Here is a 142019-nt window from a genome sequence, read left to right as displayed (position 1 = left end):
ACTCTTAAGGTTCACTACATGCGATTTTAAGGGTCAAAGTCTAAAGGTCCTCAAATTGTTCCTTACATCCTTGTCCATCACAGACTAGTAAGGCACCCTAATCCTCACCCATTACAGGCTACAAGCGAAAAAGGTTCAATTTGAGTGGGAGTATTTCGCTAGCCACTGCGGAGGCATTAGACCTCACGAAAGTAATAGGTACTTTACTCCCTCCTGAAGGGACGGAGCTCGGGTGTAGAGCTCATGTTATGCACATGCATATGAATGACATAATTAACAAAGTAAATAAACATGAATGAATAATAATACATATATATATATATATATATAAAGGTTCAATTTTATTAGGCTTTTGGATAATACAAATTATTTGCTGGCCTGACTCTCAAGGTCCCCAGCGGAGTCGCCAAGCTGTCATAACGTCTAGATCCGGGGATCTATCGCTAGACATTAACTTTTAGGGAGTCGCCACCAATCTTTTTTATCTAGGTGCGATTGGCCACCTAAAGAATCCGTCCTTTCAGGGAACACCTATGCTTAAGGGTCCCTAAAAGAATAGGTTCAGGTCTGCTAACCAGAACAAGGTTCGAGAGTTCGGTTACGTGTGAGGAAGGTTATAGCACCCTCACAACGCCCATCAAAAGATGGTACCAGCTGAAATTTGTGTTATCCAAAAGCCTTAAAATTTTACCAAGTAATTAATTATTGGAAATTTTTCTCAATTGACTCTAATACTTTTAGCAGAAAATTGAGAAAATTCCCTCACCTCAAGAGTATGCAAGAAAAACTACTATTTCACTTACAGAGGCTCCGTCGTCGGATTGGTTAAAGAAAAATCAAAATCAAAATCAAAATAGAAAGGAAGAAAAGAATGATTGTTCTTGTGTAGGAAAAATTGATACTTTCAACTTTTTCTCAAAAATATTTTTTGGAAATTTATTTTTAAGAAAAATTGATACTTTCAACTTTTCCTCAAAAATATTTTTTTTGAAAATTTGATTTTCAAGGAAAATTGATACTTTCAACTTTTCCTTAAAAATCCCTTTTTAAAAATTTATTTCTAAGGAAAATTGATACTTTCAACTTTTCCCCAAAAATATTTTTTTGAAAATTTATTTTTTTAAGAAAAATTGATACTTTCAACTCTTCCCTAAAAATATTTTTTAGAAATTTTGATTTTTAAATAAAATTGATACTTTCAACTTTTTCCAAAAAATATTTTTTTTGAAATTTTTGATTTTTATTTAAAGAAAATAGAATAATAAAAAAAATAAAAAAAAATAAAAAAATAAAGAAAAGTAAAAAAAAAATAAAAATAAAAATAAAATAAAGATAAAAAATATTAAATAAATCTAATCTAATAAAAAAAATAAAAAAATAAAAAAAAATAAACAAAGAAATGAAAAAAAAAAAAAACTTGGAGCGGCTCGGATCGCGGCTCGGCTCGGCTCGACTCAAGGAAGAAAAAAATGGCTCGGAGAAGCGACTTGGGAGCTCGGCTCGGCTTGGCTCGGAGGGGGCGAACACGCGCGGGTCAGATAGCGGGTCGACGCTCGGATCGGGTAGGGTCTCGGCAAAACGCGCGGATCCTCTGGGTCACTTAAGGCCAAAACGACGTCGTTTTGAGAGGGTATAAAAGGCACTTCCCTCTGTTTTTCGGCAGAACGCTCCTCCCCTCTCGCTCTCTTCTTTCTTTTTTTCTCTCCCTTCTCTCTAAGGGCTGAAGAACTCCGGTGGGATTTTCGTCGGATTCTGAAAAATATTGCCAAAATCTAGAAAATATCACCGGAAGTTCGAAGGAAGATCACCGGTTTCTGGGATGCTTCATCGGAAACTGGGCAGGTCGCCGGAAACTTCAAATCTGGCCGAAATTTTCGTCAAAAAATTCAACTCTTGTCGAAAAATTCATCCGAATCTGGAAATTTCCCAGAAATTTCCAGAAAAATCTTCGCCAAAAATTTTTAAAAAATTATTTTCGATCCCTACGACTATCCTAACACTTCTCAACCTTCTTTAGCCTTCGAAAGCTCTTCTATACACCTCTTTTCTCTCAAAATCAGTAGATTTGCTCACTGTTTTTCTCTGTGTTCTTCATCTGTTCCAAAGGGTCCCTTTTATAGGGATTGATCAGGAGTTCCTGATCAATCCCAATTCCTTATTGGACGAAAATTCAATCTTTGAATTCAACTGAACTCTTCTGATTGAATTCCCATTCCCAGTGGGATTCTTCAACTTCAATCTAAGCCCTCAAAAAATCAAAATAATAAAAAAAAATACTAGATAATTAGAAAAGATAAATTAAAAAAATATATTATAGGATAAATAAAAATAAATAATACTAATATCAGATATATAATTAGATAAATAAAAATACAAAAATAAAAAAATAAAAATAAAAATATTAGTAATAATAAATAAATAATAAATATATATGATATACATAAAATATAAAATAAAATAAAAAAATAACCAAGATATAATTAGATTTATCCATTTAAACCAAGTCTAATTGATCCGAATCTTGATCAAATTAGATGTCTACACTATTAAAAAACTTGACCCGCCATGCAGTTCTTTAACATTTCAGGATGATCGATATGGTATCATTGTTGAGCTAATTTGTCTGCATGAAAAAAGTAATAAATTTTACGTGGAAAATACGAACCAGATCTATTACTTGATTTGTGAATGCGAGGCTATGTCAAGTTTCCCTTAAACCTTACCTTTTCAGCGTCTTCTTCACATCCATTGGGTGAAAGGTTAGAAATTCAAAAGTTAAAAGCACTACCATGCAAAATACTGCTAAAGCTAAATAATGATTTCTTTTTTTTTGTAAAATATATTAATTAGTACATCTTTTTCTTTTAATTTTATAAAATACCATTTATAAAAAAAATACAGCTTGAAAACAAAAAAAATTAAGAAATTATAAATATTAAATTTGAATTATAAACTTAATGAATGTCAAATTTTAAAATAATTATAAAAATTAATTGAACTAAACTTCAATTTATTCATTCATCTATATTTTAATTATAAAATATAAATAAAAAAAAATTAGCGAGCGCATATAAATTAATTATGTAATATCTATTAACTTACTACTACTGTTTGGTTTTTTTTTTTTTTTGGTCAACTTACTACTACTGTTTAACTAATTATATTTCCTTGAAACATCGGGAGTAATTATGTTTTATTAAATATGATTCAATATTATATTAGAAAACTTACAAAATCGGGAGAAAGTAGGAGTCTGATTTTGAATTCAAAGGGAATATAGGAAAATCCTTTTTCACGATTCCAACCAATGCATTGAAGTTTACTTAACAACGAGAAATCAAAGTTTCTAGACTTTGTCAAATGTTTTCTCAGGTTTCAATTTGTATCTAACCACGCGGTTTAATATATTTTTTTAAATTACACTCATAATCAAGTATTACATCATATAATTAATTAAATAATTAACTATTATATCATCATTAAATTTCAATCATTGTATAATAAGCTAACAAATTATAACATAATTGAACAATCAAAACTCATATACAGTGACAGTAAAACTTAAACCTAGGAACCTCAAAGTTCCAAGGCTTCTTTGTCGCTAAGCCCAAGCCTCATTTGCTTTTTATTCTCCAAAATCCAATCAGCAAATTGTCTCTTTCTCTAATCTTCCGATCACAATAAACTACACTGAAAGGCATAGTAAATTGTTTACAAGCACTAGCCTTTTGTTTTCTAATTTATATACGCTTCAAAAACAAAGCAATGGGAAAAAAAATACTACCATATATGTGACAATTAAATTTGTTTGAATTCAATTTCGAATTATTAATGACCGTTTTTCTCAAAAATAAAATTAGGTTGGTTTTGACTAATGTATTTTTATTCGGCAGTCTCCTTAGATTAGGTAGGGGAGTGACTGGTTTCAAATTTTTTAAAAGACTGATAACTGTGGAAACACATGGAAAAGAATATGTTCATTTCCTAGAGGAAATAACAGCAACCTAACTCTTCGTCCCTACTTGCTAAATTGGGGCTGACAGATTTGTTGTTTAATAGAATTGAGGTAAGGCTTCTAACCTAACTCCTATTCCCTAACACTTTGGCTTATTTCAATTGAAAAACCTGAAGAAAAAAGATGTACCGGTCATTAACAAGATGCTTTGAAGTTATTTCCTACATGGAATGGGATAGGAATATGTACCTGAGTGCCTGAGTGCGCACACCATTCTGCAAATGCTGACATGTAATTTTAAACGGCACAGATATTGTGACACATAGCACTTCACCAATACTGAAACCAAGTTTACATGTCATCAAACACAACTAAAAATGGTTCATAACATCAGAGCATTATAACTTTAAACAGCCTAAATATTTGCATACCTTCACACTTTTTTTTTTCTCTTCCTCAACAAGGAAAACTCAGCAAGTGCAGTGATATCCAATAAAAAGCCTCTTACACATGCTGTCGCTTGTTTTTAAGGTTCTCGAAAATCTGGTTGACACCAGCTGCTGTGATTGCCTTTGAAGGATCAACTGACCCCTGAAGATAAAAATATTTATAGATATCTTAGGGGCAGCAAATTCGCTTTTGAAAGATACATAAATGAAGAATCTGACTTATGCATGTACATGAAAAAAATATGTATGGTTATCCCTATAACCTACCTCGCAATATAAATAAGTTAGCGATTGAAAAGATACACAATTATTATAAAAAAATACTAAACGAAAGACACATAATCATGACATACCACTATACCAGGAAGGAACGGAACTCATGCATGCCAATTGATGATTGTTTGTCCACAGTATGGCCAGCACAGCGTGGAAAGAGGGGACCAACCATTTGACAGTCAATGCTAAATTCCAAATTTCCAATTTGACTGAACAGAAGTTTCATTGTCCCAATTTCGTGCACTTGACGCCCGGACCCATCTCTCTTAGCCAAATTTACTATTTGAGTTTCAAACTTTGCCCAAATACACTCCCTCCTCACTCACCAATCACGTGTCCTTCCTAGGCCTCCCCTGCTTCTATATAAACTCACTCTACCTGGCTTTAATTGCACTTTATCAGTACAAGAAATGTGAAAAAAAATAAAACCCATCTTTTTCCCACACAAAAATGCTCACCTTTTTTGCTTTTGATTTCCACAGGGTTTTGTATGGTGAAACTATTGAACTTGTGGAATCCAAGAGTGGCTCAAAGTTCACATAATGAGATGGGCTGAATAAGAAGCAATCACCAATCAAGCAAAAGAATTACATGTTAGGATTTGTCTTGAATCTCATGATTTTATATTGAAAATTATAAAAGTTTTGGTTTGTCTTGTATCTCATATCGAGAGTTTAGTAAAGGTATAAGAGATTTTAGTCTTATAAATAAGATGTTTAGGTTTTGGTTTGTATAACCTCAGAGAGTTAGACACCAAAAGAATAGTTAGGTGAATAGGCTATTAAAATAGTGTAATTAGATTTTAGGTTAAGTTTTTTAGTAAGGAGTTTTTAGAGACTATTCTTATTTTACAAATCTCACAGTTGTAAAGATTTATTTGTTAGTGAATTGAGTTTGGAGTAAGTCATTTTGAGTTGGGCCAAAACAAGTATACTTGTATTTTTATTCTTGATTTGAGCTTGTTATTTTGTGCGTAGATACTGTGTATGTGTTGATTTCTTAACAAGTGGTATTAGAGCTATGTTGATTTCTCAACAAGTGGTATAAGAGCGAGGTTCGAGATTTAAGATTCGTGGGCCCAAAAGATCGTGAAGTAGTATTTTAAGATGTCTGAAGAAGATATGTCTAGTATAGCTATGCCTAAGTTTAAGATTCCATTATTTAATGGAAAGAGTAATTTTATGTTATGACAAAGTACGATTCAAGATCTATTAGTAAAATAAGAGTTGGATCAGGCATTAGAGAATAGTAAGCCTGAGAGAATGTCTAACGATAATTGGAATAGAATTCAAAAGAAAGTTGTTAGTACTATTAGATTGACGTTATACCAAAGGTAAAGTATAATGTGTTGACTAAGAGTATTTCGAAGAGTTTGTGAGATAAGCTTGAGGGTATTTATACTTCGAACTCGTTGACTAACAAATTATGTTTAAAGATGAATCTGTATTCTCTGAAGATGAAAGAAGGTATGAGTCTTCATAATCACCTGAATGAGTTTAATTTCAATTGCTGTCAATTTTTATTGATAAGGCTCTAATTTTACTGTCATCTTTGTTCAAGTCTTATAGGCCTTTAGTTTAGACTGTATTGGTGGGTAGGTCTACTTTAAAATTGGATGATGTGACTGCCTTGTTGAATGAGAACGAAAGGTTTATGTGAGTTCAGAACTCATCACTAGGGGGAGTACATTAGCTGTAGAAGATTTTGATCAAGGAATGACTCAAAAGAAGATTGATAGATCAAGAAGGAGATCCAAGTCAAGAAACAAAAATTATAATGACATAGAATGTTATTATTGTGATGAAAAAAATATATCCAAGTGCGTTGTAAGAAACTGAGAAGAGATATGGTTGCTTTCAAAAAGACGAATAATGAAAAAAAATTAGATAAAGAAAAGAATGATATTGCTACCGTCGTGTTTGATGATGGTGATATTATTTTGACGACTTATGTAGATGAGACTCAGACTTTGAAAAATGATAAAGGTTGGGTTTTAGATTCTGTTGCTACAGTTCATGTTTACAATGATATGAGTTATTTTATGGAGTTGGATGAGAATGAGAAGTATGAAAAATTATGGTTGCCAACAACGAAAATGTGCAGATTCAAGGCATTTGGAGTGTTTGCCTTAGATCTCACAATAGTGTTGTTAAGACGCTTCATCATATAAGGTATGTACCAAGTTGTAACTATAATTTGATTGCTTTAGTTGAGTTAGCTTATTGGGAGTATACACATTATAGTTGTAATAATTGGTTGAAAGTGTACAAGAATGATAGTGTGATTCTACAATGGAATATGGTCAAAAATCACTTATACATGCTTGATAGAGGCTCAGTTGCTAGGTAAGCATGTTAACTTTGCAAATATTGTTGAAGTATTTGCAGATTCAAATTAAGGGAAGATTTATTGGGATTTATCTTGAATCTCATGATCCTATATCGAAAGTTATAAAAAATTTGAGTTTGTCTTGTATCTAATATCGAGAGTTTAGTAAAGTTATAAGATGCATATAAATAAGATATTTTGATTTTGGTTTTGTAGTCCCAGAGAGTTAGATACTAAAAGAATAACTAGGTGAGTAGGCTGTTTAAAAGGAATAATTGAGTTTTAGGTTAAGTTTTTGAATAATGAGTTTTTGGAAATTTTTGTTATTCTAAAAGTCTCACAGTTATAAAGATTTATTTGTTAGTAATTTAGATTTTGAGTATGTCATTTTGAGTTAAGTCGAAATAAATATATTTTTATTTTTATTTTTGATTTGAACTCATTATTTTGTATGTAAGTACTGAGTGTGTGTTAATTTTTTAATAAGTGATATTAGAGCTTACAATGGTTATTCTTTTTCAAGTACAAAACCATTGCTAAAAGTTTAAAGATGAGAAGGATATCAAGAGAAGTAGTACCGGCTTTGATGGGAAAGCAAGTACAACTGTAAGAGTAAAAGTGAAGATGACAAAGCAAGAAGCTGCTCGATTGCTTTCAAAGTGCAAAGATGGAGGCATTCTTGAATTCAGAGATGTAGCTCGTGAGCTTGTGGACCTTCCAATGAATCGTGTTAGCATTGTGTCCCCTTGCCCTGGTAGCAATCCGGTTCTCGATAGTGTCCTTGAAGAGTATTAGATAGCATGGTAAACCATTCACTGTTAAGAGAATTTTGAGTTATCTGGGTTTTTTTCTTGTCAAAATTTTCGTAAGTGTCATGTAAAAATACAATACTTCATCCGAATGAATGGGTTCGGTTTGAGATTCAAATACTTAGTAGTGCTGTGATTCTAAATTGAACCTTTAAATGGGCCACAATATCAGTTCAGAAACTTGAAACATCAGACAATCTTGTTTTATTTTTAAATTCAAATAGTCAAAATTAAAATTTTAATCACTGAAATTAAAAATTTAACACTTTATGAACAGGCGGCAATCTTGTCTTTTGCTTGTTTTAAGGTAGTGACCTAAGTGCTTGCCCAAAGGCCTTTCTAAATCCAGGGTTCCCATTGAAACTAGAAAGCCAACTTTTGTTGCAGGAAGGAGGGGCGTCTGGTAACCATTGCTATCCCAAACCCGAATCTTATTCATACTAAAATTATGTTTGAAGACAATGAGTTTTGCCTATGCAATTTTAGGAAGAAATTGAATTCAACAATTGGATGGACAATTTAGAACAATTAGAAGGTTTTTTTTTTTTTTTTTTGTTTTTTCTTTTCCTACGGCAACCAGTAAAAGTTGTTTCTTTTTTTTTAGAATATTCAAATGTCCTCTTGATCTGTTGGAATCCTGATAATGTCAGTGAATAGAGTAGTCAAAATTCTTCCCTCAAAAGGAGATTAAAATGAAATAAGCTTTGGAGCAGACATTGGGAGTGCTCATGGTGTTTTTGGGTCAATCAAAGTAACAGAGATCCCCTTCAAATGTAGCCCACTGATGACTTTTGCCGCTGATTTTGTCCATTACTATATTAAGCAAGAAGTCGCGAGTTTACTTGCAAAAAGTCACAAGTTTAGGCTATTGGTCTATACTCACTTTCCTGGATGGAGAAAAAGGGGTCCCCATCGAGAGACAATGCCAGTTTTCTGTTGGACAAGGAAAAAGTGGGCCTCAAGTTGTTATATGGAACCTTCGATTACGTTTTCTGGGCTCTGATGTTTAAATCAAACCCATTGTCTAACTGCTACCATTTCACTCACTTCGTTGATGTTAGCCCAAATGACCAGTATTTGATATCTGTCGTTCCGAAATGGAGCTTCTTTTTTTTTTTTCTTGGTTCAAAAATTGTCTCAAAACTCTAATTTGCTACAGAATTTCAGGCAAGAAAAAACTAACATCTCTTTCAAAGAAAAAGGAAAAAAAATGTCTCCACATAACCCAATTCCAAAAAGAAATATTTTAGCAATGTATGTTTTAATAAGAAGCCGGAGCTACTTCACATAAGAAATCATAACTTTAAAAAAATTTTAAAATTTAAAATTATTAAATGTTACATTTTAAAATTTATTACATAAATAATTGAATTAAACTTTAAATTTTGAACTATTTATCCACATTCTACACTACAGTTTGCCTGATACAAGATAATTTAGGTTAAGGGGTTTTAATAATTTTTCTTGATTCTGAGAGCATCTGATTCAACTTGATCCAAGGAACACCAAACCTACTTGAAAGAATTCGAAAGTTGATTATACTCAAACAAAAAAAAAAAAAAAGGCCTTGATTTATATTAAATATTAAAGCCAAATGGACAATTTTGACTAAGTCCTTGATTAAGATATGCAATTTAGAAGCTGATGCATTTAATGCTAACGTTTCCACAATTCAACGCGCAAACTTTGAAGGTTTCCTTTTGAATTTTAAACACTACAGGACACCGTTAAACCCAGTTTAATGGAAGAAAATTTCATTTGTTGATTTGATTTTTGGAAAAACAGATGGAGTCAACTTCTCTCGAGAGAAAAAGGAAGTCATGCTCTCTTCTTACGAGCTTTGTATATTCAATTGATTTATGTAAATATTTTAAAATTTAAACTCTGATATTTATAATTTTTTTAATTTTAAGCTCTGATCGATTTATAAAAAAAGTTATAATTAAAGAAAATTAGTAAATATCACCGATAATATTTTTTATAATATTTAAATAAATAATTTAATTAATTTATATAATCATCTTCAACGTTTAATAAATTTAAAATTTAAATTCTGATATTTATAATATTTTTTATTTCTAAACTATACTCCCTTTGAAAAAAAAATCATAATCAAAGGAAATTACTAGATATCTAAGATGATCCGTTTCTTGATTGAGAAAAGCATGTTTAGAAGCGTAAGACACAGTCAAATGTTAGAAAAATGCAGACCCAAAGTCTAACCAACCAGAAGTTAATTCAACCCTGCAAATTAATTTTAGAACATGCACTTTATTAATGTCGGGACGCCGGGAACCACTTTGATTAAATAATCCCTCGCTTTTAATTTGCTTCATAAACACACAGGTTTCTTCAACTGTTTTGTTGGATCGGTTGGAAATTTCACGGGCTATATAGCTAAGCTTGTGAAACTCTCAGACCAGTTCAGCTTAACGCATAGAATTTAGGTCTACTTTAATATTGTTATTGTTACAAAAAAATTTGATTTAGAAAAAGTACGTTTAAAAAATTTGGCGCTGATTCTGGGCTCTATCATTAATGACTCTACCTCATTCCAGTTTACATAAATTCCCAAATGTCAAAAACAATTTAATTAGGCAATTCGCAGTTGAAACTCAAAGCATGTCTCATGCCCCGTCTCACTCTCACCATTTCTCATATTTGTCAAGGGGAGGAGGATGAGGAGAAAATAATTAGATTTGATGAACAAGATTTGGTGGGTAAAACTAAAATGACATCCATTAACTTCTCATTCCATGCACTCCCAATCAATTCCATAGACCACAGCTTACAAACAACATATTTAAAATGATACTACTCCATATAAACTGTCTAAATATGTCAGCCTTAAAATCCATCAGTCCTTTCAATCAGATATCCATATAGATCTATACTTTAACTGCAGAAAGCTTGAATAAAAGATCTAAGTTCGTAGTAAAGAGAGAGTTCTGTATATCCAAAAACCAAAGCTCCTAGCTAAGTAAAATGAGGTTGTGAAGAATATGAATCAAAAAGTATAAGAAGAAAAAGAAAGGGAAAAGAAAGAAAAGCAAAAGGGATTGAAGCTTCGAGAATCATGATCTGTCCATTTCAAGTCCTTCAGCGTCGGCGTCTTCCATGATACTCTCCAATGAAGGTCTCCAGGAATCAACTTTTCCTGATCTATCTTTCTCCATTTCCGCCAAAACATCCCCTAAGCTATTCCCTCCACTGTTATTCTTCAGCTTCATCAAAAACAACTCTAGCTCCTCTTTTGTAAGCACTATCTTCACCTTTATGCTGCCTTTCCCTACTTTATTTTCCTTCTCAAACTCGGTTGCAGCTTCACGATTACGAATCTCTTCTAGCTGCTCTTTTCTTTCCTCTTCTGCCAGCTGCCTTGATCTCATCATGCAATTCCCCATGATTTCTTCACTTCCAACAATTAAAAACCCACTTTTTCCCCTGCAAAAACCACTCCTCCTTGAGTGGATGAACAGTCCCAAAAACTTGCTTTGGGAAATCTCAGAAAGGGAAAAAGGTAGTTTCCTGATGACTCTGATGCATGTGAAATTGTGGAAGTGAGTTACTGAGTACTTATAGACAAAATTATACACCTACCGTCCTCTGTATTAATTAAATATATACGTTTTTGGACTTATTTTCTTCACGAGACTTGATTTTTCTACGTACTAAGTGACAAACTGAACTGTCCACAACATAAACTATTGCTATACATAAACCGTGTTAGAACTTCCGCAAAAGGACAATTAACTTTTAGCAAATCTACCATTCTACCTACGTTTTTGTTGTGATGTGAATATGCGTACCCTTAGCATTTCATATACTTTATCTTATTTTTAAGGTTTTATATTTAATAAATTGTTAATATATAAATGTTACATCATCAATGAACCGTATAATAAGATTTCAAAAAAATTAAGTTAAAGAATTTATATTAATGTTATAAAACGTCAATAAATTAAATAATATTATTTTATACAAAATTAATTTTATTTTTAAGAATTTAAAATTTTAGAATTAATTTTTTTTTATAAAATATTATTGTGTGATTCACTTTCCGTATATTTTTTAAATTATAATTTTTTATAAAAAAATAAAAAAAGGAGTCTGATAGTAATTTTTAACTATAATTGCAGAGAAAACCCACCTTTCTTTTTGTGGTTCAAAGGGAATATCACAAAATTTCCCTACCATTTTCTTTGCAATGGCAACTAGTAGGACTATTATTCATTATGAACTTTCGTGGAAATTTTTGAGGAGCCAAAATAATGGAAATTTGGCATATAACTGAGGCTCAACAAACTTATGTTTACGTCAATAATAATATTATAAGACTCGAGTCCCCGACAACGCCACGGGAAAAATTAACTTTCACCTAAAATTAATTAATAATAAGTGAAGTTTTTTAATTTGAATAAAAGATAATAAAAATCTAAAATTTAACAAAATGATACCATTTAGCAAATCCTCTCACGCGTAAAGTAAAAAAAAAAAAAATCTACAAAATAGCAAATTATAAAAGATATCATATTCAAAGATCATGTAAAACATAAACTCTAATATTATGTTAAGTATTTAATTTAAAAATCAAATGATAATAAATAAAAAGATCCAAATTCAATATAAAATCATAAAAAAAAAATTCAATGAAACAGATATAAGATGATATCACTTAACAAAAAAGATTTATGAAATTACCATTTTAATTTTCTAATTAACATAAAACAATAGCTATTACTTAGTCAAATTAGTATTTAATTTTTCTTTCCTTTAGTGGTTGGCTATTAAAAAATTTGACCCTTCATGATTTTCTAATTAACATAAAACAATAGCTATCACTTAGTCAGATTAGCATTTAATTTTTCTTTCCTTTAGTGGTTGGCTATTAAAAAACTTGACCCGCCATGCAGTTCTTTAACATTTCATGATGATCGATATGGTATCATTGTTGAGCTAATTTGTTTGCATGAAAAAAGTAGTAAATTTTACGTAGAAAATACTAACCAGATCTATTACTTGATTTGTGAACGCGAGGCTGTGTCAAGTTTCCCTTAAACCTGACCTTTTCAGCGTCTTCTTCACATCCATTGGGTGAAAGGTTAGAAATTCAAAAGTTAAAAGCACTACTATACAAAATATTGCTAAAGCTAAATAATGATTTCTTTTTTTTTTTTTTGTAAAATATATTAATTAGTGCATCTTTTTCTTTTAATTTTATAAAATACCATTTATAAAAAAAAAAAAAATACAGCTTGAAAACAAAAAAAATTAAGAAATTATAAATATTGAATTTGAATTATAAACTTAATGAATGTCAAATTTTAAAATAATTATAAAAATTAATTGAACTAAACTTCAATTTATTCATTCATCTATATTTTAATTATATAATATAAATAAAAATATTAGCGAGCGCATATAAATTAATTATGTAATACTGCTACTGTTTTGTTTTTTTTTTTTTTGGGTCAACTTACTACTACTGTTTAACTAATTATATTTCCTTGAAACATCGGGAGTAATTATGTTTTATTAAATATGATTCAATATTATATTAGAAAACTTACAAAATTGGGAGAAAATAGAAGTCTGATTTTGAATTCAAAGGGAATATAGGAAAATCCTTTTTCACGATTCCAACCAATGCATTGAAGTTTACTTAACAACGAGAAATCAAAGCTTCTAGACTTTGTCAAATGTTTTCTCAGGTTTCAATTTCTATCTAACCACGCGGTTTAATATATATTTTTAAATTACACTCATAATTAAGTATTACATCATATAATTAATTAAATAATTAACTATTATATCATCATTAAATTTCAATCATTGTATAATAAGCTAACAAATTATAACATAATTGAACAATCAAAACGCATATACAGTGACAGTAAAACTTAAACCTAAAAACCTCAAAGTTCCAAGGCTTCTTTGTCGCTAAGCCCAAGCCTCATTTGCTTTTTATTCTCCAAAATCCAATCAGCAAATTGTCTCTTTCTCTAATCTTCCGATCACAATAAACTACACTGAAAGGCATAGTAAATTGTTTACAAGCACTAGCCTTTTGTTTTCTAATTTATATACGCTTCAAAAACAAAGCAATGGGAAAAAAAATACTACCATATATGTGACAATTAAATTTGTTTGAATTCAATTTCGAATTATTAATGACCGTTTTTCTCAAAAATAAAATTAGGTTGGTTTTGACTAATGTATTTTTATTCGGCAGTCTCCTTAGATTAGGTAGGGGAGTGACTGGTTTCAAATTTTTTAAAGACTGATAACTGTGGAAACACATGGAAAAGAATATGTTCATTTCCTAGGGGAAATAACAGCAACCTAACTCTTCGTCCCTACTTGCTAAATTGGGGCTGACAGATTTGATGTTTAATAGAATTGAGGTAAGGCTTCTAACCTAACTCCTATTCCCTAACACTTTGGCTTATTTCAATTGAAAAACCTGAAGAAAAAAGATGTACCAGTCATTAACAAGATGCTTTGAAGTTATTTCCTACATGGAATGGGACAGGAATATGTACTGAGAGCCTGACTGCGCACACCATTCTGCAATTGCTGGCATGTAAATTTAAACGGCACAGATATTGTGAAACATAGCACTTACCAAATACTGAAACCCAGTTTACATGTCATCAAACACAACTAAAAATGGTTCATAACATTAGAGCATTATAACTTTAAACAACCTAAACATTTGCATACCTTCCCACTTTTTTTTCTCTTCCTCAACAAGGAAAACTCAGCAAGTGTAGTGATATCCAATAAAAAGCCTACTACACATGCCGTCGGTTGGTTTTAAGGTTCTCAAAAATCTGGTTGACACCAGCTGCTGTGATTGCCTTTGAAGGATCAACTGACCCCCAAAAGATAAAAATATTTATAGAAATCTTAGAGGTAGCAAATTCGCTTTTGAAAGATACATAAATGAAGAATCTGACTATGCATGAACATGAAAAAAAAATGTATGGATATCCCTAGAACCTACCTTGCAATATAATAAGTTAGCAATTGAAAAGATACACAATTATTATAAAAATATACTAAACAAAAGATACATAATCATGACATACCACTATATCAGGAAGGAACGGAACTCATCAGTGAAGTCTGCAATGCCATTCAGAATCTCCATATTTTCTATATGACCAAGATTGTTAAAGAAATTTAACTCAGCACCCTACCTTTGATGCAACTTTTCTTCTCTCTTCTGCTTTGAATTTTTTTCATACTCTGCTATAGAATCCTCCTTGTCAAGTAGATAACTGATATGCTTTCGCTTGTACATATGCAAGCACTTGTCACATCTGCAGAGGGCATCTCTTCAGTTTTTAGAAAGAAAAGAGTTTACTTTCTGAAACAGGTGATGCAGCCATCCAGTCTACTCCACGAATACAAGTAGCATGTGAACTGGCAATATTTCTAGACAGACTTGAGCTGTCATCATTCTGAGAGCTTTCTCAGATAACAAACTTCTTGTCATCAGATACAGATTCACAATTAGCATCAGCAACCAAATTAACTTTTTCGGAAGAATCAGAGCACCCATCATTTTCAAGTTTCCCAGCTACATTACCTTTAGGAGGGATGTCTTCCACGACACCTTTATCCTTGCTAGTAGTAACAGGATCAACGGGCTGTCCCCCTGCTGCCCATATTCTTTTAGGGTATAAAGTCAGAAAAGAATAAACTGCTAAGCATGCATTGCATGCAAAATCCTCATATAGAGGTTCCCCTTCCTCATTTCTAGGAATCTGTCATACAAGTATTTACAGATCATAATCTATTACCCAGTCTCAATAACCCATAAATAGTGCAAAAGCTGCTAAGTAACAATCTTTTTTCACTTCTTACTCTTTTCTTTTGCAATATCAAAGCTCAACTTAGCTATTTTACACTGCTCAACTTGAACTAAACTAACCATCTAAATGTGCCAATGGAAAGGTCCATCGAACTGATAAATTATGATCAGAAATCATATGTTCAGTGAATTTATCACTGCTTGTTTTCAAATATTAGAACCCATATTCATGTTTAAAGAGACAAGTTCAGGCCAGAACAATGCCAGTGGCATCATGCTGAATTCAAAACAGAAATCTAAAGGAGGTCAGGAGAGGAATATCCACCAAAAGTTTGACCAGCTAAGAGGCAGCCAGCCAGCACATTGCAAGTAATCATAATTAAATATAAATAAGTAAATAAATATAGATATATAGATAATAAAATATATGCATGTACAGAAATATTAATAAATAATTTAATCTGATAAGATCATTATTATACACCATTGTCTAAAATGTCTAAAATTCAATTACATGATATCAAATTGTACAAACAAGTATTGCAAACAATAATAATAATGAAATTTCCAACCCAAAATAATAAAAATAATGATGAAATTTTGAAAAATTGAATATAAAATTTAATTTAATTCATTCATATAATCATTTTTAAAATATAATATGTAACATATTTAAATTTTAAAATTTAATATATACAAACTTTTATTTATTTCAAAAATACTATTTATTTTGTACTAAACATTTTTTTGAATAATCTAAATCTTCAGCAATTATAAACTATTTTAAGTTCGAATTATAAAATGTGAAAAATATGCACTATTACAAACACAAACTCGTAAAAAGATATTCCTTTTGTCTTTTATTGATTGTCCATTAAAAATTTGTACAAATTTTAAGATGAAAATTTCAAGTTCATCTTTACCTTTTATATTTATTTTCAGCAAAAGTAAAATTTTGGCATTTGGCATCGAGATAAATTTTTTTTTTGCAAAACTTCGAATGCATTACTGTTGTAATGGTTTTGGGATCGTCAGACATAAAAAAATTTTAAAATCAAAATAAACAAAAAGAGAGTCACCACCAATCTTTGTTAGGGTATGATTCGTTATCACAAAATTTATCTTTTTAATAAAACTATAAAAACGAGTTTAAAGTTCATCAAAAAGACATATTTTAATTTACGAAAAATCAAGTTGGGTCCAAGATTCGGTTACGTGTGAGGAAGGATTAGCACTTTCATAACGCCCATAAATTGGTACCATTTAATTATGTGCTATTTTTGGTGTTGGATAAAAATGGTTTTGACTTGAAATTTAATAGTAATTCCCTTCGTTTAAAAAAATATTTTTGCTAAAGTTTTTATTTAGAAATATTGATAAAATCTTTAAGTTAAAGAATTATCTTAAAAATTTTCAACATCTAGGCAGAATTTAAAATAACTTTTTTCGCTTAAGATTTAACACAACAATCCTTAAAATGAAATAACAATATTTATAAAAGATAATTGTTAGTGACTCTTCAACATCTAGGCAGAATACTGAGAATTATTTCCTTCGGAACGTTATTTTTTATTTTATAATATCAAAATTTTAAAATATGTATTTTTTTGGATAAAAAAGTTTTATATGAGAAAATAAATAACGGTATTGTCAGGTAGCAAATAAATGTTAAGGACAGAGAGATACAACACGAATAACATGATGATGTATATATGTCAATGAATATTATGTAAGATGAAATACAATTTTAGAGTTGGGTTCTTAAGTATAATGAAATCACTCTGACTCTTCAATATATAGGCAGAGCTTAGGTGCGACTGTTTATATTTAAGATCTCAATTTACTATTATACTTTTTATTTATTAACCCTATTATTAAAACGAATTAAGGACTTGTTTGAAAAACTTAATGAAATAAAATTTCCTAAATATCCCATCATCTAAGCGGCATTCGAGAATAAATTACTCAACTTGAGATTTTCACACGCATCCTTAGAGTTTCAGAATGGCTTTGAGTAAGGGCTTGGGTGAAGGTTTTAAAGGTTAGGGTTTTAAGGTTTTAAAGATTCAAAAATGCATATCAAATTTGGGTCTTTACCTTTGGATTTTAGGGGTTTTTAGAAATTTAGATTTTTAGGCTTTGAATCTTAAGGTTTAGGATTTTTAATTTTAGGGTTTTGAGGGTTTAGGGTTTCAATTTCGGGGTTTAAAGGTTTTAGAATTTAGTTTTAGGATATGAAAGATTTAGGATTTTTGGATTTTAGGGGTTTGGATTTAAGGGTTTAGATTTTAGAGTTTTGGATTTTAGAGATTTTTTATTTTAAGGTTTGGTTATAATTTTAGGATTTTAAAACACGAATATCTCTAAAAATTTCTAACATCTAGGCGAACTTTCGGAGCAAATTCAATTTTTTATGATTTAAAAAAAATAATTTAAAAAAACATATATTTTCTTTTTATAAAAAAATTTTTTTTTATGAAAACTTATTATCAAAAATATTATTAACTTATTTAGTATTTTTTTATAATAATAATTCTCCAACATTTAGATAAATTTTTTTTTTTGAAACATGATTTAATTCCCTCCAATATTTAGGCAGGAAATATAGAAATATCATTCTATTATTATTTTAGCATTTTTAGTATTTTTTTTCTTTTAGTTATTATTATTATTAAAAATATTCAAATATTTATTTTAACAAATTTTAAAAAAATTATCATCCATGAATATATAAAAAAAAACCTAAAAAAAACCAAAATAATAATATATAAAAAATAAAAAATTCAAAAAAAAAAAACCTAAATCGGACCCGGTCAACGATCCGATGAACATCGATTCGGCTAGGTCGAAAATAGGGGTCACTCGGTAAGCGGTTCAATTTGGCGGCCTACAGTTTGGTCCGGCTTAAAATCAATTCAGTTGGATCGGTCAACAGTTGTGGAAAGATCGGGTCAACGGGCCGGGTGCACGGATCCTGGGTCAGATTCGGATCAACGCACGGATCCTCCTTGGCCTAAACGACGTCGTTTTAGGCGATAACTTCTATATAAAATCAAAATTTTTTTGTTCAGCTCATTTTTCTTCTGTTCCAAAAAAAAAAAAAAACCTTTCAGAGCTTCTAGGAGAGCTCTTAGGTTCCATCAGCGTCCGGTGTCGGACTGTCACTTCGATCGTCGTCTGGGTCACCGTCACGGTCGTCGTCGGTGGTTGAAAACATCAAAAAACTTTCAGAAGCTCCTTTTAACGAAATTTTTCCAGATCCAAAGTTTATTTTACCAGAAACAGCCTCAATCTATGTCGATCGAGGCTTGAAGCTTTCAGTTTCTTTTTTGTTTTTGAGAAACTGACTTTTATTTTTTGGTTTATTTTGTAGGGCTTGCTCGGAGTTGATAGTTTATTGCCGTAGGCGATGACTGTGTTGGTTTTTTTTCTCTTGTGTTTTGTTTTTATTTTTTTTTGTTATGGGTATGGATTTAGGGTTTCTGATAGACCTAGGGTTTCTGGGTGTATGGATTCTGGTAGTGGCCAAATGGGTGCTTGGTTCGAGAGCTTCTAGAGAGACTGAATGGAAGGAGATCTTGTGCTTTATAGGGCTGGGATGGTGGTAGCAGATTGAGTGTGCACCTGGCAAGGTAAGGGTGGTGGTCTTAGACAGTCAAAGTCGGTAAGGTGCAAGGTATGGTGAGGGGATAGGCTAGGGGTGGTTGGCCAGTAGTGCCATACAAGGCACCACTACCATCCCAATTTTTTTTTTTTTGGGTTTTGTTTCTATTTTTTTGTTGTTTTTTTAATTAATTATTATGTTTTATATTAGTATAAAAAATATTAGTAAACAAAAATTAATCTAGTAGACCCGGATAAAAGATAAAGACAATGATTTTATCCGAAAGTAAATCATAGATTTTTTAAAAGTTTTTATTCTTTTTTTTTTTTAACCACAAGTCAAGTGATAAAGAAAATGATCGGGATGACATCGCAAGTCGAGATGTAAATAAAAACGATCGGGATAATACTGTGAATTGAAATTATGCCTGGAGGTCTTAGAAATCATGCCCGGAGGTCTTAAAGAATCGATCAAAATAACTCCGTAAGTCAAAATTAAAGAATCGATTGGGATAAAATCGCGAATCGAAATTATGCTCGAAGGTCTTAGAAATCATGTCCGGGGTCTTACAGAATCGACTGAGACAACACCGTAAGTCAAAATTAAAGAATCGATCGGGATAACACCGCGAATTGAAATCATGCTCGGAGGTCTTATATAATTGACTGGGATAACACAACAAGTCAAAATTAAAGAATCGATTAGGATAACACCGCGAATCAAAATTATGCCTGGAAGTCACTACAAGTCGAAATTAAAAAATAGATCGGGATAACACCGCGAATCGAAATCATGCCCAGAGATCTAAGAAATCATGCCCGGAGGTCTTACAGAATCGACTGAGATAACATCGCAAGTGGAAATTAAAGAATCAATCGAGATAACACCGTAAATCAAAATTATACCCGAAGGTCTTACAGAATCGACTGAGGTAACATCGTAAGTCGAAATTAAAGAATCGATCGAGATAACACCTCGAATCGAAATTATGCCCGTAGGTCCTAGAAATCATGTCTGGAGGTCTTATAAAATTGACTGAGACAATACCGTAAGTCAAAATTAAATAATCGATTGGGATAATATTGGGAATTGAAATCATGCCCGAAGGTCTTACAGAATCGACTGAGACAATACCGTAAGTCAAAATTAAAGAATCGATCAGGATAACACAGCGAATCAAAATTATGCTTGGAGGTCTTAGAAATCATGTCCGGAGGTCTTACAAAATCGACTGAAACAACATCGCAAGTCGAAATTAAAGAATTGATCGAGATAACACCGTGAATCGAAATTATGCCCGAAGGTCTTAGAAATAATGTTCGGAGGTCTTACAGAATCGACTGGGATAACATCGTAAGTTGAAATTAAAGAATCGATCGGGATAACACCGCGAATCAAAATTATGTCTGAAAGTATTAAAAATCATACCCGGAGGTCTTACAGAATCGACTGAGACAACATCGCAAGTCGAAATTAAAAAATCGATCGGAATAACACCGCGAATCCAAATCATGGTCGGAGGTCTTAAAAATCATGTCCGAAGGTCTTACAGAATCGACTGGGATAACATCGCAAGTCAAAATTAAAAAATCGATCGAGATAACATGCCGAATCAAAATCATGCTCGAAAGTCTTAAAAATCATGCCCAAAGATCTTAAAAATCATGTCTGGAGGTCTTACAGAATCGACTGGGACAACACAAGTCAAAATTAAAGAATCGATTGGGATAACATCGTAAATCAAAATTATGCCCAGAGATTTTACAGAATCGACTGAGACAGCACCGTAAATCAAAATTAAAGAATTGATCGGATTAACACCGTGAATCAAAATCATACTCGAAAATCTTATAGAAATCATGTCTGAAGGTCTTACAGAATTGACTGGGACAACATCATAAGTCAAGAATAATGAATCGATCGGGATAATACCGCGAATCAAAATTATGTCCGGAGGTCTTAAAAATTATGTTTGGAGGTCTTACAAAATCGATTGGGATAACACCGTAAGTCGAAATTAAAGAATCAATCGGGATAACACCGCGAATTGAAATCATACCCAGAGGTCTTACAGAATCGATTGAGACAACACCGTAAGTTAAGAATAATGAATGATCGGGATAACATCGTGAATCAAAATTATGCTCGAATGTCTTATAGAATTAACTGCGACAACACTGCAAGTTAAAATTAAAAAATCAATCGGGATAATACAGCAAATTGAAATTATGCCTAGAGGTCTTAGAAATCATACCTGAAGGTCTTACAGAATCGACTAGGATAATACCGTAAATCGAGAATAATGAATCGATTGAGATAACACCGCGAATCGAAATTATGCCTGGAAGTCTTACAAAATTGACTGGGACAATAACGTAAGTCAATAATAATAAATTGATCGAGATAATATCGCGAATCAAAATTATGCCTAAAGCTCTTAGAAATCATACCCGAAAGTCTTACAGAATCGACTGAGACAACACTGCAAGTCGAGAATAATGAATCGATCACGATAACACTACGAATCGAAATTATGTCCAGAAGTCTTATAAATCTCAAAATCTTTGAATGCTCCTCTTAATTAAAGGTAATGAAACTTTGAAAACTTGAAAATATTTTTAAACATGACTTTCGCCTGAACAGAGATTTTGAAGACTCTAAAAGTCTTATCTAAAAAAGGTTTCTTCTAAGCAAAAGCTTTGAAATCTTCATTGAAATTGGTTCTCTTAAATAGAGGCTTTGAAATCTTGATTAAAAATGGTTCCTCTTATACAGAGACTTTAAACTTTAAAAATATGCCCTTTTTTTTTTTCTTTAATACTTACAAGGTTGATAAATACAAATGTCTATTCTCACCAAATGATGCTAATGAAAATGTTGATGCAAATGTAAATGCCAATGCAAGAATGCGAATGCTTGATGCAAATACATTTGACTTTTTCATAATGCAAATGACAATGTTCTTTTCATGTAGATGCCCCTACAAATACCTTTTCTTAGGATGTAGATGCCATAATGCCAATGCAAATTTTTTTTATGGTGTGAATGCACATGTCTTATACAAGTACAAATGTGAATGATGCAAATATGAATGTCTTTCTTGTGATGCAGATGCAAGTGATACAAATACAAATATCCCTTTCATGATGCACAAACAAGTGATGCAACTATGAATGTCTCTTTTTATTTTTTTTATTTGCAAGTTAAATGTCTTTCTTATGGTGCAAGCAAAGCAAATACAAAGACTATTTTCGCCTATTCTTTCTTAAAAAAATCTCTATTCAAATTTTTAATGTTTCATTTTCATGAAAAAAAATTATCTCTATATTATATACAAAATGCTCAAATAACCTCTAAAATTTTTAAAAATGATCAAAAAATTACGCCACATAAAGTATTTTTACAATCAAATGAAAATTTTAAGACTTCTGAATCTCTTGAAAATTGATGATTACTATTTGAAAGGCTTATGAGTGGGGTAATTGACAATTTAATTTTTTTTCACTGGTGGTATATCTCATAGAAAGCTCGATGAGGGTTGCAAGGATTTCTCTTAGGCTCACAAAAAAGATAAATTTTTAAAATACTTTTCTTGAAAGTGTGATATTTCAATGTGAGTCAAAACTAGCCATTACTTTTCAAACAAGATTTGCGAAGAGGATAAGGCTGATTTTTTTTTTAAACGAAGGTATTGGTATTTTAAAAGGCTTTGTATCGAGACCTTTTATTTTGGATAGAACCTTGAAACTCTAAAATTTATTTTTGGGGCCTCAAAAATGACTTTAGCTCTAAATTATCTTTTTGGAGTTTTCACCTTAGAGCTATATTTCTTACCAATAAAGAATTCAACAAGTGTATGCAAATTCTAGGATATTGCTCTTCAATCCAAGTGTCCATATTTGATCAAAATAGGCTTTTTAGGGTGTGTAATGTAGGCCGAGGTTAAAGGTTCTGAAAGAACAGATAAATAGGCTCAAAATATATTATTCAAGGTAATTAGGCCAAGGATCCTGAGAAGTATTCTTTGACTTTCTTTCTTTGCTTTTTTTTTTTAACATTTGGCTTTCATTTCAGCAACTTTATTTACCCTCATTTTTTGCCTTGAATTTTAATTTTCAAGGTACATATTTTTTGTTTTGTTTTTTTTTTTTTTTGAATTCTAATTGAAGCTTTAGATTCTTATCTCTATAGTTTCTTTGCTTTACCTTAGAAAGGCCTAACTTCATATTTTGCTGTTCACTTTCTTGAATCTTAAGATTTCAATTGAAGTTTTGTTCATTTTTTATCCCAGACTTTCACCTTCGAGGGGCAGGTTAGACGCTTTCAATATCAGATATTTTTCTTGAAGTTAATCTTGAATGTATCATAATTTTACCTCCTAATGTAGAAAATGATCATTGTCTAGGGTTTATTTTGAAATAAAAAATTTAATAGGCTTAAATGGGTAGCAAATGGATAATTTTTATGTACGAGAAGGATAGAGAATGATGGTCATTCTTCATTTCAAACATGATCACTTGACTAAAATAGCAAATCATTGAAGATGTCTCTTTTATTTATTTATTTTTCTTTTTTTTTACTCAACATTCTAATGACGATCGAGTCGTATATGATTGATCACATAGTTTAAAAGGCTATTTGGGCTCTAAAATTTTTTTGGCATTTTTTGGTGAAAGGAAGAGAAAAGGTATGAAGGTATAAATCGTCTTAGGCAGAAAGGGATTCTTTTTCTTTTTCTCAATGTACTTTAAGACATGGAACAAAGGTTATTTAAGAGGGAGAAAAAAATTTAAGTATTTTTATGTCTATGATCATGGCAAAATTTTGACATACATTAAATTACCAATTAAAAATTTGAAAGAGTATCTGATTTTTAAAATTCAAAACAAATTTTAAAAATTAATCTCTTTTATTTTTTGCCCAAGAAGAGATTATCGGTCCTTTAAGGTATGAACTCAAACTCACATTCTTTGAAAGGTTATGATCGATAAGTCAATCATTTGAGTGATTAAGAGGCATGAAAGTATTTAAAAAGGTGTGGAGGTATTTGATGAGCTTTTTTCTTAGAGTAATCACCATTTTCCTTAAGAATCATTTCATATTTATTGCAAAAGAAAACTTTTTTTTCTTTTTTTTTTTTTAAAAGTTACTTATGTGAGACTTTTATTCAAACAAATGCATAAAGAGAAAATTTCATGAAAAAGATCCAAAGTACTCAATTCTTCCAAAATAAGTTAGATAACTTCTAGAGACATAATTCACATGTCATACATATACAGTAAAAAAAATAAAAAAGAAATCATCTTATTCTAATTTTCAAAACTCGAAACCTCCCTCTTCATCTCAACTTCTCACATTTGACAATTGAATGGAGTCAACAACTTCCATTATTCTATTACCTTCGGAGTCAGAATGCCATTCTTGATAAAATCTTTAACCTTTTCTTTCAATTACCTGTATTTTTCAGTTGAGTGGCCAATTACCTTCATATGGTAATCACACTTGTCATTGAGATTGTAACTTATTGCTGATGGATTTGGTGTTGTTTTCAAAGGCACAGGAGTGAGATATCGACCTTCTATTAACAAAGGCAGAAGGTGAGAAATAGGGACGGGCAATTTCTCTTGATTCAACTCCAAAGCACTAATCCTTGCTTCTAGTTGATCTCTCATTTTTGTCACCTTGATTCCCACCAAGACAGATATTTTATTCTAGGACTTAGACAAAAAATTTTAGATTATTACCCTTATTGAATGGATGTCACAAAAACAATGACACACGAAATATGAATATATGAATACGATGGCTAAAGAATGTCATGAAATGCATAGATGCCTATGACAATGGATTTTTATATGTACAAATTACCCAAATGAAAATTTTTATCAACTATGAATGTGTATGTGAGGAATGTTATGTTGCAAGGATAATGAGATGTGAAATGCAACATTTGTTCCATACGACCCTACCATTCATGAATTTATATGCATGAAATTTAATGACATATTTACATGAATGATGAGATGTATTTCTATGACTAATATAGTATACTTGTATGGAATGCATGAACTTATCAAGTGCATGTTATATTTTTACATGGAATGCAATGCTTGTATTATGTCAATCTAGTGAAACTGACACTACCTTTTATGATGCATATGGGATGGGATATATGTATTTATTTTTATGATGTATGAAATGCAAAAGATGAAACAAAATATAAAAAAAAAAAATTTTAAGGGAAAAACAAAATAACTAGGACATGAAAATTGATTTTTTGATTGGGCCAATAAGCAAAGAATTTAAGAAAAATCTTTAATTTTTTCTGAAAACCTTTTTTTTTTGGCTTGTTGTATAATGCTTAAAAAAAATCACTTTATTCTAAAATATTTTATGAAATTGTAAAATTTGAACAATTACCAAATGAATGAACTACATGTAAAAAGAAAATTTATTTTTTTTCAAGAAAATGCTTTTCTTTTATCATCCATTTTTGGTTATTTCTATAAAAAGATCGGCAAGGCTCTACCCTAGGCTAGCTTCATATGGCTTATGATATGCTAGGTTAAGGTTTATGCATCTAATGGTTCTCAGACTATTCCTCACATCATCGTCAGTTATAAACTAATAAGGTTCCTCGATCCTTACCCATTATAGGCTACTAACGAAAATGGTTCAATCTGAGTGAAAGTGTTTCGCTAGCAAATGCGAAAGTTATTACCTCACGAGAGCGTAGCTATTTCACTTTCTCTTAAAAGGGAAAGAGCCCGGGTCTAAAGCTCATGCATGGGAGTAAATATGCAAAGTGTATGCAAAGTAATGTATTAATCAAAATAACATGAATAAATCATAAACACAAAATCAAAATAAAGTAATAACTAACAAGCAATTTATTTTATTTATTAACTTGTATGTATATATTTTGAAAAATTAAAATAAAAAAAATTAAATTAAATATCAAATAAAACCAATTAAATCCAATAGCCATTAATAGCGCATAACTAAAATTTGGCCTGACTCTCAAAAATTTCCAGTGGAGTTGTCAAGCTGTCGTAACGATTTTGGGACCTCTAGGCGTAAAGAAGTTTTAAAATCGAAGTAAATAAAAGGGGAGTCGTCACCAATTTTTGTTAGGGTGTGATTGACCACCCAAAAGTTTATCTTTTTAATAAAATTATAAAAGCGAGTTTAAAGTTTAGCAAAAAGACATATTTTGATCTACAAAAAATCAGGTTGGGTCCGGGAGTTGATTACGTATGGAAAAGAATTAGCACCCCCATAACATCTATAAATTGATACCATTTAGTTATGCGCTATTTTCGGTATTGGATAAAATTGGTTTTGACTTGAAATTTAATAGTAATTCCCTTTGTTTAAAAAAATAGTTTTGCTAAAGTTTTTATTTAGAAATATTGATAAAATCTTTAAGTTAAAGAATTATCTTAAAATTTTTCAACATCTAAACAGAATTTAAAATAACTATTTTCACTTAAGATTTAATATAACAATCCTTAAAATAAAATAACAATATTTATAGAAGATAATTGTTAGTAACTCTCTAATATCTAGGCAGAGTACTAAGAATTATTTCCTTCGGAACGTTATTTTTTATTTTATAATATCAAATTTTTAAAATATGTATTTTTTTGGTAAAAAAGTTCTATATGAGAAAATAAATAACGGTATTGTTAGGTAGCAAATAAATGTTAAGGATAGAGAGATACAACACGAATAACATGATGACGTATATATGTCTATGAATATTATGTAAGATGAAATGCAATTTTAGAGTTGGGTTCTCAAGTATAATGAGACTATCCCGACTCTTCAACATCTAGACAGAGCTTAGGTGCAACTATTTATATTTAAGATCTCAATTTACTATTATACTTTTTATTTATTAACCCTATTATTAAAGTGAATTAAGGACTTGTTTGAAAAACTCAATGAAATAAAATTTTCTAAATACCTCATCATCTAGGCGGCATTCATGAACAAATTACTTAACTTGAGATTTTCATACGTATCCTTAGAATTTCATAATGGGTTTGAGTAAGGGCTTGGGTGGAGGTTTTAAAGGTTAGGGTTTTAAGGTTTTAAAGATTCGAAAACCCGTATCAAATTTGGGTATTTACTTTTGGATTTTAGGGGTTTTTAGAAATTTGAATTTTTAGGCTTTGGATCTTAAGGTTTGGGATTTTTAATTTTAGGGTTTTGAGGGTTTGGGGTTTCAATTTCATGGTTTAAAGGTTTTAGAATTTAGTTTTATGATATGAAAGGTTTAGGATTTTTGAATTTTAGGGGTTTGGATTTAAAGGTTTAGATTTTAGAGTTTTAGATTTTAGAGATTTTTTATTTTAAGGTTTGGTTTTAATTTTAGGATTTTAAATCATGAATATCTCTAAAAATCTCCAACATCTAGGCAAACTTTCGGAGCAAATTCGATTTTTTATGATTGTTTAAAAAAATAATTTAAAATATATATATATTTTTTATAAAAAAATTATTTTAAAAAAAATTCTTTTTTATGAAAACTTATTATAAAAAATATTATTAAGTTATTTAGTATTTTTTTATAATAATAATTCTCCAACATCTAGGTGAAATTTTTTTTTTTTGAAACATGATTTAATTCCCTCCAACATCTAGGCAAAGAATATAGAAATATCATTCTATTATTATTTTAAGCATTTTTAGTTTTTTTTTCTTTTAGTTATTATTATTATTAAAACTATTCAAATATTTATTTTAACAAAATTAAAAAAAAATTATCATGCATGAATATATAAAAAAAATGGTCAAAATAACCAAAATAATAATATATAAAAAAATTAAAAATTAAAAAAAAACCTGAATTGGACCGGTCAATGCCGGTTCGGCTGGGTTGAAAATAGGGGTGGCTCGATAAGCAGTTCCGCTTGGCGGCCTACAGTTTGGTCCGACTCAAAATCGGTTCAATTGGACCGATCAACAGCTGTGGAAAGAACGGATCAACGGGTCGGATTGCACGGATCTCGAGTCGAATTCGGATCAACGAGCAAATCTTCCTTGGCTTAAATGACATCGTTTTAGGCGATAACTTTCTATATAAAACCAAAATTTTTTTGTTCAGCTCATTTTTCTTCTGTTCCAGAAAAAAATTTTTAGAGCTTTTGGGACAGCTCTTAGGTTCCACCGGCGTCCGACGTTGGACTGTTGCTCTGGCCGCCGTCTGGGTCACCGTCAGCAATCGTTGTCGGTGGTTGAAAATACCAAAAAACTTTCAGAAGCTCATTTCAATGAGATCTTTCTAGATCCGACGTTCGTTTTACCAAAAACAGTCCGATCGACGTAGATCAGGGCTTAAAGCTTTCTGTTTCCTTTTTTCTTTTTTTTGAGAAACTGACTTTTGATTTTTAGTTTATTTTGTAGGGCTTATTCGACGTTGATAGTTACTCACCGTAGGCGAGGACTATGTTGTTTTTTTTCTCTTGTGTTTTGTTTTTGTTTTTTGTTCTAGGTATGGATTTGGGGTTTTTGAGAGAGCTGGAGTTTCTAGTGTGTGGATTCTGATCGTGGTCAAATGGGTGCTCGGTCTGAGAGTTTCCAGAGAGATTGAAAGGAAGGAGATCTGGTGCTTTATAAGGCTGGGATGGTGGTAACAGGTTGAGCGTGCGCTTGGCAAGGTATGGGTGGTAGTTCTGGACAATCAGAGCCGGTGACATGTAGGGTATGGTGAGGGGACAGGCCAGGGGTGAGTGGCCAATGATGCCGTGCAAACAGAACCCAAAAAGAAAAATTGGGATGGTCCCAATTTTTCTTTTTGGGTTCTGTTTTTTTTTTTAATTAATTATTATGTTTTATAATAGTATCAAAAATATTAATAAATAAAAATTAATCTAATAAATTTAGATAAAATTAGATGTCGATAGTCACCAAACTAATAAAAATCATTATTTACAAAGTTTTGGACGCATCATCGTGGTAACCAATAACCTCCGTTTAGAACTAAAAAACAAAGTAATCTGTAATAGTAAAAAAAAAAACAAAAAACAAAAAGATTAATCGTTTTTCATCCTTTCTACAACATCGGTTAAATACAATGATTTTTGCGTCAAATCTCATGGTATTAGTCTTAAATCTATTGTCATCTGGGTCAAACTTTACTCAAGTTTTTCGAGAAATAAAGAAAAAAAACTTGAAAATAAAGTGAAATAAGAAAAAATCGATGGTGAAAAATATTTTATTTTATTGGATTTTGTGTAATAATATTAAAAAGTGAGAATAAATTTGAGAATTTAAATATATTTATTGTTTATTTTGAATAAGAGATAAATAAATTGAAATTTTTTAAGAAAAAAAAGATAAAACAAAGAAAATGAAACAAAGAGAATAGAATATAACGTGAAAAAGACAACTATGACACACATAAAAAGAGAGAATATAATGTAATAGGGCCTTCCCATAGACCCAATCAGCCACCCCTTTAAGTATGTCGTGTTGATAAAAAATTCGAATTTTAACCAAAAAGAGATAAAAATAAATTTTATATTGTGGGGATAAAATGTATATAATTTATATTTTTTCATTAAATACGGGGACAAAAAAATAATAATATGGTATTTACCTTGTACCAACATCTTATATATATATATAATAAATAGATTTTATTAAATAATAAAAATTTTCTTCAGCCCAATGGTTGGTCGCTACAAAGGTTTGACAATTTTTTGGGTTCAGAACTTCAATTTTGAAATTTCTCCGATCCTCTGCAGCCCACAGCCAGCAATAATAAGTATATGGTATTATAGAAAAAGTGCATCTAAAAAAAAAATCACACTCCAGTGATTTGTTTGAAGAGTATTAATATTTTTAATTTAAAATTTTCTAGATTTTTAATAACTGGATCCCTACTCCCTAAATTAAGACAGTTTCGAATAAAAAAAAAAAGCATAGATATTGATATCCAAGGCATTTGCTTAATATTTCACCTTTTAAAATATATGCAAAAAAAAAAAAATTAAGACTGGTCCGTACTTACTTTTTGCTTCGTATTTCGGTCACGCAGTAATTGGAATACGGATGCAACTAAGTCAACGGTCTTGTTGGTTTAGGAAAATCCACATCTAGATGCATTAAAATTAGTAATTAGAATTATTAATTTATTATTTTTTAATTATATATTTAGTTTCACAACCAAAATTTTCAATATTTTTTAATTATTAAAAAAAAAAAAAAAACAAGTAAACACCAAATACTATAAAGGACCCGTCGAAACCTTATGTTTTGGTCAGCTTCAAAATGATATATTAATACTAATAATATCAAGAATAAAAAATATAAAAAAAAAATTAAAAAGTCAAATCTAACACAGCAGAGTTAAACCGATAGCGACCGTATTTATTTTGTAAAAATAAGTAGCACAAATGATAATAATTCAATTATATTGAATTCGATTATTTGAACTGATACATAATATCTTAAAATTTTAAAACTAAAAAGAAAATTGCTAAAGAAAGGAAAAATCATGTTCATAGTTTGAAATTTGAATTAGTTTCTTTCAACCAAACACCATTACTTGGGAACAACGCAAGCTGACTAATAATAAGAGCAAAGAAAGTAAAAATTAGCACAAATGGTCTTGCTGACCTGCCATCAAACACTTTTATAGTCATGACATCTTAACCGTTCACCTGCTTAACAAACTCAATGCAAACCATTAGATTCAAATACTAGCGTGCTAGCGCCTTACCTTGGAATAAGAAAAATTCATCTTAATTAAAAAAATGTTGATAGTATAAGATATTTGATAGGGGCCCCTCTTTGTAATTTTATTTTGATAAATTTTGACCAATTAAAATTTAAATTAGATGTTCATATTTTTTACCCACTTTGTAGGCTGTTCACTAGTATTTGCTTTTGCAATTGGTGGAAAAGATTTTCCAATGGAGTGGAAGCCTGACTTTTAAAAGCCAATAATTATCTTATGCTGAAACTAATTAATAGAGAGGAACGTGAATCACGTCTTAAAAGTTAGATTTGATAACCTCAAACATGAATTAAAACTTATACGAAATAAAAAATATAAAAATAATATAATTTAAAATTTTAATAAAATTTATAAATAAATTTAATAAAATAAAAAATATATATTTCATATTTTTATATTTACATAAATTATAATATAATTTTTATGTAAAATATTAATAAATATATAATTATTAATATTTTATATAATACGAATATATGAATTAATAAATCTATTAAAAACTTTTAAATAATTTATCTAGCGCATACTATCATTTTTTTCCTGTTCATATTTATACGTATAAATAAGATATTCATTTTTATATATTTGTACAATATTTGAAAAGTTTTAGAGTAAAAAGTATACATCATTCCGTACCTTTGATTCCTATATTGTTTTGATTCTTAACTTTTAAAATGTAACTTGTTCGTCACATAAACGTGTAATGTTTTAGTCCTTACCACCTTAATTTCGACGCTAGGACGTAATGTTAGTTAGCATGTACGAATTAAATGGTGTGATATTTTTCAAATATAAAATTGTACTAATTAAATATATTAAATTTTGAAAAAAAAAATCCCAATCTTTTTTTTTATTTTTTAAAGGTTTTTATTCCTTTATTCCTTCTTCTTTTTTTGTTCCTCTCACATTCTGTCTTCCTCACAAAAAAAAAAAAACCCAAAAGTTTTAATCTGTCTCCATGGGAGCCACTATTATTGGAGCAACAAAAATTTCAATCCCTGCTCGATAGTGTGAAACAGAGCAACATATCAACCTGACTGTTAAAACTGCACACTTTCGAATCGCAGAGAAACCATCCAAATTTCCACGCAAAATCCTCTATTGAAAGCCTCTTAAATCCTGTGGTAATAAAAAAGGCTTGTCAGCTAATCAACGTTCTTCTTCAAGCCCGAAAATGGCTCTCCTAACATTTCTCTTTTTCCTCTGCGTTTCACTTTTTCTTCATAAACCAACAACTGCTGAAACTTGCTCAACTTCATGCCGTGGTGGCGGACCCGAAGTCAAGTTTCCTTTCGGGCTGAACGCCGATGGCAACCGAAATGATCATTGCAGCTACCCAGGTTTTGGTCTTTCCTGCAGCAACAGAACGGGAGAACTAGTCCTTAATCTCCCTGAATCCGGAGAATTCTTAGTCAGACACATCGATTACGAGACCCAACATATATGGATCAACTACCCTGATATCTGCCTCCCTAAACGATTCTTGCAGTCTTTCAATTTATCGGGGACTCCTTTTGACTCGAAATTCTCGTATATCGTCACGTTCTTCAATTGCTCTGCTAGCGAAGTAGCTAGGATTGGGTTAAGGCCAATTCCATGCCTTAGCAATCAGAATTATTCTGTCGTGGCTTCCCAGACAGACTTTTCTTTGGACTCTACTTCCAATAATTTACGGTCTAGATGTCATCCTATAAGGACCGTTACAATTCCATTTGTTTGGTATGACTGGTGGAGCGGGGTCCGGTTAGAATGGTACAATCCCGATTGTAGGTCATGTGTAGAACGTCGAGGGGATTGTCGATTCAAGAATAGTACTAGTCAGGCGATTGGGTGCTTCAATCTGCCAAGCCAAGGTATACTAATACTTGCTACGACATGCTTCGTGTTCTGTTCCGAACGATGGTCTTTAAAATTTAAATCACTTTATTTGCGTTTATATTAAGATTAACTTCATGAATTCGAGTAATGATATATAATTTGGATCCAAAGTCATGAAATCATGCAAATTTTACTTGGTTCTTTCTTGTATCTGAAGCTTTCGAGTAAATTTAAAATGGAAAAGATGAACACTGTATGATTGATCAAAGTCAAAACGTTGCTGTTGGTATTTTAAATTGCAGAAATGTCATCAATAATCACGTAATGAAAACTCCTTAGAAAAAACTGAAATGCTTCATTTAATCTGTTGTTAAAACGTCACAGTCCCTTGGTCAATAGTTTGAAACAGAGAGATTAACTAGAGATTGAATTTTCTTTTTCCCACTAAAATTAATGTCAATAGCAGGTCGTCTTCCTAAGAGTGCCAGATATGGAATTATCATAGGCATTGGAATTCCGGGAATCCTGTGCCTAATTGGGCTTGCTTTGTTCGTTGGTAGCCGAGTGAGAACTTATGGACGTCGGCGCAACCTCCCCAGCATTGAATTTTCCACATCAGTCTCCCTTTCACCGGCTGTTATCATAAGAGGACTTGATGGACCAACTATTGAATCCTACCCAAAGACTAAGCTTGGTGACAGCGGGCGTCTTCCCAAGGCTAACGACAACACTTGCCCCATATGCTTATCAGAGTATCAGCCTAGGGAGACATTAAGGACTATACCAAAGTGTAGCCATTACTTCCATGCCAATTGCATAGATGAGTGGCTAAAGGTGAATGCTTCGTGCCCTTTGTGTCGTAATTCACCTGGCGGATCTGCTGCAATTACTCCAACTATATCTTCCTCTTCATCATCATCATCATCTTCTCTCTTATCACCATAGATTTATGCCATTTATCAGCTCCTGTGTGTATATTGTATCCCTGAGGATGTGAGTTTCGAGAAGTTCTTGCTCTGTGACTAATGAATTTTCGTTATGAGTTGGAAAACAAACATGTTGCCCTTCCAATTTCTGTTTGTGAATTGTGATGGGTTATTTAATAGATAAGTAGAAATAATGCACCTAAGACCTCCTAATTTCTCATTTCAGAACATTAATTGGCATATTAACACCAAAGCTTAGAAAATAGCAGATTGCGGAAATCAGGATATTAGCTTCCCTTTCCAGCTGATAAATCAACCCTCCGAGTGCTGCTGTGCTTATCCGGGCACCTTCAATCTCATGCAATAACCAGAACCAAACAGTCATCACATTTCCATCTTCCGGTGATTTCAGCATTCAAATGCTGGACTATTATGGACAACATATCGGGTAGGCGATCCAGCTGGTTGCCTTGCAAAACGTCTCCTGGAGGAATTTGATCCCTCTGTTAGTCCTTTCGAGCAACGTTACCTTCAAAACTTCACTCTTCTCAATTGCAACTTTACCTTCAAAATAATTCTCTTCTGGCTATAACCGTGGATATATCGCCCTGATCTGTTCACGAATGTCTTATTGATCGTAAATGGTTAACATGGAAAGAACCAGATTGTAAAAGGTGTTTAAGAATGCCGGTAAAGAAAGATACAGGCTTGGTCGTTGGATGCTCTGTAGTTATGGACCAATCAGCAAAGCCTTACAAAACAAATATTTTAAATAAAAAAAGGGAAAAAGTGAAATGTGACTAGCATATTTCAGTAGAAAATTCCTTTTATTTTTTTTAAAATTTTTATCCTAGAGACTAAAGATGATTTTACAGATTATTCGAACATGACAAGGAAATAGAAGGGGATGATGAAATAGTACTAGAATGAACACTGAACAAAGCCAAATTATTACCAGGGTCTTTGTCTAACGAAGTTTCTTAACAATAGTTTCAGACCTTTTTTTTTTAATATTTATTTTGGTGGTCAAACTACTTTATGTTTTCAGATGTCTAATATTAATTGTAAGTTGTCCAAACATTTTTCAATTATAAGTAATTATAATTACTTAATTTGAACATCTTAATGCTTTCAATATTTGCTAGACAATTTTAATTCTTTGAAGCTTTTTTTTATTATTGTCATGAAGCTCATATTTATCTATATAGTACGTGTATATGTATCACTAATGTTTTACTTTATTTAATTTTTTTTAATTTTTAATCTATCAATTGAACTTTTTATCTTTATTTTATTTAATTGAAAAAAATATTACATACATAAATTATTTTGAACTCGCAATATCAAAACATTAATTTTAAATATCATATCAATTGATCCAAAAATCAAAATGCAATATTTTACTTTACTTATTTAAGCAATTTATTTCTAGTAGATATTGTGAAAAAAAATAAAATCTTATATATGTAACGCTGGCACTCCTTTTGTGCCACGAAACCCAGAAGGCTGCATTTTTTCCAACTGTCCCTCTAATGTATTAATAGACTATCCTGCAATGCGTTCATCTTGCCTTAGTGGCACAAACTTTTCGGTTTGGACTATACCCACAATTGTTTACAATCAGTCGAATCCAGATTTCGGTCCCCCTTGCGACTCAAAATTTGCCAGAGCACTATGTGGATAATATATATTCCGTTAACATGGGAAAACCCCGACAGCTTAATTTGAATTTTTTAGGTCTTTGAAGCGGCACCAAATATGCCTGAAATTTCATCCTGGAAACACACATCTTCTTATTTTGGTGTGTGTTTTTATCACAATGTCAGAGTCCATTATCATGATCAGTGCCACCAATCCAATGTCGAAATATTCACATTGGCTGCAGAGCTTCGATTAGCTGCTAGAGTAGTAAATGGTTTTGATGAACCAAGGATTGAAGCCTATCCAATTAGTTAGCTGCCAGCTTCCAAGGCCTAAGAATAATACTTATTCAATATGTCTATCAGAATATACCAAGCCGAAGAGACTAAAAGAACCATACCTGATTGTGATCACTACTTTCATGCTGATGCCTTAAATTAAAATGCTGCATGCCCTGTCTGTTGCAATACGCCAGATCAAGAATCTGCTTTGATCACTCATTCTACATTATCCTCTTCATAATCACCACCACTGTAAATGATTAATTGTAAAAATATTTGTATTTTTTTGGGTACATATGTTTGCATTATACGTAGTATATATCAATCTGCTAGTAAAAGATCGAGCCTTACTGCCACCATTTAATCATGATCGCTCATTAATAGAGAGTGCAAGTTTAGTATGCATACTTTTTAATGCTTTAAGCTCTACAAAAATTTTCAAAACAAATATGATCCATTACCTCCAATCATTTTAAATGGATACCAGGAAAGCTTCGAAGATATCATATATATATATATATATATATATATATATTTGCCTTCCAAGTATTCATAAAATGACATCTTTGAACTGTTCTTTACGTCTTAAATATGTCTCGTTTTCTTTGGATGATATAATAAACTATAAAATTCTTTAATTTTTCTTTTTGTATTTACTAGTCATGAAAGCTTTTAAAGCAAACAAATTTTAGCTTTAAAATAGCTCCAAATGGATCTCTTTGAAATCTTCTTCTTCATCGTCTTCTCCTTCCTTTTACTCTATCTTCCACCATCAACAAGCTCTGAAATTTGCCGTGTTTCATGTGGGGATCAATCGGTTCGCTTTCCTTTCCGTCTTAACAACCAACCTGATCGCTGTGGCTATCCCCACTTTAATCTCTCATGCAGAAATCAGACTCAAACAATCCTCACCCTTCCATTTTCCGGTGAATTCAGGGTCGAAGACGTAGACTATTCGCGTCAAACTATATGGATCGATGATCCTGATTATTGCACCCCAAGACGTCTCCTTAAGGGTCTTAATCTCTATGGTACTCCTTTTGAGCCTCTAAACCCTCAAAACTACATGTTTTTAAATTGCTCACTTGTTACATCAACAGGACTACCAGAAGTAACGTACATTTCTTGTCTTAGCGGCGAAACTTTCTCTGTAGTGACCAGTCGGCTGAGCGTCTTGATATGTATCCATCCTTATCATTGTCGTGTTTGAAGATAGCTATGGTTTCAGCTCCAACTTCGAACCTTAACTATGGTATGAGATTGACATGGAATGAACCCGATTGTATGTCCTCCGAAAGTAGAGCAGGGAGTTGCATGTTCAAGAGTGATACGGGTCTGCATATCGGATGCTACGATGGCTTCAGCACTGGTATGTTCTTTGTTTTTTTTTTTTCCCTAAGTAATTAGCAATGTAGATATTCTATAATACTCTAATAAATACGTAAAAATTCTTTTTTGATCCTTTCTGTTAATAATTTCTTCAAAGTCAGTTTTACAAGCTCCTAGTTATGTTTCATTATTGGTCTATATATATTATTTTTTATTTTTGAAAATCTCTTTAAGATTATGAACAAAATTTACATAAAATTTTTTAGGTGAAATTTGTAAAGTTTCATCTTAAAAATGATTTAATAAAAATTTTAATAAAAAACCTAAACCAATCGATTGATAAAATTTAATATGAAAATCAATAATATGTAAAAAAAATTATTAAAAAAATTATTTATAATTTAAATTTAATTGTTATTTATTTAACAACAAAAATTCTTTTATCATTTTTACAAAAAATATCTATCTAAAAATATATATCAAAATTTATTAAAATTTTTTAAATTTACATACTTAATCTATATAATAAAAATTTTCAAATTATAAATTTTAATTTTAAATTTTATTTAATTATTCTAATAAAAAATTTCATAAATTTTATTTTAAAAATTTCATCTAAGTCTTTTTTTTAAATTATACTGAGAGTCAAATGTTCAAATGAAAAATACCCTCTGCAATTATAGACTATTTTAAGTTCGAATTATAAAATATGAAAAATACGCGCTATAACAAACACACGTAAAAGGATTGAATATAATACGAAAAGACTAGTATTACACTCACATAAAAAGAGTATATAATGATAAGACCTTCCTCTAAACCCAATTAGCCATCCATTTAATGATGTCGTATTTCATAAAAAATTTGATTTTTACCCAAATAAAAATAAAAATATATATTATATTATGAGATAAAAATGTGTATGATTTAAATTTTTTTATTTAATATGAAGATTAAAATAAATAATATAATATCTATCATGTACTCATTATATATAATATATATTTTAAAAAAATTTTATTAAATAATATAAGTTTTCTTCAGCCTACTGGTTAGTCAGCTAAAAAGGTTTGACAATTTTTTGGGTTCAGAACTCAAATTTGAAATTTCTCCGATCCTTTTTAGCAAATAGCCAGCAATATGTATATGGTATTATAGAAAAAATGCTTCTAAAATATTTAATATTTTATTTCACTCATATTATTAATTTTTTGCCTAATTGTATTCTTAAGGAATTACTTTTTTAATATTTTAAATATTAAATAAAATTAAAATATGTATTAAAATAAATTTTTAATTTACTTTTAAATAATATCTCCAATGATATTTTTTATTTTCACTTCACTATTGCTATTATTTCTATATCCAATTATTTATTTTATCATTATACTAACTAATTTTATTATTATCATTATTTTTAATTTCATCAAAATTAATTTTATCATATACCAAAATAAACTTTAAACTGTTCTGCTGCATCTACTCTGACCTGAGGTCTGGTCAAAAACTGGTCTATACTTACTTTTTACATCGTATTTCGGTCACGCAATAATTGGAACGGTCTTGTTGGTTTAAAAAAAATCCAATGCTTTGAAATTAGTAATTATAATTATTAATTTATTATTTTTTAATTATAAATTTATTTCAGAGCCAAAATTTTCAACATTTTTTAAATATAAAAAAATAAACAAGTAAACAACAAATACTATAACGTACCCATCGAAACCTTATGTTTTGGTCAGCTTCAAAGTGTTATATTAATACTAGTAATATCAAGAATGAAAAATACAAAAAAAAAAAAAAACTTAAAAAGTCAAATCTAACACAGCAGAATTAAACCGATAGCGACCGTATTTATTTTGTGAAAATAAGTAGTACAAATGATAATAATTTAATTATATTGAATTCGATTATTTGAACTGATATATAATGTTTCAAATTTTTAAAATTATAAAAAAAAAATTGCTAAAGAAAGGAAGAAATTATGTTCATAGTTTGAAGTTTGAATTAGCCTCTTTCAACCAAACACCATTACTTTGGAACAACGCAAGCTGACTAATAATGAGAGCAAAGAAAGTAAAAATTAGCACAAATGGTCTTGTTGACCCGCCATCGAACACTTTTATAGTCATGACATCTTAACCGTTCACCTGCTTGACAAACTCAATGCAAACCATTAGATTCAAATACTGGTGTGTTAGCGTGTTATCTTGAAATAAGAAAAATTCATCTTAATTAAAAAAATGTCGACAGTATAAGATATTTGATAGGGGGCCTCTTTGTAATTTTATTTTGAAAATTTTTGACCAATTAAAATTTAAATTAGATGTTCATATTTTTTAACCACTTTGTAGGCTGTTCACTAGTATTTGCTCTGCAATTGGAGGAAAAGATTGTCCAAGGGTGTGGAAGTCTGATTTTTAAAAGCCAATAATTATCTTATGCTGATAATTTATTCAACTAATTAATAGAGAGGTACATGAATCACATCTTAAAAATTAAATTTGATAATTTCAAATATGATATAAAAATTATATGAATAAAAAATATAAAAATAATATGATTTAAAATTTTAATAAAATTTATAAATAAATTTAATAAAATTAAAAAAATATTTTTTATATTTTTATATTAATATAAATTATGATATAATTTTTATATAAAATATTATATGAATATATGATTATTAATATTTTATATTATATGAATATATAAATTAATAAATTTATCAAAAGCTTTTGAATAATTTATCAAGCACATATTATCATTTTTTTTTCTATTCATATTTATTCGTACAAATAAGATATTCATTTTTATATATTTGTACAATATTTGAAAATTTTTAAAGTAAAAAGTATCCATCATTCTGGGCCTTTGATTCCTATATTGTTTTGGTTCTTAACTTTTAAAATGTAACTTGTTAGTCTCGTAAACATGTAATGTTTTAGTCCTTCTACTACCTTAATTTCGACGCTAGGACATAACGTTAGTTAGCATGTACGAATTAAATGGTGTGATATTTTTTAAATTATAAAATTGTACTAATTAAATATATTAAATTTTCAAAAAAAATCCCAATCTTTTTTATTTTTTAAAGGTTTTTATTCCTTTTTTCGTCTCACATTCTGTCTTCCTCACTAAAAGAAAAAAAAAAAAACCCAAAAGTTTTAATCTGTCTCCATAGGAACCGCCATTATTGGAGCAACAAAAATTTCAATCCCTGCTCCGTAGTGTGAAAGAGAACAACATATCAACCTAACTGTAAAAACTGCACACTTTCTAATCGCAGAGAAACCATCCAAATTTCCACGCAAAATCCTCTATTGAAAGCCTCTTAAATCCTGTAGTAACAAAAAAAGGGTTTGTCCGCTAATCAACGTTCTTCTTCAAGCACGAAAATGGCTCGCCTAACATTTCTCTATTTCCTCTTCGTTTCACTCTTTCTTCATGAACCAACGACTGCTGAAACCTGTTCAACTTCATGCCGCGGTGGCGGACCCGAAGTCAAGTTTCCTTTCGGGCTGAACGCCGATGGCAACCGAAACGATCATTGCGGCTACCCAGGTTTTGGTCTTTCCTGCAGCAACAGAACGGGAGAACTAGTCCTTAATCTCGCTGAATCCGGAGAATTCTTAGTCAGATACATCGATTACGAGACCCAACATATATGGATCAACGACCCTCATATCTGCCTCCCTAAACGATTCTTGCAGTCTTTCAATTGATCGGGGACTCCTTTTGACTCGGAATTCTCGTATATCCTCACGTTCTTCAATTGCTCTGCTCGCGAAGTAGCTGGGATTGGGTTAAGGCCAATTCCATGCCTTAGCAATCAGAATTATTCTGTCGTGGCTTCCCAGACAGACTTTTCTTTGGACTCTACTTCCAATAATTTACGGTCTAGATGTCATCGTATAAGGACCGTTACAATTCCATTGGTTCGGTATGACTGGTGGAGCGGGGTCCGGTTAGAATGGTACAATCCCGATTGTAGGTCATGTGTTGAACGTCGAGAGGATTGTCGATTAAAGAATAGAACTAGTCAGGCAATTGGGTGCTTCAGTCTGCCAAGCCAAGGTATACTAATACTCACTACGACATTCTTAGTGTTCTGTTCTGAACGATGGTCTTTAAAATTTAAATCACTTTATTTGCGTTTAAATTAAGATTAACTTCATAAATTTGAGTAATGATTTATAATTTGCATCCAAAGTCATGAAATCATGCAAATTTTACTTGGTTCTTTCTTGTATCAGAAGCTTTCAAGTAAAACTTAAATGGAAAAGATGAACCCTGTATGATTTATCAAAGTCAAAAACGTTGCTGTTGGTATTTTAAAATGCAGAAATGTTATCAGTAATATGTTATGAAAACTCCTTAGAAAAAACTGAAATGCTTTATTTAATCTGTTGTTAAAACGTCATGGTCCCTTGGTCAATATTTTGAAGCAGAGAGATTAACTGGGGATTGAATTTTCTTTTTCCCACTGAAATTAACGTCAATTGTAGGTGGTCTTCCTAAGAGTACCAGATACGGAATTATCATAGGCTTTGGAATTCCGGGAATCCTGTGCCTAATTGGGCTCGTTTTGTTCGTTGGTAGCCGAGTCAGAACTTATGGACGTCGGCGCAACCTCCCGAGCATTGAATTTTCCACATCAATCTCCCCTCACCGGCTGTTATCATAAGAGGACTCAACGGACCAACTATTGAATCCTACCCAAAGACTAAGATTGGTGACAGCGGGCGTCTTCCCAAGGCTAACGATAACACTTGCCCCATATGCTTATCAGAGTATCAGCCTAGGGAGACATTAAGGACCATACCAAAGTGTAGCCATTACTTCCATGCCAATTGCATAGATGAGTGGCTAAAGGTGAATGCTTCGTGCCCTTTGTGTCGCAATTCATCTGGCGAATCTGCTACAATTACCCCAACTATATCTTCCTCTTCTTCATCATCATCTTCTCTCTTATCACCATAGATTTATGCCATTTATCAGCTCCTGTGTGTATATTGTATCCCTGGGGATGTGAGTTTCGAGAAGTTCTTGCTCTGTGACTGATGGATTTTTGTTATGAGTCGGAAAACAAACATGTTTCCCTTTCAATTTTTGTTTGTGAATTGTGATGGGTTATTTAATAGATAATTAGAAATAATGCACCTAAGACCTCCAAATTTCTCATTTCAGAACATTAATTGGCATATTAACACCAAAGCTTAGAAACTAGCAGATTGCGGAAATCAGGATATTATCTTCCCTTTCCAGCTGTCAAATCAACCCTCCAAGTACTGCTGTGCTTACCCGGGCTCCTTCAATCTCATGCAATAACCAGAACCAAACAATCATCACATTTCCATCTCCCGGTGATTTTTGCATTCAAATGCTGGACTATTATGGACAATGTATCGGGTAGGCGATCCAGCTGGTTGCCTTGCAAAACGTCTCAATTGCAACTTTACCTTCAAAATAATTCTCTTCTGGCTATAACTGTGGGTATATCGCCCTGATCTGTTCACGAATATCTTGGTGATCGTATATGGTTAAAATGGAAAGAACCAGATTGTAAAAGGTGTTTAAGAATGCCGGTACAAGAAAGATACAGGCTTGGTCGTTGGATGCTCTGTAGTTATGGACCAATCTGCAAAGCCTTACAAAACAAGCATATTTCAGTAGAAAATTCCTTTTATTTTTTTTTTAATTTTTATCCTATAGACTAAAGATGATTTTACAGATTTAATCGAACATGACAAGGAAATAATCCTTTTATTGCTCTGCTTTTTGTTTTTTGTTTCCTGGAGTCTTCTGAGTAATTGCTAGGTGTTCCGGATTTTCTTTTTGGCTAGGTGTTTGGTAGCTGTGTGACTCTTGCTGATAGAATTAGGATTGAATAGAATCAGACAAAAGAGGCTTTTCGGTATGTGGTGTTGTTTAGGGGTATCTCATAGGAGTTGTTGATGTAGTGGGATGTTTTCTGGCTGGCTGGCAATGGCAACATGGTTCGGTGAAGGTGGAGATGGCAATGTGGATGTGACAGTGTGTTAAGAATGGTGATGAAGCTTTGCTCGATTTTCCTTTGTGTTTCTTGTGGCTTTCTTTGTGTGGCTTTGGGGTTCGATTGTGGGTTGATGGTAGATTGGGGTTGGATAACTATGCAAAGAGTATTATGCTGGCAATAGGTTTCCTAGGACCTTACTGATGTTCCTAGGAATCACTCGATTTTCTTCTTTTTTGTTGTTGCCACCTATGCAGTGTAACGGTTGTTGCTTAAATAGGGACTCAGTCCCTATAAAATACAAGATCAAACTGTTATCCGATTGAATAAGATTTTTCTTTATCTGTTTTAATTTTAATTTTAAACTCAACCCATGTATCTTTTAATTTTGATTCAAATTCAAATATAATTATTTATCTCTTGAAATAAGGTAAACAATTATAAATATTTTGGGTTTAAAATTCAAAACGGATCTAAAATTTAAATTCAAAACTCAATTTAAATTAAATTAAAATTAAAAAATAATTCGAGATGAAATAAAATATCTACAAATTTCATCTAAGTTTTTCCTAAAAATTATACTATTATCGAGTCAAATGTTCAAATGAAAAATACTAAATTTTCAAAATCTATGATTCCTTTTTTTTTTTTTTTTTTTCATTTTTGCAGTGTCAAAAAGTGACAAAATAGGTATAATATTACGAGCGGGAATACCCTCTCGTGCAACTCGGGGCTTCTATTTCACCTTCGCAGGAAGGCTAACAATTTCAATCATCATCTACACCCCAACCCGGAAATCTCCATTCCAGCCGTCCCACGCCGACTAGCTGCTGATGCCAAATGTCTTGATGGACCAACTATCAAGGCCTATCCAATAACTTTGCTTGATGAAAGTCGGCAATTTCCCAGGCCTAATGATAACACTTGTCCAATATGTCTTTGTGAGTACCAAGCTAAAGAGGCATTAAGGACTATCCCAGATTTGCAAGCATTGTTTTCATGCCCCTTGTATTGATGAGTGGTTGAAATTGAATGCTTCATGCCCATTATCTATAACAATATATTAAAGTTATCCCCAAATGTGAGATTTCTCAAATCCAAAGACAGGTTAATTAAAGCATGAAATAAATTGATTGGGGATGATTTGGAAAAAAAATTTTGGTATTTTTTCTTTGTTTTGGACACATGATAATCAATTTTTTTTCTTTATTTTGTTTTTCTTTTAGTTTTATTTATTTGTTATTGATTGATTTACTTATTTATTTTTTATTTTTTTATTTACGTACACATTTAAAAATTTATATTAGGAATATGTTTCAATCACTTGACAAAAAATAAAATAAAATTGTGTTAAATTTTTTTTTGTAAAATCTATTTTATAATTGGTGATAACTTTAATATATTGTTATTGATTTTATTTATTTATTTATTTATTTGTATCATTAACTTTAAAAAAATTAAAATAAATGAAATGTTTTCCAATGATGAAATTAAAAGAAAATTAAAAGTGGTACTTTAAATTCCTAAGTGATGAATTATCTTAGAATCTTTCCAAAAGTGTTTGAAAGATTTTGGAAGTAGTTCAATACAAATATTTTTTAATAAAATATTTAGAAAAAATAAAGGTTGGTAAAATAAAATAAAAATAAACTTTTTTCTATAAAATTTTAAATTAATCCAAAGACAGCATCTTTACAAAAATAAATAAATTTTTTAAATATTTTTGAGGAAAGAGAATTTGTTCAAAATTTTGTTAAAATATTAGAGAAAATTTACAAACTTTCTAATATTTTAAATAATAAATTTTAATTAAGAATAAAAAATTATTTAAATAAAATATAATTAATTAGTACTATATTTGAATGAACGTTAAAATGATATTTATACCTTCTCCACTCATAATTTAATCAATAACATACAATGAAAAATACTCCCAAGTATGGATAAGATTAAATTAAAGAACAGCTCACAATTGAACTACCAAATTACTTTCTATTTATCAAATAGTAATTGATGGATAAAAAAGTTTAATAAATTATTGGGTTTGGCATGTCAAAATGTGTTAGATTTTAATTGGATTAGGACATGATGAATTGGACTTCAATTGAATTTGAAAAAATGAAGGTGATGTTTGTCTGATATTATATTGTAATCGGATATATTTTTTAACAAGTCTTGAGTTTTTAATTTGTACAATAAAATAAAAATAATAATATAATAATAATAATGATAAATATAAATAATAAATAATAAAACATAAATTTTAAGTCGTTTTAAATATTTTTATAAAAAAGTTTATAATCCACAAAAAAATTTAAAAATCATACACTTTGATAAAATAATTAATAAAAAATAACACTCATAATATAACATTAAAAATAACAAAAAAAAATCACAACATCCAAAATATTATATATTTTTTAATTTTAAAATTTTAATAATATTTTATTTACTTTTTTTATGGTTTTTATATTAAAATAATTAGTCTACCCTAACGTAATAGTGGGTAATAGTGGTTTTTTTTTTTTTTTTGCCAGGGTAATAGTGGATGACTAATTCTAGTTTTTCATTAAAAAAAAACCTTAATTTTAAAATTATTTATCATATTTGGATGCCCTTTAAAACCATTTATGAGAGTTCATTTGCCACCTCTAATTGTAAGTGTGCATCCTTGCGTATTATTACTATAATAATAGTGGCGCCAACAATCATATGCTCTAGTTGAGTGTTCATTTATCATAGTTCTACTTTAATCTCTATTAATCTCAAATATTAAAAATATACAGTAATAGCGGCAAATCTTTTTTCTTTCTAACCTTTGAAAATTTAATAATTGATCAATCCAATTGAATATCTGTACATTAGATTAAAGTAGTCCCTTACAAATTTTATTTGTAATTTTAAGTCAAACCAAATTTAGCTTTAATTTTGATTTTAGGGGTGATTTTGAAAGTTAATTTTATATTTAAGGTTAGTTTTGGTAGAAATATAAGGATGAAGGAGTTAAAAAGATTTTTTTTTTACATTTATTAAAGCTAAAGATTTTTTTAAAATATATAAATAAATATATATATATATATATATTAAACTATCTGAACAATCAGTTAAAGCTATTTGTAAAATTAACACATAATTAAAAAAATAAGTGTGTTATGGCATCTATATTTCATATGAAAAATAAGATATGAAAATGATATAAAAAAGTGATGAATTTGATACGGTTTAAAATTTTTATAAAAATTATATATGAGTTTAACAAAATAAAAAAAAATGTTTTATATTTGTTTGTTGATAATTTGTGTTGATACAGATTATGATATATAATTTTTGTATAAAATAATATACAAATAGATGAATTGTCAGTATTTTACGAGAAAATAATATATGAATTGCTAAATCTAAAGAGATGAGATAACATTTGGTGAATTAAATTGTTTAATTGAATGACACATGTCCTTAACTTTAAATTTTTGATTGGATTAAGTCGAAGGAGTTATAAAATATAGATTGTATGATTTGTAATTGATTAGTTCATTGATACTATTCACTCATGTTCTTTTTTTTATTATTTTAAATTATATGAATCTAATTTTTCATAAATTTAACTATTCATTAACTTAACCAACTTCATAGTATTAATGAATCTAATTAATTATGAATAAATATATTTCATATTTAATGTGATTTAAATTTAATATTTTGAGTCTAAATTCATATCTACCGTTACAAAAGCATATTATTTACAATAATTATATTAAAATTATCTAATTGGATTTTATAATTATCTAGGGTTTACCAAAATATTACGTGGAGTGCATATGGTAGGCTCTCACATAATTCTTGATTATAATTGGACAATTATAACATTGTAGTATAAAAAAAATTATAGTTGAAATGCATGTAGCTCTTCATAATTTATCAATTTATAAATGTATGATATCCATAAATCTAATTAATCGTGAGTAAATGTATTTAGTTATTTGTATTATTTAAATTTAGCATATATATTAAATAGTATAAATATTCATGAATTAAATTAAAATTGATAGATTTTTGTTTATTTTTTCATGTTTGAATATGTTGTGAAATAATAAAATTTTGTTTTTATCATTAAAATTAAGTCTTAATTTTTTTATTTATGCATCAATTGAGTTTTGATTGAATTAATTTATTGATTTATTTACATAAAATATTATTTTGTAAATATCTATTTCATATTGAATAAAATTATAATCCAACCGATAAATTCTTCTAAGTTCTAATCAAACCCAAGATCTTGAATTAAATGCAAATCAACAACACAAGACTTTTACACTATGTTTGGATAAATATTAATAAAGGAAATGAAAGGAAAGGAAAAGAAAATTTTTTAAAGGAAAAGAAATGATACATGTACCCCTTGTTTGGATAATTAAATTAATAAAAGAAAAGAAAAACAAGAAATTCTAACAACTATTGTTTGGATAAAAAGTGAAAAAGAAAGGAAATGATTCATTATAATAATTTCTTATAATTATAACTTTTCATTACTTGTGATTTTATAATGCATTTCTGGATCATAATATGTTTGTTATCTTATCTAGCCTTATAATTGTTATTATATTAGTGATTTTTAATCAAGTGAAACAAAAAGATGTTTTACAAACATGTATTGATAGATTTGTTGGCCATTATCAAAATTTTAACACATTATCACTTTGACATCTCATAAACTTAAAAAATATGTCTATTCATATTCAATTATTCATCAAGATCAAATCACTAAAAAATTATAAAAAATTTTTATATTAGAAGAGATATGTAAAACTTACTTGAAAAAAAAGATGATTTTAAAAAAATTATAGAAAGATTGTGATGTAGTTAAGTTTTTTTTACTAGGCTTTGGGTATTAATAAAAAGTTTGATATAATAGTCTTTTTACAAAAAAAAAAAATTTTTAACTTTTCTTTCCTCAACTTTTCCCCCGGGTATTAAAAAAGTGAAAACTATAAGGAAAATCAAAAGTTATTGAGTTTCAACTTCGTTCCTTTCCTTTAAATTAAAAGCTTATTTAAACAAATGAAAGATTTTTCTATTTCCATTACTTTCTTTTATTTTTCTTTCTTTCCCTTCCCCTCAATCCAAACATATTGTTAGAGAAAAATACGAATATTTAAGCATAAGTGTATATGGTAGTCATTATGATTACAATTGATGAATAATAAAACTAAAGAAGTCAACAATTTGCTTAATTTTTCTAAGTTCTCAATTTTTTAATTATCAACTAGTTCATATTATGAGTATAATCAATTAAATTTGAATCAATATCATATTAAGTTTAAGCTCGACTCAAAATTCAAAACTCAAAATTCGACTTGAATGTGATCGAATTTTATTTTTTTAGTTTAAATTTGACTCAAGATAAAAATCGAATTACTGGAGTTCGCTTGATTTAGCTTGATCAACATGAAAAAATAAGCTCGATTCTTATATTAAATAAAAACTCGATTATTTTTGTTTGAACTAAAATTTGAATTCAAAATATTTTATTAATTAAAATAATTAAAATAAATTAAAATATAAAAAATCGATTAAGCTCGTAAACTATTTAAGTCTAGTATAAAAATGCTTAAACTTAACTTGATTGATAAATCAAACTACTTGAGTTTGAGCTTAATCAATAATAACTGAACCAAATTCGAATTTTATTTAAATAGAACTCGAATAACTTACGAGTATTAATATATCATTAACACTTCTAATTCATACTTACATATAAAATTAACTTTCAAAATCACCCCTAAAATCAAAATTAAAGCTAAATTTGATTTGACTTAAAATTACAAACAAAATTTGTAAGGGACTACTTTAATCTAATGTATAGACTAGTCCACACTTAATTTTAAGTCTCCGTAGTGGTCGCATTGTAATTCTCCAAAATAATGTAAGATGTTAACCTCCTGTTTTGTCTCGTTCCCTTTGAACTATTATTAAACAGATAAAAGGAAAGCTGCTCCCATGAAAAACACCATTTACGTTTTTTGCCTTCTGAGTAAACAAAAAACGACATCTTTGAACTCGTATTTTTATCTCATTTTCTTTGGATCATTTGACTAACCAACTATTCTTCAACTTTTGTTTTTGTAACTTTGTAGTCAGGAAGAGATACTGGGTTACGATAAAAGAAAAGCAAAGGGGTTTTTTTTTTTTTTAGTTTTCAATTAGCAGGAAATGGCAGTGTTAGGAATTATCTTTGCCTCCTTCTTCCTATTCTCTCTTCAACCATCGACAAGCGTTGAAATTTGCCGTGTTTCATGTGGGATTCAATTGATTCGCTTCCCTTTCCGTCTCAACAACCAACCTGATCGCTGTGGCTATCCCAGGTTCAATCTCTCATGCAGAAACCAAGCCCAGCCTATCCTTTCGCTTCCATTTTCTGGTGACTTCAATGTCGTAAACATTGACTATATGTTCCAAAATATATGGATCAACGACCCAGATTATTGCGCCCCAAAACGTCTTCTTCAGGGACTTAATCTATCTGGTACTCCTTTTGATTTGCTATATCCTCGAAGCTACACGTTTTTCAATTGCTCCCCTGCATCAAAAGAATTACCTGAAGCAAGGTATATCTCTTGTCTTAGCGGCACAGATTTTTCTGTCGTCGCTATACCGGCTGACCTACTTGATTTGTCTACATCGTTATCGACGTCGTGTTTGGAGATAGCAACGGTTTTGGTTCCATTTTCCTGGGCAGGTTGGTCGGATCCTGGCAATGGTATCAGGTTGACATGGAGTGAACCTAATTGCCTGTGGTGCGAAAGCAGGGCAGGGACTTGCATGCTCAAGACTGATACAGGCCTGGTTGTTGGATGCTCCGGTGGTTTCAGCAATGGTAAGTTCTTTTGTGCAGTGAAGCATATTGGTTAATTTCATTAAAAAATGCTAAATTAGGTTTCATCTTTTGTCTAATTCTAACTCTGTTAATGTTGCATTATTGAAAATTATTGGCTCTAAAAGTTTATTTTTAGCTAATATAAAGATTTGGGAAAAGTCAGAATGTAAAATATCAGTCGGTTGCCACATTTTTCACACAGTGCTAGCTTTAATTCCTCACACGAGTCATGATTAGCATGCTTGTTTTTTGGTACAATGAATAGAAGGGGGATAGTAAACAGTTAGGTGAATAAAAGGCAAATTTCAAATTGCTATTGAGTTCTCCATCCGTTGGTAAGGCATCGCTTTCATGCACCCACACAGACGCAAGGCTGAGCTTGAATATCAGAGATTTATGGCGGTCAACGGTTCTCTAAAAGTGAACATGCGTGTTTCATTAGTATTTTGTTGTCCCACATTAGTAAAATTTTCATTAACTAGTATTTTTTTTTTTTTCATTTTAGGTCTTTCAAAAGGTGCAAAATACGGTATAATATTTGGCGTCGGAATACCCCTCTTGCTCATCCTCGCCCTGGTAATTTACCTCCACGGCAAGGCCAACGATTATAGTTATCAACATTCCAACCCGGAAGTATTGTCCAATTCAGTCGCTTCCAGATCAGAAACTGTTGCCAAAGGTCCGGATGGACAAACCATTGAGGCCTATCCAGTAACATTGCTTGGTGAAAGCCGGCGATTACTAAGGCCAAATGATAACACTTGCTCAATTTGTCTTTGTGAATACCAGGCTAGAGAAAATTTGAGGACTATTCCAGATTGCAAGCATTATTTTCATGCCATTTGTATCGATGAGTGGTTGAAATTGAATGCTGCATGTCCATTATGTCGAAATACCCTAGAGAAATCTGCTCCCACTGTTTCATCTTCTTCATCTTCATCACAGTAGTAGATGATTAATTAATTTATATATTTTCATTGTGCAGAAATAGTCTTGTTTTATATCTCCAGTATTCTAAATAGAGGGAATCAATTAAAAAAATATGCTCAAACTGAGATCATTCCCTTGCAGCTTTACCTGTTAATGCAAACGTTGTGCATTGCTGGGTTCATGCAATAGCAGTTTTTAACTAATCAGATGGGTTGATACTCTTAATTACTTGATCATTTATGAATTTCAACTTAGTTTGCATGCATATTTAGGGCTTCCAAAAAGTGCTTAATATGGCTCACTTTTTGGTGTGGGGATACGCCTCCTGTGCCTCATCGGGATTATAAGTTGCCACAGTATGAAGTCTAACGAGCAGCACAACCACCCGAACCCCGATCATCACCCCTAGCTCAATCAACTTCCACTTCAAATGGCCTCGATAGACGAACCATAGAAGCATACCCTGTAACTTTGTAGGTCAAAGCCGGTGACTACCGAATCCTAATGACAGCACCGAGCCAAAGAGATGTTAAAAACTATACCTAATTGCAACCATTATTTTCATGTCATTTGTATAAACGAATGGCTTAGCCTTAAATCCAATGCAACATGTCCCACGTGTCGCTATAAGTTCGAGGAGCCTGCTCGATCGAATCACTCCTACGTTATCCTCTTTATCATCATCATCGAGACCATAGATTATGCTTTAATTGTATGCTGGGGGGAAATGGGAAATTGTTGTTTTAGATCTCCAATTATCAATTATAAAATGGCCTTTTCAAAGTAAAGATAACACAATAAAAACTGTTTTTTCTGCAATAATTATTCCAAAGATTAATACGAGATGCTGAATGGCCGGCAGATGTCCATTAGCTATTGGCCTAAGCTCCTTGGTCAAAACAAACACAGTAGCCTTACATGAAAATTGAAAGCTAAAAAAGAGAAGATAGAAATGACAGTCAATGATTGGGCTAAGCTGGGCCCAAAATTGTCAATGGCAGCCCATTCCATCCACCTCGAAAGGACGGTATTAACCTCGAATTGGTACCATACCTTGGCAACTAAAGAACTGTACGAGGAAGGAAAAGCAGAGGAGTTAAACCCTGTTCTGTTCGAAGAGCGTCTGCGTCGTTTGAGCGCCTGCGTCGCTTGAGCACCTGGCAAAACCTTCTGTCTTTTGAACACAAGATATTGAAACGGTGAGTTTTTGCTTCATACTTCCAGTATTGTTGAAGTTGGTTACTCTGTTTGGAATTCCCAGATTTTGAATTCATAAATCTTATTGTATTGTCTCTTCTTAGTGATTTTGTGTGATTGGTAATAAATGAATCTCGAGATATGTTTTCCATTTTAATATTCTTCTGCTCTATTTATCTTGGGTTATGGTTTTAATTTGATTATTCTTCTTTTCCGTTTTCATTTGTTAGAGGAATTTCTATTCTTCCGTATCAATGGCGTTTAGGCGTAGCCTTTCTAATAGAGCAACCCTAATAGCTAGACGATATCAACCATCATTTGCCTACATTGTCCATGAGGATGACCGTAAAAATCAACCTTCAAACGAGTTCCTATCTCAGCAAAAACCCGGTAATTTTGTTCAACAGAGATCTTTTGGAACTGGGTTTAGTAATTCATCCTCAGGGTTTGGTTTGTTGTTCCAAGATAGAAGATGTTCCCAACTATCTTTTCTTCCTAGCTCTGGTGTATCTTTTTATCGGTATATGTCCACTGCGGTTAGCGGTGGGGCAGATAAGATTGAGCTCATGAGTGATGTTGCGGAAGTTCTTAAGGATAGTGCTGTTGAAGCAGTGACTTCACAGGCTCCTGCTGTGAATGAGGTTGCCATTGCTGCTGCTGATTGTTGGTTACCTGTTGCTACCTTGCAGTATATTATCGATGCAGTTCATTCTTTTACCGGCTTTAACTGGTAAGATGCTGCTTTTACTTATTTTATATATTTGCAATTATGCAGATGTTTCAAGAATGCACTGTGTGTTCAACGGTAATGATTTCAGAAAAAATATTGCATAGAAAGGCCTTCTTTTGGCCTTTCATAAGGCTTAGTTTGTTGTTATTATTGTTGTTGTATAAATTACTCAACCAATTGCCTTCAAAACTGATGCTTCAAACTATCTACTGGAGCAATATTTCAAATGATGAAAGGGAGACAGCATAAACTATCAGGGCTCTGAATATGGAATTGTATATCACTTCATTATATTTAATCTTTAAGTTTCTAGTCAAATCAATCGTTATTATCTCTTATATGTGGTTGAATTAAATTCACTACTTGCAACAGGATGACAGATAAATCCTGATGTGAATCTGCACAGTTTATCTTATGCAATATGTGTCTTGTGACTTGTCGGTTTATGCTAACCTCAAAGTTTTAATAACATACAATGTTGAAAATAGAACCTTTCTTTTAATCTTTTAACACTATTGGTTTATTATTTATTTCAGGTGGGCTTCCATAGTAGTGACAACGCTTTTGATTCGAGGAGCAACTCTGCCACTTTTGATAAATCAACTTAAAGCTACTACAAAAATGACTGTGTGTAATTTTACTTTTTTTTTCCTTTTTTTTTCATCCTCTTTTTTTTTTTTACTTGTAGTTTGCTTTGTATGCTTCACTTATTTTATTTTCCTAATTCTATATATAGGACGTTATATTTATGATTAGTATGCAATTTTTGATGAATTAAGTATATTTTTTGTTTTGATGCTTATATGAAGCCGCAACTTGATAATATGAAATACTGGAGAATGTGATAATGCTAATTATGTTCTAGTCTGGTAATACTACTACTGAAATTTGGATGGCATTGGATCTTGCCTTTAGACCTTGTTAATAGTGCAAAAGGAAAAGAAGGAACTGAGAGGCATCATCTTATTCTTCTAGTTCTGGGAAGTTTAATATGCCTTTGCTTGACTTGTAAATTTTTGTTCAAAAAAAAGGTTGAAGTTTGACTAGCATGAATGAACAGTTATCCATTGATTAGTTCCCAATTATGACATGTGCATGATAAAGAAAGGTAACTCATGGCTCTCTCTTTAAATATTCTTTTGCCTCGTAAGTGACTTCAGTTTTGCAACTTAGAGACTGCTTTTTTTTTTTTTTTTTTTTTTTTCATAGCTTGATTTACAAAAAAAAAAGGATCTTTCTATTTCATTAAGTTGTTCTCTGTCTTTTTTTAGCCAAATTGGTCTCTGTCTTTAGTAATTTGTTTTTATCCGCAGCTAATGAGGCCACGCTTGGAGGAAATCAAGGAGCGGATGGCAAGCAAGGTCTGGTGCCAGCTTCTACTGTGATTGTGTTATTATTTGGAACCATCTAAATTCTGTGGATTGCATGCTGTTATCTGCTTTTGTCCATAATCGTGGAGGATGCTCAGATTCCATGGAGGTTTTTGTTTCTTTTATGATAGTATGAATAAAGTTTAACAATTTTCTACCTATTTTTCTGCAGGGTAGTGATTCCCTGTCAACGGTGGAAGGTCAAAATGAAATGAAAAAGCTTTTCACCGAGTGAGCAACTTTCCTATTAGGACCAGCTCATATGCCTGCTGAGAGTACTTTTCATAATAGATTGCATACCCTTTGGTTCCATGATAAAATCACTAAAATCAGTTAATTGGCTTTTCATACTATAATCTCTTAACTTTCTGAAGGGCCCTGGTTCGTGATACCAATTTAGTATTTAGTTAAGGAAAAATGTTCTGGTAGCCTCACATTCATTTAAATTTGTTTTAGTTAATCTATTGTGCTAATCTTATCCCTCCAATAACAAACTAGTTTGGGTCTCCATCTTAATCTGAAGTCGTGTTAGGTTCTTATTGTTAGCTTATCTCTTAAAATTTGTCTTGGAGGATACTAAATGATTTTATTCTATACATATGAGGTTAGAAGCATATTTATATTAGACATGAGTTGTTTTAGATGATAGTTCAGTTGGTGGTATGTGTCTAGTTTCTGGCTCATCAGAATGTGCTTGATATAGTGGTTCACTTAAATGTCTATTTTACTGGTTTTACTCGACAATTTCATTTTTTTTATTTTAAATAATTGCAGATATGGTGTTACTCCATTTACTCCTCTGAAAGGGCTTTTTATTCAGGGGCCCATCTTTGTCAGCTTTTACATTGCTGTAAGATAAATGTTTTTTTTAGTAACATTCTGTAAAGGATTACTGTTTTGGTCTTAGAATTGAATATAATACATTTAGATTTATTCCTGGTGACTTGTCTTTTATCCCAGATTACGACCATGGCTGAGAAAATGCCATCATTTAAATGCGGTGGAGCATATTGGTTTCTGGATCTCACTACTCCCGATAGTTTATACATCTTTCCAGTGTTAACAGCACTGACTTTTTTGACAACAGTGGAGGTAAGCTTCCTTTTTTTTCTGGATGAAAGTAAAATATGGAGCAGTTTTACATTAAGCCTTTCTGTTGTTGAATCAGTTTTAATTACTATGTCCTCAGCTCAACATGCAAGAAGGTATGGAAGGGAATCCTGTTGCTGCAACTATGAAAAATATATCAAGGGTCCTTGCTGTTCTTACAGTTCCATTTACCATGGGTTTCCCAAAGGTATCGCCACGTCGTTTTTTGGTTTCTGGACATTCTTTTGTATTAAGATTTTTCCTACCCGAATAGGTCATCTGCTGCAACCATAAGAAATGGTTTCCCTTAACTAGCTCATATAATCCATTTGCATTGCCTGCTTTAACAAGCTGGTGCACCATTTTTGCTAGTATGTGCGAATAGTGCCATTGGTGAGCACTTATTATCTCAAGTAGAAGTCTTGAAATTTTTGAGCCCAATGCCAGATTTCAGATAAGTAGGATGACGTAAAACAGTTTTCTGTGGAAATTGAAGTCTTCCATTAAGAAATTAAGAAATAATTATCATAACTAGTAGAGCTTTATGTGCATATTGAAGTTTTTCCATTAAGAAATTAAGAATTGAAGCTTGTGGAGCTCTCTCTCTCTCTCTCTCTCTCTCTCTCTCTCTGTGGTATGCGTTTGTATACACCTTTTTTAAAGAATTGCTATTTAAAATTTTGGTGCTAGAATTGTTAATTCCTGTGAATATTTACATGTGATTATAATTTTCATCTCATTTATTCTACAGGCCATATTTTGTTATTGGATTACATCAAATTTTTTTTCCCTCGCTTATGGACTAGGTGAGTCCTTAAATTTCCTGTTTCCAATCAAACTTTTTCTTCTATTGTTATTTCACCTCCCCTCCTCCTCCCCCCCCCCCCCCCCCCAAACCCCAAAAAAAGGGAAATGCATTTGACTTTGAGTACAATGAGACATGACTTGCTTTTTCTTGAGATTTCCGAGTATATCTATACATCATTTCCCTTGAAAATTTTATCTTTTGCAGTGCTTAAGGCTCCCGGGGTGAAGAAGGCTTTAGGTGTTCCTGAAATACCTAAGCAGCCAGCAAATACTTCGCCACGGCCTTCTATTGATCTATATTCAGCTCTCAAACAAACTCTCAAACAAGCCAGAACAGCAGCAGAAGAGTCTGCCTCAGTCCCTGTTGCACCAACAAAAGTATCAAACCAAAGAATACCCTCTTCTTCGGCTATCAGTCAGAGGCTTAAAAATTTAGAGAAACAAGTTAAGGGAAGGAAGAAAAACAAGAAGAGGTGAGGAAACTTTCTTCCCAGAAGTTGAATTGCCATTAATTTCCTCAGATGAGGTTACTGGTGTCATAAATAATGACTAATATGTATTAAAAGTTTGCATCATATATTATTTTGTAGGGCCTATTGTTTGAGGCCATAGGAAAAAAGTGACGATGAAGAGTTATTTTATGCAATTCAGGGGTTAGAGAATTTTCTGTTCCCCATGATCTGGGGGTTTTGTACTAGTAACTGATGTATTCACCGCATATGTGCTTTGCGTGGTGAAGAAAAATACAAATAAATCACATGTTGGAAGGCTTTGGGCTAGCTGAGGTTGGTTCCCATGGGAGGTTTCTTTCTGTATTAACATTCATAATACTAATAATTATCGAATGTATATTAGTTTGATGGTGTAGTTTGATAATGTGGAGGATATTGTTTTTGTGTATCAGTGAGATTGAGATTGACAAATACATTGAGGGCCTTTGAATGCAGGTTAGAATGACAGAAAATTTTTATCTATGATTTTGAGCCAAGGAATGAAGGGCTGCAACCTGCAAGGTAATGGTTATTTACAACGGTCAACACTACTTGATTAGAGTTTTAAACTTGTAGTAAGCATCACTTGTGTAGGGTTTTCATTTATTCCGCTTTGACCAAAAAAAAAAAAAAATCCCTTCATTTGTATTTGTGTAAACTTTTTCCCATTTGTCATTGGCAACCAAAAAAGTCACTAAAAGTCAACTCCACTTAAAAGACTAAAACAAAAGTCAATCGCAAAAAATTTTAGATGGTTAAAAATATAAAAAAAAAAAAAAAAAAAAACTTTTGAATTATTTTATTTTTTATTGTATTTAAATAATTTTTATATTTTAATTTATATTTAAATAAATTTATATTTCAAATGAAAGAATGATTTATGTTAATAATTTATTTAAATATAAATATAAATTTTATTTTAATATCAATAAAAGATTAAGAGTCTATTTGAATGTAATAAAAATATAAAAATTTATTTAAAAATTATAAATTTAAAAAATTTATTATTTTAGCCTGTATAAAAGTATAGTTGGTGACTACGATGAATTGAATTTATTTTTTCATTTTTGATAATACTGGCACCTCTGAAATATATAAGACTTAGCCATCCACTTCACTTTCCACTGTTGCCAAAGCGTCTGCGATTGCGACAACATTACCCTAAAAACTAATAAAACTTCATTTTTTTGTTGTAATAGAAATGAATTTGCACTCATTTCCTTTTATAACTCTACCATTTAAGGCCTTGATTTGATATAATAGATTAAAAAGAAAATTGCATTAAAAATGTTTTGATTTGATATAATAATAGCCTAATAAGATGTGATCGGTTTCATCTCAAAATGGAATTTTCGTTTTTTTTTTTTTTCTAATGAGAGACGATGATGAAGATTCGGTCTTTATCTATTTTCCAGATGGGGAGGTTCAATTTGGGAAAACGACGTTGCTTTGCTTTCATTAAAACGTTTACTACGTGTCCAGCTGTATCTGCCGTTTGCATTCAATTTTTTTTAATTTTTATTAAGCGGAAAGTAAAACTATTTATTTCTCTTAAAAATATATAAATATAATTATCAATAAAAATAAAATCCCCCAAAAAAAAAGAGTAAATCCCAGTCTGGGCAGGTGACCAAAAGTTACCAAATTAGATCTGATCTGAACTATCTGTCCCACCGCAGATCCAGTGGTCCCTTATTTTTCCCGTCTCGTTCGCTCTACTCGTTTAGCGTATCTTCTCGTCTACATGTGAAATTAAAGCCTTACAATAATAAATAAACAACTAAACAAAATCTCTAAACGAACAAAGAAAAAAAGTAGTGCTTTTGTCGCCTTGCCTTTCACCCGCAGCCACCTAATTTGTTTGGCATTGTATATATTCTCACACCGTCCCACATTTAATTCTATACGTGCCGCTCTAAGTTGGAAGAGAGAAAACAAAAAAGAAAGCTTCGCGGCGTCTGATTCTGACCATTTTGATCAAATGGCTGAGAAGAGTTATATAATCAAGGTAGAGGAAGGGAAGGCCGCAAGCGATGGAAAACCGTCGATCGGCCCTGTTTATCGCAGTTCTTTTGCGGAAAATGGATTCCCTTCTCCGATTCCTGGAATGGAGAGTTGTTGGGACATTTTCCGGTTGGGTTTTAACTTTTTCTCCTTTTTACTTTAAGCCTCTTGCTTGGTTGCTAAGAAAATGCAGAAAATAGGAGAAGATTTGAATTTTTTTTTTCTTCTTTGATCCGACTTTGGAAATTGTTGCTAACTTTTGAATTTTCACTTTTGTTACTTTTTTTTTTAAGTTCAGTAGATTTTTGAATTTGTTTGATTATGTATTTTAATTTCAATCCAAGTGGCGATGGATTCAAGACACGTTACTTTTACATCATAAGATTCAATTATATTACCGGACGGAGCAGTTCCATAGATTTTAATATTTGAAAATTTTGAATTTAAACACTCGGACGGAGCAAGATACTGAGATTTCCATGTTTTACTTGAAAGATCGATGGCTTTCATTCAACTCAGTGCTAAACTGCAAAATTAAAATTTATATGTTTAATAGTAGTAATTGTTTTGATTTTTGGTGCTCATGTGATGTGGAGATTAAAACTTTTTGCTAACGTATAACTTAGCTTATGTCATGCATGCGGGCTGATTGAACTTGTTAACTAACTTTAAGACAGCTCGTATTTATTATGTTATGGAAACAAGTGATGTTTTACATGATGATGATGGTTCATATTTCATCTTCTCCTTGCAGCATGTCAGTTGAGAGATATCCTAACAACCCTATGCTTGGTCGCCGGCAGATTGTGAACGGGAAAGTATGCTGCCACTGCTGATTTTTGTGCTTTATTTTTTTGGTTTTATTGCTTTTGCATTCTGTTTTTAGCACTGCCCTTGACGTTTAGTTTGTGTATCTAAATTGATGTGCTTTCACTGCAGGCTGGGAAATATGTATGGCAAACTTACAAAGAAGTTTATGACATTGTAATAAAAGTTGGAAATTCCATCCGGAGTTGTGGTGTTGAGGAAGTAATGCTTTAACTTTTTGTTATTGTAAAAATTTTTTATAACAAAAATTCTGCTTCTGTGATCGTTGGCCACAGTCACAATTTATGTGTATTTTACAAATTTTATGCTTTTTATTCTTGCTTACAGGGAGGAAAATGTGGTATTTATGGTGCCAATTGCCCAGAGTGGATAATAAGCATGGAGGTATTCTTATTTTGGCATTTTTTTGGCTGACTTGCATATTGCTCTTGAGCGTACTCCTTCCTACCAAAATGCTCGTTGCCCAAAACTTTTACTAATGCAGCCACATTGGTACAGGCCTGCAATGCTTATGGACTCTATTGTGTTCCTTTATATGACACTTTAGGTATTTCTTCTTGAGAATCAACAAAAGCATGCTTTGAATTTTGTTAAATCACTACTTTCAGCAAATAACAATCTTATGTGTGTTATGTAGGCTTCTTCATTTTTGAACATGGTGATAGTCTGTTATTTATAACATCTTTAAACTCTTTTAATTATGAGTATATCTCAACTTCACTGCATAACTGTTTATGAATGTTTGATCCTTTGTCGTCTATGTTATAGGTGCTGGTGCTGTGGAGTTTATCATATGCCATGCAGAAGTTTCGATTGCTTTTGTGGAGGAAAAGAAGATTGATGAGGTAAGCATATTTACATCTATATTTGGAATCCTAGGATTGTTATGGGAAGTGGGAACAATGGGGGAAGATATTTTATTTCTAGGTACATGCAAAAGTAATAAATCTGTGTATGGAATAGATTTGTAGTTTTTTATTATCAGCATTTGCTTCTATAAATGCTGGTAAGTTTTGCGTAGTTGGTGTTGATATGAGAATTTGTAGTTACATATTTTTTTTCTCATGTAAAGTTTCTCTTTGCCCTTTCAGCTGTTTAAAACATTTCCAAACTCAACAACATTCTTGAGAAGTAAGTCATTTATTTATTTATTTTTTGTGGAGGGGGTATTGTTTTGTTATAGTGTCTTAGAATTAATTTATGCGCTTGTACATTTCATTTATTTATTTATTTTTGGTGGGGGAGATATTATTTTGATATAGTGTGTTAGAATTAATTTATGTGCTTGTACATTTGCTATGCAGCAATTGTTAGCTTTGGGAAGGTAACACCTGATCAGAGGGCAGAAGCTGAGAAGTATGGTTTGGCAATATATGCTTGGGAAGAGTTTTTGCAATTGGTAGGCCACTTGCTCTGTTATTATCCTCTTGAATTTATCAGTAAATAATTTTATTCTGCTGAAGTTATTATTGTATCTTTTTTAGCCGACTGCCAGACATGTTAGTTATGGGTTCAGAGAAAGGCATTTATCTAGCTGTAGAAAACATGTTTCTGGCATTGCATTGCAAATCTTTAATATGAGCTAAGGATCTGTTACATTTTCATGCATGGTCCGATATCTTATATCCTTGGCTTCTGGGAATAATGTCATACATGACTGAACTGTGGGCTAGCAAAAGCGATGACCTGTCCACTTGATAACTTTAGCAGCTTGACTCTATAAATAGATTAGTTGGCATTTTCTTTGCATTCATTCTGATTGAGGAAGCTCAAGGAACTTTCCAACAGTGTTTTATAATATTATTTGATGACCATGTCTCATGCATGTTTGATAATTGTTTAATTTGCTTCTTAATTTAGTTAGCCTTACTGATTTTAATGTGTAGATGACAATTGATTCTGATTTAAGTTCTGATGTCTGTTTCTTGCAGGGAGAAAATAAGCAATTTGATCTTCCTGTGAAGAAGAAAAGTGATATCTGCACAATAATGTATACTAGTGGAACAACTGGTGATCCCAAGGGAGTATTGATTTCAAATGATAGTATCGTTACTCTTATAGCAGGGGTGAAACGCCTGCTAGAGTGTGTAAATGAACAGGTGATCTTTTCATTTAATCTCATGATTCCAAGACAAACCATTTCTCCAGACACTTTGTTTGATCTGTCTGTTCTTTTTCCCACACTAAATTTTGACATATTCTTTTTGCTTTCCCTCTCTCATCTGTTTGTTTCTGTGAAATTTTGCAGTTGACCATGAAGGATGTATATATTTCTTATCTTCCTCTTGCACATATCTTTGACCGGGTGATTGAAGAGTTATTTATTTCACATGGTGCCTCAATAGGATTCTGGCGTGGGGTGAGCATGATTATTTGATATTGTGTCAACAAATAAGAGTTTATTCTAATTGGTAATTGCTTATTTGTTGCATCTGCAGGATGTGAAACTATTGGTTGAAGATATTGGGGAGCTTAAGCCAAGTATCTTCTGTGCTGTTCCTCGTGTGTTAGATAGAATCTATTCAGGTAAACTTTCTAATATTAAATGTACAGAGGAGATTGATTTCCAGTATTTTTCTAAATATGTATAAGGGTATTGAAGGGGATTTTAGAATCTGGGTTAGGCGATGTCATTTTGGGTTGTTTTTTAAGGTTATATTAAGCAACCTGGAACATGTACTCGCTTGAAAACTTGTCCTAATTTATTTATTTTTTCTCTTGGGTGTGGAAATCTTATTGTTAAATTCTTGCTCTAAGTATATTCTCTTTTGTATTAAAAGAAATAAATATATATATGCAGTTTTCTTTCAAAAGGACCCTGCAATGCATTATCAGCTGTGATACTGTCATAACATGTGGACATTATCAGGTTTACTACAGAAGATTTCTGGGGGAAGCTTATTGAAAAAGAAATTGTTCGATGTTGCATACTCATAGTAAGTTACTTTCATATTTTCAGTTTGCTTCTGAAAAGCAGTTCAATTTATCTGCTGACTGCCAATAAATAATCAGTAAAAAGATGGGGGGAAATTAGTTTTACAACCACAGACTCACTGGAATTGAGAACAAAGGATATTTGCCTCTCTGTACACTATGGCATCTTTTTCCTTGTAGACAAAACTAGAATTATCTCAATCCTTTTGGGCATTAAACTTTATTATGAGCTTTTGCATTAGTTGATATTCTTTGCAGTCAATCCTTGCATTTCTTGTTACTGTGTTAAGCATAGTTACCTAATTAGGGTTAGTGTTTGTTGGCTTTGGTTTCAACTTTCAATTATCTGTCGAATCCAGTTAATTTCCATATTTATGCATTGCTGTCTGGTTCTGATATCTATGATGACCCCTACAGCAAATTCTATAACATGAGGAAGGGCTCCAAACATGGTGAGGCATCTCCAATTTCTGACAAAATTGTATTCAGTAAGGTGATGAAAGTCTTTGTTGTTATATAATACGCACAAGGCTCCTTGCATATTGGTCAAAAGCAAATAGTAAACAAAATTACCCACAACACAAATCCTGTTAATTTCTTTAATCTCATTCATATTTGTCATTTTTTCAGGTAAAACAAGGATTGGGAGGGAATGTGCGGCTTATTCTATCTGGGGCAGCTCCTCTTTCTGCTCATGTGGAAGAGTTCCTGCGAGTGGTGGCATGTTGCCATGTTCTGCAAGGATACGGTATGCTGTCTTTTAAAGTAGCCTTTGAACATGTGATAATTTCTTCTTCTTTACTGATTGTGCACACTTGATGCAACATGAACATCGATCTATTTTATATCGATCTGAATGTAGGTCTGACAGAGAGTTGCGCGGGGACTTTTGTCTCATTGCCAAATGAATTGTCAATGCTTGGTACTGTGGGGCCTCCGGTACCAAATGTTGATATACGTCTAGAATCTGTTCCTGAAATGGGATATGATGCCCTTGCAAGCAGACCACGTGGGGAAATTTGTATCAAGGGAAATACGCTATTCACAGGGTACTACAAACGTGAAGACCTCACCAATGAGGTCATGATTGATGGGTGGTTCCACACAGGTCTGCTGATACTTGTCTCTTCTTAAGTTGAGGTTCTCTGTATCATTAGTTTGTCTCCAAGTTGATGTCCTTTCTTCTTTGTACATTAGGGGATATTGGTGAGTGGCAACCAGATGGAAGCATGAAAATTATTGATCGAAAGAAGAACATTTTTAAGCTTTCACAAGGGGAATATGTTGCGGTTGAGAACCTGGAAAATGTTTATGGTGTTGTGTCTGATATTGATTCCGTATGCCTTTTTGCTCTTTTTGATACATTAGCATGCATCGCTTTGTCTCTTCATTTCTGTGTAGACATAGACTGAATCCTGGAATTAAATGTTAAATTAACATTGAATATAATAATGGGCAATTGAACATTCTCTTTCTGATATCCATCCTATGATTGCATTCCATTCATAGCTCTATGTTTTAATTCAACTCTTTATAATGAACATATAGTAACAACAAATGCTGCAGAGGGTATAGAAATTTCTGTTGTAGAAATTTCAATGGTCACTAAGTCGAACTTTTTTTTCCATTATTAGAAGGATGCTTGGTATAAAATCAAATGTTTAGTTTTATTTCAGATTTATTTATCTGCTGGAGATTGGCATTCTTTTATATCTTGTCTTTTTCAATTCCAGATATGGGTTTATGGGAACAGCTTTGAGTCCTTCCTTGTTGCTGTTGTTAACCCCAATAAGCAAGCACTTGAAGGCTGGGCTGCCGAGAATGGTGTAAGTGGTGACTTTGATTCCATCTGTCAAAACCCAAAGGCCAAAGAATACATACTTGGGGAGCTCTCAAAGATTGGCAAAGAGAAAAAGGTTTGTTATTTAATGGTTTTTTTGGACTATTAAAGTAATTACTTTCTTTATACTTATAGGAAAGAGAATGGAAATTGAACTTTTATCCTTCATGTTATCTTACACAGCTGAAGGGTTTCGAATTTATAAAAGCTGTCCATCTTGACCCCGTAGCATTTGATATGGAACGTGACCTTCTCACCCCAACATATAAGAAGAAGAGGCCTCAATTGCTTAAATATTATCAGGTATCTATTTTTCTTCTTCTTTTCTTGGTTGGGCTTCTTTGCTTTAGTTCTTTTCTCCATGATTTGATAATTTTAAACACAACACAAAATTGATATGACAAAATACCATATAAACAAAAATCCTGTATAAGTTTGACAAAAGCTAAATATGTGTTTTATATTTTTTTTTATGTCGATATGAATTATGACATATAATTTTCATGTTTTACACATTTGACACAACATAGACAATACAGATACACGAATTACTGTATCCGTATCGACATGTGAATGTGTATGGGCATAAGTGCTTGAACACTGATAGAAATTCTTATGGATGCAGAGTGTGATAGACAACTTGTACAAGCCAAACAAGCCAAATGCTTGACAAAATACTTCCAATGGGGTCCTAAAGGGGTGGTTCTGCGATTCAGGCATACGGAGAAGTTACTCTCTGTTCCTTACTTTTCTTTTGGTAATTTGGACAGCAAATAAAGTTTCATGTGCTGTGGAAAAAAAATGTCATATTATTTGAAGTTCAATGGTCCAAATGTTCAGTTCCAAATTTGGTAAGATCCCCTTGGGTTTTTGAAGTTAACTATGTAATAAATATTTTATTTCATATAATAAAAATTTCGAAACTAATGTGGAAAAAAAAAAAAAAAAAGAGTAGAGGAAAAATGTGAGAGACTAGAGGAATGGGACGAACTTCCGATGGATAAAATATATTTTGTCAAATTGAATATTAAAGTAAAAACATTGCTACGCTCGTAAAAATAAGAAAATTTAATTATATTTAAATTAACTTTTTTGTGTTAATATAAATACTGGGCCCCATTTAAGTGAGATTATTACATTTTCTCTCATTATTTTTTTGCTTAATTTACGCTTTAATGAGACTGCTTTTTTTGCAATCCTTCCGCGCGCAATTTTTAAGATCTACATATTTGAAACTCCTAACCTGGCATTCTCTTAAAAATCGGACAGGAGAGAAGGACAAAAGGGTGGGTTGTGATTGAGAAGCGAAAAAAAAACGTCTAATCAAAGAAGTCAAGATGGCAACACAATTGCAAGTCTTTTTCGTTTGATTCTGGCTTTAATCAGCCAAATGCCTCAATTTCTTCTTGATTAAAATGGTTTAATCAAAATTGAAGTTACTAAAACGGAAGAGGAAAAAAGAACACTTAACCATACAATTGCAGAGACAAGGATACAGGAATTAATCCATTTGATCTGATTGTAGATTGGATGCTACACTACCTGTATTATGGGGAGATTTAAGAGATAAAGGTAAAGACTGTAGTGCAAGTAGCTCCTCTCTGCTATATTTCAATCTTTGATCTAATATTTTCATAAAACAAAGAACAAAAAAGAAACGAAATTTAGATGATAAAAGAGTCAATATTGATGCTAATAGAGAAATATTGTGAAAGTCTACTCACCTACAAAAAACTGAGGGATCGCCACTTTTCCCTGCTTTTTTTTCCCTTGATAAGTCTTCCAAGATTGTTGTGATGGGGATGGGCGATTAGAAATATTTTGCTGCTGTGTTGGAAGGTTGCGAACAACTTCGTGCCGTATTTCAACTTGAGGATGTTTCCTTAAGAACAATGAGATAGCATCTTCAGTTAAGAGCCAACAACCCATCAGGTCCAGTACTCTCAGTGTTGTTGATGGGCTAAAGGTGTCCAGGCCGCTATTTGTTAACACAGCTTCGCAGACATGAAGGTTTGTCAGCTTTGGGAGAGATGAAAGGTGATGCAAGGTAGCATCAGTAAGGGAAGCACATTTGAGAGATAAATGGCTCAGTTCTTTGCAACTTGATAAAGGGTACAAATCTTGATCCCTAACTTGTGTATTCTCCAAGTTTAAGCTCTCCAAATAACTAAGATTTTGAAGTGCTGTTAGTGTGCCATCCATATGTGACTCAGTGCCTGGCCGGTGAATAAAACCTGGAAGTTGCAAAAGAAATCTTAAACACCAAACTACGTATCAAGGATAATAATTCGGTTAAAGTCTAGTAACAAAGAACAAAAGCAACAGCAAAAGAGAAAACAAAACTGTGAAAGAACCACGAATATGACAACATTCGTGATTAATCCAAATAAGGAACAACTTTAAGGTATGTGTTGAAGAAACCATACCTTTAACTTTTGTGTCGCTTAGGTCAATAACTTTAAGTGAAGGCATCAAGCTGATATAAGATAAGGCAACATCATCTATTGATGTGTGCGATAAACATAAAATTTCGAGTTTGGGAACATGTCCAGCTAAAATCCCTATCCCAGCAGAGCTGACTTTTGTGCTGCTTAGATTTAGACTTTTCAGACTTGCTCCGATTCGTACAATCAGTTCAACTGAATCATCCCCAATGATGCTAGAGTTGAGATCCAAATGTTCGAGCATTTTCATATCAGCTAAAAAGCAGAACTGGTTAAGGGAAGAGTAGGATACATCCAAAAAGGTTAAGAAACTTGTTTCGATATATAAAAAGGCCTCTGCCTCATTCATGAAAGTAGCTCCAGCAAAAATAAGCTTCACTAAAGCAACTTTATTACCATTGCCTTGAAGGATAGAATTAATGGTACAATTACTCATGTTTAAACATTCAAGAGATGACAGATTTGGAAAGCTTGTAACCTTGGTCCAAGCTAGATTGAGGAAACTCAGCTTGGGGAACCTTTGAAGAACCAAAGCCCCTTTGTTAGATATTTTACTCCCCCAAAGATCAAGGTATTGTAGCTTTGTCAATACCTAAAACAAAACAGCCACCATAAATCATTTTAACCTGGATACTTTATCCTGAAAATGAAAACTAACTATAATATCTTAGAATCAATGTTTCAATATGAAATAAAACAGAACCACCAAACTTAACTAAAAATAACAATCTATACAAATTGACATATAACTTGAGCTTGTCTAATTCTTAAAAATGATTCCATCGGCAAAAAAACTCAATAACACAATTTAACAGCATTTGAGACACCCCAGCTCTCAGCCAAATGAAGTATTCACAGAAACTATTATTACTATCCCAAAGTTTACAAAGTGGTACTAATAACCAGAAAATTCGAGAGGTACATATCATCCGGTCATCAAGAAGGTTTGGAAATAGTTGTGGACTATTTCATCCTTTAGCCAATGACAATAAATGTTGTAAACTTTTCAAGCAAGAATAAAGAGCGTATGGATATATATATATATATATATATATATATATATTTACTAAAAGAGTACCTGGAGAGAATTCAAAGTAGTATCAGTGACAGGCAAACCACCCAAGTCTAGTACAGACAAATTCTTAAGTGAAGAGAGCAGCGCAACACCATTCGCAGTAATGCCAGTTTCTGAAACCCATAACTTTTCCAAATTTGAAATGGATACAAGATGCCTAACGCCAGCATCACTAACCTTCATGCATCGTGAAAGGTCCACCTCCTTCAGACTAGTCATCCCTAAAACCCAAAAAAACCCACTACAAACGTTTTAAAAGTAACTCTCTAAAGACTCCAACTAAATTACAATTGGTTATGAACATGACCAAATTGAGCTTTGATTTCCACTTCTCTCCTTAATTATTCTAATTAACGAATCCAAAATCGCATAATTTACATTCAGATATAAGATAAACAGAAAATGAACTTCCTTATACTTGATATTGCATTAAAAAAAAAACATACCTACTATGGACCAAATAGCAGAATCATTAATTCTATGACAATCAGCGAGATTGAGGGATCGTAGATAACGAAACGCGCCTATATAAGCCATCCATTCTGCATCTACACAATTCTCTCCTCTAAGATCTATCTCCTCCACACTATACTTGAATACTCTGCATTATAAAATGACTTTAACAGGGACCAGATTGCAAACTTTCAAATTAAAATTAAAAAGGAAATAAAATACACAACTTCCAATTCACAGTAGTATAGAAAATGTAACTATTGAGAAAAGAGAAAAGAGAAAACGAATTCAAATTAATTGAAAAATATATCATAAAAAACGAATTTTAATGTACTCGAGTAAGGAAGGGAAGAGGAGACGGCGATGGAGGAGGTTTTGGAGGAGAGATTGAGAAAGATGAGAAGGCAATCGCTCCAGGGTTCTTCTTTGTCTCCGCCATTTCTCCACGCTCTCTCTGTTTCGGCAAGCTGCTTCTATGCATCGCCGAACCAACACGCTCTCTTTCTCCGCTTCCATTCTTGTTTTTCTCTATTCGATTTTAATGGATCTTGCTCTTGCTTTTCTCTTCGTTGATCTTTCAATCCCGATCTTCGAAAGTTGAAACTTATAAAGAAACAACTTAAATGCCAGAGCTCAATTTGCTTTACCGATTGAAATTTGCAAGTGAAACTTATTTTTATTTTAGTTTAAACAAAGGCGGTGCAGCCATTTGGACTGGGCCAAAATGTTCTATGACCAGGTGCAGGCCACGAAGTTTGTTTTTTTCTGTTGTTCTTGGACCAGGTGCGGGCAACGAGGTCCAAGTTCATGCACGTTTCCTCACTTGACCCCCAAAAAAGACGAACATTGGCAAAGTATTTGTTTCATATAGAACTTAGATAATATAAAGATGTCTTGAAATTTCAATCCATGATCAATCAAGTTTTTTTTTTTTTTTTTCTAGGAGGAATCCTGTAATTTTAGGTTTCAAGTTCAAACCCATCAAATGTAAGTTTCATTCAATTATTATTTATCAAATTTTGATCTGCTTATTAATTTCTTTTTCCTATTTATTAAAAATTATTTGATTATAATTATATTTTCTACTGGTACTCCCGTCATTCCAAAATTTATGTCCTTTTATTTTTAAGGAGTTAAAAAAATTTTGATTTTAATCTATTTAACATTAAAATTTTGAAAAAAATTAAAAAACTAATATTCATTTTTAGTACCAAACAGTAAAATGAGCGGTCTGCAAAAGCACTTCTTTGAAAGCATTTAAGAATACTGATAGTAGAAAACTGCCATAGTAGCGTAGATGAAAGTTCCAACGTGATCCAGGAAACTTCCATGAGAATGACAGCATGTGTATTAGTTCATAAGAAAATCTTTACTAAAACACAAACTGAACTCTGATTGAATCTTGAACAGGAGAATAGAGACAAGATATTGTCGTGCAAACTGTTATTTATATGGAAAATGCTGCAAAGCTTGCAGCATCTGAAGTACAAATAAAAAAGTCTCCTTGCAATCTATGGAAAAGTCATTTGTTTCCTCCTCAATTCTCACTCTTTTTCACTGTCTATCAATCCTATCTATTAGATATATATAATAACTAATGAAGGGGAGGAGAAAGAGGATGAGCACTCCTTTTTAATTTGTCTCTTCACTCCGTTCTCCTCCCATCTTCAACGTTTATTTGACCTAAAGATCAGCTAGAACCTGAGTAAATACCAAATCAACAAGTTAAAAATCCCCAAACAAGAAAAAAAAATACCGCTTTCTGTATAGCTGCACAATTCTTACACCACAGCTCCGGAAACTATGTGGACATTGCTCTGTTTTTGCAATTTTCTTCCTTTCTTAAGCCAAATTGTAGCTTGAAATTGAGACATCAGCAGGAGAAGTAGAATGGATGTATACAAACTCAAGACTCTTTCCAGAAGGTAGAGAGTTGAGCCATGCTGGAAAACCATAAGAATTGCCAGACTTAGTGAGACCCCATAGAGGACCATAAAGCTTTGATATAGAAAGCTTGAGATCCTTTAGAGTCCTGTATGACTTGTTGGTCACCACTGTGGAATATCTGTAGTAAGTTTTTCCTTTGTCGTTCCAGGAAGTCGTCATCTTCTGCTTTATGGCAATTGGACTAGAAGATGAGGCTGCAAAACAAAATCCCCAGGTCAGTTTTTTTCATTTAGGGAATTTGTGTATCCTAGCCACTAAAAGTGTAATGTTTAGGGGGAAATCATTTAAAATAGAAGAACGAATATACCTGGAGTTGGAGTTAATTCGGGTTTTGGTGCCGGTTTCGGTTTGGCAAAGACAGGATTAGGAGCCGGAACAACCACTGCAGGTCATGATCGTCATAATTGATGCGAGAATTAGAAAAAGTTAAAATCATAAAACTTAATGGGAAGATAGGCTATATATACCAGGAAGAAGCTGGTTATAACCGCCATGACCACCACCTAGTCTAGCCAATATGCCAAGAAGAGGAGCATTGTTATAGGTAGCAGGCTCTGTTTGTTCATAATTGTCCCTTTCATCAGCAAAGTTATCATAGGCATCAGGTCCTCCAACCACAGCACCAGTGAGGACATTAGGATCACTTGCTTTCCTTGTATACCAAGTACCATAACCTTGCCGGCAGGCAACAAATTCAGGGTCAACCTTGATCGAAACAATTGAAGAACCTCGGTGGTGAACTTGTTGTGGGTAATTGTTCCCATAACCAACCATATAACTTGTAGCTCTGGGATTGTCTCCAAGAAGGTAATCCACCTGAGATTTTAACATTGCAAAACTTCAGAAAATTTATTCAAGGCTAAACTTGTTAGCATTCATTAAAAAAAAATAAAAATAAAAAAAGGTAAAATGTTAAATCCGCGAAGAGATCAGCAATCACCTGAGATTTTGCAAAAGAAAGAAGTTCGGATGGTGCAACATTGCCAGCAGCACACTTCAAGCTTCCGCTAGAGGAAGTGAGATAGTCAGAGTACACAGTGGCCAAGAACGAGGCACTAGTCACGAACTGCATGTTGTTCCATCTCTGTCGGAAAATCAAACCACCAGGAGTCTTCTGAACATTACGGCCACCCTTTCCAATCAACGAACACATGAAGTACTCTGCCTTCTCATGATACCTCTCAAACACTGGTGCATGGAGACCTGCTTTACCTTGCATTAAGAACTGCAAGTGAACCAAAATCATTAATCACTTAGAAAAAGAAAGAATTGTCATAAACAATTATTGTTTGATAATGGATGGATTTGAATTAGCAGTTGAAAATAATATACCTTGGCGACAAGGGTCTGAACCCCAGCGTATTTGACATCCCAACCAAACTCAGTCATGGCCCAGCCGGTTCCACCCATTGAGTCACCATTGTTTCCAAGATAGTTCAAGTAGTACTGATTGTTACTAGCTTGGTACAACCATGCAGCGGCCCACAACAACTCGTCCTATACATAATTCCAAATTCAGAATTAATCAATACAGCGTACAAAGCAACATGTCAATTTTCTACCATTAACCAGATTTTGCTTTATGCTTTTTATTATAGCATTACTCTTAACATTCATCAAATTATTTGTTGAAGCAAATTTAATACAGCTTACATTGTAGCCACTAACGGATCGGTAGTATTTTTGGGCGACTGTGATGCTGCTGTCATATTTGCCTCTGTATTTATCAGCAAATTCGAATAGCTGAAAACACGAAAAGCAAAATTATTATTAAAACATCACTGATTAATTCTTGAAATTTTTTGTTGAAGTGTATGGGTAGGTGGTGTAATATTAGGAAACAAGCAAGGGTAATTTGGGGATATGGGTTTAATTGGGGGAAGCGAATTACTAGTTGCGAATTTTGCTGTAAAATGGACGGTTAAGATCTGATAGTACGATAGATATGTACGGCCAGAAGATAATTCATTACCCGTAATGAACGGGGCAAAGAAAAGTGCTCCCATGATCCAAATTATGCGCCGAAAAAGTGTACCGCGTATACCTTTTCAATTTAAAACCAGAAATAATGAAAAATCCTTCAAACGACACCGTTTCTTTTTAATTACAAGTACTTGCCGGTGTTTTTTTTTTTTTTTTAACAAGCGTTTGGAACACTCAACCTTGAAAAAAAAAACATCTAAAATCCCGTAATAATAAAAATAAATGAAAAGAAGAGCAAAACAAAGATGGTTTTGTCATTTTGCTAAATGAGTGCTAACTTGGGGCCTGCCGAGTCGCCACGTTGCACTGTTAGGCTGACAAAAAAGCTAGGCTCCTTAACTACCTATTTACTACGGTCCAAGGCAGCTTTTGCTAAAGTGCGCACAACAACCGCCTATGCCAAAACGCAGAGGGTGAGCTAACATGCAGCGGTGAGTCCAATGGTCCACCAAAATTGTCTCAGCAATTGTGAGCTCAAAAGAAGAGTCAACAAAGAGACAGTATGAATATACCTGGTAGGCGTGGCGAAGAAGCTCCCTGGAATATGCAGGGTTGGAGCGTTGAAAGACGATTGAGGCCGCAGCCATGGCTGCCGCGGTTTCACCGGCGAGATCTGATCCGGGGTTTGTTGGGTCGATCTTGTAAGCGTGACGGTCGGTTGTCATGTCCTCTGGTCTTTGCCAACAGTAGTGGTCACTGTTACCATCTCCCACCTAAAATTTACCACACCAGAATTTAGCAACAGATTAATTTTAAATGGATCTTTACCTAAATTGTTATTTCATTTTACAATTTATCCCTTTAAATTACCTTTTTTTATTCAGTACCTTGAGTTTAAAGAAAATATTAGTAGTATGAAATTCTAACTAATATATAAATATTTTTGTAGACTAGTGTTGGTGTCAAGTTGTGATTTAAAAACAAAGATGGACACATTAGTGACAAACGATACTTTGTTAACACTGGCAGGAGCAAACGGAAATGAATGGAGGGAAGGCCGTGAGAGTACCTCTCCATAAAGGACATAGGGTTCGGGGTGAGCTTTGAGGAGGTAGTCAGTGCCCCACTTGACGGCTTCCAAGGCATGGCCGAGCTCTCCATTTGCAGCCATTTGTTTTCCGTAGTCTACTATGCTCCAGGACATCATTGTTATTGTGAATGCCATGGGCAGTCCAAACTTCACATTGTCCCCTGCATCATAGTACCCTCCTACCAGATCCACCTGTAAAAATTGCACAAACAATTTCATCAAATTAGAACCACAATTTTCATTCAAAAGAAGAAATCAAGATTACGGTAACATTTTAGATTCCAAATTGGTTATTTGGAGTAGAATTGACTTGAGTAAGAAGTTCAAAATTAGGAACTTGAGAGAGGAACTTTAACTTACCCCACTGGCCTTGCCGTCATTTAAACCAGAATCAGCTCTCCATGTGACTCTCTGGTTATGAGGAAGGTAACCAGATCTCTGTGCTTCAAAGAAGAGAATGCTCTTACTAAGAGCTTGGTTATAGTCATGTCCAGCAAATGCGAAAGGAAGACAAAGTAGCAGAAGCCAAGGAGCCATTGAAATGAGTCTCATTAACTTCTCCATTTATTCACAGTTATCAATATACCCAAATCAAGTTTCAATTCAACAAAAACAGACGAACAAAAAGAGCAGATATGTTTCTGCAGCAGAGTTTGTATACAGCAAAATGGGATTTCCTTCAACTTTCTAAAACTGAAAAGAGAAACCCAATTTGGTTTAAACACCGAAAATGCAGTCTAATTAGAGAAAAATAAGAGCAATGTGGGTATAATTTTTCATTTAAAACTCCTTGTAAATCCTGCAAGAAGAGAAACTCCTAAGAGGGAGAGAGAGAGATTTGGAAGAGGAGCTCAATCCTCCGTATACTGTGCAAGGAAGCTACCAAGACGTTAGAAATAGGCAGGGATCAATAAATGGAAAATATTTTATTATTTATTTTTTTATGTTAAAATTATTTTCCCTTTTGGAGGAGAGGAAACGGTTGATAAAAGAACAGAACAGAATCATGTGGGTGTCCCTGGCTCTTTACTGGGAAGGGTCGGTGTGGATTTAATGTTTTTTTGGGGAAAAAAAAAAGAAGGAGAGTAACTGCAGCCATTACTTAGACGAAGTTGAAGTTCTTAATTAACAATAATTTAATAAAAATTTAAATTGATAAATTGATAAAATTTAGTAAAAAATTAATAATATATAAAAAAATATAATTCATAATATAAATCTGATTATTACTTATTCAAAAATAAAATTTATATCAAAATTTTTATTTAAAAAAATATTACAATTTTTTAAATTTTTTTAAATTTTACATAATTTATGTAATAAAATCTTTTAAATATCCACTGTAATTTTTAATTATTTTTAATAAAAACTTTTATAAAATTCACTTAAAAATTACATATAAGCTTTTCCCGAAAAAAAAGGAAAAAAAAAAAGTAATCTCGCAGGGCTGAGTCAAAAGAAAATCTGTCTCCTGAGCCGAGCGTTCCAAGATTCTAAATGTCCATAATGCCTCTGACGTTTTTCCCAGAAAGCCGTGTGGCATTTGCTAATTACTAGGGAAATCTGGATACACTGCAGAATCTTGTGGTTAAAAATATTGGACAGAATCGGAATCGCAAAATTTGACATTGGCTTTTAAGAAACGGTAGACTAATACCGATTGAAGTTTTGAAAATTAGACGACCTGTAATTAATGCAAATTTTATATCAAACTTTATTTGAAGTTTCAAGTTTAAATTTTTAAAACTACCCTTCTGGCTTCTGCACTTCTGCGGCCAGTTTGTTTGCACCTTGGGAGGTACGGGGAAATTACAAACCTGGTTGATTTTTACTTTTGTCTATGCTTAGATTTAGATGCAACTGCACCTCTAATTACAATTAAGCTTCAACTATTAATTTTAAATATTAATTTTAGTAAAATTTATTTAATATAAATTTTTTATTAAATCTCTTTAATCACAATTATAATATTTTTTTCATCATAATTATAATTATTATTATTATTTTTTTTAATCTCAATAAAATTAATCTAACCATTCATCTAAATAAATATTTTTATCTTAAAAGTTTTAGTACAGCTAAAATGAAGTCATGCATGTGGCACTGTTTGTTTGCCCCTCTCTCTATATCTTCTTGCATATGTATATTTACCGAATAGGTCGGTTGAATGTATGAATGCAAACCCTAAATTTTCAACTAAAAACCGTTATTTTGTCCAGCTAAAAGGGATTCAGGTTTTAAACTAGGAAGGCGATGATCTTCACCTCAACATGTGAAAAATGGTATGGTATTTATTTATTTATTTATCAAAGGAGCAGAGACCATAATACTTGCAGAGAAACTCTTACAGCGTCTAAATATATTAATTTAAAGGAGCAAAATTTTGGGTTTTATGTCAAATTTTCTCATTAATTTCTTGCAACAAGAACTGGCTTTTCTATGATGAATTGGCAATTGACTGTTTAACAATATTTCTTCAGACCACAAAATATGGGAGTCATCTCAGTCGTGAATCTTCCAGGCAAATCACACATTGCAGAGCTAATTAATTTGACTGTTTGTATCTGTTGCTATTTTAAAATATTAGAGGGAATTTGAATCAAATTTGAATTACTGCAAACTAACGCCTGGCTTTTGCAGCAGTATCTCCTAAGATTGGCGTGTATCCAGGATTCGCCAAACCGGACAACCCGACAAACAACACTCACCATCATTTAATCTCCCTTCCGGAATCAATGTTTATAGTCTGCCGACAGCATACGGTAAAAGAAATTTTCATTTCATATTTTCGTAATTTTCTGTTTAAGATGACCATTTTAGTTTGATTATATTATTTATTTCGTCGGACTAAAGTAGGAAAAAGAGAGAAAACGACAATGAAAATGCGGTCAAAAAGAGGGATCGCCTCTGAAAGCGATAAAATCTTAATTTCTCTTTTTATTAAAGAAAACATTTTGTCCTTTTGCTTTGTTTTATTTTAAAGGTTAAAAACAAAGAGATAAGGATACGTTCTGTAAGTCAAAGAGGCAAGCCTCCGCAATGACCGTCCAACGCCGGTTCTATCACGGCTGTCGGGGTTTGTTAGTTTTGATCAGTCCAACGGTAAGTGCCGTTTCAAGAAAACCCAACTACACGGTAAATCTTCGTAAAAGCACCAGTTCAGACATCGCCACGTCATTACTTAGGCCCAACCAGTTATGTTTCCACTTTGACGTGGCGACATCTCAACCGTCCTTTTGTTATTATTATATTATTATTATAAAATGGTATTTTTGTGGAAGATGGAGATGCTGCTGGGGTGGCTTCAAAGTTTCTTACTTTGTTGTTGGTGAAGAGTCGGACACTATCCCCCAAAACAATATCAATCACTTTGCTTTTGATTCCCTCTTTATTGGTTTTAGGTTCTTTAGAAATTTGGGACATTCTCCCACCACATATCTGAGAATCTACTCCAAAAAAATTTTAAGTCATCACAATTCACACTGCTGTTAATTGTTATTCAACCTTCAGTGCCCTAGAGCCCACCAAAGAATTCAAATTTGAAATGCTACAAATTTGCTTTACAAAATAACAAAATTTGGGGAAGAGGTGCCTAATTAAATTAGTAATTTGTTCAGTTCATGCAAATAAATTAGTTTACATTGAAAAAATGTATGTTTCTTAATTGCATCGATTTATATAATGAATAAATTTTGACCAGAAATTGATAGCTCTGTCAGAAGGGCTGTCAGATTTATTTATATATATATATATATTCATAAATTCATAGTAGTATTACCTTAAACTACAATGAATCAACTAAAATTCTTGAGGTGGATATGTAGGAGGATGGGGTTGCTGACAAATATAGAATTTTACAAACTCGATTATGAAGAACAAGGAAAGAAATATGTGAGAAGAGAGCGCTAGAGACATGTGCTATGAGATAATTGTATTTCATATCTCCTAGCCGGGGTCTCTTTCTTGCATCTAATTTGGAAAGACCAACAAAGCTTTGTAGCTTAATGAATTCCTAAAGAGGATGCTAATCATTCACTACAAGATAAGATATATGAAAGAGCATGAAAATGTCAAAGACAAAAAGAATTAAACATCTTTTTATTCGTTCTTTCATTTATTTGAATTCAGGGGAATCAAATCACAAAAGCCAGCAACAATGAAATTTGACATGCTATACTACTTACTTAGGGTACTAATTTAATCATTTATAAATTAGAATCTTAAACCTTGATCCCACATAATAACCAACTAAAATTAAAAGTGAATGAACCTAAGTAAAGCAGAAACCAGTCATTGTCATTTGATTTTGATCTTTAAAAGCAAAAAAGTACATTTTTGTTTGAGGTTTTCGAAAAACTTAATTACTGGGGACAAAGCTTTACTCCAATGGTAAATAAGATTAAGGCTTCGACAAAAAGGTTGAATAATTTTACAGGATTTAGGAAAAGATCCTCTTAATTTATTTTCCCATTACAGTAAAAGTTTCTCTTAATTATTAGCAAAAAGAAAAAGCAACATGCAATTTAGAAACCTTTCTTGAACAAACCTCAACAGGAGCGTTTATCAAGTAAATAATTAATGGGAATGTCTACAAAGCTGTGGGAGACATGAACTCTTTCTTTCTTTCATTATATTAAAAAGGCAATCCAAAGGATCTTGTATATATTTAATTCCGAGGAATGAAAGCAAAGCACAAAAAGATATATATACGATCCTTCGAGATAATGGTGACTCTGTAACAAGGATGTAAACAGGACCCCAGGCAAGGGCACCCTGCACCCACGATCCAACACGCATGCAACAGGACAAGAGACATTTTATCTACGGTAGTTTAACTTTTGCTTGGAAACATAAAAGAGAAGAGAAAAAGTGCGGCTTCCTTACTCCACATAATTGGAACCCTAACGAGTTCAGTTCAAAGTGTTTTGGACCCACCTTCACACGCAAGAGACAAATGGCCCTTGCAGATCTTAGGTGATGCATGTCTCCTATTGAGAATGATTGATAGTTAATGCTTTACACGAGCGAAGGGGCCCTTAACCCTTTCTCCAAGCTCCAAGCAGAACGGTTTGGACGATATTTTGGTATGTTAAAAATTTTATCCTAAGTTTGATTCATCGAGCTTAAATAATCTCAAAAATATTTTAAAAAATAAATTATTAATATTTTAAAATATTAATATTTTGTTTTAGAGTCAGTGACTATTTGGCAGTTGGCAGTCAACAATAGTCGGCGTTGTAAAATTAGCGTAGATATATATATATATATATATATATATATATATATATATGCTTACTGAAAGTAGGCAAAATGAACTCGATTATACGATAAGCATGTGATGATGCCCCACAGATCTGAGCCGTCAAGCCTCCGTAACCCATGTTGATCACAGGCGTCAGTATTCTTAAAACGCTCCCCTTTATCTAATCGCAATCAGCGTAGATTTTGTGACCCTATAAATCCAGGAACTTGCGACACGTGTTAACTCTTAGGGAGCAATAAATCTCGCCATGTGAGTGCATGTGCCTTCTGACAAATTTCCCCGTTGGGGCCCACCCACGTGCTGCCTCAGTTTTCCGATCCCTCGCAAAAGGCGGCGCTTCTGCACGTGCTCCACCAACGTGGACAAGCTCTCTGTCAACACGCGGCAGAATGAGATGCTACGTCTCACATGTTGGTAACCACCGGTTTGTTTGCGGTAAGCTTGAATCATTAAAAAAATTTCATATTTTTAATTTTATCAATTGAAAATGTGAAGAGTTTGCGAGAGATTACTATTTTCGAAAATTAATTTGAAATTATGCTAAGATACTTCATAACAAATTCACTTATTGAGACTTCTACTGGAAAGTTTTTGGGCGAAAAACAAATTATACATGATATTTATTGATTTGAAAAAAAAATATATGATAAAATTTTATGAAAAGGTATTTTGGTGAGCATTAATAAATAAAAGAATTATTTTAAAATATATTAATATAATTAAAGATATGTATGATAGAATTATAATGAATATGAAAACATTTGGTAATTTGATTGATAGCTTTCTCATTATTTAAAGATTACATTAAGGTTCGGCATTCATTTTTTATTTTTTTTTTGCATTAGTTATAGATAAACTTACTAGAAATATTTAATAAAAGATATAATGATACAATTATTTATCGATAATATGGTTTTAGTTGTTAAAACTGGTGATGATTATCATAATGTGTAAATCCATGAATTTATCATTACATAAATTTAAAGAATTATCATTAATTTTTTTTATTTAAGTATAATTATCCACGTAATAGAATTTATCCCATATTAAATAAAAGTTTTAAGCTTAGTTTAAGTATCTTTAAATAATAAATTTTAATATATAAAATTAGATTTAAGATTGAGAGTGTGATTATTCATAAAAACAGTTATAACATCCTCATAGTATCTATTTAAATGATAGTACAAATTTGATTTCAAGTTACCTAAATCTTAAAATATTTTTATAATTTATCAAATAATTTAATTATTGAGAATTGATCTTAAAATTATTTAAATAGCTTAATAGTAATTTAAGATAATTTTTTCACTTCAGAATTATTCATTGAGACTAATATTCTATTTTGAAGAGATTCTGTTGACAATTTATTAATATATTTTATTTATAAAATAATCAATAACATATTTCAATAATTTAATAAGATTTTATTTTTATGCATATCCCATAATAGTTTAATGAAAATTTATTTAAAAACCAATTTATAGAATTTACTTTAAGAAAACTTACTAAATTTCTTAATAGTTTAATAATATTTAATTCAAAATTTAAATTTTCAAATAATTTAGTAAAATTAAAAATTTTATTATCATTAGTATTTTTTTATAAAAAAAATTTATTAAATCTTTTAATAATTTGTAGGATTGAAATTTTTTATTTTATAAAAAAAAATATTATGAAATTATTCAATAATTTGATAGAATTTATAATAAATAAAAAAAATTGTAAACCCACGAAAATTTATTAATAGTTGATAAGACTATTATTTCTTAAAAAGATTAAGAAAGTAGATAAAAAATTATTTTTTTATAAAAAAAGTGATATAAGAAAATTTAAAGCTACAATCATATATGATTCTTTTTTTTTAACCTTCCATACTGCAGATTCTAGAATTATGATATATATATATTTTATTGTTATTATATTAATTGAATATGTGAAATAGATTATTAAAATTCTGAGAGTAAATTTGGGGAAGAATGAATCCAGAGCAATGAGAAATCACAGGCCTGCTACTGTTTGGGCCGACGAAGTGTTGATTTGTTATTTTAGGACAAAAAGTAGGAGTCCTTTGCACCCTGAACCGGATCCATTCAAATGTGATGCAACAAGCCAGCCCAAAACATTCCCACTCAGCTACATGCCCTCAGCCCTCAAGCAAAGATGCAGTCATGCACATGCACATGCAAATTGGCATATCATTGAACAGGGAAAGAAATGCACATCGTACGCACGCATGCCAGCAGTCTATAATATACAATATTGCCCTAATTTCTAATTATGGTGATGGCATACAATAGGTTCCGTAAGAATAAAGTCGTTTGTCTTACGTGTGTTAAATGCAAAAATATTTCAACTATAATTTTTTATTTATTATAATCATATAATTAATCAATTATAACAAAAAATTATATAAAAATCCATCACTTAAAAATTTAAATTCTATATATTTTTTATGAACTTTACATAATACAAAATTATCATTTGTTAATTACACTTTAATAATTATAAATAATGAGGTCTTATACTCAATAAAAGATTAAGCAGCGCAGAAATGGCAGGCACCTGATTTTATGAGCAGGATTTTTTGGTTCAGGAATTCCATTGTGCGTCTCTCTCCGCTAGAAAACTCGAGAGGTAACATCTATAGTATTAAGGTGTAAGGAAGGAAGCAAATATCACATCCTGATTTCTGTGCAAAACCAGATTGGCATCATCATGAAATCATCCATCATGTTAATTTCCTTTAGGTTTCTATTTCCATTTCGGCGAAAACAAAAAGACTACTTTCTAAAATCAAGAAAAGAAATCGGCCAAAAAGAAAAGGTATGTTATTACATATAAATGTATTTTTTTCCCAGTTTTGGTTGCTTGTGTAAATCAAAGTGGCACTAGTCCTTCCATCCCTCCTTACTCAAGCGTCGCGAGGCAAGGCCTTTGGCGGAGAGGCTAGGAGTGACGGGCATTGAGGGTGTCATAGGTGCCTCCTCGTCATCCCAATTATCACCCCAGCTGTTATCCCATCCATCATTAACATCTGGCTCTATTTTTGCCCCACCAGATACAGGCAGCTCCATGTCTAGCCTCCTGTATTTCAACCTACTTCTTGTAAGTAGCCTCCGCCTAAAGCTCACGCATATCCAACCTGAGGCTAGTATCAGTACAGCGACGATGAATATAAAGGCGGTTGTAGGGGTTTGTGACAAGAAGTTTACATAGGACTTGGCAGAATTATGCACATTCAAATCCTTGAAATCAAGACTGCACTCTCCACTACCATCCTTTAAGACAATCAAGGTCTCTGTTCCAGAATTTTGTATGGAGACCTTTACCTGAGCAAATGCAATTTAAATGTCAATCAAAACCCACTTTTTACAGAAACAACCTTCTGTGAACAGATTATCAGCATTATTAGCAAAGCAATGCATGCCCACAATTGCATCATATGGACTGCCTAATCATTAAGACATATCTAATTGAAAATTACCAATCATGTCATTAGATGAAACATAGAAAGTTTATGCTCAATGCTTCTTAAATCATTGTTGAAAAATAAACCAAAGAACATTGTGTGACATTCCAAAGCATAGCAGCCTTGTTGTAATTATCCACAAAATTAGCAACTTATATTCCTTTAGCCCCATTAGCTAATTACTTTTATTGGCCCTCAAGAATCTTGGCTGTTCATTAAAAAGTTTTATTAGTTAACAAGGATTGTACAAACAATTCATGTTATGTATTAGTTACTGCATGCTGTCATTATAGGAAGTAGAGTGCCTGTTCATGCAAGGCACTCTTCTGAAGCCTGAAGACCTTTACAAGCATTTTAAAAGGCCAACTACAGAAAAAGAGGAACTGCAGCCAATGGGTACTTGCAGCATTCATCTCTAAAAGGAAAAGATAACGAAAAGGTATTCAAATAACAAAATGGGCTAAGATGATGGCTATAAAATTTTATTAATATTCTGTCCACCCCAATTTCTTATTGCACCTGCTTGCGCTAGATGGCACTAGAATTGATTGCATACGGCGTAATCAAGAATTAATTCGAACCCTTAAGTTAAACCAGGAAAAAAAAAGTCAGACCTTTAATGAACCATAATTTGTGATCCTAACATGATGGATGCGCATAACTTAAGTATTGTTTACAGATACCTTTCTGTCTTGCTTCTCCTGGAGTAAAATATCAGTTTCCTCTAACCGAACAAAAGCAGGAGCAGATATTTTAATAGTAAGAGGCCCCTTTCCCTTGTTCTGAATCAGAAGTGATAGATCTGGAGATTCTGAAATATTGCAAACCAAAGTTAAAAAGGATAAATTTTGCAATGCAGAATGATGGAGAGCAGAGGAGAGAAACAAATTTTGTCCAATGTGATCATCATCAATAGTGACTATTTATTATCTTTTCTATTGTTAGAAACTTGCAACCTTTTTATAAATATCTACAACGTATATAGAATGTTACAACCAAAGAAACAAGGAAAATACTTACAATAACATTACCAGAAAAAAGAGACAAAATGGTATATCCCAGTTAGAGGACACTTACCATTTCCTGGGACTCGCAAACACGCAGCAAACCTTTTGTTCTTATCCATACACATATTAGATGAATCACATTCTTCACGAAAGCCATCCTTCCTTGTTGGCGACGGTGGTGGCGGCGGCGGCGGTGGGACCGAGTCCTCTATGTTGTCTTTCTCTTTATTCACTTCCTTAGGATCCACACCATCATCCACATTTTCCTGTTTCTCACCATCTGTTTTTCCTTTGGTTTCGGTATTTGATTCTTCCTCTAGACCCTTCTGCACATTATCACCTTCTCTTCCATCATTTGTCTTTCTTTTGGCTTCAACATTTGGTTCTTCCTGATCCTTTTGCACATTATTACCTACTTTCTCTCCATCCGTCTTTCCTTTGGCTTCCTGACCCTTTTGCACATTATCACCTACTTTCTTTCCATCCGTCTTTCCTTTGGCTTCAACATTTGGTTCTTCCTGACTCTTTTGCACATTATCACCTACTCTCCCACTATCCGTGTTTCCTTTGGCTTCACCATTTGATTTTTCCTGACCCTCGTACACATTATTACCTTCTTTCTCACCATCCATCTTTGGCTTTGCTTCAGCACCTGATTTTTTCCCCTCATTTTGCAAATTCTGGCCTTTATTTGAACCTGATTGCTTGTTCAAATTGCTATTACTTGTATCACTCCCAATACCTCCTGATCCATTAATTTGATCTCCTCCATTATCTCTCACTTTTTTAACTCCAATCGAATCTGAAACAGATTCAGAATCACCCTTTTCTTTAACCAGATCCACTGTGCTGTCTACGTTCTGGTCTAAACCAGTCTTTTCATTCACATTTCCCTAAAAACAAAATCAATGAGAAAATATCTCGATCCCATGAATACAATTAAACAATTTAACTAACTTCCTCCACTAAAAACTCACCTTTGGATCAGAACTAGAGCAATCAACAGCAACTAGCAGCAGAATAAGCCCCATCAAAAGAACAAAATTTGTTTCCATATTTTAAGATAAACCCACTTTTTTGTGCTACAAAAGAAACCTATTTATCATAGAATTCAATTAAAAAATATATATCTAACTTTGAAAGAGTCTATATATAAACAAGAACAAAAGAGCGACGAGTTCAAGGTTTCTAACCTTAAAAAAGACACCTTCAATGGATGCCTATTTTGAAGAGCTTTCTTGCTTATGTTCATCACTTCCGTACTTCACATACTTAATTTCTCATCAAATCTACAAGCTCATTTATTGACTGAATAAAGAGTTTGAATAAGGGTTCAACCGTGGGGAGAAACCGAGAAAGAGGGAGAGTTTGACCAGAGAACTATAACGGGGTCGTTTCGAAGCAATAAGTGGGACCCAGTTCGAATGAAATAGGCTGAACGATTTGACTTTGGTTATGACTTGCAATCGCCGTTTTCTCCAGTCTGTGAAGCAACGTTGATTCCTATAGTTCTTGTTTTGGGAAGTCTTGTTCTACCGTTCACTTCAAAGAAAAGCCTCCAAGTTGCTAGTTAATTTTTATTTATACTAACAATAAATATTACTTACTAGACGTTGAAATCAACACTACATATTATATATTAAAAAGGTTTTTTATGGAGGTGAACAGAAGAAGAGATATAGAATTTGGTTCAAAGTCAGTCATAATAAATCCATGTTATTAAATTATTACAATAACAAAAATCTAAGTTTTATTTCTAATAATTTTAGAATTACCTATATAAAAAAAATTATATTAAGTTGTAATTTTAAACTTTTTATGATATTCATTTTGATAAAAAAATAATATTTTTATTTATTTTTTTAATTATCATATTATTTTTTATTATTTACGTTAATGCCTTTCATGATTTTATTTATAAAAATTTTAGTTTGTTTCAAATACAAAAATTCAATTCTTTTAATTAGTGCATAAATAAACTTACAATTTTCATGTTTAAATCATTTTGAACAATCTTCTCTCATAGTATTAAATTACTAATTACCCAAAAAAAAAAAAAACCCTTACGTTGTTTAAAGAAAAATTTATTGATTAAGTAGGAAGTGGAATCAGTTAATCAACTTGGATCGTGCTACTTAGAATAAAGCAACTTTGCTTAATGAAAGGTCCAATTGTGGAATATGCTTAGCCTCATTAGATGGCATAGAATAAAATCATGTGCTGCTTTCTCCAAAATTGAAATTTTAATCAATTTTGACGGTTGTCTTAAACTCCTTGAATAGATATTCTAAGAAGCTCAACATTGGTAAATTGAAAAAAAAAAAAAATAATCCACTTGGAATTCATGTCACAGGAAATAGAAGAATCAAAGATCGAAAGTTTTTCTTATCGCGGATGTCAAAATTTAAATTTTTATCAGTAAAATCAGAAGGAAATTTCTTACTGTTATAGCCTAGGGAAGGAGAAAAACAAAAATGGGTCTGCCTTTTCAACATCGACCCAAATTTTGTCAGCACGTAAGCTGCTTGAGTAAAGTTATACCTGGAGTTAAGAGTATGGGTAGCAGTAAGGAAACCTCCTCAATTTTAAGTAAGCAAAAAATTTGACCTCCCGTTGGTCCATAGCCCAATTGAAGTCGGCCTGGAGCAGAGCAGCATTAATGGAGTCTAATGGGGATTTTCTGCCTGAGTACTTGACAAATGCAATTTACTAACGGGGGCCATCCTTGCTTTGCTTGAGCACGGGGACTTGGTCTTGCATAGTCAAGCCTGTTTAACCCAGTCAGTTCCCTATATAACTTTTCCATTAGGGCCCAATTCAAGCCCTGTAACTTTCCTCCAACCTAGTCCATGTGCAACCCCATCACCGAAACAAAGACTTGACAGACAAAAAAGTCTAGTAATGTACATAATCTTCTGAATGGGAACACCAGAATTCATAGCCTAATTATTTGAAAAAGGTGAGCCTATCTAAATCAATCTGCTCCACAGTTAAACATGAAGTACCCCACCCACCCAGGCTTGGCGGTGCACGTCGCCCACTTGGATATAAGTTCTACTTACCCTAATCTCAGGGTTCATGCTTAGATCATGCCAAGTAGCCAACTAAAGTCTAAACCTACTGTTTCAGCATGGGTAAGGTTTAGTCTTTAGAAGAGGGTAATCAAAATTTTCAAACCGACTAGATCCACTGTCAAATGTTCAAATATTCCAGGAAGACCACACCAGGACAGCTCATTGAAGGGAACAAGAGAGGACCATGATTAGACGAAGGTCGCAACTGTTTTACCCAGCATGTTTCAACCATCTCTAACGCTACGTTTGACTCTCTTTTGCCTGCCGAGCTTTAAAGGGTGGCAATAATAAATTGATTATAATATTTTTGTGGTTAATACTGGACATGAAGCAATCACCGAAAAGAGTTGCATAAAGAAAAAGGTTTGTTATTGGTTTTATAAGCGAGATTTAGTCAAAAATTGCAGCCCAAATTGTGTTGTGTGGATGCAAAACTACTTGGTAAAATGCCAAACACACAATGAAGTCAACCATTTAATTGGATGGTTCGAGTACTATTGTTTTCAGATTTTAGAAATCCACATTGTGTGAACAATGCCTATTGCTATAACTCAAATCAACTATAATAGCCATTTATTCCTTTAGTCGGCGTTGCAAGGTGGTATATTAAATTATATATAGATATATAAATATATATAAAATAGGTCAAAGTTTAAAAATTATTACGATTTTTTTTTTGACAAAGGAAAAAATTTAAAGAAAACTAAAGAGAATTTATAAGTACAAACTTTATAACAATTCGCATCCTAAAAAAAGTGTGATATTCATTTAAATTAAACTCTAAATTTCACAATAATTAGATTGCACAAAGAGGATAATTCTTTTTCATCTCAAACTTTACTTAGTAAGTTAGCTTGAACTTTTATTTTTTTTTTTATGTGTATTAAGCTATACTTCGAAAACTAACTCTCTCAAATATCATTACAATTCTCGTTTTAAAATTTTAGAATATGAAATCTGAAATTTAACTGTTGAGATTCTTTTCGTAAGAACTTAATTAATTTGTTTTTTAAGCGTAAGTACAATATTATTACCTGAATTCGCAAAGACGAGAAACGATCAAGTCATTCATGGGGGACGATGATTCTCATAGATATATCTCATTAACAGATTTTCATGGGCTCAATGTATCAACCACAGGCAGTGGCACAGTGGTAGACCCAAATTGTATGCCTTATAACAAGGAAGATTACGACAAAGGGGGACCAAGTACATATAACAAAGATCAAAATACTTTATATGCTCAAGTGATATGTTGGCCTAAGAGGGTGAGGGTAACACCAAAAATCATTAATGAGTAAGTTAATTTGTTATAATTTAACATCAATGGTATAATTTATTAATAAAATATTAAAATTTTAATTTTATTAATTAAAATTCAATCTCATGCAATTTTAATTCTAAAAAAATAATGCGTTATAATTCAATATTGACATGGATCTATTTTTTTGTTATAATGTACATTTTTTAATCTAATTCCCAAATATGAATTAAGTGTTGAGGAGATAAATCACACTTGTAACTCATGGGAGAGCACATTAAAAAGCCCATACATATATGTTGGACATCACTTGAATTCAAAATTTTAAATTATTAAATTTTAGATTCTTTATGTATACATAAAACATTTCATTGAGATTTTCTAATGATGTTGAATTTTTTACTTACACGTGAATCATATTGTAACATTAAAATTGTTCTTTTTTAGGAATATTGTGATATATATTTTATGTTTTTCTAAAAAACAATAGTAATCATCAATCAAAATAAAAATACTTTATATTTTTAATTGACACAGTATTGTCTTATATCATTTATCGTTATTTCCCCAGTTTAATCAATAAAATTTTAAATTAAATGCATATAAAAACTGATAATTTCTCCTGGGTTGCACCAAAATCATTTATTTATGCAATATATTATCGATTTTCCACAAATGATATGATTTCTATAGGCATATATTTGATTTTCTTTTGCATCAAAATATATATAATATTATTTGAAGAAGAGAAAATTCAAATTTTATTCTTTGAACATTTTAATTATCATGCACCAACAATTTAACAAAATGTTCAAAATGCACATATATTTATATGATAAAATCTAAAATAGTGCATATATATTATATGGTTCTATTAAAGTGCATAATATTTGGAAATATAAATAAAATAGTGCATTCCACATGATGTCTTGAATGTGAAATTCAAAGCAACATCTTTCCAATCCTGCCTTCATAAAGGGCGACGACCCCATTCTATAAGGCCTGTGCCCCTTAACACCTGAACCCCATTCTAATTCTCTCCACTAAACTATTTATAAATATCTACCATTTAGAATTTAAAATTATAAGAATGAGTTTTTTTTTTCAACAATGGAATAGTTTAAAATCATTTTACCTCAATAGGGATTGTTTTAAATTTATTTCTCTAAATGAATTAACTTAAGCCACATCATTTCACATATTGTCATATGAATGTATTTTTTTATTGAATTAATATTTAATATATTAACGATATATTAATGCAATACATTATCAATCAATTATAAAATAATACTCAATCATAAGATTTTCAATTCTGTCAACCTCTGCCTTTGCGAGAGCGTCTGTATCCCATTAGCTTCTTTGCAAATCTTGTTAAGCTTCACATTCAGAATCTTATTTTTATCAAATAATACTTTTTCATTATTTTTATCAAGTAAAGCTTAGTTGGTGGTATGTTATTCTTTGTACTAGCATGTTACAATGTACGTCTACAAAATGTAAAAAATTGTTATCTTTTGATATCAAAATTATCATTATTCATATAATATCTTTTTATTTTTGGTAAAAAAAAAAATTTGAAAGTAGGAGAGGTTTTTTTTTTTTTTTTTTTTTTTTTTTTTTTTTTTTTAAATCAAAACAGATTGGTACTCTAATTGAAATTAGTAAATCCATTAAATTTTCACTTGTTGATTTATCGAATTTACTGATCAAATTTACAAACCGTCGACCAACATTCATCTTTTATCATTTTTACCTATCCTAGTTGGCATACAATATTTTCTTTCCTATAAACTTCCTCTTCCCCGCCTTCGCCCAAAAGATTCCCTTATAAAATTCTATGAATAATTTTCCAATCAACATCGCAAAACCGCCCTTCTTTCCCCAACCCTTGACACCTCCTTGGCTCCATCCTTCCTCCGTCCCCTGCGAAAAAACAAGCTTTTATCATCAATTGTTAGTGAAATGACGTAGGGTTCTTTTTTTTTTTGGGATGGAGAAAGCGACGTTGAATTGATAGAAAATCCTTTTTATCGGAAATGAAATGAAATCATGCGAATGTGGGATTTTCTAATTTCTCCCCTTAGAGCCGGTGACACTATGGTCGGCCAGCAACCATAGAAGTTGACGTGTCGGCCTTAGGAGTCTAGACCACTGGCTTAGTCGGCGTTACCCTGCTATGTATAAGTGCGACCAAGTCAATATACCGCCAAAAATCAACTTTTTCAAGCCCCCCTCTGCCTTTGCCTTTCCATTTCGAGAAATTACAATTATAATAAAGTTATTATATTTAATTATTTATATAATTTATTAAATAATTAATTAATAAATTAAAACATAATCAGGTAATTAAATTCAATTTTAATTATGACACTCTAGTTAGTATTTATGTAAAGAGAACGATGAAGAAAGCAGATAAAGAGACTTTAGACAAGAGTAAGATCAGTTTTAGCTTTTTAATTTTTTCTTTTAAAATTTTTATATTTTAAGATATAATTATATGGTTTAAATTAATTGTGATGCATGCTTGCCCTCTTCACCTATGGATAAGATTTGATCAAAATAAGTGACGTATATAACATTCCTTCACGAGCTTGACTTTGTTTTAAAATTTTAGCTTAAAGAAATATTGGGCTTAACAAAGTTAACCTCTATAAAAAATAGAACTCTAAGTTAACTTATAAACAAAAAATACACCCTTTATGTACATGATAGAGATATTTTAGCTGATTAAAACTAATGTATGAATATAAATTTCTTTCAACAACTTCTTATAATGGATTTAGGTTTGAATTTCAATTCCAAATAAAAAGTAATGATGAAATTATTATTTTTTTAAAAAGATTGTTCAATTCTTCAGACAGACCAAAACAAAATATATTGTATCTAATAATCTAAAATAGATAACTATAAATCGTACATTCGAAATGATTCTAATAAATTATCACTAACAGTACTTAAATTTAAAATCTTTTTGTTGAAGTCTAAATAGCTACGAACTTAACTTATGATTATTGTCATTTTGTACTTAAAAGTAAAAAGAAAAACTCATTATCTTAATACTAAAACCACACATAAAACAAAACATTGAACAGTTAACGATCATGCAGCTTAGTGGTACGATGATTCCATATTCTGAAAAATTATCTAAGTTCAAAGCGTAATCTCTTCCCTTAATTAAGTTTTTGTAGATAATAGCGTCGGATTAATCAGTGTAAACTAGGAACTTCAAAAAAAAAAAAATTGAACATGGCAAAGTACTAAGGTAATAAGGGTTGCATGGCATTTTCTTTGGGAAAAGCAAACGAGGGCAAATTTGGAAAAAAAAATCAAAGGCGTAAATTGAAAAGATCAACCAAGTTGTAGACAGAGCAACATGAAGATTGAGGAGATAGCACTATTGAGGATTGACTTGTGAGGCTATAGTTAGGTTTATTTCACATGCAAGTACACCAGATCTTTTTCCCTTTGTGGCCACTCGAGGTGATGGGGTGTCTTTCACGAGCATTGTCATTGGAACAAAAAAGCCTATATCTATGACCTTTTCAAACCCTACCTTTACGTCTTTAATGCTCCATACCAAGATTGGATCCCAATTTGATGTTGATGGCAACCTTTCTGATTTCCTGAAGAAAAGGTCTCAACCAGCTGATTCAATCAATGGTTTTGTTTTGAGCGTTGATATACACTTTCATTTTCTTTCACTCTCCATCTTTTTATCATGAGGCAAAATTTGAGTCGAATTTAATTCATCTTTCTTGGATTAGAAAGGAAACATTTACTACGATTCTATAACCATCACATTTCCGAACCAAATCATCAACTTCAGGCAGCCTTCTATTTCTTGCATTTGAATTAATTAGAAGTACTAAGACATGATTGGAAAGGGGAAGGGGAAGAGAAATGCATCATCTACCTCCATGTTTCTGTTGTTTTTTATGTCAATAATTCACTGTTTGCTTGGACAAATTTGAGCAAATGCATGAACGACAATTACTGATAATAATTCTTTCGAACAGGGTAAGTCATGTGCTAGATTCGTGGTAGTGAAACGGTGTTTTCCTGAAATTAGGTATGCAGATCTGTAGACTCTTTGACCTTTAACTCCTTGCATTTACCTTGACTTTTGCTTCTGACTATGTCAAGCTCGATAAACCTAGCTACCCATTTATATGGATGTTTCTCATGTATGCCTAACTTTTATGTTAAAAACCTTAAAAAAGCTTGAGGCTGTAATGGCATTTGGATTTTTCTGCAAAGAAAGTAAAGGATGGAGATGAACACAAAAGTTTTAAAAAAAAAAAGGTAAACGTATTAAATTATGTACTAAAAGAATTTCTTCTCTAAAGAGACGAAAAAAACAGCACCCAAAAAGAAAAATAATAAGAGAAAAAAATAAAAAAGGAGGAAATGCGTTTTTATAAGACGCGTGGCAGAGAAATAATGATTTTTAAGAAGACAAGTTGACTTTGCTACGTAAATAAATCGAAATAGTAGAATTCAATAAGTAATGAAAGTACGGACATGCGTGGGAAGTGGGGAACCACGCGGAAAGTCAAAACATGAAACTGGTAAAATCAAATGGATTCAGAGTCAATCCGAGGCAACATGTCTGGCAATAATGCTTGGTACGAAATCACTGCTTCACCCTTTCAACCTTTTTCGTGCTTAAGGTCCAAAGTTTGGATTTTGACGATTTAGATAGCATCTAAGAACGTGAGCGTTCGTAAAGCAGCATGTTATTTATAAATGATGGATTTTTATGTAACTTTTTAATGTAATTTTTCACTTATAAAATTGTAATAAAAAAATGAAAAATTACTTCTGTTCACAACGAGGAAAGTCATTTCTTTTCCCTTATCCAGTTAGAAAAAAATCTAAGAACACAATAAATACAAAATGGACTTGAGGGCCTACCAGTCATCGAAGCGTAAATCCAGTAAGTTGGACTGGGATTCAAACTTCCAAGGTAAAAAAATCCGTAAGAAGTCTGGCATGCAGCTATAAATACTACCAGACTAAGGTCTAAGCATAGTAATTCTGATCTCTTCCTTTGGAAACCCCAAACAAAAATCTGAATTCTTTTCTTCTATACCTCTCCTCCTAAAATCTGGGTTTTTCACTTGCTTTACCTCTCAAATTTAAAATTCAACTCAACAATTCTTCATCGTTCAAATATTCATTTCCTTTATCTCTGTTTCAAACCAAGAATCTTATCTTTTCCTTTTCTCTGTTTTCATCATTATTTCACTTTCTTTTGCCTTTTTTTAATTTTGTTCTAATAGGAAAAGGGACAGTTTTTAGCACTCTGTTTCCTCTGTTTTGATTCAGAACAACAAACGAATCAAGGAAAAAATGCAAGAAATCAATCATCCTTTTGGATTCAACAATGCTGCCGATATTGGGTCTTCGCTATCACAGCTCATATTATTAGGAGGCTCAAATACCTTAGATGCAGTCTTCTCTCAGAGCGCACGATCAACGACAACAATATCAACAGACATCACTACCAACTCTGTTTATGAGCCATTAGGCTCTTCAGTCTATCTCCGCCAAAGAGATCTACTTCAAAAGTTCTGCGAAGAGAACAAAGGAAACGCTTCATTTTCACGCTACTCTCTAACGAATCAGCTTCAAAACTGCCAAAACCTTGCATCAAAGAGCAACTACTTGAGTCCTCAAAAGAAGAAGCTCTACAGGGGCGTGAGGCAGAGACACTGGGGCAAATGGGTAGCCGAAATCAGACTTCCACAAAACAGGACGCGAGTCTGGTTAGGCACTTATGAAACAGCTGAAGTTGCAGCTTATGCCTATGATCGTGCCGCGTATAAGCTTAGAGGAGAATATGCAAGGTTGAATTTTCCAAATATGAAGGATCCCAGTACGTTGGGGTTTGGAGATTGTGCTAGGTTGAATGCTCTGAAGAATACAGTGGACGCTAAGATTCAAGCCATTTGTCAAAAGGTGAAAACAGAGAGAGCTAAAAAGAATGCCGAGAAAGGAAACTCTGATCGTCCTGCTGCTTCTCCTGAACCTGAAAAAGAAGTGAAGGTAACACAATTATGTTCATCGTCCTCATCGTTATCGCCTGCGGATTTTGGTGACAATATAAGCAACAAGTTGCTGTCATCAACTGTGTCCGAAGATGGTTATTGGAGATGTGAGAATTCACTGTCCTCTGTTTCCAATGATTATCCAATCATGATGGCAGAGGAACCACAATTTGAGGACTGTTTGCTCGCAAAAATGCCATCTTTTGATTATGAATTGATATGGGAGATTCTTGCAAATTAGGATTACAACATTCTCATTCATTTTTCTCTAAATGAAAAATTGCAGCATACAGCTGTTAAAAAATCGAGAGAGATTTCACCTCTCTTTTTAGTTTGTAGTGTAAATGGTAGTTTTATTGGGGGATCTTCTATCAATGATGTTGTATTGTTAGATTGGCTTTTTGGTTTTGTACGAGAGGATTATTTAAGCGTTAAGAATGTTTTTTTTTTTCTGTGATAGCTGAAATTCTACTTACGCTAGACAAAGTCACAAAGGCGTTATAATTGAATTAAAATTAGGCATTTAGAATCAAGTTTAAACTTATATAATTATTTTTAAAAAATAACATTTAATCAATTGAGATTTAAATTTTAATATATTTAATTTTATTATTTTTAAGCTGCTATCTTTTATAAAAATATTTTAAAAAATTAATTTCCTTATTTCTTAACATGTCTGTCTCCACAAGCAGAGCAGATATCTAAATTTACTGCTAGTATTTCATTATCATGACAGGGTTTTAGATCAACCAGCTTGACTTTGAGCGAACGTCGAACAAAATTTATAGGGGAAATCAAGTAAAAGCCTCGATTTGGTTCGGTCCAACCTAATGGAAAATAAGGAGTTGGAAGAGAAGGGCAAAAGCAATTCATGTGCTTTGCAAATTGCAAATGCTATAGTTTAAAAAAAAAAAACACACACAAACACGAACACATACACGAGTTAAAAAAGATTTCATATCACTCCTTATCGCTGGAAACAGCCACGTCTACTTGGAATCAAACTTTCTTGATGTATAACTTCTGACAACGATTAAGCGTATCATTGGACGATGTTTGGAATATCAGAGAAACCAGAACCTAACATAAAGCAGACAAGGAAGGCAATACAAATTCATAAAGGGATTAAAATAAATTTATATTTACAAGGGTAGTTAAGTTGCACTCATAGGTGGGATCATTGTAAAAATATAACTTCATATCGAGGACAAGACAACAGAAAATATCAAAACATTAGTCATCAACAACATATATGGTTATATCACAATCAAAGACGACCAGATCCATGGATGATATCATTTAGGAAACACTAACAACAGAGGGTGTTCTTGGATTGCTGCAGCTTTGCATTGTAACAACTCTCTATCTCCTCCTTGCAGGATTTTATCAGAGGCTGTAAAAAAGATGATCGGAAGCATGTGACTGACTCTCCAAGTGAGGCTCCATCCCATTCTGCTATCAACCAAAGACAATAATATCAGAAATACAGAAATACCAATTTCAGGTGGCATTATAGCTTAATAGGCCATGTTTAAGTCGTGCAAGAAATGTGACATACAGTAGCACATCCTAAGTCCTAACAAATATATTGACCAATCACATAAGTTTGTGACCCTATTTATCCTTCAATTCTTTCCTTACAAAGATCAAACCTGAATGAAAGATGATTTTTGTATGTCAAAGATATCAGAGAAGGAAATAGAAAATTGGAACATGTTTTTGCAAGTGCAATTTCTTTCTTGAGAAAGTCCGTGACTTCCCTTTTCCTTGTCTTTTTCAATTTTTTCCCTCAAGATCCAAACTGCAATCTTCTAGTTTTTGCAAATGGCTAACTAAAAGTCAAGGACAATGGACCTAACCATCATAAGAATAAATAATATTGCATAAAATAAACATACCACTCTCAGAATCTTGTCTTATTCCTCGTTTAGTTCTTCCAAAAGCTGCCACGTAAATAGAATCAAAAGAATTTATAGGCAGACCTCTCTACGAAGGGCCAACAGCTTATGCAACACAGTGTACACATGAAAAAGAACTACATAGCTAGAATTCATAATTTAGGTTGAAATACAATATAATTCTTTTTCTTGGTTGAAGTTCTCACAAACTATTAAAATTGAAATTGGACATTTTGAAAAGCAAAATCTCAGACTGTCATACGTAAATAAGAAAATTGAAAGTTGAGAGCATGCATACTGGGATAGGTTTGGCACTGTAGTTGGATCAAATTCATCACAATTGTTTGGGTCAATCGGAACACAAACACGACCTAGAGGAAAACAAGAATGTTAAAAAACACTTGAGACCACTAAAATTCATGCAAGGGGTGATCGAATGAAGTTTCATCTCTCCTACATTTCTAGAGAATCAGAACAGGAGGATAGTCCCCATCATGAGGTATTGAGCTGTATGTACAGATCCAAATAGCAATTAAGTGAAGGAAAGAAATCCAATAACAGCACATATTCAAGGCTTCATAGCATAAACACAGCTACTGATAATACTTCTGGTTTCGGAAGCATTCCATGGTAGTGCTTTAGCTTTTAGGTTTAAATGTCTTGGTTCTTAAAACAGAATTTACATCACAACTTTAGGAGCCAAACCTATGATTTCTGGTCAATCTTCACATTGATAAAAACTGATGTCTAAACAGATTTTCCAAAACTAGTTTTTGGACTTACACAGAATGGTGCCTTCAATAAATGGTTAATGTGCTTCGAAACCTCATATATATACAAGTAGACGCATGTGACGGGTTATGCATAGATATTTTTATACATAAAAACTTCTTTCTATCATGAAAGTAATTTATATATAGTGGTGTATGAAATGGAGGTGAATGTAATTCTAAAATCATTATCTATATTAGTTTAAAGAGAAAAGAATAAATGAACCCAAAAACAAAATAAAACAAAACCAAAAGGAGTAATAGTGTGTATCAAGCCTAGGGTAAGTAAAGGAAAAGAAGATCTCTTCAACACATCTCCTTAGTCCTTGTGTCTGGAAAAGGTGAATCATGCAAAATAACTAAAAAAATGAAAAATAAAGTAAAATGTACATGAGAAAAATTCTCCTCTAAGTAAAACAGAGGCCACCTGTGTCAAACATACATTTGATGAATGTGTCTCTAACAACTTAGAAGTCCAAGACAGCAATCAAATAGTATTGAATTTTGAGAGCAAGGATTAATAACTTGGTCCAGCTCATTATTTATTGCTGATTTTCTTGGAAATGCACTTTGATTGTGCAGGATAAAATGAAAATGTTGACGGCTGGATAATCCAGTTGCTAACACATGTAAAACTGATTGTAAGTAGGGCCAGCAGTGGTGGACTCACCCCTTTTATTGTAAACACTTTAACATATCATGGAACTCTCACTCTATGATCTGTTTTATGGAGCTTTATTATCCGAGTCTCAAAATTCTATTAGCTGTTTGATGGCTGTACTCAATTTATGATGGCAATTATATCTTTTACACATAGCAAACAGATTCCAATTCAATATATTTTAGCATCACTATTAGAGTAATTAATCTAAAACAAATTCAAATCATATGACCAAAAAAGTGCATTGAGTGTTCAAACATTTGACTATCTCTATTAGATTAATTAATGTACAAACAAATTCAAACCATACAACTCAAAAAGTGCATTAAGTATTCAATTTCTATGGCACCTTTTCAAACAGAGTGGCCTATGTGGTTCATGTCAGACACACTAAACAGAGGTTTCCACTGCCCCTGATGTATTTAACCCCTAAAGTGTGAGCATTCCAATTCATACCTTTCGTTTACCCGATGGCTGTATATATTTTAGTTGCTCCCATCTAACAACATTAATTTCATCTTGACATGGAAGATCACTTATTCTCCTGCCACCTACCCGAAAGCTCAGAAGCAACAGCTGCAAAGATAGCACGTCCATACTCCATACATGAGCATCTGCTAAGGTAAATGACAGAGCTATCCACTGAAGAGACTATAAATTTTACTTGCATCAGGAATCATTTCTAGGATCTTCTCATCTCTCTTCTCAGATGAAGGTAAATTTTGGTTTGAAAGTAGTTTAGCCTCAAAAAAACCCTTCAGAACTTCAGTATAGGATCTTGTGCAAAGTCAGAATATGTCTTAAGTGGATGAAACAGTAGGTCCAGAATAAGGAAATTAAAAATGATATACAGTATCACTCAAGCCAGGAAAGAATGAAGAACAGGACGTGGTAAAGATATCTTTTTGTTACTATTTTCATTTCCCTGAACAAAGTAAAAAGTCATTGGCCAAACAAAAACAAAGGACAAAGTCAACGGTTTCTTGGTATTAAAAAACTAGCAAAACCCAGCTGTATTTCAGACCACTAGTTAAACACCTTGTATCCAAGGAAATAATCAACAATGGCTTCCCTCTGTTCATTAGTCAACCTGCAGAAGTGATGACAGTAACGTTAAAATCCTCACGTAACAATGCAGGTAAGGAAATAATAGACATTATATGATCATTTTAACTGTTTACTGCATTAACTTCTGGCCTTTCTATCACAAACCCAGCAGTGCACACCACATCAACCACTATATACCCATAAAATGTGATTAAAGGCAAAGTCATGAGCATTATTAGATGTTAATTGATAATGTCAGAAGACATATACATGTCATGTGAGCTCAAGAAAACAAAAAGTGCCTACATTGTAATGCAAGCATGTTAAGTAGGACAGCTAAGGACTCAAAGTTCCAATTACAATAGTCTGGGATCTAGGCAGCTAAGGACTCAAAGCATGATTAACAAACTAATATAAAGTATTTTACTTCGGAGAGCAGCATCAATCACTTTAATTGCAACTGTCATTAAAGGCCAGCATTCCAAGCAAACGTCAGCTCCTGTGCAGCAATATCTAACATAGTCATAATCTGTTATATCCTGGGACAAGAAAATACATAACTCCAACAAGGGAAACAACATGGCCGATACAGACTGTGTACTCAGTTTGCAAAGTAGACTAAGATGCTTAGTTTTCTAGAAGTCCAGTATCTTACAATATCAAAAACCAGTTTCCTCTCAACTGGAGTGAAAACATTGTCTCCAATTTGTGCATACACATGCCTCTTAGCAGGCTATATTGCAGACAATACATCAATAACTAACGAAATAGAAAACATTTATATTTCAACAGAAAGTCAGGATAAATATCACCAGTTTGAACTCATAGCTCATCAAAAATTGATCCAAAGACTGCATAATAAGAAGAAAATGGTACGAAATCTTACATCAACACTGTAGACGGGCCCAATATCTATCTTGAAGGGACACTTTTCTTATATGGAAAATTTCAGTTCAGAATCACTGTTGAAAGACTGGAATCAAATATAAATGTCATTTTCTAGCGTGAAAGAAAAGTCCCTTCTTCCAAAGTAAGACTTGTCAGTTGTCACAAGCAGGATGCTTGCCATCTGCAGATAAAGCAAACACATATACATTGATACATAAAAAAACACGAAAGCATAGAAACAAACGCGCTTGCATATGCAAGAAAAGAAAGAAGAGATTTGGATTACCCTTTCCATAAGACATCCACTTAAAAGATATCATCATGAGAAAATAACTTTCCTGCGAGAAAATTAGTTTTAAATTCAAATCATAACCGCTAGAATAAAAGAAAAACTCCATCATTCAAGCAATATATTTCCTTTAAAAAACTATCAAAGAGAAAAATGAGAATTCTTACGATACTAGATTCTGAGATAGTTAAAGTTGAATCCATCAGGGACGGCGTTTGCTTGCTCAGGTCCATCAATTACCATGCCATCTCTTCCGTTTTCAGCTTCCTCTTTTGTCATCTTTGCTTCAAAATCTTTCAACTTGAACCCTAACTTTTCGCTGAATAGCAGAGAGTAGGATGGCGGTAAAGAAAAGAGGATTAGGGCAAACGTGTAGATCATTTGGGGGAAAATTTGGGCCTAAAGATTTGGCTATTAAACAAATTCAGCCCAAGCACAAGTCTTGAGTACGCAACCGTTTTAACATTCAGTACGTCCGTCCAAAGTCCTTAGACCTATCAAAACTCAGCCTGGGCAGCAAAACCAAAATTCCTGTCGCTACTCGCACATCACCATGGAAAGTACGAATAAACAATAATACCCAAATTTCTTCATTGATTAAAAAAAAAAAAAAACACGCCGATTCTTTTTCTTTTTCCCGATTACTAATTTAATAATTAATAATTACAGGCGATGAGATAGAAAGAAGCACTCTGGACCTTTCGCTACTGGACCTGGCCGATGGCGTTGCGTTTCGGACCTTTCTAGGGCTTCCCTGTAACAGTCGTCGAACCCGCTAATCCCCCACCCCCCGGTTGGCTTTTTCACCGGTTTTTCCACCTCTCTTCCCTGGGCTAGGTTTTCTGCTAAGGTTACCTCGATGGTGACCAATGATTCTATCACCATGAAAGGGAACGGGTTTAGTAAGATGGAAGAGGAGTTCATCAAGAGATACCACAAACACGACGTTAAAGAAAATCAGTGCAGCTCTTCGCTTGTTAAACACATCAAAGCTCCTGTTCATCTCGTATTTTTTTTTCTTTTTCCTTTTTTATAATTTCAATAGTATTTACTTTTTTCATATAATCGATTGTGTTTGTATCGGTGTTAGATTCGTACATAGGTCTAGGAGTCTTTTTTTGTTTAATTCTGTAAATTTTCTCTTTAGACGCCTATTATAAGTAGCTTAACTTGATTTCCCGGTGACTTTCTATTATTGGAAATTTTATTATCCTTTCCTTTATTGTTTTCATTGCATGTGTTATGAATATATGAGGAGATCGAAATTAAAGTAGGGATTGATTAGAGTTGTGAGTTATAACTGAAAATTTAAGCTAGATTATTGGCTCGTTTGAAATGTAATCTGATTTTAAACATTTTGTGAATCAATAGAAGTTATTGGCAATCTACGTCGGGCCATTCAAACACGACCTTCAGCTTTTTGTAGCGTGTGATTTTAAGAGGTGCAATGTAAAAGATTTACAACTTTTGATTGAGGATTGATTAGTAGAAGTTACCTGTAAAATTGTTGTTTTCTTGTGTAATTACTAAGTATTTGCTTTGTTTAAATAGAAATGGAACAGAAGATTTTCTTTAAACTTTCATTTCACTCGAGTGTGGAAAGGATAGCTAGGGGTTCTTATGTCTCATCTTCAAATACCGATAAACTTCCCATTGAATGAGTTTAATTTGATGTCACATACTACTACTGGAACGTCGTGTAGTTACAAAAAAAATTATTTTCAGATTAAGCTTCAGGTTTTTGTTTGCTTTGATTGAAGGCAAACTTGGCAGTGTTTTCTGCCTTAATGAATGATTATTGGTTTTTGGTCAATCAGGTTTGGTCTTTGGTGAGGAGATTTGATCAACCGCAGAAGTACAAACCATTTGTTAGCAGGTGTGTTGTGCAGGGTGACCTTCAGATTGGAAGCGTTAGAGAAGTTAATGTTAAGTCAGGTCTGCCAGCCACAACTAGCACTGAAAGGTTAGAGTATCTAGACGATGATGAGCATATTTTGAGCATGACGATTGTTGGAGGAGATCACAGGTTGAAGGTATGAATTTTCTGCTTGGTTTAATTAGTTACACATCACACATGTAACTTTAAATGCATGCCCATTGAATTCGAGTAAATTTTTAGTGTTTAACGTATAATCTTGACTGAAATATAAGGATTCATCTCAAAGTAACTTTTTTTGTTCTCTTATCATATGATATTTTTCTGTTAGATTATGTAATGCATAAATTACCTGGAAAAGTAATAAGGTTTTGGATATGGTCACTTGCAACTTCGAAGGTGGAGGACTGAATGTGCTAACTTTTGTTGCCAGTCATTAGGATAAGACTCTGTGGATTGAGCATGAATTGTCAAAATCATTGTTTAAATGGTCAAATCTATTAAGTCTTTTAGAAGATTTTTTCATGTTTGAGATGGAACGTAGCTTTACAAAACTGGAAATAGGAGTTATGAAACTAGAAGGATATATATATATATATATATATATATATATATATATCCTACAAATTGACTTGTGAAATCTGTCTGCTGAATTTGGCCATTGGCATGAATGTTCTTTATGACTGCACGCTGTCTAGGGCAATTTATATGCCTTATGTCAATGTGGCCTCTTCCTCTATCCAATTATTTATTTTTGTTGTGCTACTAGCACATTTGTCAGCTGATTTCCCTTTTTTCTTTTTTTTGCATGTAATGGATTTGTTATAATAGAATATTTTTAGTTGATACGCATAAGTGGGCCAGCAATGTTGTTTATCATGTTGTTGAAGATGTGTTGGTTTTCAGTTCTGAGACATATTATCCCGCCTCCTTTTGTTTTAATATTTGAATTTATGTGAATGCTATTGCACTAGTTCTGCATTGGCCCCCCTTATCGGGTTGAATTTTTATTTTTATAATATGTCCTGTACTTTTATGGATCTAATTTGCTGAAACTGCAAAATTGTCGATATGTTATGCAAATTGGCAGAACTACTCCTCCATCGTTACAGTCCATCCTGAGGTCACTGATGGCAGACCAGGAACATTGGTGATTGAATCATTTGTGGTGGATGTGCCAGATGGGAACACCAAGGATGAAACATGCTACTTTGTTGAGGCACTGATCAAGTGCAACCTCAAGTCATTGGCTGATGTTTCAGAACGTTTGGCTGTTCAGGATCGGACTGAGCCAATTGAAAGAATGTGAATAATCTGGGTCCCTGTTATCAGCATTAAAGTTCTTGTTTTGGGTGATAAGTGGGATACTCTTGTTATTGGAAGATGAGTATACAGTTTAGGCTTCCTGCAGGCAGAGTCAACTTCTCTTTCCTTATACTTTATGCTTCTTCTTTTTAATAGAACATGATATTTAGGTGTCTTGTGTTGATAGTAGCTGACAATTAATCTCATCTGCGGCATACAGATTTCCCATATGAAGAAACAAATAAAAAATTTCTCTGTGGTTTTTTCTATGTTGAACATGGGGTGTTGTATTGGTATTTGGTTGTAAATATCTGTGCACGATAGAAATTTTATGTTCATATCTTTAGTTTTGCATGTTCCAGTTGCAGAAAAGCCATTCGCTGTTTGGTGGATCTGTGGTATTGGTATGTTATGTTGTTTCATGATGTGAATTTACTCATATAGGAAGGTATTTGTACTAATTGGAAAAGTGGTCGGCGCTTCCCAATTGCAACACTCCAGATTTGGATCCTCCTCTGTCTAATTGGTAAGAGGTTTTAGCAAGCACGAGAGGATCCAAATCGTTTTGTTTTAGTTTTTTTTTTTAATGAAATGAAACTACAGGTAAGGAAAAAACCTCACGATGAGTTTTTCTTGATGTAGGATTTCAAGCTTTTTGGAGTGTCGCATTCAGTTCTAGAGGCAGGTTCTGCCCAATGTTGCGGTTGCCCATTAAATGCAAGGAACGCTCTTGTTATCCAATAAATGATGTATGGCCTGTATTTCATGAGAATTAAACCAGCCTCTCCGATTACTCTGTTCCCGTTAAAAAAAAAAACCCGAAAATTTGCAGCAACTGTTAGATTTCTTTGGTGTTCAAATCTTTTTTTTTCCAGGTCAGATTTATTCTAATTAGGTGGTGCTAAAGAATGATCCAATTTTCATGATTCAAGAAAAAGGGTGCGTCAAAGTATTCAGTTCAATAATTAATGCATGCTATATTTTTTTGGGTTGGTTGCGAGAAAAAAAAGAGGCCATGTAAACATCAGCACCATTATATCCCTAGAAAGGAGGTGTGATTTCAATAATTTAGAAGGCGAAAATACCGGTGTACCGTTTGGACTATCATCAAAAGGCAAAAAAGAAAAGAAAAGCTATGAGAACAATGTCGAACCACATATAATAAACCATTTTAGAGGCAGTGGAGAATCTGATGAGAAAAGAACTTCAACTCCTCCATAGCTAAAGGATAATCTCCAAAATCTGTTGGCTTTTATTATTTGAGGTGCCCATTTCTTATCTTAGCTTTAGCCTTTATGTAAAGCTGTGATTGAGAGCCAGAGGGCCAAGGATTTCATAAATCAAAATTAAAGTAACAACAATAGGATAAGTGATGTGGCATTCCGAAAGTTAACGCTGCTGCCTTATTTCATTATCCACTAGTGAGCGAACCTGATTTCGTTTGGCGTGTTAAATTAATTTTTAATATTTTATTTATTAAAAATAATTTATTTTAAATTTAGTAAAGAAATTTAATATAAAATTAAAAAAAAATATTTTTTTGTTATAATAAAAATAAAAATAGTCAATTTCAGAGAAAATGTATAATTGAATAATGTATTCATAGTTAAGATATATAACTATTCAAAAAGTATGATGTGTCATCATAGCAAATAAGTAATAGTCGTCGATCTTCAAGTGATTATGAATGGTGAATTTTTTTTCATCCTTTTAAAAATGATTTGTTTTTGCTATTGTATTGAATGGTCCAAGATTTATCTTCTTGAAAAACTAACAAAGTGATAGAAGAATTTCTATCTGATAGATGTTTTGTGGAAACTCCTTGGAATATGCTGTAGAAATAATGTAATGAGAAATTGTTAATAGGTTTTTTGAATGTATGTTTTGTTATGTAATATTATTACAGTATGTGCATGATTGTTTACCAAGATGGGATGACCTTTAATGTTTGCATTGGTCATCAAGCAATGAAAAGTAAGATTGTTAAGAGTAGCCATCATCTTCATATTCTGCATGGTTAAATTGAGTGTTGTAACTTGAAATATAAAATATAGTAATTGTAATTTATATAAATTGAAATGGAACATAACATTGGTGAAATGAAGCTTTTACCTTATTTTTGTTACATGGCACTTGTTGTTATAGTGTTGGGTGATTGACGATACAGGTAAAAGATAAGATATTCTAATATGCAAATTGATGTGCAATAACAAATTCATGCCATCCATTTTGAAGGTATATTTTGCAATTGATTTTTGTCAGTTCCATCTTGAATGTATTTGGGAGAAAACCTTTTATGTGGATAGTTCTTGGGCTTTCTAGTGTTGATATGTGTTGTTGAGTAAAATTTTCTAAAAGTTCCTGTAATTATATATGATTTTGATAGAGTAATGAAAAATTATAATTGATTGTAAATAAAATAGATAAAGTAATGAGAAAATAGCTAAGAAATAAATGTATGAATAAAATAAAAGTTTAATGCACATGGTGTTAATACCATAATCAAACATTTAAAGTTGTAAAGGGTTCTTTAATTTATTTTCTTTAATTAGGTGATATATAGTTAATAACTAAGTGCAGATTTTTAACAGTGTATCTATAAATAGAAGAAATTGTATGATAAATTTGAGTTTAGTTTGAGCATAAGCTGGATGCTAATTTCAGCATAATGTGGATCATGTTAAATACTATCATAACAGTGTATTACTTTTAAAGAAGAGAAGACAAAAAGGAATGGTGAAACGATATTCAATTTCAAGCTCTGTGCATGTTTCCTTAAAATCATATTTGCAGTAACAAAAAATGCATAAATTACATATATCATGACAAATGTAATGGCATGTCCGACACTTATCTTACCAATTATCAATATCATTGTAAGTGACATTAATGTAAAGTGAAAGAAACAGATATCCCTAATAAAGCATGTTTTATCAATTTGGATTTCTTTCTCTATTACAGAAAAAGAGACAGTCTCTACAACAACAGATGTGAGAAAAATGGCATGTGTATGTGTAGTTTGATCATAAGCTGGATCCTAATATTAGTATAATGCGGATCTTATTTTAGTGATTATAATTATGATCAATGATTTGTTGTTGTGGTTGTATATTTTTTAGGTTTGTTTGTTTTCTGTAGATTTTAAGATATGAGCACTTCGTTATGGTTCTAAATTAGTTTGTTTTAAACTAAAATAGATTTTGATTCTATCATAAGTTGTATCCTAGTTTGAATATAGTTTGAAAACCTAAATCAAATGTAAATAGGGAATATAAAAGAATGAATTATTTATGATTTAAAGAAAGAATGTAGTATTGAAAAAGATTTTATCGTTATGTCTTGAATGGTGTCCTCACGGGTTAAAAACTTTAGGAATTGTGGTGGTTACTGCAAGTTCACAGTGTTTTGTGTCAAAGAGGAAGTTTATGCTACCATAGTCTTTTGGTAGAGGATCAGTTGTGATAGGAAAATTTAGAACGATTGTTGGTGTTTGTGAGGTTTTTATGAGTTAGTATATAGGCTTTTGTGGTTAAGAAAATTTTGGAAATTATGTTAGTTGTTAGATGGCCCATGGTTTGATATTGTTAAGGGTTTGTGTATATGGGTTGTGGTTGTGTAATAGATAGTTTGAAATTTTGTTATAAAAATTGTAATATTTAAAATCTTTTTAAAAAATGTCACATAATAATTTATAATGTGTTGTATTTAATTATTATGTGTATGTTGTTTTAGAAAAATATCTTATTTTTTTTATGGATATTTTATATCATTTAAGAATTTTTTTTTAAAAATATTATCTTTTATATAAAGAGTTGTTATTTTGGTATGGTTATAAAAGATTTTATTCTGTAAATGGTTAAAATATAATTTTAAGAGAAGTGAAATTATTTATTTATTTATTATAGAGTGATAATTTTTTTGATAAAAGAAGTTATAATTATAGTATGAGTATGTGTTAATGAAACAAATAATTAAAAAGAATGACCTAATAAAATTTTAATTTGAATAAAGAGTAAAGGAAGAAAAAGAAGAGGATGTGGTATTTCTTTCTTATTAGTAGATGTAATTGTATGGACAATAACAAATTCATATAATTTATTTTGGAGGTATATTTTGTAGTTGATTTTTGTCAATTCCATCTTGAATGTTTTTGGAAAATAATGCCTTATGTGAACAGTTAATGGGTTTTCTACTATCAATTAGTGTTATTAAGTGAAGTTTTCTGAAAGTTTATATAATTATATATGATTTTGATACAGTAACAAAAAATTATAATAGACTATAACTAAAATAGATAAAGTAATGAGAAAATAGCTAAAGAATAAAAGTATGAATGAAATACAAGTTTAATACACATGGTGTTAACACTGTAATAAAATATTTAAAGTTGTAAAAGGCTTTTTAATTTATTTTCTTTAATTAGGTGATATATAGTTAATAACTAAGTGCAAATTATATATTTGTTTTTAAACAATGTATTATTTTTAAATATGTTGTATTTAATAGTGTATCTATAAATAAAAGAAATTGTATGATAAGTTTGAGTTTAGTTTGAGGATAAATTGGGTATTAATTTGAGCATAATGTGGATCCTGTTAAATACTATTATAACAATGTATTAATTTTTAAGAAGAAAAGACAATAAGTAATGGTGTAACAACATTCAATTTTAAGCTCTTTGTATGTTTCCTCAAAATCTCATTTATAGTAACAAAAAATGCATAAATTACATACATCATCACAAATGTAATAGCATTTCCAACACTTATGTTATCAATTATGAATATCATTGTAAGTGACATTGATGTAAAAAGAAAGAAATAGATATCTCTAATACATAAAGGAAAACAATCATTACAATAATAAACGTAACAAAAATGGCAGAACTCAACATACTATTAAGATCCACTGTAAGGGTATATGTAGTTTGACCTTAAGCTGGATCCTAATTTCAATATATCATGGATCCTATTTTAGTGATTATTATAGAAAAGTAATATTTCATTTTTACAAATAGTTTTTAAAATCCTCTTCACTATTTGTAAAAGATGTTCTTTGCAATTGTAATATGTTAACAAAAATAAGATGTTTTGTGTAGTGAACTATAAGCCTTATAAGTTTTGTCAACAAAAATAGAACATTAAATCGATACTAACATGAGTTATTGATCAACCGATGCGGTAAATAAAAACATGAAACTTGTTCACGTGAGTCTTTTAAAATATGCATTGATCTTCGAGATTTAGACCATTATCAATTACGAAATGATGCCACCTACCTAAGAAGCTTTTGTTTTTTTGGGTGTAAATGTATTTAACAATCCAATCTATGTGTTGCTGATTGACGATGCCTTCAATATTTTGTGTAGATATTTTTTCTTCTTTTTTTGGAATTGAAAATGTTAATTTCATTAGATGATGGGCTAGAAACTGCTTAACAAATGGTGCAAGAATATGCTATATGAACAATAAAAATAGTTTTGATTAGAAGTATAATAAAAATTGTTCAATTAGAAATTGACATTGAGATAAACAATCAAAAAATAATAAAATAGATAAGAAATATGTATCATAGATCATTGGTAGTTTAAATATTACTTTTATGATAAAGTTATTGTGATTAGATTATTATATTAATTAGAAGTTATTTCAAGTAATGAAACTTGATTTTTGGAACTTACTCGTATTCAAGGAGTAAATGAAATGTTGTTATGATAAAACAGATTTTGATAATAAAAGTTTATAATCTCTTTATAAAATGTCAGGATTCAATAGTCAAATTCTTATCATGAAGCATAGATAATTCATACTTAGATGGAAACATATTTAATCAGTTTAGAGGACGTATGTGTTAGCATATGTAATTCATACTTGGATAGAAACATATCATGTCTAACAATATAGCCAACAACTGAGAGAATATTCATGTGTATTGGGACAAACACGTATAGCAAACAATTGACAGAATATTTTATGTAAAGTGAAGTAAATCAAAACATATTAAAGTAGATATTGAAAAAACTAAAACAACCATAAAACAAAAATAAAATAAAAAAATGGATTTAATATATTGTAAATTGAAGAAGAAATTAAGAATGTATATAATATGAAAAAAATAATAGATAAAGAGCAAAATAATTTATAATTAAATTGTTATAAGAGATTTTGTTTACCAAAATGTAAGATGTTCAGACGTTGGTTTCACTTATTGTGTATTGAAAAAGTGACAGATCATTGTCTGAATCAAAATCTAAACTTGAATTTTCAATTTTGATGATTTCAAGATGTTATTGTTGTTAATTCTATTGTTTTTACCTATAGGAATAAATATTGTGTATTTAATTTTTTAGTTAATGTAGACACCCAATTGGGTCTAGGCCCAGATCAATTAGGCCTGGCCCAAATGGGTAAGCCCAATTCAATTTTATCTTGTATTTTTTTTTCTTTCTTCTTCTTTTGTATTTTATGTATTGTATTATTTATTATTATTATTATGTATTAATATATGTATATATTTATTTATTGTTAATATTTATGTATTATTACTAATATGTATATATATATATATTTTTTATCTTTTTTATTTTATTCATTTTTGTATTTTTACTTATCTAATTATATATCTGATATATTTTTTTTTATTATTATTATTTTATTTATCCTATAATATCTGTTGATTTATCTTCTCTAATTATCTAGTTTTTTTTTATTTTGATTTTTATTTTGGAGGGCTAGGATTGAAAGTTGAAGAATCCCACTGGGAGTGGGAATTCAATCATAAGAGTCCAGACTGGATTCAAAGATTGAATTCCAGTCCAAAGGGAAATTGGGATTGATCAGGAACTCCTGATCAATCCCTATATAAAGGATCCTGGAACAGATGGAAAACATACAGAGAAAACAGTAAGCAAAGCTACTGATTTGAGAGAAAATGAGGCGTATAGGAAGCTAAGAAAAGTTTAGGAGTGTTCTGGGAGTGAGAAAAATTTTTTAGAAATTTTTGGCGAAAATTTTTTCTGGAAATTTCCCAGAAATTTCCAGATTTCGGCGAAAATTCCGGCGAAGTTTGAATTTTCCAACGAAAATTCCGGCTAACCTTGAAGTTTCCGGTGACCAACCCAGTTTTCGACGAAGAATCCCAGAAACCGGTGATCTTCCGATCAACTTCCGGTGAAATTTCCAGATTCCGGTGACTTTTCCAGAATCCGGTGACTTTTTCCAGAATCCAACGAAATTCCACCGGTGTTCTTCAGTTTTTAGAGAGAAGGGAGAGGAAAAAGGAAGAAGAGAGAGAGAGAGGAGAAGGGTTCTGCCGAAAAACAGAGAGAAGTGCCTTTTATACCCTTTTAAAACGACGTCGTTTTGGCCTTAAGTAACCCAGAGGATCCACGCGTTTTGCCGAACCCGACCCGACCACTGCGTCGACCCGCTTTCTGACCCACGCATGTCAGCCCCCCTCCGAGCCGAGCCGAGCCAAGCCAAGCTACCAAGCCGCTCCACCGAGCCGTTTCCCTGCCTTGAGCCGAGCCGAGCCGCTCCAGGTTTTTTTTTTTTTTATTTCTTTGTTTATTTGTTTATTTTATTTTTTTATTTATTAGATTAGGTTTATGTAATATTCTTTTTATTTATTTTTTATTATTTTATTTTCTTTAAATAAAAATAAAAAATTCCAAAAAAAAATATTTTTAGGGAAAAGTTGAAAGTATCAATTTTCCTTAGAAAGAAATTTTCAAAAAATATTTTTGGGGAAAAGTTGAAAGTATCAATTTTCCTCAGAAATAAATTTAAAAAAAAAAATATTTTTAGGGAAAAGTTGAAAGTATCAATTTTCCTTAGAAATAAATTTCCAAAAAATATTTTGAGGAAAAGTTGAAAGTATCAATTTTCCTTAAAAGAAAAATAAATTTCCAAAAAAATATATTTTTAGGGAAAAGTTGAAAGTATCAATTTTCCTTAGAAATAAATTTCCAAAAAATATTTTTGGGGAAAAGTTGAAAGTATCAATTTTCCTCAGAAATAAATTTCAAAAAAAAATATTTTTAGGGAAAAGTTGAAAGTATCAATTTTCCTTAAGAATAAATTTCCAAAAAATATTTTTAGGGAAAAGTCGAAAGTATCAATTTTCCTTAAAAGAAAAATAAATTTCCAAAAAAAATATTTTTGGGGAAAAGTTGAAAGTATCAATTTTTCTTGAAAATCAAAAATTTAAAAAAAAAAATATTTTTGGGGGAAAAGTTGAAAGTATCAATTTTCCTTAGAAATAAATTTTCAAAAAAAGGGTTTTTGAGGAAAAGTTGAAAGTATCAATTTTCCTTGAAAATCGAAATTTTCAAAAAATATTTTTGGAGAAAAGTTGAAAGTATCAATTTTCCCTACAAAAAAAATCATTCTTTCCTTCCTTTCTATCTTAATTTTGATTTTATTTTTTTCTTTAAATAATCCGATGACGGAGCCTCTATAAGTGAAACAGTAGTTTTTCTTGCATACTCCTGAGGTGAGGGAATTTTCTCAATTTTTTGCTAAAAGTATTAGAGTCAATTGAGAATAATTTTCAATAATTAACTAATTGGTAAAATTTTAAAGCTTTTGGATAACACAAATTTAAGCTGGTACCATCTTTTGATGGGCGTTGTGAGGGTGCTATAACCTTCCTCACACGTAACTAAACTCCCGAACCCTGTTCTGGTTAGCAGACCTGAACCTATTCTTTTAGGGACCCTTAAGCTTAGGTGTTCCCTGAAAGGACAGATTCCTTAGGTGGCCAATCGCACCTAGATAAAAAAGATTGGTGACGACTCCTAAAAGTCAATGTCTAGCGATAGATCCCTGGATCTAGATGTTATGACAGTTAAGATATATTTTATATACATAAATAAAATGTTACCTTTCTTGATTTAGACATCATCAATTGTCATCAAAGTAGCACTTCTTTTATAAAAGTAGACATAGAAAATAAGATCATGGTTTACCTTAAACATGAGAAAATTTCTAAATTCAGCATTGTTAGCATTAAAAAATTATCGCCATCCATTACGAAAGTAGATAATGTTGTTGATTTGAACCATTATCACTTTAAATGTAGTTGGAATAAAACCTCTAAGATAGGTTGTTTTGGGTATTTGAAAATCTTTTATGTAACGGTTGACGGATTTTTTTGGCAAACATTGAAAGTTTAAATTCAATTGATCATATCAGTAAAAAAATCTGGTTAAACAGAATATATAAAAATCTTATAATTTGAGTTAATAAAGCTTAAGGGTAATATAACTTTAATATGAATAGTCAATAGTAAAAAATTGATTTGAAAAAAGTTACTACCAATTTCAATGTTAAAGTTGATTAATCCAGTTGTGGTTTAATAACATAAAATAAAAAAATATTAGAATTGTTAAGCTGTAATGAGATAAAATTTTTTATTTGATTTGGGTGCAAAAATTAGTTCAAACTTTCAAGTAATTATAGGAACCTAAATTGCTTGTAGATTTAATATAGAAAATAAAAAAGTAAAAAAAATAAAATTTATAAGTAAATGAAATTGATAGAGCAGATTACTTATTAAAGTTTTCTCTTCATACTTTAAAGAAGAAAAAAATAATTAAGCAAGAACATGCAAAGTGGGTTAGCCATAAAATGATTAAACTCTGTTTTTGTATGATAAAAAAAAGGATTTCAAAATTTTGTGTGTAAAATTGATCTAGAAATAAAGAAAGAAAAATATCTTTTCTAGGGTTATGACATAAAACTTTTTTTTTTTTTTTTAACAAATGAGATGAAAGAGGTTTAGAAACAGATATTTTTAATTTTTATGTGCATTTTTTCATTTTTAAAAGAAAATTTTATTACTAAGAATAGAAGAAAAAAATCGTTTCCTTCTATAAACTAAAAACAAAAGAGATCAATTACCCTTCTTTATTCTTACTTTGAAAGATTGAAAACTAAAAACAAAAGAGAAAAGATTGTGTTATTAGAACATTTATGTAATCTGTAAGTGGCTATTGTTTGTATATTTAAAGAAAGTTGGAGACTTTGATAGATATTTACCACGCGACTGTGAAAGAAAATTCCTTTCACCATGACTTTGAAAAATTCTAGTATAGTATTTCCTCTGGGAAAAGCATCTTGATTTGTATGTTCCGCGGTTGGAACATACGCCTTACAGCTTGGCTCGATTGGAGCAAGGATCGAGACATGGGTTGAAGAGGCGGGTTGCGCTCAGGTTGGGTCACATGCTGAAAAACATGTGGATCCTAAGTTTCTTAAATGCCCAAAATGATGTCATTTAATAGCAGTATAAAAGATCAAATTCTCTTTTTTCCTCATCATATTTTCTTTTTCTTTCTCTCTTATCTTATTTTTTCTCTCCCTCTTTCTCTAAAACCTGAAGAACTTTAGTTGAATCTTCATTAGATTCTAAAAATTTACGTTAAAATCTAAGTTGGTTCGTTAAAAAGTCATCGAAAGCTTAACTAGTTTTTGGAAAATTGACGTCGAAAACTAAAACACTTGTTAAAATATGGAAATCTCGTTAGAAAGTCATCAAAATCTTCAAATGTCATCGAAAAATCAATCGAAAACTAGAAATTTTCTAAAAAATTTTAAAAAAAAAACCTTTTTAAACCTAAAAATCTCCCAACAAATTTTTGATTGCTTTTGTGGGTGTTTTTCCTCTATGCTTTTCTATGTGTTTCTATGTGTCTCAATTATGGTCTGTATTTATAGGGTTCTAATCCAAAAAACCCTAATCCGAAAAGGTTTTCGATTCCCTTTTAAATTATAACTTCAAGTTCAACCCAAACTTTTTAATCTAGACAAATAACTTCACACAAACCAAACCACTTGCTTTTTTTTTTTTGTTTTTATATATTTTTTTATTTTTTAATTAACAAAAGCAAATTAAAACCACAAACAGATTGGGGTCTCTATAAATCATATAAGTAACTGCATGAATAATTTACATGGAAAAAGTTACAAAGAAAAGAAAAATTAACACATTACAATGTTAATGACAATTAAAAAATTTACAAACTAACTTGCCATAATAACACCAAAGTGTTTGTTCTTGGTTAAATAGTCCATAAAATATCATAACTTAATCTTGAAAGCATGCAACACAATATCAAAACCATCATCAGGTCACTGGCTTGGAATAAAACCTAATGCTTCTTGAATTTTTAGCCATCAAGCATTGCATGTAAATGCTATGAACAAATCAGGATAACCAAAAAACTGACAAATTACCATTGTATCTTGGTAGTTCTGAAATAAAAATTGAAAACTAATTGTAAAACTTAATGTAGAATCACTTTTTTACTAATAGAATTACCTTGAAGCTCACCTTTTACAACTGAATCTCTTACATCTTTGTATATTTCAGACCTAATAGTTTTTTTATTATCTTTTACAGACTAAAAGCACATTTCCTTTACACTTGCATAAGCATCAACAACAAAGTGCAGGAACAATCTTTCACCTCATAATAAAGTATCGTCAGAGCTCAATCTAATTTGAAGAATAACTGCATAATACTTATGCATTGTTAAGTTATTTCATGTGCTTCACTCATTTTATAGATTTAACATACTTAATATCAAGATGATGACCGCCTTCATCATAAAGATATAATAAAGGATATTGTAAAGCCATAAAGAAAGATAGATGTCACTTATTCTCTTTAAATCATCATATCTATGATCGACAATTATATCTCGATTCCTATCATATTCACTCATATTTCTAACAATTAATGCAACAACTTCACTACTAGTTAGAGGAATATAAGTTCTATTTCTATATTTCCTTGCACTAATTAACATTAACCTTCTAAGAATGTAGTTGGAATCATTAAATCTATTTTTAGTTGATCCAAAGACTTTGACAATTTCATTGTTTGCATCTAACATTGCAACTAAACAATCGACAATAGTTGAATCAATTCGTGAAGCTTCATAAAAATTTGGAAAGATAGACATCTTATTTGAAATCTCATTCTTAGTATCGTATATGTACATATGAGCAAACTTAAAATTTTGACCAAGATGACGAAGTAAAGATCCTATTCTATGATGATTCTATCCATAAATCTTAAAAACATAACGTCTTACTTTGTTATTGACACTACCATCAATCTTACATCCTGTTGAAGTAAATTAGAACATTGAGTTATATACTCTAATATTTTCTCTAAAATTAAAACTCTGACACCTTCCATTATAACTAAGCGATTAATCCAAATATTATAGAGTCTTCCTAAAAGAAGGCAATTGAACAATCTTTTCGACAACAAAGTATAAATGTAGGATTATTTTGAGATACTAACCCTATCTTCTTACCACGTAATAGCATTACAAAATAGACAAATATATTTCAGACTATCAAAGTTAAAATATTCAAAACACGTTCTTTAAAAAAAGAAAAAAACATTTAAGTGTTAGACAATAAAAAAAAGTAACAACTAAACGAAAAACAAAAAAAAAATACACAAAAGAAATAGAACTTACTTAAATGGTCAGGTTACCTTATCTTCTCATGAAACACATTTAATTGATATTCTTGCTATAAATAAAGATCTATACAATGATGAAAAGAATTCGCTACAATCAAAGCTAAATTCTGAACACATCCAGAAGAGCTTACAAAAACATCCAAGTCTAATTTAAGCTTCTTCTTTTTTTAACATATGAACAACTGAATCTTTTATAACAGCATATTTGCATGTTTTGACTCCAATGATTTGTACTTCCCTATTATCATCAACAGAAGAATGCAAAAATATATAAGATTGATGGCCACCTCTTTCATTATTAGAACCAATTCATGTTCGAGCACATGTGTTACGAAACATGTTAAATCAGAACCTAAAAGTAAAGCTCTTCTCTTAACATCATCACCAAATGGATTATCTCGATCTCCATTAGCATTAGTGGAACTTCTTCTTCTTCTAACTTAAGAAAAATATCTACCATGTTCACTCTCATCAACTTAAAAAAAAAATAAACTACCTATATGAATACCTTGCTCTCTTTTCAATCTTGTATAATGCAACCTTTCTATTATTCTAATTTTATTCTCTCTTATGGTACTAATAAAATTCCTAACTAAAAATAATAACTTGATATAAACAGCCAACAACAAAAAATAGTAAAACATAATAATAGACTGTATTTCTAATCTAATTACACAAATAAATTAAACCTAGAACATAAATAAAACAAATAAATAGAAGTGTAAAAGAAAAAAAGAAAGGAAAAAAAAAACAACAGTACAAAAAAGCCAAAAGTTACCTGACATGTAAAGAATCTAATAATCGTAACTGATCCTGAAAAAAAAATTCATAATTTATAAAAAATAAAATAAAATAATAAATTAACCATATAATAAAAAAACTATAATAAAAATAGAAAACTTTATTAATAACTATCACTTACACACATTCAAATAGATAAAATAATGAATGAACAACACAATTTAACAATTCTTGATGAAACAAAAAAACCACATACCTAGTAAACTTTTAAATTTAGCAAAAATTCATTCATATAAATTTGTCTATATGATTTGAGTACTAGATGGATCTTAACAATACAACAAAAAATATAATCTACTAACAAAACAAAAAATAACAAAAAAAAGAATATAACCCAAAATAGAAAAGCATAATATGGTAGTATATTTATAATGTAAGTGAACATATAAGTAAAACTTAAAACATAAATAAAACAAATAAATAGAAGCATAAAAAAAGAAGAAGGAAAAGAAGACAAATAAAAGGAAGAAAACAGTAGTACGAATAACAAAACCAAAATGTAAAACTGATCTCACACAGAAACAACCTAACAACAATAATAGAACTTGCAAAAAAATAAAGAACTCTATATACACCGTTCATAATATATATAAAAAAATCCAATAAATCTACAATTTAATGATTAATATTAACACCTCTATAATGACTTGTCAGACTTTAAATAACCCATTGAAAAAATTCAACACTACATATAACGTAATTGTAAATGTTTATCCTTTGCTATTAAAGATACAAACAACAATACGAATAACAAAACCAAAATCTAAAACTAACCTTACATAGAAACAACCTAATAGCATTAACAAATCTTGTAAAAAAAATAGAGAACTCTATTAACAACCATTATCTAAACACATAAGAAATAAATTAAATGATTAACGAACAACATAATTCAATGGTATTGATATAAAAAAATGAATAGTAGGTAAATTTTTAATTTTAACCAAAAGTTATTAATATAAATTAGTCTATATACACTGTTCATAATACAAAAAGAATTCAATAAACCTACAATCTAATGATTAAGATATAAGCAAACTGTATGATGTCTCATTAAATTTTAAATAACTTTTAGAAGAAACTCAACACTACTTGTAACCTAATTATAAATGCTCATTCTCTACTATTATAGATAGCAAACAACAGTACAGATAACAAAACAAAAACTAAAGCCTAAAACTCATCTCATACTAAAACAACCTAACAGCAACGACAAAACTTGTAAAAACCCATAAAAACTTATCAACAACCATTAACAAACAAAAAAAATTGAATGATTATTGAACAACATAGTTCAATAGTAATTGATGTAAAAAAATGCATAATAAATAAACTGTTAATTTTAATCAAAAGTTATTCATATAAATTAGTCTATATACATTGTTCATAATATAAAAAGAATCTAGTAAACCTACAATCTAATGATTAAGATATTAACATTTTCCTTAATGACTCGTCAGATTTGAAATAAACTCTAATAGAAATTTAACGCTACATATAACCTAATTGCAAATGCTTATCCTCTGCCATTAAAGGTAGCACGAATAATAAGGAATGAAAAAAAAAACATAGCAGTATGTAACAATATAAATATTTTATATGACTAAAGTCACATGGTTTGTCTTAATTAAGATCAATATACGTTTTAAATCTTAATCGGGAAAGTGACAAATTCTCATATTAAACCATTGAAACTATTAACAAATGAATATACATACAATCATGTATCTATATCAAAACCTTCAAACTATAAACAAATATATTGGCAAAATTGTAAGTTTTTATGCATTTAAAAAAAAGTTGAAACCTGGCATTGTTAGCGTCATTTCCCTGCTTAAATTTGAAAATTTATTTTATAATCACTATTCAATAACCATCTATATTATATACATTAAACGTGATTATTTTATAAAACTTGTTACTCTCACATATATGAAATATTATGACAATCCACTAATCTTACAACCAAAACCAAAATAGACGATCTAATAAGAAAATATCAAATAATATCTTTTCATCTTTTGAATAAAACCTTCCAACTAGAAAAATATTCTTTTATTTGACATCTTGATAAACAAAACAGAGGTATCTAAATGCAAAACCCATACACATTACTCATACACTACCATGATCCTCTAATTATAAATACAAATAACTCAATTTTTAAAATTTACCCAAAATACAGATTTTACCTAAAAACACCAAAGCAAAATCTAAAACAACAATGAAAACCCAAAAACAAAAAAGTAATCTAAGTTTCATCTAAGATCAAAACATGCAAAGACAATTAACTAAAAAAAATATATTAAAAACAACATGCAACCCTGAGAATCACAAAACCCAAACCTCATTCAAGATAAAAATTTATAACATCAAAATCAACAAAAAAGGAAAAATAAATTTTAGCAAAAAACATGAGAGAAAAAAAAAAGATAAGATAAACAAGAAAAAAAATCACAGACCAAACTATATGCAACAACTCTACAAACAGCAATGAAAACCCATAAATATTAACTTCAAAACTCAACTTTAAGCAAACCTTTTGCAGTAAAAGACAACTGTCAAACCAAAAAACAATATGAAAGACACTTGTAAGATGAAAAAAAAACACTTGTAAGAAGTAGAAAAAACTTCTGCCATACACTCTAAACAAACGAAACTCTCTTCCTACCAAAACTACAAACTCGATCTCCAATTAAAAGAAACCCCTTACCTGATTTAAACGACACAATATTATAAAAAGAAAAAAAATACGTATTTTAGTAAATGGCTTAAGGGATCATTTTTATATAAGAGTGTATAGATAATTAGCGCGGCCCAATAAAAGAAAGTATCCATTGTCCTTCTATTGTGTTACATTATTTACACTGCTTAAAATTGCTTTCTCTCTCTCTTTTTTTTTTTTTTTTTTATACTTTACTTCTCAAAATGTCAATGGACTATCTACTATTTATAAACATTTATTGCATTAATTTTTCAATTTTGAAAATGAGTGATGTTATGGTAGGAGTACTAATTTTCACAATTAATTTTTTATATTCATTAAAAAATAGATTGCATATTATTTGATTTTATTTTTTTGAACAAAGTATAGGCTGATTGCCAACAAATCAATATTTAATATTAGCATAATGCATTTCACATGTAGTTTTTTTATTATAATTTTAAATTGTTCAATTATGATAAAAAATTATGTAAAAATTATCACTTGTAAGCATATGTTTTATATAAAATTTTGATAAATCTCATATAATTTTAAATTATGATTGATTAATTATAGTATAATAATTTTAAGTAATATGTTTTTAAGGATCTATTTAGATAGACAATGAAATTGGTTTTGGTGATATTAAAAATAACGGTAGATGTGAGATTGAGTACTATAATGATAAGATTAAAATTAATACTAAGTTATGTGTTTAGATGCAAATACAATAGTAACATTGAGATTAAGTGTAATGAAATGATAAAATGACCATTAAGACTATAGATTAAAATTTATATTTAATAAAAATTTTAAATTATTCAATATTTATAAAATTAATAAATAATTAAAAATATTAAATTATTTTTATATAAATAATAAATAATGAGAGAATTAATAAAAATGAATAATTTGAAACAAGTAACAATAAAAATTAATTAATAAATAAATAAGTCAACAACATAAATTTTTTATCATTTAAATAATTAAAAAGGTGACAAAATGAAAAATAAAGAAAAACCTAGGAGGATAAGAGGCAAATATAGAACAAAGTAACAATAAAACAAAAGAAAAAAGGGGGAAAAAGTTTCACTGGAGCTTTAAGGGTCCAATTTTAGCTTTAGTAGAATTTTAAAAAATTTCCAACTGCCATAAATATTGACATCCAAACGAAGACTAAATGAATTTTTAGGTGTTAATCATATCTCATTCCGTACAATCCAAGTAAAGCCTAATATTAGTAAGTATTAAAATATAAAAACCATCTATATAAGCCCAAGTGGTAGAGTTTTGCATTTTTTTAGTTGTTTAAGTTTGAATTTATAAAAAATTTATGAGATAATAATTTTCATAAATTTATTAGATCTTATATAAATAAATTGTTTGAGTCTATAAAAAAATAAAATTTAAAAATATCTTATAATTAAAAATATAAAAAATAAATGAGTTAATGTATAAAATATTCTTATATTATATATTTTATATCAATTTGATACTTAAAAAAATAAAAATTTCATTTTGATATTTTAATTTTTATTTGTTAAATATTTTGATATTTCATATTATTACCATTAATTAAAGATTGATATGATATGAATATCTAATAAAATTATATTATGTGATATAAATGTCCAATTTTTTATATATAAGCTATTTTCGTATCAAATTTTTTTTTCTTTCTCCTATTTTTTCTTTTTCGTTTTTTTAAAAATTTGAATTAAAAATATATTTGAATTTTTTTTATTTTTATTTAAATATTGACATTGAAAATAAATAATGTGATAATGATTAGATGTGTCATAATTTTATTGAGTATTAATAAAATGTAAGTAAATTAACTAATTATATCAAATTAAGATATAAAAAATGAAATAAAAATTTAAATATCAAAATAAGAAATTTATTTTTTAAAATTTCAAATTGACAAAAATATGTAACATAAAAATCATAATAAATGCTACATGTGAACTTAACAAAGGACAAAAGTGTAAATACACGGCTCTTTATTGGACCACGCATCTCTTCTGACGCATTGCCTCTTTTTTTTTATTTATTTATTTTTGTTGATTACAACTAGTTTAGAATCTGTGAACCCACTGTTCACTCCCTCACACTCTGTATCCATTGCTCTGTTTCTAGTTTCTTGTTCGTAACCCTTTTAATTTCTCACTTCTCGCTTGATTTCTTCCCCTTCCTTTTTAATCTTTTGATAGTATCGAAGTCTTTGTTCTTCACTTTCCTTTTCCTCGTTAAAATAATCACAACCCTTTGGAGCTTTCTCCTTGTATCACTCTCCAGATCTACTCCAAATTCCTTCAGCATAACAAAAGCTCATTTTGTTCCTTTCTCTTTGTCACTCTCCATATAAACTTCCTTTTTTTTGGGTTTCAAAAAGAATGTTTCGAGCATTTTCTTCGATTTTGCTTTGTTGCTTCTTCCTCGAAGCCTCATTTTTGTTTCACATTTCTTATGGGAACTTGATAACGTGCGCGGGGATAGTACCCATGAGGTACAGAAACGATAAGATGTCAATAACGGACTTTGGTGGGGTTGGGGACGGAAAGACGCTCAATACGAAGGCCTTCCGGGCAGCTATATATCGGATTCAGCATCTGAGAAGGAGAGGTGGCACCCTCCTTTATGTGCCTCCTGGGGTGTACTTAACGGACAGCTTTAATCTTACTAGCCATATGACTCTTTATTTGGCTAGAGGTGCTGTTATCAAAGCCACTCAGGTAACTCAAATCTTTTTACTTCTTCTGACTAAATTTTTCTGTAATTGTTACGCATCATTGGCAGTATATCTGTATATAAAATGAAAAGTCACTTTTTTTTTTCTTTTGACAATGAAAACTCTACTTTTCGAAATTAAAATCTTTATTCCAATCGAAATCCCATTCTTGTGTGGGTAAAAGTTAATTTTTTACTCTTAAGATCTAAACATAAGGTTTACTACTGGTATATGATAGAAAATGGAAGTGAGTTGAAAAGAATTAATCGTAGGTTAGATAAAAGTGCTACTTCGTCATCTTCTAAAATGGTAATGAAAACTGGAATCTGGGTTTTGATTACATATAATATATGATATAATTGCAAGGGTGATTCTTTTTCAAGAAAGCAAGAATGCTATTGTGGCTTTTTTTTTTTTTTTCTCTTTTTGTTGAAAGATTTGGATATATAGTCCTACAAGAGAATATTGTTATTTGTACGATATGGTTGAAATGTCAATTTTAATGTGAAATTGATTGACTCCGCCAGGTTGGTGGTGTAGAAAGTTTGGGGTGAAGATGTCTCTTTGAACTATGGGGTCCAGGCATTATAAAGAAAAGAGAAAAACATTGTGGGTCTTTGTGGCATGGTCGCATGTGCATGACATTTTTGGAGTTTTTTTTCAATTGAACAATTTAGCCAGACAGATAGCTGGCAAGCATTGTTGTCCAACTTGGTGCTATATTATATGCTGTCCTGCTACAATGTCAGGATTCTTAATTAAATAGTAAAAATAGTATTAGTAAACAATCTGAGTGGATGATGTTTCAATGCCTCTTAGTTAGTGAATACTGTTGGAAGTTAAAAAAGTGGCTATTTTCATACTTAAGTAGTTTCTGAGTGTTATTGAAGATCACCACGGAACCATGTTCCCTGTTTAGTTGTTTGAAGTCCTTTTCTACTTCAAGTCTACTGAATGCGGTCCTCATGTACTTCTACTTTAGTTATATCATGCTGAAAACTAGTAACAGATAAATATTACTCAATGTTGGGATCATGGTCCACTCCACTAAATGCTCTCGAGTTGACGAAATTGAACTTAATTTTCTCAAGACTAGATTGTTCTATGTTTAACTGGTAGCCTAGTTTATGGGAGAAAAGATTGTTATTGTGGCTGGTTATGCTTTTCATTTGGTAAACCGCCATTTGATTTTCACAAAAGAATTTAAGATTCTCGAAGCCAACCTCATAGGAATAAAGAATTAAGCGTATACTAATCCATGTCCAATTTTTTTATTTCCCTTATCATATGTGGATATGTCTGTCTCTTTTGAAATAACATAAATTTATTTCTTATTGACTCCCTTGGCCACAAAGGTGTTATTCTCTTAAAGAGAGAAATTTTTCTATGCTTCTAATTTTTGTTTCATGCCTGTTTGAAGCCCTGTTGAAGCATTTCTTCAAAATTTTAAAGTTCCAAAAACTCTATTGCATCCCTATTCTATTAATATGATATGATTTGTTGGATATGCTTCTTATAATTTGCATCCTGGATTAATATATCAGGACACTTGGAATTGGCCTTTAATTGCTCCTTTGCCATCTTATGGAAGGGGAAGGGAGCGCCCTGGAGGAAGATATATGAGCTTTATTCATGGAGATGGACTACGAGATGTGGTGATCACTGGTAGGTCTTGATAACAATGTGGTTAATTACTCTCATAGCCTGCAACATATATGTTTTAGATATATTATTTTTACTACCATTAATCATCTTGAACCACTTAAATCTAATGAACCCTCTATTTGACATAATTATCTATATACTAGAAAAGCCTATTATACACTTTCAAGTAAGAACAACATGATTTATTGGCATTGATCTTCATGTTATTTTTATCTTCCGAGGGTGAATGGCAGGTAATTCAGAATTTGTAATTGTGCTGGAAAATAATATCGTTCTCTTCTATGATGTCTATATTTTATTGACATGGTTTATGTAAGTTCAACTTGAATCTCCATGATTCATTTCTTTTCAACCATAACAGGTGAGAATGGCACAATTGACGGTCAAGGAGGTATCTGGTGGAACATGTGGAGGCAGGGGAGTCTCCAGTTTACAAGACCAAATCTTGTTGAATTTGTGAATTCCAGAGCCATTATCATTTCCAATGTGATTTTTAGAAATTTCCCCTTCTGGAACATTCACCCTGTTTATTGCAGGTATTTTTGCATTAATTCTTACATCTGAAGATTTACTTTCTTAATATAATTTATACACCATGCAATTATTTGAGAGAAGAATTTGCTCTTGGACCATTCTGTAGTCACTGTAGAACATTTAATTCAGTGAGGGCCTTCCTTACAATTTGATCATATATGTTTTATGATCCTTCATTAACCAAATCAATTTTGAACTTTTACATGCAAGTGTGCTAGAAATTCACTTATTTGTCCAATGAAAATCAAAAGACAACTTGAATCATTATCATTTTTGAATCGTTTTGTTATTTTCTACTTTCATTTCATTTCCTCTTTCTTTATGGATGGTGGTTTCCAAGCTTTGCAGCTTGTCACATTTAACAACAAAGGGACTTCAAAGAAGCAGGTAGAGCGCTGTTCAGGGTGCTCCAAAGGTCTTTCTATAGCACAGTTTGTACCAGAGTTGATAAGTTAATAATTGGATTTGCTATTGTGACCACATGAGATTGTTGTAACTTTGATGGCTGTTTTTGTATTTTAATACCATGTAAGAATTGCATGTTTAGAAATTAGAATCATAACTTACGTGGTTTTTTCTTCTTTACAGCAATGTTGTTATCCGATATGTTGCCATCCTGGCTCCATCTGACTCCCCAAATACTGATGGGATTGATCCAGGTAAACAATGAAAGCAGTTTTACTCTTTGAATTCATCTTGCTTAGGGTTTCATTTTCTCACACAAGCAAGCAATCAGGCAGCCTTGATTATGTTGAAGTGCATGTAATTGTGTAATATTCAAACACAAGTAAATGCTGCTTGGTTCTTATGAACCTCTTAAAACTCTGGCTTCGCACAAATGCTACAGAAGAAAATGAACGAAGGAATTGTTCTTCCTTGATTCGGTGTAGGTTTCATATCATAGTCTCCTTGCCCAGCATACATCAAGAAAGCTATTGAATAGAACTTCTTGAAAAATGGCTATGCTTATTAATTGATTCCCATGCTGTAATAATAAAGAGTGGATAATGTGATATGGATGTTCTTTTGATTTTTTGGAATAGAGAAATCTCTAGGTATCATTAACTTTGTTTACTTTCATGTATCATTGGTACAGATTCAAGCTCCAATGTCTGTATAGAAGACTCATTTATTTCTACCGGAGATGATCTCGTGGCTGTGAAGAGTGGATGGGATGAATATGGTATTGCTTATGGACGCCCCAGCTCTTGCATCACCATCCGGCGAGTGACAGGGTCATCCCCATTTGCTGGAATTGCAGTGGGAAGTGAAACCTCTGGTGGAGTGGAGAATGTCTTGGCTGAGAACATAGTTCTTTACAACACTGGGATTGGTGTTAATGTGAAGACTAACACTGGCAGGGGAGGGTTTATAAAGAACATCACAATGTCTGAAGTGTTCATGGAAAACGTTAGAACAGGCATAAGAATAGCAGGTGACACCGGCGACCACCCTGATAACAATTTTAACCCAAACGCTCTCCCATACGTCAAGGGCGTCATATTAAAGAACATTTGGGGCGTTAAAGTCCAACGAGCAGGTTCCATACAAGGGATCAAGAACGCCCCCTTCACTGGCATCTGTCTTTCAAAGGTTAACCTCCACGGCATGACTGGACCAAGATCTCCTCCATGGAAATGCTCTGATGTAAGTGGGGCTGCAATCGAGGTAAGCCCGTGGCCATGCGCCGAACTTACCAGCCCACAACAGAGTGGATCATGCGCCAGTCATTTCTAAGATTCATATATATATATATAAAGTTTTCTACTCTGTTTTCAACCCTTGACTAACAAAATTTCTGAGCCTCTATTATTCTTTAATTTTCACATAAAACAGTTCCTTTAACTTGATCTAGATCTCTGTAATCGACCTTTTTAATAAAAAGTATTCCATTTCAACAACTAAAAATAATCTCTTAAAATGAGTTCTATGTAGTACTATTGTACAAGGAAATACCATATTGTTCATCCCTAAAGGATGCGATATTATTTACAACCGATAATAAAGTACACCAAAATACCCATACCCCTAGAGGCCAGAAAACCGAAAGTGAAAATTACCCTACCATTAATCATCCTGAACCACTTAAATCTAATGAACCCACTATTTGACATTATTATCTATATACTAGAAAAAAGCCTATTATACACTGTCAAGTGCGAGCAACATGATTCATTATCATTGACCTTCATGTTATTTTTATCTTCCGAGGGTGAATGGCAGGTAATTAAGAATTTGTAATTGTGCTGGAAAATAATTGCGCTCACTTCTATCATGTCTATATTTGGATTTGCAATTATGTCCACAGGAGATTGTCGCTACTTTGTTGGCTGTTCCTGTATTTTAATAACATGTAAGAATTGAATTTTTTCTTCTTTACAGCAATGTTGTTACCCATTATGTTACCATCCTGGCATCTGGCACAATGATTTTTTATGTATATAAATTTATACTTATAAATAAATATTTTTGACAAAATTAAATTTCAAATTTCAAAATTTATAACATATTTTAAGCATTGTCAATGGAGTTTTTAAGCTCCACCGGTGAGGTTAGAAAGTGATACTACTAATTTAAAATATATTTAAAAATAAAAAATAATATAATAAAAATAAATATATTTATCAATTTTTTAATCTTGATTTTTGAGTTTAAATATTAAATTACCAGTATATATAAAATGAATCTTATATCCAAACGGTGTATTAATGAAATTTTCTTTTTTCTTAAATATTTTAAAAGATTTCATACATTCAGAAAAGTATTATTTTAAAAATGATAAAATATTAAAATGAGAATTACATTGAATTAAAATTTTTTGGAATTTAGTTATCTTACACTTCTAATTACTTATCTTGGTATTGAAAAATTAAAATTGGAACGAAAGTTTTTGAGCCTCTTCCAATAATTTCCTTTTACTTTCCAATACCAATAGCACACTTGGATATTAGTTCTGCTTTCCAAGTTAAATTTTAATAGCAAAAGACAAACAATTTGATCTTGAGCATTGGCTCAGTTGATTATGTCCTTAACTTAAAGGTAAAATTTATTGTAGACTTAGAAATTTTAATTTTAATATTTAAATTTTAACATTTATATTTTTTATAGTCAAACTGCTATTTAAAAAAAATTGCCAATCTATTTTTAAAAGTTTCTATTTAAAAAAAAAAACGTTTTTTATTCAAATTTTTAGAATAAAGGTTTTTATTTTAAAATTTTAATATTTTTAACCAAAGGTGATAACGACTAAGTTCAGTTAAATTCGATTATTTTAGTTAATATATGATATCATTGATTTTTAAATTTTTATATAAATAATAAACCGAATATTTTTTTAATTTAATCTAAATCAAATTTTATTAATTCTATTCATTTCATATGATTTTGTAAAAAAATAATTTTTATTTTTTGATATTATTTTAATATAAATTTTTTATATGCTTAAATATATCTATAAAAATAATTAATTTTATTTTATAAAAATTTAAAATTTATATAAAAATTAATAAAAATATATAATTTGATTAGGATGTTTTTAGTTTTTTTTAGTTTTTGATTTTAAAATAAATATAAACTTAAAAAAATATTTAATATTTAAATTTAATCTAAATCAAATAAAAAAAATTCAAATAATACTACTTTAAATCCAATTTCGATTTTATCAAAAATTTTCTTACCCCTATTTCTGACATCAATGTTGATATTTGCTCTTTCACAAATAAATTGACTTTACCTCATAATTATTGCTTCGAAAATTTTTTTTATCATTTTTTATATGAGGCCTTTTTTATTTAATTCCTTTTATATATAACTTCTATAATTGGTAAAACCAAAAAAATATTTATTTTAAATCAATCAATTTTAAGTCACATTAAAATTTATTTTAAACTGTAGCCATTACAACTTTAAATCTTTAATAGTTATCATAGTTTCATAATGATACAAAATAAATTAAATGCAATATGTCTATAACATGATGAACATAATTCAAAAAATAAAAATGATGAATAGACATACACGAAAATAAAATTAAAAAAGGATTTTGACAGCAATATTTCAACATCTAAATTCAAAATTGAATTTTCAATCAAAACTATAAAAAATGATTTGATCAATTAAAATGTGAAAGGTTAATTGACAAGTAATTAATAAGATTTTCAATACTAATTTATGGATGTTGAGATATTATTTCATTTCATTAAAAATTTTAGTTAAAATTTTAAATTGGCTGGCATTAATTGTACTAAGATCAAATTTAAAGTTTGAAATTATAATGGAATTTCTTTTAAATATAATGGCATTTAATTTACTTGTAAAAATGGAAGAAGATTTTAAAATTAATGTAACAGGGACAATAAATCATTTACAATTAAAAAAATTAAGATAGTATTTGGTTTAAGAAAACAAAGTTATTTTTTACTTTCATTTTTCAAGAAAATAAAAAATATGAGTGATAACGTATTTGGTAATTGAAAATGAAAATAAAATTTTAAAAAATAAAAATGAAAATGATTTGAAATATAAAAACAAAAAAAAATATTTTCAAATTTGAAAACAAGGGATATATGTTACTTTTTACTTTGCGTTTTGCAAGTTATCATATTTATACATTTTTTAATATCATTAATTAATAAATATATATTATATTTATAATTAAATGACATTAATAGTAATATGATTGAATATTTTATTTATTTATTTATTTTTACATTTTAAAAAATAATTTTTATTTTTGTTTCCCAAAATATTTTTTAAAAAACAAAAAACAAAAACTATTTTCTAAAAATTAAAAATAAAAATAAAAAATATTTTCTCAAACCAAACGAAACCTAATTATTTGTATTAATTAATAAACACACATTTTTTGTCAAGCTTTTATATCTATACAATATATTAAAAGTAATTTTCTCAAAAATAATAATAATCACCCCCCAATTACATGGTTATTAGTTGTCACGTGTCCAAATTTATTGTAATACTCCCATTTCCATAATTAATCAAAATTCTTATAATGCATTTTTTATCATAATTACTAAAATGTCTCTTCTACCATAATTAATCAAATTAATTATAAAATTTTTCATATCATAATTACGAAAATACTTTCTTACTATGATTAATCAAGATTATTATAATATTTGTTATTATAATTATAAAAATATCCTTTTTACCATAATTGACCAAAATTACTATAATATTTTTATTAAATTACATTTTAAATTTTAATATGATATAAAATTAACTACATATTAAATTATTAAAATACTTTTATTATTAAAATTAACTACCCTATTAAATTTTATATTAAATTAATTAATAAGACTTAACTATATATTAAATTTTTAGAATAAAATTAAATTTAAAAAATATAATATAATAAATATAAATATAAAAAGACATAGTAAAAATTAATTACTTTTTATTTTGTTTTAAATATTTTTACAAAAATTTTATAACTACAATAAATTAAAAATCATACACTTAATCAAATGATTAATAAAAATACAATGCTCAAAACATAGTATAAACAATTCATAAATAACTATAATCACAATATAAAATTAACTACATATTAAATTATTAAAATACTTTTATTATTAAAATTAACTACCCTATTAAATTTTATATTAAATTAATTAATAAGACTTAACTATATATTAAATTTTTATAATAAAATTAAATTTAAAAAATATAATATAATAAATATAAATATAAAAAGACATAGTAAAAATTAATTACTTTTTATTTTGTTTTAAATATTTTTACAAAAATTTTATTACTACAATAAATTAAAAATCATACACTTAATCAAATGATTAATAAAAATACAATGCTCAAAATATAGTATAAACAATTCATAAATAACTATAATCACAATATATGAGATACTAAACATATATTAATTTTAATACTTTTATAATAATTTTATTTATTTAAATTATTTTATTTTAAAATAATAAAAAATACATTCAAAATAATAAAAATAAAATTTTTGAAAAAAAAAAAGGTTTACCCCGCTATAAGGTTATTTTTAATTCATAACATAAAGTTTCCAAATATTCGGAATTTATATAAAGATTTCAAGCAGCTTAGAATTTGTGAACCCGCGCTTACTCCTCATGCACGGTGTCTCAACTCAACCGCTGTCTTTCTAGTTTCTTCTTCCTTAGCACTTATAATTTCTCGCTTCTCGTTTGATTTCTTCCCCTTCCTTTTCGATCTTTTCATATTATCTAATTCTTTGTTCTTCACTTACTTTTCCTAATTAAAATAATCAGAACCATTTGGAGCTTTCTCCTTGTATCACTCTCCAGATATACACTAAATTCCTTCAACATAATAAATTAAAGATCATTTTATTCCTTTTTCTCTTTGTCACTCTCCAAATAATCTTCCTTTTGTCTGTTTCTTTTGGGTTTCAAAAAGAATGTTTCGAGCATTGACTTGGATTTTGCTTTCTTGGTTCTTCCTGGAAGCCTCATTTTGGTTTCACATATCTTATGGGAAATTGATAACGTGCTCGGGGATAGTGCCCATGAGGCACAGAAACGATAAGATATCGATAACGGACTTTGGTGGAGTCGGGGACGGAAAGACGCTCAATACGAAGGCCTTCCGGGAAGCTATAAATCGGATTCAGCATCTGAGAAGGAGAGGTGGCAGCCTGCTTTATGTGCCTCCTGGGGTGTACTTAACGAACAGCTTTAATCTTACTAGCCATATGACCCTTTATTTGGCTAGAGGTGCTGTTATCAAAGCCACTCAGGTAACTCAAATCTTTTTACTTCTTCTGTAATTGTTACTCATCATTGGCAGTATAATCTGTAGGTGCATATATACAATGAGAAGTCATTTTTTTTACTTTTGACAATGGAAAACTCTTCATTTCGAAATTAGAATCTTTATTCCAATCCACATCCCATCCTTGTATGTGTAAAAGTTGCATTTTTTACTCAAAACATAAGGTTTAATACTTATGATAGAAAATGGAAGTGAGTTGAAAAGAATTAATCATAGGTTAGATAAAGATAAAACTGCTACTCCATTATCTTCTAAAATGGTAATGAAAGCTTGAATCTGGGTTTTGATTACCTGTAATTTATGATTGAATTGCAAGGGTGATTCTTTGTTCAATAATGCTATTTTTGCTCTTCTTTTTTTTTTCTTTGTTGAAATATTTGGATTTTGGTTAGATATAGTCTTACAAGAGAATATTGTTATTTGTACGATATGGTTGAAATGTCAATTTTAACGTGACATTGTTTGGTTCCGCTGGGGTGGTGGTGTAGAAAGTTTGGGGGGGGTGAAGATGTCTCTTTGAACCATGGGGTCCAGGCATTTTAGAGAAAAGAGAAAAATATTATGGGTCTCCGTTGTATGGTTGCATGTGCATGACATTTTTGGGGGTTTTCAATTAAACAATTTAGCCAGACAGAGAGTGGCAAGCATTGTTTTCCAACTTGGTGCTATATAATGCTATCCTGCCACAGTGTTAGGATTCTTTATTACACAATAAAACGTACTCTTCATAATTAATAGTATTAGTAAACAATCCAAATGAAGTGTACTGAATGTGGTCATCAGGTACTTCTACTTGAGTTATATCATGCTGAAAACTAGTAGTAACAGAAAAATGTTAGTCAATGTTGGGATCATGGTCCGCTAAATGTTCTCTAGTTGTCGAAATTTAACTTAATTTTCTGAAAACAAGATTGTACTATGTTTAGCTGGTGGCATAGTTTATGGGAGAAAAGGTTTTTATTGTGGCTGGTTATGCTTGTCTTTTGGTAAACCAACATTTGATTTTCACTAAAGGAATTTGAGATGCACGAAGCCAGCCTCATAGGAATAAAGAATTAAGCTTTTGGTCAGTTAATTGAGTTAAGAAAATATGCTAACCCATGTCTAATTATTTTATTCTGCCTATGATATGTGGAAATGTCTGTATCTTTTGAAATAACATAAATTTATTTCTTATTGACTCCCTTGGCCACAAAGGTGTTATTCTCTTAAAGGGGTAAATTATTCTATGCTTCAAGTTTCTGTTTCATGCCTGTTTGAACTTTGAAGCCCTGTTGAAGAATTTCTCCAAAATTTTAAAGTTTCAAAAACTTTATTGCACCCCTACTCTCTTATTATGATATGATTTGTTGCATATACTTCTCGTAATTTTCTTCCTGGATTAATGTATCAGGACACTTTGAATTGGCCTTTGATTGCTCCTTTGCCATCTTATGGAAGAGGAAGGGAACGCCCTGGAGGAAGATATATGAGCTTTATTCATGGAGATGGACTACGAGATGTGGTGATCACTGGTAGGTCTTGATAACAATGTGATTAATTACTCTCATAGCCTGCGACATTCATGTTTTAGATATATTTGTTTTGTCTACCATTAATTATCTTGAATCACTTAAATCTAATGAACCTTCTATGTGACATAATTATCTATAGACTAGAAAAGCCTATTATACACTGTCAAGAGAGAACAGCATGATTTATTGGCATGGATCTTCATGTAATTATTATCTTACTAGGGCGAATGGCAGGTAATTCAGACTTTTGTAATTGTGTTGGTAATTAATAGTTCTCACTACTATGATGTCTACGTTTTTTTCACATGGTTTATATAATTTCAACTTGAATCTCCATGATTCATTTATTTTCAACCATAACAGGTGAGAATGGCACAATTGATGGTCAAGGGGACATCTGGTGGAATATGTGGAGGCAGAGGACTTTCCAGTTTACAAGACCAAATCTTGTTGAATTTGTGAATTCCAGGAGCATTATCATTTCCAATGTGATTTTTAGAAATTCCCCCTTCTGGAACATTCACCCTGTTTATTGCAGGTAAATTTTGCATTCGTTCTTACATATGAAGATTTACTCTCTTAATATAATTTATAAGCCATTCAATTATTTGACAGAAAAATGTGCTATCTGACCATTCGGTAGATTGGTGTCACTGTAGAATGTTTAATTCAGTTAGAGCCTTCCTTACAATTTCATCGTATATGTTTAAAAATTTATTATCCTTCATTAGTCAAATCAATTTTGAACTTTTACATTCAAATCTGCTAGAAATTCACACATTTGTCCAACGAAAATCAAATGCACTCTAACTTAAAAGATAACTTGAACCATTATCTTTTTTAAATCATTTTGTTATTTTCCACTTTCATTGCATTTCCTCTTCCTTTATGGTGATTTCCAAGCTTTGCACCTTGTCACACTTAACAACAAAGGGAATTTATAGAAGCAGGTAGAGCCCTGTTCAGGGTGCTCAAAGGTGTTTATATAGGCACAGTTTGTACCAGAGTTGATAAGTTAATAATTGGATTTGCTATTATAACCACATGAGATTGTTGTAACTTTGTTGGCTGCTTTTGTATTTTCATACCATATAAGAATTGCATGTTTAGAAATTAGAATCATAACTTACGTGGTTTTTTCTTCTTTACAGCAATGTTGTTATTCGATATGTTACCATCCTGGCTCCGTCTGACTCCCCAAATACTGATGGGATTGATCCAGGTAAAAAATAAAAGCAATTTTACTCTTTGAATGCATCTTGCTTAGGGTTTCATTTTCTCACAAAAGCAAGCACCCAGACAGCCTTGATTATGTTGAAGTGCATGTAATTGTGTAATATTCAAACACAAGTAAACGCTGCTTGGTTCTTATAAACCTCTTAAAACTCGGGCTTCGCACAAATGCACTATGAATCATTAACTTTGTTTACTTTCATGTATCACTGGTACAGATTCAAGCTCCAATGTCTGTATAGAAGACTCATTCATTTCTACCGGAGATGATCTTGTGGCTGTCAAGAGTGGATGGGACGAATATGGGATCGCTTATGGACGCCCCAGCTCTTGCATCACCATCCGGCGAGTAACAGGGTCATCCCCATTTGCTGGAATTGCAGTGGGAAGTGAAACCTCTGGTGGAGTTGAGAATGTATTGGCCGAGAACATAGTTCTTTACAACACCGGAATTGGTGTTCATGTGAAGACCAATATTGGCAGGGGAGGGTTTATAAAGAACATCACAGTGTCTGAAGTGTTCATGGAAAACGTTAGAACAGGCATAAGAATAGCAGGCGACACTGGCGACCACCCTGATAACAATTTTAACCCAAACGCTCTCCCATACGTCAAGGGCATCACACTAAAGAACATTTGGGGAGTGAAAGTCCAGCGAGCAGGCTCGATACAAGGCCTCAAGAACGCCCCCTTCACCGGCATCTGTCTTTCAAAGGTTAATCTCCTAGGCAGGACTGGACCAAGATCTCCTCCATGGAAATGCTGTGATGTAAGTGGTGCTGCAATCGAGGTAAGCCCAGGGCCATGCGCCGAACTCACCAGCCCAGAACAGAGTGGTTCATGCACCAGTCATTTCTAAAATTTATTCATATATATAAATATAGATTTCTACTCTGTTTTCAACCCCTGAATAACAAAATTTATGACCCTCTGTTATTCTTTAATTTTCACATAAAAAAGTTCCTTTGACTCGATCTAGATCTCTGTAATCGACCTTTTCAGTAAAGTTTTCCATTTCAACAACTTAAAAAACAGAAGAAAACCAACAATCTCTTAAATTGAGTTCCATGTAGTACTATTATACATGGAAATACCATATTGTTCATCCCCAACGGATGCGATTTTATTTACAACCCCTAAAGGCCAGAAAACCAAAAAGTGAAAATAACGCAAAAAAGCATAATAGATCAAATGCATAACTATCATTAAAACCGTGCATGGTATCCTCAGACATGAATAAAAAACTTGCTTAACCTCCTCATGAACCCGCCCTCGTGCTCGTGCTCATGTTCCTCTTCTTCGTCGGTTTCGTCTTCCTCTCCGTGGTGGTGGCGGCGGTGGTAGTGGTGGTGGTTATCGTGATCATGATCATGTTCGTGATCGTATTCGTGGTCATGGTGATGAGGCTTTAGAAAATCTACATGCTCCTTTGACTCGGTGGCATCATCGGGAAACCTAGGCCATCGCGATTCTGGGTCAAAACCAGTTCCGCCGTCGGACAGTATCATATCATCGCCGTAAGAAATACGGTGTTTCTGCTGGAGCCGCGGGTTCAAAGGCCTGAACCTTTTGTGGAAACGGCAGTTATGTTTATGACGGAACGGAATCAAAGGACGCCTGGGGAAGTGACGGTTTACAGGATGAAAACTGATCGTCGTCAACGGAATGAATTCCACGTCGGAGTCGGTTTCCGAGGCATCATCGTGCTTGAAATCAACTATTTTGGCGGGTTCAAACCCGGGTCTCTCGCTAGGTAAAAGGATGGCAGTTGTGGTTTTAGGATCGGATTCTGGTAAATCGATAATGGATTCTTCGGGGTTGACCTCATGTTCCGTTTCAGCAGTGAAAAAGCGGGCGTGAGAGAAGGTGAACAGGAGGAAAATAACCGTGAACAAAACGCTAAATCGAGCCATTTTTTTCTAAAAGAGAAAGGTTGATGGTTAACGTAAAGAAATGGGGAATATAAAAGGGATTGGGCAGTTTTGACTGGGACAGGCGGTGATGCCGGAAGCGGGCAACGGGCTGACCAAACACGTGGGTTTTGGTTGAAGGAAGGAGAAAGTTGCATATATCTAATAATTTTCCATATTAAAAACCTATGGGAAATCTGACTGGTGATTCACATTGAAACTTTGTTTGGTGTCTCATACGACAAATCACAAGGTTTGACTATGGAACATGTGTCCGACTGCTTCTTCTGATTACATCTTTGCCCCTTTGACGATCCCTTTTGAGCCTTTTGAAGGTAGCAATAATGTTGGTTGGTCTGGGGAGCAAAGTTAGGTCCAGGGTAGGGGCTGTACTGCAATCTGGTGTATCAGTGCGGGATTAATAAATTTCCAAACTGAGGATCACATTGGATGGGAACAAACAGCTAGTTAAAGCTGGCGGAAGAACCAAGGCTCAATTGTGGGAGAAAATTTTAAAAAATATGGGTTTATCTTCTTGTCTTCTTGGGTGTGTGTGTGTCTAATTTTAAGGGCCAAACCTTACTCATGGGTTCATGGCCTGATTTGGTCCTCAATGTCTGGGCTCTTGGCTGTTGGTTAAGTTCGTGAGGTACTTTAACTGGCCTTTAAAGGTAAAGCGAAACTAGGCTATACCTTGTTCTTGGGCCTAATTTTTTACTAGTATTAACAGCAAAAATAGTAGCCCAACCCCGCAAGTGTTAAAGTGGCTAGAAAAAAAATTATGCGAATTGCAGAGGCTTACTCGTACTTCAAGAAACATTTTGTTAAGCTGAAAAAGCAAATGTTTACGTTGTATCTGAAGTCATATCATGCGTGTATTGTTCTCACCATGGAATCTGAAATCTCAATAATCTTTATGATGGATGGAGGTTTTCAAAGGAGGAAAGATTCTTGTTGTGCCACTAATCATGTTCGGTATATCTTCTTATCGATTTGAAACAAGCTGCTATATTAGTTCCAATGTGCAGGCCAACTATTTGCAAAATAAATAAATAACTATATATATATATATATATATATAAAAGGAACAATTGTCATCTCCTTGTATTGCATGTATATCTTCTCTTGCCATTACCAATATAAAAGAATGTTATTTTTGTTGGAAAAATCAACACCTACATGTAGCAATCACACACAAAATAGCAAACTCAAATCAAGAATAATAAAACACAAATATATTTGGTTGGTCTATTTCAAATACAATCTATTAACAAATAAATTTTTACAACTGTGAGACTTTTAGAATGAGAAATGTCTCATAAAATTCTTTACTTAAAACTTAACCTAAAACCAAATTACACATTTTAATAGCCTACTTACTTAACTATTCTCTTGGTGTCTAACTTTCTGAGATTATCAAATTAAAACTAAAACATCTTATTTATAAAGATGAAATACTTTATATATTTACTAAACTCCCGATGTGGGATACTGGACAAATTCAAAACTCACTAACTTTCGATGTTGGATTATGAGATTCAAGGCAAATCCTAACAAATCTTCTCTTGACTTGAATCTTCAAATACTTCAACAGTATCTATAAAGCTAACACGCTTACCTTTCTTTTTTTTTTTTTCAGCATAGGGATCTCAGCAACTGAGCCTTCATCAAGCATGTACAAGTGATTTTTGATCATATTCCCTTGTAGAATCACTACCATTCTTATACATTTTCAACTAATCATTACTACCATAATATGTGTATCCCTGAGAAACTAACTCACCCAAAATAATCAAATTGTAGTGACAACTTGGTATATACCTTATATGACGAAATATCCTAATAACACCATTGTGAGATCTAAGGCGAACACTCACAATGCTTTGAATCTGTACCTTTTCTTTGTTAGCAATCACAATATCCCATACTTTTCATTCTCATCCAACTCTACAAAGTAACTCCTATCATTGCAAATATGAACTGTAGCAGCTGAATCTAAAATTCAACATTTATCACTTTTGAAAGTCTTAGTCTCATCAACATAAGTTGTCAAAACAACATCATCATCATCAGACACGATAGCAGCAATATCACTTTTTCTTCATCTGATTTCTTCTCATCATTCGCCCTTTTAAAAGCAGCCACCTTCTTAGCTTCCTGCAGCGCACTTGGATATGTCCCTTCTCACTATAATAATAATATTTTATATCATTGTAATCTCTGTCTCTTGACTTATATCTCTCTCTTGATCCATCAATATTCTTTTGAGTCCTCATTCGATCAAAACCATCTACAGCTAGTGTACTCCCCTTAGGTGATGAGTTTTGAGCTCTTATAAACCTTTCATTCTCACGCAATAGAGTAATCACATCATTCAACTTCAAAGTAGATCTGTCCACTAACACAGTCTGAACTAAAGGCCTATACGACTTGGGCAAAGATGACAGCAAAATTAAAATTTTCTCTTCATCTTTTAACTCATTAACAGAAAATTACTAGCAATTGAGAAATCAATATATTAAACTCATTCAGGTGATTATGAAGACTCATATCTTCTTCTATCTTCAGAGAATACAGATCCATCTTTAAACATAATCTATTAGTCAACGATTTCGAAGCATAAATACCTTCAAGCTTATCCCACAAATTTTTTGGAGTACTCTCAGTCAACACACTGTACTTTACTTCTGGAGCTAACGTCAATCTAATAGTACTGACAACTTTTTTTGAATCTTATTTCAATTAACATCAGACATTCCCTTAGGCTTATTACTCTTTAATGCCTGTTCTAACTCTTGTTGTACTAATAGATCTTGAATCATATTTTGTCATAACATAAAATTACTCTTTTCATCAAATAACGAAATCTCAAAGTTAGATATAAGCATACCAGACATACCTTCTTCAGACATCTTGAAACAATACTTCACGATCTTTTGGGCTCACGAACCTTAAACCTAGAACATGACTTTGATACTACTTGTTGAAAAAATCAACACCCACACACAGCAACTACATACAAAATAGCAAGCTCAAATCAAGAATAAGAACACACAAATATATTTAGTTCGACCCAACTCAAAATAACCTATTCCAAATACAATTTACTAACAAATAAATCTTTACAACTGTAAGACTTTTAAAATGAAAAAAGTCTCATAAAACTCCTTACTTAAAACTTAACCCAAAACCTAATTACACCCTTTAATAGCCTACTCACTTAGCTATTTTTTTAGTGTCTAACTCTCTGGGATAATCAAACTAAAATCAAAACATCTTATTTATAAGAGTGAAACTCTTTATACTTTTACTAAACTTTCAATGTGAAATATTGGACAAATTCAAAATTTACTAACTTTCGATATGAGATTTAAGACAAATCCTAACAATTTCATATGGCTCGTGATGATGTACCCAGTTCAAAGTGTTACAGAAAAATCCAAAAGAAAGACGGCCCTGATGAAATTATCAGGCCATGTACCTTTGAATCTAACTTCAGTAGATGGAATACAAGTACAAAACGAAATAAATCTAAGGCTGTTTCTAAGTATGCGTTAGCCAACAAGAATCGAAGAGAATTTCCATGGATTCATTCCTTGGGATTACATGAACCTCAGAAAACGCCAAACCAAAGTATCACCGCCCTGGATTCGATGTTTACAATGAAAAACCCACACGTCAAACCAATCTAAACCATAAAAAAACTGGATCCAAACCCCACTCCCCCTAACCCGTTTCCTAGAACCACCATTTCCCTTTTAATTTTTTCCACAAACCCCAAATCAGAAACCCCATAGTTTTCATCTTTCACAAGAAAAAAAATGCTCACAAGGGCTTTTACAAAACCCAAAAGGAATTATAAAGACTACGGTGAACATAGCAGGTCAGGGTCCATCTCTGAATACGGTGATGGCATAGTAGGATTGATGGATGATCTGCCGCTGATTTCTTGTGAAAATCATGGGCCAACGCTGTCTCTGAAGGAGGTTTTGAGGACGTCCGTCGGTGTGATGGGAGAGAACAACAGGGGATTGACAGAAAAAGTGGTGTTATCCAAGGGTAGACTTTGCGCTCTAAAGAGGTTTCGGAAGGTTATAGTAGGAAAGGGTGAGTTCGGCACGAGAGTTGAGAGGTTGGCTCAGGTTTGCAAGAAGTGCGAGTATCTCGTCCCAATCACTGCTTATTTATATGCCAAGAGGATCAAGCTTGTTGTTTGCGACTACTATCCCATGGGAAGCTTAGCTGACTTGCTTTCAGGTGAGTTTCTCAATTCCATCATAAACCTTAGCTTGCATCCATAGATATTGATTTCAGGGATTTAAACCAGGTCGATGAGTTTTTTTTTTTTTTTTCAAATACTTATAAACATGTATGGAATTTATATTTGAACATTGTTCCTTTTGATTTCAAGGTGGAAGGGCTGGCCAAACTGCCTTAAATTGGAATGAACGTCTGATGATAATAGTTTACGTTGCACGAGCAATCGGTTTCATCCATGCACAATCCCCTCCACATGAAAAGAACATGAAAATGAACTTTCATGGAAACATAAAATCCTCCAACGTCATGATAAACATCGACCTGACGGCTCGGTTATCAGATTATGGCTTCGTCCAGTTAGCTGACTGCGTGGAAGAATCTGATAATGAGGGGGCAGGAACTAGTTACCGTGAGAATTTGAGTCAAAAGAGTGACATATTCAATTTCGGGCTAGTTTTACTAGACCTGCTAGCGGGAGTGACGGATCCAGGCTATATAAAGTGCATAGTTGACACAAAGGAAAGTATAAAACTGGGTAACAATGCATTTTTTGAATTTCATGTACAAGGGAAAGAACGGAATCAAGCTTTGAAGGTTTTGGACATTGCTTTGGCTTGTACAAACAGGTCGCCAGAGGCCAGGCCTTCAATAGAGCAAATCCTGTTGAATCTTAGTGATATTCTCAATAGTACTAACTAAGCTGTTTGTCTGTGTTAAGACATTATCTGTATTTTTAAAAACAAAACCAAGAAAACAAGGATGATTAGTTGATTTGATCAGCATATATATATATATATGCCATATATAAACAATTCAAGAATCGATCAGTGGTTGGCGATTGCATATCAAAGGTTAATGTTTGGGAGTCAAATCTACGGTTTTGCAAAATTCTTTATTACATTAGCTTAGCTTCAGAAACAGCTGTAATGATAATTACTTTAATCATAGTATTTGACGAAGGTTTTCGGATTTACCTGCTTGGAGCTTTGCTCTGCCGTAATCGGACAAGATTACCAGGGAAAAAAGGGGCTTTATGATGTTATGAATAGACATGTTATTTGCATTTTTGAAATTTTTAGTTCTTTAATTTCCATTTTTTTATAATGAAAAAAAAGTTTTATGATTGGGTATTTGAATTTTCACTTAATATTCACTAACACAATTCTACTTAATAAATAAGCATATTTTAAGCAACCGTGAGATTTTATGTCCCGAATACATAAAATATGATTGTTGTATGCAAAGAATTTATTTTTATTATTTTGCTCATATAATATCAAGCAGAATTTTTTTGCTCTATTATTACTACTGTTTTTATTTTTATTTTTTTTAAAAAAGAGAAAGTTGCTATTAGTAGCATTACTATTAGTTAAAGGTTAACATTGTCTTTCTGTTTATATCTATTTGTAAGTCTTATGGTTATTAAGAATGGGATATACAGTAGTGTTTATACATGGGTTTCAAAAAATTGTCGAACATTTTATTTTATAATATTTATTTTATATTTTGAAGAGGTATATATTATTTTATTAATTTTGCTTGTGAAATTGGAGTGTTGATTAAAATTTATTGTATAAAATCTTTATTCATTTATTAAAAAATTGTCTATAAAATTTTATTATAATCGTGTAATTATATAATTACAAAAAAGAAATTATATTACCACAACCGTTATGGCCAGATCTGACCATATACTAATTGATCTGGCCAAAATAACGTTGGTTTCTAGTCATAGGAGATTTTTTTCACTTTCTCACAGAGCCAAAATTGAAAAATTTTAAAGGTGAAATTAAGTATAAAACAATAACCAAAACGAGTGAGTGGTTCTGGATATGGAAGCCGAAAGGATAATAATAATAATAATAATTGGTAATTGTTTGGTGCATCGCCCATTGGATAACATTTTACTTATGCATGGAGTTGGAATCTGGACTGTCAAACAAAGCTAGGGTTCCGCACGTGTGGGTTTGTATACTGTCACAAATGAGCAACTGAGGACCACCATGTGACTGCAAGCTGTCTGAACCCACGCCGCAGTTTCCAATCAAATTCTCAGACGTCTGTCATCTCTCTTCACGAGGAATCTCAAAGTATCGGTCCCGTCCCCTCTTCCATTCTCTGATGAATTGACACGTGAAGATAATAGATGGTGGGTGGGCCTACAATAGTACTGTAGTTCACCTTCCTATTGTGTAATGTTCCCTTCCATTCTCAGAATTTCTTCAGTGTCAAGCCAAGTCAGAATTGTAATGAGTAATACTTTGGATGCAAATAATTGTAGTTACTCAGTCTCAATTTTTTTTTTAAGATGTCCTTTTTTTAATATTAATATTAATATTTTTTTTAACATTAAAAATCATAAAATTTTAATTTTAATATTAAAATTAATTTTTTTTAAATTTCATAAAAATTAACACCGTCCAAAAAATTCGGGACGGAAAAAATAAAATTCTTCTGATCGGAAGGAATTGCATGGATTTTCTTCAATCCTAATTGTCTGCCTTCTTGGTCCACCTGCTTGATGATATTTTGATTAATCTACACAAAGTTTCTTCTACAACTTTGTTTAAAGGTTGAAATGTTTTTGAGAGCATGCATTGAGAAAAGGGAAAATATTGGAGTTGGTCCTTGTTATTTTATTTTCAAAAGATCTGCGGTAGACTCAGGGTACTGCACGGTGGGGGTGGGTTTGGGGGAGAAACAAAGGAAGAAAGATGGAATAAAAAATTCAATTTTTGCTCAGTTATTTTTTCACAGTACTTGAGACCACAAATTCAAGCACTTTTCAAGAATCAAGCAAATGCCAAATGAAGATGCCCCACAATTTTCAGAACTTTGAACACAATAATTTTCAAGCTTTCTTACATAAAGGTCTTTCTCACCATCAAAATGAAAAAGATGGGGCTTCTCTAACTTTTAGTTATAATACTGTTTCCTGCTTGCAGTCATTTTGATGCTGTTGTGACACTGAAACTGTACAACTCCCATGAATCATACTAGTGGGTTGGGACCCAAGAAAAAAACTTCTACTATATATAAATAAGGGTTTTGGGTTCCTAATTCTGCCTTAACATGCATGATTTCAAGCTCACATGGAAGGTTACATAGAAACTTAAACCGCTAATGGAATCTGCTATTTGTTCGACGTATATCAAACTGACAATTGGATTTAAAAATATATTTTTTTTCAATTTGATTAAACTACTATAATATCCAATTAGTATGGTTGTTTTGATTGATAACGCGTTAAAAGATTTTTTAATCCTTCAAATATTGGGAGTGCATTAATTTAGTTGCATATCTCCCTTTATAGTAGTAACTTTTTCTACATCCAGTTGCTTCTTAAGTTCTTATCAAGGTAGACATTGTCATCTTCTCCCAACTCAAATGAACTACAGTTGATATTATTAGCTAAATAGATTATACATATTGAGATTTGAATCACAAATTTATTAATTGTTGCATAAAATAACTAAGTTAAGCTTCAAATTCATTTTTT

The 142019-nt window shown here is 31.5% G+C and overlaps 14 protein-coding genes and 4 pseudogenes across 32 annotated transcripts; 11 read left to right on the top strand and 7 right to left on the bottom strand.

The window, feature by feature from the left end:
- Positions 1-10529: 10529 nt before the first annotated feature.
- Positions 10530-11384, bottom strand: LOC149513970 (uncharacterized). Its single transcript, XM_089745795.1, has one exon. The coding sequence runs from the start codon at positions 11219-11221 to the stop codon at positions 10892-10894; it is 330 nt and encodes a 109-aa protein (XP_089601921.1). The 5' UTR covers positions 11222-11384; the 3' UTR covers positions 10530-10891.
- A 3394-nt stretch (positions 11385-14778) lies between these two features.
- LOC111318796 (uncharacterized) lies at positions 14779-15759 on the bottom strand (annotated as a pseudogene).
- Positions 15760-31883: 16124 nt separating this feature from the next.
- On the top strand, positions 31884-33926 carry LOC111287286 (RING-H2 finger protein ATL20-like). 2 transcript variants are annotated; one of them, XM_022877716.2, is made up of 2 exons: positions 31884-32842; positions 33271-33926. In XM_022877716.2, the coding sequence occupies exons 1-2, from the start codon at positions 32164-32166 to the stop codon at positions 33750-33752; spliced, it is 1161 nt and encodes a 386-aa protein (XP_022733451.1). In that variant the 5' UTR covers positions 31884-32163; the 3' UTR covers positions 33753-33926. The 2 variants fall into 2 exon arrangements, with proteins under 2 accessions (XP_022733451.1, XP_089601920.1); XM_089745794.1 differs by having other exon boundaries at positions 31885-32842; positions 33274-33926.
- Positions 33927-36364: 2438 nt separating this feature from the next.
- LOC111318787 (RING-H2 finger protein ATL22-like) lies at positions 36365-40357 on the top strand (annotated as a pseudogene).
- Positions 39996-42093, top strand: LOC111287282 (RING-H2 finger protein ATL20-like; annotated as a pseudogene). Its single transcript, XR_016328952.1, has 2 exons — positions 39996-41061; positions 41493-42093. The product of XR_016328952.1 is annotated as an RING-H2 finger protein ATL20-like (transcript).
- Positions 42094-48960: 6867 nt separating this feature from the next.
- Positions 48961-51293, top strand: LOC111287274 (RING-H2 finger protein ATL22-like). The gene is made up of 2 exons (XM_022877690.2): positions 48961-49853; positions 50359-51293. Exons 1-2 carry the CDS (start codon positions 49190-49192, stop codon positions 50799-50801), a joined length of 1107 nt encoding a protein of 368 aa, XP_022733425.2. The 5' UTR covers positions 48961-49189; the 3' UTR covers positions 50802-51293.
- A 530-nt stretch (positions 51294-51823) lies between these two features.
- Positions 51824-57057, top strand: LOC111278915 (mitochondrial inner membrane protein OXA1-like). Of its 2 annotated transcripts, XM_089746192.1 has the most exons (11): positions 51824-51982; positions 52211-52710; positions 53247-53337; positions 54024-54071; positions 54253-54311; positions 54855-54930; positions 55041-55172; positions 55270-55377; positions 55921-55975; positions 56182-56449; positions 56924-57057. In XM_089746192.1, the coding sequence occupies exons 2-11, from the start codon at positions 52235-52237 to the stop codon at positions 56931-56933; spliced, it is 1323 nt and encodes a 440-aa protein (XP_089602318.1). In that variant the 5' UTR covers positions 51824-51982; positions 52211-52234; the 3' UTR covers positions 56934-57057. The 2 variants fall into 2 exon arrangements, with proteins under 2 accessions (XP_089602318.1, XP_022721402.2); XM_022865667.2 differs by lacking the exon at positions 56924-57057 and having other exon boundaries at positions 56182-56852.
- A 1201-nt stretch (positions 57058-58258) lies between these two features.
- LOC111278905 (long chain acyl-CoA synthetase 4-like) lies at positions 58259-65000 on the top strand. The gene is made up of 19 exons (XM_022865647.2): positions 58259-58600; positions 59226-59289; positions 59411-59500; positions 59627-59683; positions 59798-59846; positions 60068-60144; positions 60391-60430; positions 60604-60698; positions 61231-61398; positions 61548-61658; positions 61738-61825; positions 62169-62235; positions 62651-62726; positions 62864-62981; positions 63096-63341; positions 63431-63570; positions 63967-64149; positions 64257-64376; positions 64699-65000. Exons 1-19 carry the CDS (start codon positions 58449-58451, stop codon positions 64741-64743), a joined length of 1986 nt encoding a protein of 661 aa, XP_022721382.2. The 5' UTR covers positions 58259-58448; the 3' UTR covers positions 64744-65000.
- A 524-nt stretch (positions 65001-65524) lies between these two features.
- On the bottom strand, positions 65525-68696 carry LOC111278891 (uncharacterized). The gene is made up of 6 exons (XM_022865631.2): positions 68380-68696; positions 68039-68193; positions 67596-67813; positions 66500-67109; positions 65798-66307; positions 65525-65696 (listed from the first exon to the last, which is right to left on the bottom strand). Exons 1-6 carry the CDS (start codon positions 68559-68561, stop codon positions 65575-65577), a joined length of 1797 nt encoding a protein of 598 aa, XP_022721366.1. The 5' UTR covers positions 68562-68696; the 3' UTR covers positions 65525-65574.
- A 720-nt stretch (positions 68697-69416) lies between these two features.
- LOC111278888 (endoglucanase 6-like) lies at positions 69417-74025 on the bottom strand. Its single transcript, XM_022865618.2, has 9 exons — positions 73366-74025; positions 72985-73197; positions 72488-72688; positions 71646-71735; positions 71325-71489; positions 70933-71217; positions 70460-70808; positions 70300-70374; positions 69417-70186 (listed from the first exon to the last, which is right to left on the bottom strand). Exons 1-9 carry the CDS (start codon positions 73567-73569, stop codon positions 69888-69890), a joined length of 1881 nt encoding a protein of 626 aa, XP_022721353.1. The 5' UTR covers positions 73570-74025; the 3' UTR covers positions 69417-69887.
- A 6947-nt stretch (positions 74026-80972) lies between these two features.
- On the bottom strand, positions 80973-84290 carry LOC111278879 (uncharacterized). 2 transcript variants are annotated; one of them, XM_022865594.2, is made up of 5 exons: positions 83938-84290; positions 83722-83839; positions 82815-83637; positions 82421-82548; positions 80973-81597 (listed from the first exon to the last, which is right to left on the bottom strand). In XM_022865594.2, the coding sequence occupies exons 2-5, from the start codon at positions 83797-83799 to the stop codon at positions 81157-81159; spliced, it is 1470 nt and encodes a 489-aa protein (XP_022721329.1). In that variant the 5' UTR covers positions 83800-83839; positions 83938-84290; the 3' UTR covers positions 80973-81156. The 2 variants fall into 2 exon arrangements, with proteins under 2 accessions (XP_022721329.1, XP_022721338.1); XM_022865603.2 differs by having other exon boundaries at positions 83722-83826; positions 83938-84258.
- Positions 84291-92112: 7822 nt separating this feature from the next.
- Positions 92113-93591, top strand: LOC111287270 (ethylene-responsive transcription factor ERF061 pseudogene; annotated as a pseudogene).
- A 654-nt stretch (positions 93592-94245) lies between these two features.
- LOC111278849 (uncharacterized) lies at positions 94246-98992 on the bottom strand. Of its 13 annotated transcripts, XM_089746190.1 has the most exons (10): positions 98853-98992; positions 98683-98734; positions 98395-98577; positions 97936-98007; positions 97500-97551; positions 97126-97238; positions 96918-97037; positions 95329-95401; positions 95031-95075; positions 94246-94587 (listed from the first exon to the last, which is right to left on the bottom strand). In XM_089746190.1, the coding sequence occupies exons 6-10, from the start codon at positions 97129-97131 to the stop codon at positions 94442-94444; spliced, it is 390 nt and encodes a 129-aa protein (XP_089602316.1). In that variant the 5' UTR covers positions 97132-97238; positions 97500-97551; positions 97936-98007; positions 98395-98577; positions 98683-98734; positions 98853-98992; the 3' UTR covers positions 94246-94441. The 13 variants fall into 13 exon arrangements, 9 of the variants coding, with proteins under 9 accessions (XP_089602316.1, XP_089602313.1, XP_089602312.1 ...); XR_016329095.1 differs by lacking the exon at positions 97126-97238 and having other exon boundaries at positions 94246-94584; XM_089746187.1 differs by having other exon boundaries at positions 96918-97238.
- A 115-nt stretch (positions 98993-99107) lies between these two features.
- LOC111278872 (abscisic acid receptor PYL8-like) lies at positions 99108-102726 on the top strand. 3 transcript variants are annotated; one of them, XM_089746183.1, is made up of 5 exons: positions 99108-99245; positions 99355-99691; positions 100503-100718; positions 101652-102392; positions 102509-102726. In XM_089746183.1, exons 2-4 carry the CDS (start codon positions 99545-99547, stop codon positions 101868-101870), a joined length of 582 nt encoding a protein of 193 aa, XP_089602309.1. In that variant the 5' UTR covers positions 99108-99245; positions 99355-99544; the 3' UTR covers positions 101871-102392; positions 102509-102726. The 3 variants fall into 3 exon arrangements, with proteins under 3 accessions (XP_089602309.1, XP_089602310.1, XP_089602311.1); XM_089746184.1 differs by lacking the exon at positions 99108-99245 and having other exon boundaries at positions 99261-99691; positions 101652-101972; positions 102311-102392; XM_089746185.1 differs by lacking the exon at positions 99108-99245 and having other exon boundaries at positions 99261-99691; positions 101652-101972.
- Positions 102727-119947: 17221 nt separating this feature from the next.
- LOC111278833 (putative polygalacturonase) lies at positions 119948-124851 on the top strand. The gene is made up of 5 exons (XM_022865500.2): positions 119948-120607; positions 122148-122268; positions 122630-122804; positions 123391-123461; positions 123899-124851. The coding sequence occupies exons 1-5, from the start codon at positions 120269-120271 to the stop codon at positions 124537-124539; spliced, it is 1347 nt and encodes a 448-aa protein (XP_022721235.2). The 5' UTR covers positions 119948-120268; the 3' UTR covers positions 124540-124851.
- Positions 124852-128900: 4049 nt separating this feature from the next.
- LOC111278838 (putative polygalacturonase) lies at positions 128901-133324 on the top strand. Its single transcript, XM_022865509.2, has 5 exons — positions 128901-129568; positions 130997-131117; positions 131481-131655; positions 132269-132339; positions 132569-133324. Exons 1-5 carry the CDS (start codon positions 129230-129232, stop codon positions 133207-133209), a joined length of 1347 nt encoding a protein of 448 aa, XP_022721244.2. The 5' UTR covers positions 128901-129229; the 3' UTR covers positions 133210-133324.
- A 6-nt stretch (positions 133325-133330) lies between these two features.
- On the bottom strand, positions 133331-134755 carry LOC111278843 (uncharacterized). Its single transcript, XM_022865523.2, has one exon. The coding sequence runs from the start codon at positions 134261-134263 to the stop codon at positions 133577-133579; it is 687 nt and encodes a 228-aa protein (XP_022721258.2). The 5' UTR covers positions 134264-134755; the 3' UTR covers positions 133331-133576.
- A 3052-nt stretch (positions 134756-137807) lies between these two features.
- Positions 137808-139365, top strand: LOC111287260 (putative inactive receptor kinase At5g58300). The gene is made up of 2 exons (XM_022877668.2): positions 137808-138517; positions 138672-139365. Exons 1-2 carry the CDS (start codon positions 138082-138084, stop codon positions 139217-139219), a joined length of 984 nt encoding a protein of 327 aa, XP_022733403.2. The 5' UTR covers positions 137808-138081; the 3' UTR covers positions 139220-139365.
- The last annotated feature ends 2654 nt before the right edge of the window (positions 139366-142019 follow it).

The sequence above is a fragment of the Durio zibethinus genome, chromosome 17 (assembly GCF_047325235.1).
Source record: "Durio zibethinus cultivar Kanyao isolate XHJ-2024 chromosome 17, ASM4732523v1, whole genome shotgun sequence".
Taxonomy (NCBI): Eukaryota; Viridiplantae; Streptophyta; class Magnoliopsida; order Malvales; family Malvaceae; genus Durio; species Durio zibethinus.
The sequence above is the reverse complement of the archived record's forward strand: the minus strand, read 5'-3'. Positions and strand labels throughout refer to the sequence as shown.

Coding starts and splice junctions, on each gene's coding strand:
- LOC111278879 (XM_022865594.2), bottom strand. CDS start 83,799: ATGGAAACAAATTTTGTTCTTTTGATGGGGCTTATTCTGCTGCTAGTT. Junction 83,638..83,721: donor GCTCTAGTTCTGATCCAAAG/GTGAGTTTTTAG, acceptor TTTTGTTTTTAG/GGAAATGTGAATGAAAAGAC. Junction 81,598..82,420: donor AGGAGAAGCAAGACAGAAAG/GTATCTGTAAAC, acceptor GCATTTGCTCAG/GTAAAGGTCTCCATACAAAA.
- LOC111278888 (XM_022865618.2), bottom strand. CDS start 73,569: ATGGAGAAGTTAATGAGACTCATTTCAATGGCTCCTTGGCTTCTGCTA. Junction 71,490..71,645: donor GATCCGTTAGTGGCTACAAT/GTAAGCTGTATT, acceptor AATTATGTATAG/GACGAGTTGTTGTGGGCCGC. Junction 70,187..70,299: donor CGAATTAACTCCAACTCCAG/GTATATTCGTTC, acceptor TTTGTTTTGCAG/CCTCATCTTCTAGTCCAATT.
- LOC111278872 (XM_089746183.1), top strand. CDS start 99,545: ATGGTGACCAATGATTCTATCACCATGAAAGGGAACGGGTTTAGTAAG. Junction 99,692..100,502: donor TCAAAGCTCCTGTTCATCTC/GTATTTTTTTTT, acceptor TTGGTCAATCAG/GTTTGGTCTTTGGTGAGGAG. Junction 100,719..101,651: donor GAGGAGATCACAGGTTGAAG/GTATGAATTTTC, acceptor GCAAATTGGCAG/AACTACTCCTCCATCGTTAC.
- LOC111278843 (XM_022865523.2), bottom strand. CDS start 134,263: ATGGCTCGATTTAGCGTTTTGTTCACGGTTATTTTCCTCCTGTTCACC.
- LOC111278833 (XM_022865500.2), top strand. CDS start 120,269: ATGTTTCGAGCATTTTCTTCGATTTTGCTTTGTTGCTTCTTCCTCGAA. Junction 120,608..122,147: donor CTGTTATCAAAGCCACTCAG/GTAACTCAAATC, acceptor TTAATATATCAG/GACACTTGGAATTGGCCTTT. Junction 123,462..123,898: donor TACTGATGGGATTGATCCAG/GTAAACAATGAA, acceptor TCATTGGTACAG/ATTCAAGCTCCAATGTCTGT.
- LOC111278905 (XM_022865647.2), top strand. CDS start 58,449: ATGGCTGAGAAGAGTTATATAATCAAGGTAGAGGAAGGGAAGGCCGCA. Junction 64,150..64,256: donor AGATTGGCAAAGAGAAAAAG/GTTTGTTATTTA, acceptor TATCTTACACAG/CTGAAGGGTTTCGAATTTAT. Junction 64,377..64,698: donor AATTGCTTAAATATTATCAG/GTATCTATTTTT, acceptor TTATGGATGCAG/AGTGTGATAGACAACTTGTA.
- LOC111278838 (XM_022865509.2), top strand. CDS start 129,230: ATGTTTCGAGCATTGACTTGGATTTTGCTTTCTTGGTTCTTCCTGGAA. Junction 129,569..130,996: donor CTGTTATCAAAGCCACTCAG/GTAACTCAAATC, acceptor TTAATGTATCAG/GACACTTTGAATTGGCCTTT. Junction 131,118..131,480: donor ACGAGATGTGGTGATCACTG/GTAGGTCTTGAT, acceptor CAACCATAACAG/GTGAGAATGGCACAATTGAT.
- LOC111287274 (XM_022877690.2), top strand. CDS start 49,190: ATGGCAGTGTTAGGAATTATCTTTGCCTCCTTCTTCCTATTCTCTCTT. Junction 49,854..50,358: donor CTCCGGTGGTTTCAGCAATG/GTAAGTTCTTTT, acceptor TTTTCATTTTAG/GTCTTTCAAAAGGTGCAAAA.
- LOC111287286 (XM_022877716.2), top strand. CDS start 32,164: ATGGCTCTCCTAACATTTCTCTTTTTCCTCTGCGTTTCACTTTTTCTT. Junction 32,843..33,270: donor CTTCAATCTGCCAAGCCAAG/GTATACTAATAC, acceptor TAATGTCAATAG/CAGGTCGTCTTCCTAAGAGT.
- LOC111278915 (XM_089746192.1), top strand. CDS start 52,235: ATGGCGTTTAGGCGTAGCCTTTCTAATAGAGCAACCCTAATAGCTAGA. Junction 54,072..54,252: donor AGGAGCGGATGGCAAGCAAG/GTCTGGTGCCAG, acceptor ATTTTTCTGCAG/GGTAGTGATTCCCTGTCAAC. Junction 55,378..55,920: donor TTACCATGGGTTTCCCAAAG/GTATCGCCACGT, acceptor TTTATTCTACAG/GCCATATTTTGTTATTGGAT.
- LOC149513970 (XM_089745795.1), bottom strand. CDS start 11,221: ATGGGGAATTGCATGATGAGATCAAGGCAGCTGGCAGAAGAGGAAAGA.
- LOC111278849 (XM_022865534.2), bottom strand. Junction 95,076..95,328: donor ACAGTGCCAAACCTATCCCA/GTATGCATGCTC, acceptor TTTACGTGGCAG/CTTTTGGAAGAACTAAACGA. Junction 94,588..95,030: donor AAGACAAGATTCTGAGAGTG/GTATGTTTATTT, acceptor TTTGGTTGATAG/CAGAATGGGATGGAGCCTCA.
- LOC111287260 (XM_022877668.2), top strand. CDS start 138,082: ATGCTCACAAGGGCTTTTACAAAACCCAAAAGGAATTATAAAGACTAC. Junction 138,518..138,671: donor CTTAGCTGACTTGCTTTCAG/GTGAGTTTCTCA, acceptor TTTGATTTCAAG/GTGGAAGGGCTGGCCAAACT.
- LOC111278891 (XM_022865631.2), bottom strand. CDS start 68,561: ATGGAAGCGGAGAAAGAGAGCGTGTTGGTTCGGCGATGCATAGAAGCA. Junction 68,194..68,379: donor CTCTTCCCTTCCTTACTCGA/GTACATTAAAAT, acceptor TTTATAATGCAG/AGTATTCAAGTATAGTGTGG. Junction 67,814..68,038: donor TGCTATTTGGTCCATAGTAG/GTATGTTTTTTT, acceptor TTTGGGTTTTAG/GGATGACTAGTCTGAAGGAG.